Below are 139,650 nucleotides of genomic sequence, written 5' to 3'. Positions count from 1 at the left end.
GCTCAAACAATGCTTTCAAAGGACTTTCAAACACTACTTCATGTGGGATTTGTAACTTGTTTTGCCATTCAAATCCCTACAGCACCTGTTTCAGCCTGGGTCTGTAACAGAGTTTATAGTTAAAAACACCATGCAGCTGTAATACAATAACAAAGCAGTTCCTCTGACTAAAACTGGCCGCAGTTCTAGGGTCTTTTCTTTTGCTTTCTCAGTCACACCCTTCCCTGAAATCTCCTCCTGGGTCATGCAGCTGACCCAAGTCCAGGGCCTTTATTGGTTAGTCTATACCAGCAAAATGATTTTCCAGACCAGAACATTTACAGTTTGGTATCTAGAAAAAGAGTGACTCATTTTTGACTCATGAGCAATGCCTGACCTTACTGATGTGCCCCCAGCTGGTTTTCAGGAGCTAAGCTATCAGGGGAAACACTCATTCCCAAATTCCCAGGCACCATAGACGATGTGTGGCTGTAACCACAAAGCCATGCCAAAGGTGCACCCACATGTCTCTTCTCTGCCATACCCCAAACCTCTGTGGCCCTTCAGAGGCTGAAACGTCTGCAGCTGCTCTGCTGCACTTAGGTACACACATAGGTGACAGCTGCTGGCTTTCTTGCAGCAGTTGTGAGCGCACAGAGAAGGCAGCCAGCAAGGAGCTGCGTGCACAGCCAAGCAGAGCTACCCCTCCCCTGCCAAGCAATGCTGTGCAGGGCTGTGCTTTAATTCGGGCTTGGAGTAGGGCTAAGCCTAAAGGACATTTTCTGCAGAATGTACCTGTTTTCAGCAGAATATTTCAAAAGTGAGGGAATGCATGGAAATATGTATTTGAAGCAATTGGAAATTCTGTATTTTTGAATATGATCCTTCAAAGTAAAAAATTCTTTCTTTTTGATTTAAGAAGAAAACCTCAAAATCTGAAGCTACATATTCCCCAAATTTCTTGGATTTTCCCCGAAACTGAAACTCCTGTCCAAGCCAGCCACTTTCACAAAAACAAAAACGATAACAAATCTGGATCAATTACATTGTGCAGAAGCCCAGTTTTAGCGAATTGTATTCCAAATGTTAATACTTTCAATATCTTTTTCTTCTTCACCAGTAGGAGTAAACCATGTAACTTGAGGAAAGGAGATAATACAACACATAAGACCTTTAATAGTTTCCCTCAGTGCTCAGCAAACTCTCTTTAGCAAACTAGGTGTCTAGTTTTGTCATCAATCCAGACATCACCCCACCTTGCAGTCCACCTTGCAGTCCACAAGAGTGCCTATGTTCTGCACTAGATCTACTAGACACACATCCCCTTTAAGTGATGAAAATCTACAGGAACAGGTGTCTCTGGGCCAAGCATTCCAGCAAGTGAAATTTATAGTTTTAATATTCCTTTCTCCTGTTTCTCCATCAAGGGATCTTCCATCACTAAATCAACATGACCCAGACAGCTGCAGGAAGATGGAAAACAGGACAAGTGCAGGCTGTCAAAAAATAAAATGGAGTTAAAGAGGTCCTCTACAATATTGAGTTTTACTACAGCACTGAGATGACTCAAGACAGCTACTCTGTGAGGCCAACAGAAGAAGCAGGTAGAAAGAAAAGCTTCTTATTGATGTCAATATGACAACAATGTGTGAAAATCATCCTGATCTCTACATTAAAGGTGAAAATCTGAGGTCTTGCACAGAACAAAATCTGAGGCAGTCTGATTCCTCCACCCCAGTGCCTTTATCATCACAATGATCACAGAGGAGGGCAGGAGGGATTGAGGGTGAGCATTTGCTTTGTGTTTTGCCCCCTTCTCTGTTCCCAAGGCCATAAGGATAAGATCATCACCTATCACAGTATCCACTGGCAATTTCTCACTGCTAGAGAAGAGGAAACTGGGCTCGACAATGTCCTGTCGTACCAATGGCCTAAACGCACTTTCCCAGGGGAGAGGACAGAAGTAGCACCTTCAGCCTTCCCACATCAGCTATCTGTGTGGGAGCCACTAGATCTGCCCCTCCCTGTAAATGGCCTATCCAGCTCCTACAGAATACTGGAAGTGCTTTATTCCTAATAATGGTGAAGGAGAGTATTGTCTGATGGTATGTAGTGAGTTTTACTGAAACAGGGTAAAAATATGATCCAAAGGGTTTACAATCTAATTAAAGATTTTAATTCTTTATATACACTGTAAAACTGAAAATCCAGGGTAGGTCCATTTGAAAACAAAGCAAACCAGATAAATGTGAGCTGTTTCACACTGGGCTATGGGTATATTTGTGTGGAAGACTGAACAAATAAATTAGTGGGTTTTTTTCTGATAATGTAAATACTCCCAAGAACACTAGAGATCCCAGCAAAGTCATCTGGAAGGGGCTATAATGCAGTGCAGATGTGAAAGTGCTTGAAGGGAAGAGGGAGCGTCCAAGCCTTTCCCAAGACTCTCCTAACACCCTTATGACAGTGATCTGTCTCAGTGTTGTTGTTGGCATGCCTTGCTCAGCAGCCATCACATCCCAGCTACATAATTGAAGCTACAGGCCCAATTCATTAAAAGAAGATTTACTGGTGTTAGGAGGGTTTTGTCATAGATCTTGTTTTCATAAATGGGGCTCTATAGTGCATTATGCATGTGATTTACAGAGGAAAGAAAAAAATGAATTATGGGGAGAAATGCATGTGAGCAAATTCTTGGAGTGAGAACAGTTTAGTATGGAAACAAGACACAGGTCTAAAGGACAAGGAATTCAATCTCCTCCTAGCTGTGGATGTCCCAGGAGATGTGTCAGCAAGATGAGACCACGCTGGGGTTGTTGTGGTGCTCTGTACACCACTCTGCTCCTGCTACTGTCCCGGAGGTGGCAAGGAACATCAGTCCCTGCTCACTGCCCCCTAAGTGTAGCCTCTCCTGCCTTGGAAAACTGCTCAGCTGAGACACTGTAGATGTCATCTACACTTGTGACTTTCCAGCCAGGCTTGCAAGTACAGCCCAGCGTGGTTAGCAGGGGGAGCTGCAGCTATAGTGCAAGAGACATGCTAGACATCTGGTTATGGCATAATAAATAACGCTTAGCAAACAGAGATCTCATCAGTGTGACCAGTAGAGTCTTGGGTATGTCATGTCTCATCCCAAAATGTATGCCATGCTCCCCAGTTGAGCCCCTCTTTTCATTAAGTACAAAGGGAGCCAGAGTGCTTCGTGGCCCAAGTCAAGGTGAAGCCCCTCTACAGGTCCTGATTTAGCCTAATTGCAACATTCAAGCCCCAGTTGCCCATGAGGCAGAATGCAAACAGTATGGCTATCTACAGTGCTGTCTGTACTGGCAGAAGCAACACAACAACTGGATCCAGATGGAGAAATCCTTATGACAGACCAAAACTCTTCTAGCCCCCTTCACCTTTCCCCCTCCACTTAAAAGAGTTTATGCCTATTAGTCTTTATGTCTGGAGTACAAAACAATTGAGTAAAACATCCTGTTCCTTTACCAAACCCTTTAGATTTCTGTTATTAAAAGAGCAGCTAAGTGATTTTTTAGAAGAAAAATGGAAGCTTCTAATTTTTATGAAATTTGTCTCTCAAAATTCATAAAAGCCTATAATGTAATTAACAAAGTCAGTGAATAACGTAAAGCCTAGTATCAGATCTTTTGGAGCTGCTCAAAATCCATGACAGCCAGGAGTTAGAAGACCTATGGAACTGATCCAGGGAAGTTGCTGTATGTTTTGATTATGATGCTATGTTATAAGTATTTTGCTCGTGCAATACTGATATGCTGCAGTGACCTAAAAGTGACATGCAGCTCTTCCAGAGGTTGTCCTGTACACAAACAAGCAATTTTCCTGGCCAGATCTTGTGCATACAAACCATTTTCTGGAAGCATTCATTCACATCTTTACAAGTGATTCACTTAGGCATATCATATAGGCCAAAAAAGTTTATTGGCTTTTTTAAAAAAAGGAAGTGTGAAGTGAAGCATTTACTGTCTTTAATTTTTGTTCATACTTGTCCAGCAATCAGGAGCTGGTTTCCAGAGGCCCTGCAGGTGTCCAAGTACACATTGAATTTGACAGCATCTATTGTTAGTGCCAAGCAGTAGATTTTTAAGTAACATTTGGAAACGTTCATAGAAAAGGGAAATTTTGGACTTGTGCAATGGGAGTGATCTTGGACAAAACACGAAGCTAAGTTTTACTTGCCCAGTGGGGGAACAAGGTGCAAACCCATCCTTATGAGTCATGAATTCATTCAACTTAGTGTCCAAATAGCGCATGTTAGATATAGGTTGGTCTCAAATTGCTTTTGACCAAAGAGTTATCCCCTGAGTAATTTTGCTTAAGCAAAAATGTTGTACATAGTCATAACCTGCTTGTGGCCAATTCACAACAGGAAAAAAAAAAAAAAAAGAAAAAGGTAAACCATCCAAATACAATCTTTTTTTGCAATAAGTGTATTTGGTTCTAATGCCATTGCAATACTCAAGTATATCTAGTCAAACCCCACTGGCAATCCATCAGCAATAGGACACAGGAAGAACTTGATGCTTCAAATCCATTTTTTTCATTTTCAAACCAAAAGCCATGTAGTGGAGGGGAAGATCTTGAATCTCAAATGCAGGCTGGCTGACAACAAGCAGTTAACCTGGAGAAATTCCAGAGCAGTCATTCCAGGGATCCACAGATGATGACTGAAAACTATAGTTTTAGCTCAATCAAATTTCATAACCCAGTTTCAGGGCTGGGCTTTTTCCGTGTTGGAACTGTAAAGTTAGAAAGAGATTAAGAAACTTGCCTAATCATTGACATTCCAGCCTGTAAGAATCATATTATGGCACATAAAATTTCTATTAGATGAGCAGTCCAAAAGTTGCCAAGATGAGGATTCAAAAGCTAGAGGATACCAGAAATAAGGTCCTTACGCTCTGTTTTAGCACTTTGAATGACACAGTCATGTTACACTTCTGTGGCAGTCATCATTTTTGTGGTGTCCTCCACAGAAAACTATTATTTTCAAGACAGTCTGTGCAATTAGCATTTCCATGAATGAAGATCCCTCTGTACTCACCAATATTAATTATGATAGCCAGAGCTCATCAGAAAATTGATTGTTCTGTTGAAGTGTGTCTCTCCTGATTTTTCGGGATTTTTAAGCATGGCACCTCATCTGCCCAAAGCACAGTTACTACTGGCTTTCAGTGGTACCACCCACCTCTTCAAAGATTGCTTGAATGAAGTGCCCTGCATCACCTGGGGACAGAGGGACAAGGACAGTCTGTCTGTCTGGGGCAGCACTATCCTTCCTATCCCCATCCTTTCCTTGCTGCAATATGTGCTTCCCTTCTGTTTGTGCTCAGAAAGGATGGACGGACTCTGGAGGTTCTAAAATCACAATCTAAGTGTACCTTGAAAACTGCTCTGGTCTTTCAAAGGCTGTTCTTTTGCTTCATGCTCTGCACTATAATCAGTTCTTTAGTCACATTATGAGCTCTTTCCAGAGAATGGATGAACTGTCACTCATCCCACCTCCACATCCCCCCCAAAGGGCACTCAAGAAATTCAGGCCATGAGAAAAAAAGCATTTTCATCCTCAACTTGGATCTTGAAAGTAGCTTAAGCTGGATGTCTGTCATGGAAAATCTCTTGTCGAAACATTTTTAAAAGTTTGGCAAAATCACAAACAAGGAAGACTGCAGTTTTATAAGAGGGAAAACTGTTCAACCCAAATAATGAGTAGACTTGCTAGATCTCTCCAAAAGAGCACTTGATGTAAGATGTAAAAGAGTTTCTCCACATAAGGTTCAAAGCTAATAAGCTAAGGACTAGTGCTTTATAAAGAACTAGAGGGACCACAAAGAATCCTCTACAACTTGCTGTAGGCATTCACTGAGATTAGACTGACACCAAGAGTTGTGCTGAACTAAATCCACAGCCAAAAAGTGATAGTGTCTCTTGGTTGATGTGAATAGCCAAGTGTCTTCAGATTGAGTCGCTACCTTTCTGTTCTACACTAGCAAGCTGTAGGACTAATTCGTGGAGTATAACTGATCACTTATTAAATCAAGGTGACAACAAGTATTCACAAAAATCACCTTCTGTCTTCCTACAGATGGCGTCTTCAGAAATATTACTCTTCATTTGCAAAAAGGCCTGTTTGGAAGAAAAAGCAAAAGCATTACTTTGACAGTCTGTGTGAGCATTGCCTCTCTTTACCTGTTTTTCTGAGGGCTAAGGTGTGGGAACCAGAACAATAACTCAAAAAATGTTCTAATTTAGATACCTAATGTTAGATAGATATGGTTGAATATCTATCATCCCAAATTCTATTTCAGGTTCTTGGTTTTATGCTCACTTCTATTCTTTTGGATTTAGTTTTCACTGATACGTGTTTCCCCTAAAGCCTTTTGCACTGCAGGAAAGAAAAGCCCACTAAAGCTGGATTGTGTAGATGTTTGAAACTGACTTACACATTAAAAGACAGACACAGCTGCAGTGAAGGCACTAGGCTTTTGATCTTAAAAGGAGAAGGAACTTGAGTTTAAAGAAAGTTCATTTTATGCAAATAAATCTGTGCAGAAAAACAGTGTAAGAGAAATCCGTGCCCTTTAGAGACCCAGGAAAGCAGCTGGCCTGGCTCTGCAGGAAGCATCCTGCAGGTGCTGGGAACTGGTCAGAAGGTGAGATTCTCACCTGCCAGATTCAGACCTGGCCTTTGCCACAGCAGGAGCAGGAGGACGTGCCTGAGGAAGCAGGTGTTCACCCCCTCCTGGCTGCTTGGCTCTTTCCATCTATCACATGCAGATTTCTATCAGGCTGAATGTTGCTATTGTCTTTTTCTTGCAAAATAAGACTCACTTTGAGAAATGTTTGTTTGGAGGTGGTGGCTGGCAGTCATTTCCCTCCAGGGCAGGCTGTGCTCTGACTTTTCTCAGCAGTAAAAAATCAGATAAATGCTTCTGGAGACCTGCAGAGGAGAGACTGATCTATTACCCATTTGAAACTTGAGGAGCTTGTATTTGCAGGACTTGTGACATTTTCTGTTTATTTCTCGCTTTTTTGGTCCTGCTGTCATGACTGTGGATTTTCTCCCTCTTCAATACCTTTCATAGGAATATCCTGCTTTATCACAGGCAGTATAGAAGGTATGAGGAGAAGGGGAGACAAAAGGAGTGCAATTGCCACATGTTTCTTCCCACCCCAGCAGATCTGAAGTGCTTGGCTTTCATCTCTCTAGTCTGTAACAGTAAAGGATCAGTATAGGTAAAGGATCATGGAGGTAAAAAATGTTACACTGTGCTCTGTGACCTGCAAAGGGCTGGCAATTCCAAGGCTGACACAGAGCAGGTAATGCGATGGCACTGCCTGCCTTTTGTGTCACTTCAGAGGAGAAGGTGGACCAAGGCATCTGCTCGTCTCCCAGAAAAGAGAAGATGTGTAGATAGCTGGAAAAATAAACATTATAAGAAAAACAGTTGAGAAACAATTGGAGAACACAGTCATGAATATGTAGTGCTAGAACAATGTTTTCCTACCTTCAGATCTCAAAATGCTTCACCACTTTATAAGATGGAAAGTACACAAAACTCATTACCGCGTTCACCAAACCTGTCTACATCAGAATCAAGGGTGACAAATTACCTCCATGCTACTGCAGTCTCTAAACATTCATCTTTCTTTTGCCCAGTTCATCTTATGGCATGTTTCAATATAAATGTTCCCACAACAGAGTTCAGAAGTTGGAGAAAATTGAAGGTAGACTTGGGTTTAAGATGGATTTCAGAAAAAAAATGGGGTTAATTTGGCAAGATATCTTTCAAACTTTGAGAAAAGTCTAAGTGAGGGATGAGGGATGAGCAGCTGAACAATTAATTGTTCCATTCAGTGGGTGTTTCCAGTCATACTGGGACCCAGGTCCCCAGGAAAGAAATGTCAAGACACAGCTTTCCTCCTCAAGCACCAAACTAACATGTCTAATCCCTTCCCAGCTTTTCTTTAGCCATCTCAACCCAATCAACAAGGAAAAACAAGGCCAACCTCCATAGACTTTTTTAACCCTCAAGCTATTTTCCATACAAGTGTGAAATGTCAGATTTGCCTATGCTGGGTCTGAAACCACAGGACTGGGATGGAACAATTCAGTTGCTCTATCAGAGTCAAATGGGATTATGAGTTACATGTTTGGGACTGGGATACAGGATGATTGGCATGAAAAGATCTGTGGAGCTCTGGCTGCCAGGGTTTGGTAAGTGGGAAGAAACTGTGGTTAATACAATTTTGAAAACAATATCTTATTGCTCTGCTTCCAGGAGACCATCACTGGAATAAACACCAGGTCTTTTGAAATATTCATTAAAAAGACAAGATTCTCCCTTGTCAGAAGAGCCCAGTAGCCTGAAGTATCTAAACTAAACCTCCTAATTTGGGTATGTACCAGGCAGAGCAGAGAGTGTGGCTGTCACGCATTGGCTTTTATTCTTTCTTTTTCTAGATTTTTGAGGTATTTCTCAGTCTTTCCTTCTAAAAGTATCCTATTTGGCATAAAGAAATGGGTATTGGGTAAGACCAGGAGAAAATGTGTCTCTATAGGTTATTAGTCGGTGTAAACTGATTACTGATTACTGGCATCCCAGTTTAAAAAGAGGAAGTAATTAAAAACAAAGGGTTTTGGCCAGAGTGCAAGGTGTGAATGAGAACAATGAGGCATGACACCAAAGTCAGGAAGGGATGGGAATGGGAGAAAAGTAGGATGCTCTGAAGGGTTTACTGAAGAGTCAAATGTTGAGGATGATGTTTTGGCCAAAGTGAGACTAGAGGTGTTATGCTCAGAACCAAGAGCACGTTTCAGTGAAGTAGACAGATGTTTTCAAAGGTCAGTGGTAGCTGGTGAATGTGGTGACACTGCTGAGTAATTTCATATGTGTTTTGTGATCACTTCCTAATCCATGGAGATGCTCTTACAGTGTAGTTTTGGGTCACCCTGCCTTTGGGAAGCTGCTGAAGCAGAGCCCATGTGTCTCAGGGATGCTGGAGGGACAAACTGCTTGATGGTAGTAGATGGATTACCCATCTAGAAGAGCAACACTAGGTCAGGTGGTGTAATGGGTGTCTCTGCAGACCTGATGTACCTGACGAAGTCAGATACATGATCCTAGGTAGGCCTATCCTAAGGAGAGTCACAGTGGAAGTGGTTTCAGGACAGACATGTATTAACACATGCCTCAAAGATAAATCCAAGGAAGTGTGAGCTCTAGTGAAAGGTTTTCTGAATTTTTTGTCTCTTTCCAGGCCTGCCAAATGATGCTCCTAACAGCATGTCATAGCACCCACGTGCCAACACACCTAATATCGTTCACCTGTTTAAATAGTGCCCTTTTTAAAAAAGAAAAAAAGTCAAAATAATTTCCTTATTTCCAAACTCAATATTTAATTTTCAGCATTCTTGAATAAGAACCTTTGTGTGGCATCCATTTGACCAACTGTAAGCATCACAATCTTAAACATGTACATATCTCTGAGTAAAGTGAATTGACATGCAGACAAGCCTCTTTCTCTGAATTTACTATAAATATGGAGTTAGACAAAATGCTTAACTCAGATTTGGCTACAGGCAAGTATTTTTGATAGCCTCCCTACCCTCAGCTCTCACCACCTGTTTCTGCTCCTCGCCCAGGCTCCAGTATAACAGAACTTGGAGCCCACCAGCTTCCACCTATCCCATCTGTCTTGCTCTCCACCCTATCTCTGAATGTTCCCGCTAAGTCCTGTTGCCCTACTGCAGCCTGATCTCTATCAACCTGCACCTCAGGAAGTCTTCCATCATCCCCATATCACCATTGGAGAATCAGAGCTCAAATCAGTTCAGCAGTTTAATTATCTAGGCAGCCTCATCTCCTTGGATGATAAGATTTGACGGAGAGATAGACAGCAGGTTAGCAAAGGCATACAGTGCCTTTGGAAAGCTTCATAAAGGAGTCTGGCGAAATAAACACTTGAAGAAAAGTACAAAGATCAGTGTTTACAGAGCCATAGTGCTGTCTACTCTCTTATATGGATCTGAATCATGGGTCATCTACCACCACCACCTACGTCTCCTAGAACGCTTCCATCAACGCTGCCTCTGTACAATCCTTAACATCCGCTGGTCAGACTATGTGACTAACACGTCTGTTCTAGAGCAAGCAGCAGTCACAAGTATAGAGGCCATGTTACTGAGAACACAGCTGCATTGGGCAGGGCACATCTCCAGGATGAAGGACCACCGCCTCCCTAAGATCTTGCTTTATGGTGAACTTGCCACCGGCTGCCGCAAGAAAGGAGCCCTGAAGAGAAGATACAAGGACTCCCTGAAACAACATCTTAGCCTTGGCCATATTGATCACCATAACTGGTCTACTCTGGCCTCCAGTCGGGAGGTCTGGAGACACACTATCTATAACACTGCTGATGCTTTCAAAAAAGCAAGCAGGATCACTCTCAAGGAGAAAAGACAACACAGAAAGAATCGTGCCTTGCAGAATATACCACCTGAGGAGTCTTTCTGCTGCGCCTTTTGCAACCGGACGTGCCTGTCTCGTATTGGCCTTTTTAGCCACCAGCGCGCTTGTAACAAACGTGGGTAGAGCCCTTCCCAAATCTTCATTCGCGAAGCCCAGCCATGATGACCGCAGCCTGTTTGCCCCTTCAATCTTTGCCAAGCGGTGTGTGGCCGGCACAGCGCCCCGAGCCCGGCCCGCGGCCCGGCCCCGTCCCTGCCCGCAGGTGGCGCTGCTGCAGCGGCCGCGCCGGGCCCCTCACACGAGAACAGCAGTAAAAACACAACAACAGCGAAATAACTTTTCACTGACGGACGTTTCTTCTGCGGAAAACAAGCAAACAAGCAACGAGCCGCGGTGTGAGGCCCGGGGGCAGCGCTGCCACAGAGGAGCGACCTGTGGCCGCCCGGACGCAGCGCCGGCACCGAACGGAGCCGTCCGGGTGCGGGAAACCTCGTGGGCTGTGGCTCAGTGTCGGGGCACGGCTGAGGAGGGGTCGGGGCAGCCCCACTAAGATGACACGACGTTAAGGCAGAATGATTTCATAGCCCATGGCTTTTGTCTCTGATAACGTCTTCATCCTGCAGGATGAAGAGTCCTCGAGGAGGGCACGGAGAAGGAGGTCTGCCGCTGCCGCCTTCCCAGGGGTTTCTCCTGTATAGCACAGTCCATCCCGCTGTCAGAGCGACAGTGGTTAGGAACGGCCTGCGAAGGGCACACACAAGCCACCAGCCACACTCCGGTGAGGTTTGTGCCTGACAGGAGATCAGAGGTCAGCTGCAGCCATTTCAAACAAGCAGCTTGGGTTTTTTTCTTGCCCTGCCTTCACATAATTGAGTTTTTTGTTTCCCTTCTCAGCTCGATGTCTTTGCTTCACCACTCCACAGCTATTATGAACTCCTTCAGTTATTTGTACAGTTCCAATGTACCGACACTGCCTAAAAAAATCCTCAGGGCAGAGTTTTAGGAAATTGGTCAGAAATCTTAGATACTGAGTCATTGGGGATGGGTTGAACTTTGCTTTTTTCTTCCAGCTGCCTGCTGTGTGTTTGTCAGATAGGGATTGAACTAAGAAAGGGTCTTGGAGTTCAAACGCCTTCCCTGCTGCAGTGAGGTGGAGCATGGCACAGGATGCAGCTTATCACAGATAACAGCTGTGTGTATCAGGGGTCTCCGCTTCCCTCTCCCTGCTGCTTGCTCGGCTCCCTGCCTCTCCCGCACACTGAGCGGAGGGAGGCTGGGGGTAGGGTATGGTTTTCAGACCCATTAACAGCTCTTCAGCCACCTAAAGTCAGTGTCACAGGGCACATCCTGCTGATTCAGCAGCATTGGGGGAAGGAGAATAAAACAGAAATAAATCTGTTTTGCCGTAGGAGCCATGAGTTACACCTTTCAACCCTGTCTGGGTGAAATGTGGGCCTGTATTACAAAACTGTATCACTTCACTCACTGCTAAAACAGTGTAATTTTTAAGCCGTCAAAAAAACTGTACAGATATAAATGCAGTCCCTAACAGTTTCCAACCACTGAACTTGAGCTGCAATAGACATTCCACTCCATAGAGCTGTGTGCACACCAGGCTTTGGGGGTTTGAAAGGTTGAGGGTGGGGGGAAAATTCAGGTACTCAGATAAAAACCATGAAAAATAACTTTTGGGGCGGTGGGGAAATGGGGTTTTCAAAGACCATTTCAGAAAGTTTGAAATCAATCCACAATTGTTTCATTATTCCTACTCCTCCCAAATACTCTTTTTTAATTTTATCAAAAACATTATCCCAGAATTATTAAAACACCAATACCATAGCCCATAATATTTTGATAATAAAAATGCAATAAAAGGCACAATGTTCTCAACGAAAATTGCCTTATTGCAAGAGTTGACACCATCCATGAATTTTGTTTTTCACTTCTCTGGGGGAATAAAGGATGACTTTTACATAAGGAATGCTTCTGTTTAAAATCTGTCCCAGGAACTTGGTGGCCTCTGTTTGACTGTCCTGACTCACTTCCCTGCAGTGACTGTGACTCTTGGGAGCAAGAATGACACTGTGACAGGGGGAAAGGGCCCTGTATTTTTGGCATGGTGCTGATATCTTTAAGGGGACCTTTGGCTGAAGTGATGGAATTGTATGACAGCTGTGCAGGGTAAAGGAGGATGTTGCAGGAACATGGAGGTGTGTCTGCGCTAAGAGGGAGAAGGTGCTGAAAAGAAATGCAGAAGGAAAAAAATGTTTTGTGGATACTTTTCAACCTCAGGCATTCAAGAGGAGGATGAGAAGGGAAGGAAATAAGAAAAGCAGCATATCATGAACTGAAGAGAGCAGTGACATTTTACAGCAGCCGAAGATCTCCTCCACAGTGTTTGTACTCCTTTCATGTGGTGTTATCAGAGCTCTTTGCAAGAGTTTATTATCGTGTTCTCCCAGACAGCAAGCAGACAGCCATCCTGTGACCCACATCCTGAGTTTTACAGCCCTCCTTGTCCTGTGCCATCTGGGGTATTTATAGTGTGACCTACCACTGTGAGAGCAGAGGACTTCCTTTATACTCTAAACATTATGCTACAATAATAATGAGAAACTGGGACAAATGACAAGCTTTCCTGCCCACAAAATGTCATAACCCTGCCACTTCAAATGACATGAGCTGGCTAGGTCACCACGCTCTTTGCTCAGTGGGTTTCAGGTTACTGGCTGTTGTTGCTACTACAGGTGAAACCCAGGCTAAAGGCTGTACCTGGAGCAGTACATGGAATGGAAGTCTAAATACTTTGCAGACTAAATGGAGTAGGAAGGGGGTAAGAGGAGAAGCTGAAGATGTTTCTCTGGTTATGGAAACATCTGTCCACCCAGCTCTTCCAAGGACTGGCTGTTAAATCAATGGCAAAGCAAGCTACAGTTATCCTGTAAGTACATTTACAGAGCATCACTATAGCACCTCAGAGATTTTAGGGATTTTTTTCTTTTTTTTTTCTTTTTTTTTTTCCCCCAAACATTTGCCATAATCTCAATTATTATTACACTAAGTGATCTTCTTTTAAAGGGTTAAAGGGGGAGTTGGCTTCCTTCCTTTATGCATCATCTCCTGAGGTATCACACTTCTGCAGGCTGTCCTTGGCACCTCACTGCATAAATGGTGTAAAGGGATTCCCCAGGGGGCTATTTTTCTTTCCGCTCGAGAAAGGAAAGATTCTAAGCAGAACACAGAAAGATAATACAGCCTTAATTGAACCTGGTAACATACCATTGTTACCCAGAAAGGTCAAACAAAGGGGCTGTGAGAGGTCAGTGGGAGAGAGAAAGAAGATGAGGTGTGTGTAGAATAAGATAAGAGCTAAAGGTCTTATGTGATTAGCCAAGGGTCAGGCATCTGTGCTAGTGTGGCAAAGGGTGAGTTGGTGGTTCTTCAGCTAGTTCTGGAGAGGTGGTGAAGTGAAGCCCTGCAGCTGGGAGTGCTTTGGGTTGACTTGGCAAGAATCCTTCTGAGTGAGATCTGAGCAGCATTTGCTCATCCTTAGCCACCACTACACTTTCCCACTGACTTGCTTTGCAGGCCAGGGTGGGCCTGAGCACCTATGGATTTGTCTGGAGGGAGCACAGATTATGTCCCTGTCCCTGTCCCTGTCTGGTGGCAGGAAGCAGAACATCTGCCCACCTGAAGCATACCATGAAAGTGCTGGCCAGGTAATATCCAAGAGCAAAAGCGAGAGATAGGTCCCCGCTGGTGCAGGGCAGAATCAGCCTTGATACAGCTGCCCCCCTCTGCAGAGAGGGTGGGTGTGGGTGGGTGGAAGCAAGTGCAGGAAGGCCTCTGCCCTTATGCCTTCATGGCAGGGCTGTGTGTGTATTCCCCAACATAATGCCGGCCCCTCGCTTTGAAATGTCAGGTCTCAGAGCAACGGGACTGTTTGGACCCTGCGGACTTCTGTAGCTGAGAGCAAATGGGCCCACTCTGTTGTGTACATGACCGCTTCTGGAAAAAGTAATGAACAATATGCTTGAATTGATGCAGGTATCAAAACTAAGGTGAAGAGTAGAAAGAAAAAAACAAACCATCCAGCAATTGAAAAGAACTGAACACCTGCCCTCTCCTACCAGCAGGGGGGAAAAAAAGGGGGTAGGAAAATTAGTTTCTAGACTCAAATCGAGTGAAAGATGACATTATGCTGGACTAGAGATTTTTATACTTCAAGCAGGTGGGGAAGGAGAGTTTATAGTGAGATCGGGTTGGCTGGATAATGAAAAGAAAATGAGAGTAAAACTGCCACAATGATTTCCATCTTCAGCCTCCCCAGATCTGTTGGGTCTTTTGTTCCACAGGTTTGTTGGTAACAGGAATCAGGATGAATCCATTGCTTGTACACAGCAGTACATGTGAACATGACAGTAAGGTCTAACCTTCTTGTGACAAAAGACAGAGCTGCACATTCTAGCCATGAGCAGCCTACACTTCTGCCTGAAAAAAAATAAGACATTTTTTATATTAACTTGATAACTTAGTTCTCTTGAAGTCCTATCAGCAGAGATACAGAGCGTGCCATTCTTTACTGCAACACAGCCAAAGTAAACTATCCCAGTGCCATATCAACTTTTGCAAAGGGAGGGGAAAACACTTACATGAAGTGGAAAATGCTCTAACACTGTAGGTTTGCCCAGTGCAGATGGCTGGTTGCCAGGCAATAAAGAAGGAATTGACTCTCGCACAGAGGCAGAACATGCCCTGTAAGCAGAAAACAAACAGAACACAACTTGGACACGAGTGACCTACAGTCTGTGCTGATCTGAGAAAGTGCGGATGTGAAAAACAATTCTTTAAAGTAAACATGATTTCTGTACCTGATGTACCTGATGCTGTAACAGGCCAGTCATGATGCCAGGTTTGGAAGCAGCAGTCCCCTGGAGAGTACTGCAGCCTTTTAACAGTTCACCAATACATTTATCTTTCTTGGAGGCAATGCAAACATCGGAGCACATGCTCCATTTTGCCCCATGATAACAACATCAACATCACAGAGGAGTGTACCCATGCAAAATCTTTATTTGGAGAATGTCTCCTCTTGAATAACAGCACCCCTCTGGTTTACATGTAAGCCCAGAAACAGTATTTGCATTGTCCAGAAAAAAATACAAGGACAATTCTTAAAACACATTCATCTTCTGATATCATATAAATAGCATTGTAATAGCTTACCCCTATTTCCTCTATTTTTATCCTGCTAAATCTGTCTGTGGGCTAGTTAGAGAAGAAAACCAAGGCAGTGACATAGTATTAGTTTTGGAGATAGGCCACAGTATCTTAAAAGTCAGTGTAAAGAATTATCTGTACTGTATAGGGACAGACACATGGATACTGATACATTGTCTAGCATATATATCTCCTTGTTTTCCTTCTAGGTCAGGAATGGTTTTCAGAGTGGTTCTGATTATTTTCTCTGCTGGTCCAGAGCTCTAAAGAAGGTTGAGATTGCGGCTGTTAAGTGTAGAAAGTTCCTCCTTCATTTTATAATCTCTATGTTATTGTGGTTTCCCTTGGCTGGGAAATTTCATTTTTATTTCTAATCTCAGCCATGTGTCGGTCAATTCTGACTTAAGTTCCCTTCACCCTCTCCCTGCTGTGCAGCTCTGCAAGCCATATTAGAAACATATTTTTCAGCATGGGTGGGAGGTAGCATTGTGGTTTTGGGCTTTACTATTGATATCAGGCTTTTTCTTTGTTCAAAACATTTTTTTCTTTAAAAATAGAGTTGATGGTAAACAGGGTTCATTTAGTCTACAAGGGGAGGTGGAGTGAACATTTTCATGCAAGTTTGAATAAGAAATCACAATTTCACAACTTTCTTAATGAATTCAATGATATAGTCATCATCTCATGAGATCTTCAGCTCGATCCTTTATTTGGATTATGCAGAAGAATAGAAGTTTAAATTTTGTAGACTCCACTTGTAATTAAATCTCAGTTCAGTAAATTAGGGTTGCAAGCACTGCGGCTTATTGCCAGTGGAGGGAAATTGAGGGATTGTTTGATCCTCAACCAAGAAAATACCAATGTCTTCCAAAAGGACAGCTTCACGGAAAACATTCAAAAGTCTGACAAGCTGTCAGTCCTTTCCATTCCTTTTAGCACTGTTTTGTCTATCTTCTTTGAACTGAAGGCTCCTGCCAAGAAAAGATTAATTTCTCACATATACTTGCCTCTATCACATTTTGAATCTGGACAAAAGGGCCCACTTAGCAGTTGCAAGAACTTTTGCCATTCAGAATGCCAGAACATTACATTTCTACTTTTCTTCCAATCGCTCCACTGTTTTTTTTCCTTTGAAAAGTGACAATGAAGATATACATTCTAAACCAAAAAGAAGGTTGAGCACTATAAAACTAACACTCAGCTGGCTGTGCATGTGGCAAAGGCAGCAGAATGTTGACCCTAGGTATTTATATAGATTTATTATATTAAACAGAAATATTTTACTAAACTCCAATATATATCTGTAAACAAGCTTGATGGGACTGCTCATTTCCTAAGGGTGACAGATTAATTCTGTGGCTTTACCACTTTAAGCATATGCCGTCCTTCCTGTTTTTCCAGAGTCACTGGATGTTTAAGTACACAGATCTAACTCCCAACATCAGGAGTTGAGTCAAGGAAACTTGATGGTTTTGATACATGATACTGTTGTTTGTAATAAAGACAAACCTGTGTTATGAAATATATCAGCCCTTCTTATGCCCGGGGAAGGTTTCTTGAGTTAATAACTGGCGAGTGACGCTTGGTCAGGTGTGTGGTATCATTGGGCATTTCCACCACCGGAGGTCTCGAGTCATTCAGAGGCGTTTCCCTCCTCTGCCTTCCTGTCCCTCCCGCCTCCTTTAGCTGTGGTGGCGATGGGATTTGAAACACTGAAGAGTTCTGCTCAGACCGCACATTGTCTCGTTCCAGACGCCTCCAGCAAGGAGGCTGGAATGGGGCCCGCAAAGAGCGGTTCCTCAGGGAAACCAACCTCCCGCTGGCGCTCGGGAACCGCAGGAGGGAGCGCGCTCCCCGCCCCAGATGCACCGCCCCGGGCAGAGCCCGTCCGCCCCCCGCTCCCGCTCCGATCCATCCTGCCCTGCCCGCAGGGCTCGGGCCGTTCATCAGCCCCGGAGTTCACCGGTGACTCCTCTTCCTCAGATTGAAGATAGGAGCCTGGAACTTTGTGTTCGTTGCTTATCTCCCTGCCACCAACCCCTCAGGCTGACTGTCCCTTCCGGATTTCAACACGGCTAAGGGAAGGAGACAGCAGGTCCTCTTTAGCTATCCAGCTCCTGAGGAGTCTCTCCATTAAACATTTTTAAAAATGTATAAGCCAGGCAGGTTTGTGGTTTTTTTTCTGCACGACTTTCTGGAAATGCTCATGAAACCAGTATCTTCCCTGACCCCAGCTTCCACAGCTGCAGCAGCACGGCAGCAGCACAAGCTGGGTACACAGCAGCCTGTAAAAGCATAATTTCTGAGGATCTAGCTCTGCTCTTCCTCCTGAGAACAAAGTTCCTCACTTTTCACTGTTGCACTGCAGGAGGCACTGGAAGCAGCCTGGCCTGCTGCATCCTCCACCTCTGCACCCGCCCAGCCCTGAGCTCCTGCTCTTGCCATTTCCAGTGACAGCTGTTGCCAAGACAGTTTTATGCACCCATTGAGACAGGCACTGGAAGTCACCATTTACTGTTTTTTAACCACATGTGGTGTAAAAGGGGCTTTCTGTTCACTGCTGTTTGCAAACTGGCAAAGGGTTTCTGGAAAGGTGGTTCAGCTACGGTACCATCCAGCCCATTCCAATAGCTGATATTTACCCATGGCATAGGCACTCTAGAAACACTGAGGCACAATCGTTCAGAAAACTGTACCCCATGTATTTCTCAGTTGTCTGTATCATAGTACCAAATGAAACTACCAGTGTCATTAGAGGAATACATGATTTTTAAAGCAGCACTAACTCTACTCTTTCATCCACTGGTCAGTCACATACTACTACAAAACAAAGCTTACCCACTTTTTACATTTTAATTTCTTATTCTTGGCCAATAAAACCTTCCCTGCAATATTGTCTCCTTTCTTTTTTTAATTTGTGTCTTTATGTGCACTGAAAAAGTAATTACTTGACATGACTGATGAAACAGACATATTGCAGAATCAATTAACCCACTCCCATAAGAAGGAAATAAAATGCACAGAAAACTTTTGTTCCAAGGTAGCAGGACTGGTTATATGGGACCATTTACAGTTCTCCAGAAATCAAGGATAAATTAAAACTTTCAATTAATTGCTAGGCATCTCAGCTTTACTGGTAAGTGGGATGACAAGAGTTGGAGTTCTTTCAGAACTGGGCAGGATTCAGGTCAGGGGTATTGGCTGGGAGGAGGGGGGGAGGGGGCAAAACATGCTTTGTAGCTATTTACAAGCCCCTAGATGTCCTAGATGGTGATGAAGAAAGGTGAATATAGTAAGAGTGGTAGGAACAGTTTGTCAACAAGTATTGCTGCACATCATGCACAGGAGTTAATAAAATAAATTATACACCACATTTTCCTTTCAAGCAAGCTTTAAATAGTCCATATGTAACAGAATCATGTGTTACAGACAAGAAATTCTTGCTGCCAAAACACAGGATGAGTGTTTTTCCCCATCGTTCTTTCCAAATTACAGACTTAGGAAAAAATATTTCATGAAATTAGAAGACTTTAAAAAATAAAATTATGCTAGAAACCAGAAAACGCCAGTAGAATAGACTGGTGAAGTACATGAACAAGTCATCAGAATAATGTTAGTACACATGTACTTACAAAAAAAACCATACAGGAATGGACATAAAGGCTTTTAAGACACAGATACTAAGCAGGCTAATTCAGGATCAAAGGGCAGAATGCACAGGCTTTATTATAAATTCTGTCATTCATGCATTTGTGTGTGCAGATAAAATATATTTAAAGCCATGTATTAAATGCCATCAAGAAGACACCTGAACTTCTCCCCAGCAACACTGTTGACTTCAGGGAAGAATTAAACCCAGTTTTGCTTATTTTTGTACACTGGCCGTATCCAAACTCATAATCTGCAAAAGGGAACAAAGTATAAGAAAGAAAGCAGGTATTTTATCTGAGCCATTCAGTGACACTGGGACAAAGATCCAAACTCACTTTTTGGTAATGAATGTCCCAGGAATGGAATGTCAGCAACACCAGCCTAGACATTTCTCAGCTGTGTTTCAGAAAGTGGCTCCAAGAACGATCCAAGGATTGAGTGGGAAAAAATAGAAATTAACCCTGTAGGACATACATACATAGATAGATGGCTTTTTTAGAACAAAATAAGGTAGCACTACTGAGTAGGTGGCAATATGGTGTGAGCATTAAGATAAACAAGTGAAATCTGCTTGGGGCACCTTCACTCAGAGGAATAAGTCTTCTTAAAATATAATTATAATAATAATAATACTTCTTTATACTTGCCACTTGTTAGCAATTGTTTACATCGTAGAAAAATAGATAGTATTCTGTAACAAGAAATATAGTTACTTTGTTAAAATGGGCTATTTTAAACCAGCTACTATTCTTTCATATAAAGAATTTCTAAACAGCAAAACAAAAATAGGTAATACTGAGTGCAAAACAGCCAGTGGTATACTTTGCATTGGTTTGAAACACTAGTTGCCAGCTACTATAATTACATGTTCTGTACACTGTACTACAAAAGTCTTCCATCTTTTAGAAGCTTTTGGGTTTTTGTTTTTCTTCTCTCTAGGTGGCAAGTATTTAATCCAAGTAAATTCAAACTCTGGAAGTCAGAAATAATCTCAAAATCAGTCTTTGCTACTCTTTCACATTCCTTCCCCTACATAGTGCAGCAGCACTTTCTACTTATGGCCAAAACTCCATTGAGTTAAACAAAGTTTAGAATGTAGATACTTAGAAGTTTAGCTTATAGATTCACATTCTTTTAAAAATCATTTCACTAATCTCACATGTTTACATTTACACTAATGTAACACCTCACTTTATAAATTTCACCATCCCTGCTGAAGACTGAAATACAGTTCAGATGAAAACTCTTTGCCAATGGTAGGTATTGTCTTAAATGCTACAAAGCCAGATGGTTCCAATGTCGAAGTCAGATTTTTCTGTGGTCTCCGCAACATTTTCAGATATGAATAGCTAATTCCTAGTGGCAGTGGTAAAGGCATTGTCAGTACACCATGAACATCACAAATGGAGACAATTTCCAAACATTAAAGAACAAAAACCAAACAAAAAGCACCCAGAAAAAAAAAAAATCAGTGAAACATTCTTAGTAGAGCAGAAATCTCTCTATTCTCCTCTTCATTAATGTCACACCTTTTCAACTTTGGTGGGGTCATAGGTATCTGGAACAAAACAAGAAAGCACTATTAATAATGTATTGTGAAATCTATTCAGTATTACTAGCTGTCGAAATGAGACATGTTTTCCCTACCTTTTATTAAAAAAAAAAAAAGAAGCTGATAATGGACTTAGCACCTTAAAGATACATATCGCATTCCTGACCCAAATTCTGTGTTTATACCAGTGTAATTTGGGAACAAGTTTGATCAAATGCATGGAGATAGAATTTGGGAAGCCTTTGGTAGGTAGGAACAAGCACACTGAATGCTGAGTGATTACTTCTAGTTCTCAGATGCTTTGACAGGGAGAAAAAGACATAAGATTTGCTCTCCCTTGTACTGAAGATGAAGGAGCAGTAAATGCTTTAAAGATCCTAGCAGGGTGTTTAAGGCTAGCTGAAGGAGTGATTATGCCATGCAGACATCAGGGTCTTTTCGTTCGATTGCAAATCCTTGGTTTCAGATTAATTCAACAGAAAATAGGAAAGCACAGCTGTGTTGCATCACTATGGCTGTCTCACTTCAGTCTGCAAAACCGCAGCTCACATTTTGAACCTTATTCACTAAAGCACTGGACTGGCTTACTAACACTGTTCTTCATTTTCAGCCTACCTCCTGTCAGTTCACAGGACATACCACACGCTGCCTTTCCTTTTCCCAAATCCCCAAGGGACACTCTTCTATCAGATTTTTTTATTGGATTGATCCTAGTGTTGGCCACAAAGTGAGCAGACATGAGCCTCGTCCTTCACCCTTGTGACTCTGGGATAGGATTGCAATGAAAAGGCTTTGCCTTGTGCGGTCTGCCTCCCCAGTGCCATCATGCAGGTGCCTGACTTACCCTTGGGATGCACAGTCATGGCTTGGAGGAACCACAGCTACCTGCAGAGGAGTCTGTAGGCGCAGAGGGGCCTGGACAAACCGGCACTGCAGCCTGTGCTGCCGTGTGCTACTTGCTGCTCTTACGCAACCCGAGTATCTGTGCTAACCTTAAACGTCCCTCCCGTGGGCTGTACTCCCACAGCACTCGCATTTAAACAGCTGAGCATGAAAACAGTTCCACACATAAATATCACACTTTGGAGTAAAACGTTCATCCTCAGGACTTTCATGTTGATGTGAGTGAATGTCTTCATTCAAACAAGCATAAAAATCCCCAAGGGAAATTTTTGCTTCCGTGTGCAAGTGTCCATCTGCAGCATCCAGACTCATGTCAAGGGGGGGACTGACTAAGAAAGGAATTCTGGATTTGTCCCCATTGGGTGGATTCCTGGTGCAGAATCCTTTATCACTGCTCTTGCCCACCCTCCTCAAATTGATAGGCTGGCCAAGAAAGGCGTCTGTGCCAGCAACACCAATCATTTCAGAATTGTTTATCACTGCTAAGCTTCTTTTGGTATTTCCAAACAGACACCATATGAATGCAAAAAAAATCAACAGGAAAAAAGTTTTTGAGGGCTAGGGCACTCCAGGATAATGCTGCATCTTTCTAAGCTTAATGCACAGATGGTGTGGGAAGGTGCCTCTAAAGCAGTAATATTTTTTCTACTGTAAATATTTTGCCATCTAAACTGCTAGAACATACAAAAATTCTGAACTATTCTGTGACAGGTTGACCTAAGAATAAAAACGAATTTGCATTTCAGAAACTTGATTTTCCTAAGGTCAGACACATTCACATTATGAGAATTCCCCACAAAATTGCAGGTGCTCACTGTTTCAGGGAGTGGCAGGACAGGGGTAGGGGTGGGGAGGGAGGGATAAAATCAGGCTACAAGACATGGAGCCTCTGGATGGCTCCCTGTAAGTTTATTCCCTTACTTATGCTTACTCATGCTTTCAGCACCTAAACAAGGACACAAAAGTGTCAGACTGCCAGGCTATGTCACCTTTCTGAGGGGTAGAGACACTGGAGTTCTAGCACTGAAACAGAAATGTTTATTCAACATTTGGTTAAGCTCATTCAAAATGCGCTCTACAGAAACAAAGCCAGATTAGCAGCCCCATGTCTTCAAACAGCAAAGGAGAAAAGACATCCAATGCATTTGAGAACACTTGGAGATGTTCTTCTAATGGCAGTATTTGCATAGTAAGATGAGCTTCTTGCACTGAGCTTTGGCAGAGCTCTTACTCTGAGATGACTGTTCCTCTGCCAAGCTACATTATACATGTGAAAGCCTGTTTCTGCTAAGGGCTCCAGCCTCTGCGACAGGCCCAGTCTGCAATTATAAGACTAACCCTACCTCGTTTCAAATAGAATGGCCTTTTAGAATGGAATATTTGCTCTTTAAAACCAATGAATACAATGATTTTCCAGGATTAATTCTCATTTGGGCTTACAGTTGTACCAATGGGCTAGTCTGGAAGCTGCAGTGAGATTTAACAGAGGAAGACACAACATCAGGCCTTTCTATAAACACAAATCTTCAGCCCTGCGCTGTTAAAGTAAGGTGAAGATTTTGTGGCCATTGACAAATTAGGGTCTCTTTGAATGGGAAGAGGTCAGTGGAGGAGCTGCCTGCCCACCCCACGTGAGTGTGTGTTACCCTTCGGTACTGAATGTGTGCAGCAGGAAAGGAAATCCCTGCCATCCAGACATGGTGAGGGCTGTTATGGCTGTGAGGGAACTGCTGCAATGGGAACACTCTGCAGAACACAAGCCTAGCATTGTCAGCAAGAGGGATAAATTTAGACCTAATTTACTGCAGAATAACTCTCCAATAAAATGCACACAATCTGTTTTGATACATCCCTGAAGTCATGTCACCACAACAGATATTTTCTTCACTCCAGCAGAAACCCCAAGGGAGAAAAGCATATGAAATGCATGTGGTGCATACTAGACCTGATGGGTACAAGAAAGCTGAATTAGCCTGTTTGGAAAATCTGGTCTAGAGAAATACAGTTCAGAGCAGAGAGAGACAAAGATGTAGGATACAGAAAAAGACATGAAGGGAAAGGCTGCAAGACTGCAGGAGTCAATACTTCGAACTCATACAAGCATTTCTCTTCAGATGGAAATGCCTAAATTCAGTTTAGAGTATACTCCATTTAATTCCAGTCCCTCTGTACTGGAAAACTGTGAACAGATTTATACTGATGAGGTTTAATGAATAACTTGTGCAGATTTCAAGGTAAAGTGTTAGCTGTTACAGAGAGGATGGAAAAAGGAGGAGGAGATTGATGCTAATTTAACAACTTTCACACCGTACATTTGCTCACTCCAATTAATTTAATGGACTAGGCAGGTGGCCTGGGAGATTTATCCCTTTACAGAGAGCTATGGCAACAACTGATTTTCAGTCGTTCAACACAATGCTGTATGAAAACAGTTTTGATGAGAGAACAGCTTGTGTTACTTTTGGGATGCATATGGACTACACAAGTTTATATGCTTTCGAGAGATGAGGAACACCAAAAAATAGGGAAAAAAAGGTGTTCACTGAAAAAGTCAAGTTTCCGTTTGACCTGGGGTTAACAGTTATTCTCAACATCTGATCTGGAAAATATTCATGAGAGAGAGAGAATTTTCCAGGCCTCTGAATGCAGCCATTTCCCAGAGGCTTCATAGAAGTACATCAGATTTTTATTTTTAGTTTCTTATGAACTATGATATAGTATGTGTCTATTTAGGTATTAGGGAGGGAAAAAACTGGCATTCAAGGAGAGGCTATGATTAAATCACCACGTGTTCCCAAACACTGGCACCAGAGTGACTGTCTTGGAACTCCACTGTTTTAGCCTGACCATTCCCTGAAACAATTAGACAGAGATGAGACCGTAGAGAGCACTCCAGTCTCTGTGAATGAGTTTCAGTATCACAAGTGAGTTTTACAGTAACTATTCCTAAAATGGGATCAGAGAACACTCATCTTTTCCACAAGGAGAGCAAAGTGGGTGGCTCCCAGATGAGGGTGGTACCACCTACAGCCTGTTACTATTTGAGCAGTATATGTGGGCATAAGCAAACCGATCATGCCCGTTACATAAGGAAAGAGTACCCATCTGGATCTCCCACGATAGGGTCTTACCTAAAGAAAAATCTCTGCTGATCTTCTTCTTGTCCATTCCACCCAAACATCCATTTTCACTGAGAGAGATAACACGCTTGGAAACAGCCCCTGAGCTTGCCAGTTTGCTTCCTCTCTCCTCTTGTACCTTTGACAGCTTCTCCTCATCGACCTCCTCTCCCGAGTCTGCGCTCTTAATGCTCAGACGTCTCATCCGGGACACAGAGTCAACTTCTTTCATCCGCACTAAGCGATCCATGGCAGTCCGGCTTGGAGGAGAGGTGAGCTTGCCTTGAAGTGTCTCTATCACCTTCGAGGTGCTTCTCACTCTCTTTTCTGAATGCTGATACACAGGTGACTTGCAAACCAAGTTTTGGTCCTCACCTTGGCTGGGACTCACAGGTTTTTCAAGAACTTGCTCAGTTACCCGTGTTTTAGCACTGGCTTCCTGGTGAGTGGTCTGGCATTCATCAGGGTGTAAAGATCGTCCTGCAGCTCTGACAAAGAGAGCACTCTCTGTCCAGCCACACTTTCGTCTGCCTTCATAAGAATCCTCCTTTTTTCCTTCTTTGTCACTTACTGTGCTTTCCACTGATGATGACTCAAAGTCCTGAGCCCCATTTGCAGGACTAGTGCCTGGGTGGGGCCCAACATGGTCATCTGGAAGGAGAGACTCCACTGCTATATCTATACCTAAAATTCTTGCAGCTCTTGCCTGCAATGACTCATTCACGGGGATTTCCACTGCATTTGCATTTGAAGAGTGATCAGAGTTGTTAGCACCAGGTTCTGGGGCCACATCAAGTCCCACTGACCTCAAATCTGGCTCAGAGCACCCTTGGTTCCTTTTCGTTAGTGACAAATGTACTACCGAGCCTCTCTCTAATACTGTATTATTTGTGGGAGTTGCACCTTTGCTCAGTTTAACAAAGTCTAGGTAATTTTGGTCTTCACTCATCTCCTGCAAGACAGGGTTATTGAAAGGATTACTGTGACATGAACTGCTTGAGCTACTGGACAAAGCTCTCTTGACAGGGCCCACATGAACTGGCTGCTTGCTCATGCTGCTCTTGGCTTCCCCTGTCCCCATTTCTGTTATCAGACTTCCATCTGCTGGCCTGACTCTTTCACTGCTCCCTCCTGGATGCGAGGAGCCTTTAGAGCCAACATAGCTTGGCTCAACACCATGCTCTGTCCCCATACTCCAACTTTCAGACTTACTTTTAACTCTTCCTGACCTAAATACAGCCACCTCTGGCATAACCAGTTCTGATTTCCCACCATGTTTTGGCTCCTGGTTTGATTTCTCATTTCTGGATGTCCTCCTCTGCATAAGGGCACCTGCCTGCAGAGAGGCTGCAGCACTTTCCAAGTCTTCTTCACTGCTTGTGCTCTCCTCCTGCCCTTGCAGCTCCTTGTTAAAACTTTCTAGCTCACTTATTGCATCCCATGGACGACGACTTACAGGTTTCAACAGGAACTGCCCAAACAGCTCTTTACTGTTGCAGGGAGCACTTGGTTCTCCCTTAATTACATCTCCCTTGGAAAGAAGGCCATTTTCCCTCTCCTGGGCAGGCACAAGCTGGCTGTGGTGGGCTTTTGGGGAGGGAGTCTGAAGGCCTGAGGTGGCAGTCCTGGAAAATGCACTGTTGCTAGACTGGCTGAGGTACATCTGACCCTTCATACCATAACTGCTCTGCCTGCAGCCTCTCTCTTCAGAAGGTGACCCTGTCTGTTTTGCCCCTATCGTGGATGCTGTACATCCCAGGCGTTTTGGAGACAGCAGATTGCTACTGTCAAGCTGCCCAGGCTTTGTACCATGTAAAAATTGCGGGCTTTCGGGTTCTTCACTGAAACTGGTCTGTGTCTGCTGGTCTTTGTACTGATCACCTGGCCAGGAGCCAGAATATTTGAGCTCTCTGTGTTTTGTAGGCTGAATAAACCTGAGGTCATTCATTTGTTTGAACTCTTCTGGTCTCCACAGCTCTTGTTTTTGTAACTCATTTTTATTGGTCATGCTTCCTGTAAGCGCTTGTAACTCCAAGTCCGTTGAAGACATACTTAAGAGACTTTGTTCTTGCAAAGCCCCATTGTTATCAAACCCATTCTTATCAGGGCTCTGGGTTATGTTGTTGTTCCTATCTGTATCTGGCAGATTGGATTCTGATTTAATTGGGATAGAGACCAAACAAAATATAGTTTCATTCATTTTTTTCTTTGAACTCTTTTTGCTCTGCATGCCAGTTCCAGGTTCAAACTTTTTCACTTTTGTAACAGTCTCACAGGTGCTGTCCATATGTGAATTTCTTACAGAAAGTTTGCCTTTCGCGTACTCTGTGCTGGCTTCGTTACGGGGGCTGTGATTAGTTGCACTACAATTGTCTCTTTGGTCCGGCAAGGCACAATTTTCCTGATCTCGGATGGACGGTGCCAACCATCTGTTGCTATGGGTGGAGCTGTAGGAAGTTCTTTCTCCCTTTCCAGAACTGGACAAGTTTGATGCATCCACAAAGGCACTGTTGTACTGTACTTCAAGATTTCTCTCTTGCAAAGCACCAGAACTGGGACTACATGCATTTTCAGTGTATTTAGCGTTGTCCTGCAGACCTTCCAGTGGTGCAATTTTAATATGTCGTATCCGAGGATCATCAAAGGGAATGTACTGGACAGAACGCAGGTGGTCAGCAGGGCGCCTTGCATGGCTTTGCTTCCCATGAGGAAAATGGTTGTCTTTGCAAGGGTCACCCACCACTTCAGAAGTATTCATGGCTGGTCGTTGGCAGGGGACGACCCGCTCTGCAGCACCCTGTGGATCGCTGCTGGCGCACGTGTCGGCGTTAGGCACTTCACTGGGGGAACGTGGGGTCACGGTTTGGTGAGGTGGGGATTTGTAAGAAGGAGGAGGTACGTACACGGGGGGCTCCAAACCAGAGTCTGGAATGCAAACATCTTGCCTTGGCTCATTAACTTTGGCTAAGTAGGAGGTGGGTTCATCTTTCTGGTAGTGGTCCTGGAAACCCACGGTTTCTGCAGGTGCCCTAGTCTGCCGCTGCAGTTCATAGGATGGAGGCTTGAGAGGTCTCCCATACTTGGGTTTCACCAGGGGAAGGAAATGGCCTCCCGTTCCATGGTGCTTGGCTGGTTCCACACTCAGTCTGTTTGGGGAATAGGAGGGAGTTTTAGTTACACTGAGCGAGTTGTTACTGTTGGTCAGGGAGGGTATTTCCACACACCTCATGCTCTCAGGTGAAAGGACCCTCGGCAATGACTGTGATTTCCCCTTGCTGTGGGTGCTGAGTACGTTGTCTCCCAGAGTCAGTGAATACAGCTCTTGGAGCAGCTTCTCCCTGTCACCCTCGGACATTTGCCTCCCTACCTTTTTTGGCTGGTTCCAGCTTTCCATTCCCAGATTCTGCCATTTACAGTCACTGGGCACTTCACAGCTCTCCTGCAAGCCGCTTCGCCTGACATACCCTGCTCCTGTCCCCACCTTCAGCTGATTCTCCTTGGGGTGCCGGGGTGCCCCCGGGGCTGCAGCCAGGCTTTTCATTTCCACAGTGGCTTTCTGGGAATAGCCTAGTAGCACACTGAAGTCCTGTCCTCGTCTTCTCCAGTAGGCGAGATCTTTATCAGTCTTGGGCTGGGAAGACCGTGCTAAATGAGGCCTGTCACAAACCCTGAAAAAAAACCACAGCATCAGAGGCAGCGTGCACAGGTGCCCTTTCTTTCTTGTATGGATAAGGCCACTAGGAGGTCAAATGATGAGTTATGCCAATGGGGTTTGTGTAATCTATTTGCAACCAGATGACTGATTTTAATGAGAGGATTTAAAAGTCAGTCATTAACGTGAGTAAAGGAAGGGACAGAAGCTCTTTTGACATGTTGTTAGCTATGCAAAGCTGTTAGAAAGAAAGACAAATGGACACAGTTACCTGCTGTGCAAACATGCACAGTCCTCCCTGATGGACACTAGAAAACTGTCCCTGCCCACAGCAGGGGGCTTGGAACTAGATGATCTTGAAGCTTCCTTCCAACCCAGGCCATTCTCTGATTCTATTCTAAAACCAGAAATTACTGTCTTGAACTTACTTCTGCACCCTGCTAAATCAAAATCATACCACAGACTGCTGTGGTATGCAAGTTTAACAGGATTCCAGGTAGCACAGGTAGGGAGAACAGGTAGACAGCTATTCTGTAAGATTTAAGATACGTTCTGTCAGCAACATGATTTGCATCCTAACATAAGTGCTGAAATTAAACATGTCATTTCCAGAATTGATTCTTGTTCATCTTTCTAAGGGAATAAAATTCTTCGAAGTGCTTTGGATTAAATCACATGTCACAACAATGGTGATGTATCAATACAGTTCTGAATAAGACGGAACCAATATTTAAAATGTAAAATACATCAAAAGAAGTATAATTTTTAAAATAAAAGAGGGATTACCTCCAACAATCTATTACTGAAATATGGAAGACATTGGACATTTTATTGCAGATTAGAAATTCAGAACACAGATTTACATTAACAGAATGGGTTCTTTGTGTGTTCTGAACAGAATGTAAACTGTTTTATACATTACTGCAGAACAAAATTGGTACCCTTCTATATAAATAATTAATTTTCTACCTGAATTGCATTCTGCTATTCTTGTACCTAAGGTGTCCAACAATATAACTGCCTTTACACTATGTGGCTGCCACCAGCATAAGACTGGAAAGAAAAATCAAAATTGACAGAAATAGGACAAGTATGTACTTAGAACTAAAGAATTTCTTTCTTTTCTCTTCACCCCAAGGTATATAAACAGTGTCATCTGGCTCTTTTTTTACTAAAAACAATGATCTGTTTAAATAGGAGTTTGTGAAGACACAATACAAGTCAAAATTCAGAAGGAAAATTAAGCCATCCAAATCCACAGCAATTTTTCTTAATGTATATTAACTTCATCCTGTGAGTCTAAAAGTTTTAAAATCAAACTGGGATAAGGAGCATCTTGTTCATATTAATTCAACTGGATTAAGACTGAACATCTGAACAAAATGTTCTGCTGCTGAAGCACGAAATACAGTTCGATTGCTGAACCCCAGGAAGCAACAGACGTCTTCATTAATCAGTGAGATATAACAGGACACCTCCTATATCAGAAAGCTGATTGCAGTAACAATGAACATTTCCATGTGGAAACATACAGCTGGACAAATGCTGTCTTCTACCTTTTCATTTCACCCCCATACTGCTGTGGCACCATTTGTATCTGTGTTTACAAAATGGGGTAAGAAACAGGGTCTAGCAATAGTGAGGAGGGAAGGGACAGGTTGCTCTTTCTGTTTGATTTCATCTATCATCATAAAAGGGTCTACGGAAATTGCAGGAAGTACACAGTCATAGATTCCAAGATCAGAAGAGACCATTACAATTATTTAGTTTGACATGTTGTTCAGCGCAGGCCATTAGACTTCTTTGAAATGACTCCTGCTTCAGTGGTATCATCTCCTAGAAAAGCATCTAAAAATCTTGATTTTTAAATTTCCAGAGATGTTGTTGCAAAGCTTAATTCACCATTTAAAAAAAACAAACAAAGTAAACCCAAATTCTTATCAATAGGAAGGTTGTTTCTCCATTTATTAAAAGTTGCTTAAAAGATTAAATTTATTTTTAAAGGTTAATAACTAGGCTCCAGTAATGAACTTCAGAACATGATACAAACCACCATGTAACCTGTACTATGTCATCACTGAAACAGGAATGTAGAAAAGACATTTAAAGGACGGTATTTAGAGCATTTTAAACCTGATCTTTTCTAAGATCTATTCAAAGGACAGACAGTATCAGCCTCTCTAGCTCCTGGCTAAGGCACTAGAAATGGTTACACAGACAGTCTCTATAAGGGACCCCATAAACCTCTGGAAAAGATGAGACTGCACTGCACAGTGGGAAGGGGATGCTCCAAGGACCCTCCAGTTTAGCTCTATCTTGAAGTCTCCGCTGCTCCCAGCATTGGGAGAGCAGCTCCTTCACACCTGCATGCAGGGGTGGCAGGTAGGCAGGAGGAAGTGGGGCAACACAGCATGATCACAGCTTGTGGCCACAAATGCAGCAGAGAGTGCCTCCTTCCAGGACATGTAACACTTCCGAGTCTTGCAGTCAATGAAGAGGTGGAAGGGGAAGCTTCCAAGAGCCACTCCAAGTTCAATATGTTTCACTACAGCCTCAGCAGTGCCACATCTCTGGACAGCAAGTACTGGTCATAGTGCAGTCTTTGTGACCATGACATATATTCGGTGAAAAGACCACGCAGTCCCTCTTAGTAGCAGCTCATCTCTGTGCCGCTACCCAATTCAGTCTCTCCATGATGTGCTGGTACTGATGCACACCCGGACACAGCAGCTTGCAGATACCTCACAGCTGGGAGAGGTGCCAAGGATGGAGCAGTCCCATGGGACCAACTGTGGAGATTTAAGTGCCGAGAACAGAGTGGTCCCATGGGACCAAGGAGGTGGATTTTAACATTATGAACTCTTTCCTAACTGGTCTGCTTCTAATGGATAGCACATTTGCTGTCAAGGTGCTTTGAACTGATTCTACATAAAATTAATCTAATTAAAACTGTGTAAAACCCTTAAACTATTTCTAGCTTTCTATGAATTTTAGTCCTTTACAAGAAATGAGGCCATCAGTCCACCCTGCACTGGCTGCATGACTGCATTTCACTGAGCTGTCATGCTCAGAGCAGTGGATTGAAGCTGCCCAGTTCCCTAAGGTGACACTGGACCAGAAGGACCTCATGTGATGCAGATAATGGGGCCAAAAGTGAAGGAGTGTGGCACAGGCTTTGAAGTCCAAACCCTGGAGAATGAGGCCAGTGCAGGGGTATCTGTAGAGTGTCTGTCCCTGTTGCTCACTGACACCACGCAAGCAGTAGATGTTGGGCACTCACTGGTTCACCCTGCCTGAGCTGCAGGCACCGGCACAGATTTTGGGGCCCAACAAAGAGGCACTCTTAGAAAGGCAGCAAGGTGGAAAAATTTTCACAGGGCTTTTCTGGACACTGGCAGCTTCTGTTCTATTTTGGGATCCTCTCCCGACATACACTCTTCTGAGACTCAGCATTGCGGAACACCAGTACGCTTTTCTAATTTTTCCAGAAAATATTCTCATTAACAACGTTATCTATTTATCTCTAAATTTGCTACCTACCAACATAACTCCTCCCATACAAACATCAAAGCAAAGTGCCCCTTCTCTCCACACAGAAGAGAATCAGCAGGGAGTCCTCCTTCTGTGAACCCTCTCATCTCTACCCAGAAAGGGTCAGCTTTCCCATATTCTTTAACTTGTCTCCTCTTCCAAACCTTTACTTTGAGGACTCTGAATGCTCAGTTAAGCAAGGACAGCCAGGACAGCCCTCCCACCATCTGCTCCCTCACACTTTGCCTGAAGAACAACAGGATAGAGCAAAACCCCACTCCCCAACTCCACCAGGGCATCACTCCCCCATCATGTGAAGCAGGAGCAGCGGGTGGTGTGGTGCCCACATGCAGTTGCTATGAAGCCTCTCTCCTCCTCAGCAAGGTTTAATTAGCAGAACAACCTTAATAAGCAGAGACAACACCATCATGCCCTGCCATCACAAAACACCCCAAGCCCTGCAAACCTGCCGGCAAAGGCAGCCACGAGGTTGGCAACATCACTCACTTCTGTGGTGTACAGGAGGTGATTAGCTCTTCTACACCAGTGGTGTGAACAAGTGTGGTGTAGCTAATTCCCTGGCCCAGGAGCCTAAGCCACGCTCCAAGTTGCTGTGGAGCTGGTCACTGTCTGTGAAGATAGTTGGGACACACACACAGACCACCTCTTCAGGCCCTCTCCTGCTACTGTGCTGGCTGGGAAAGCAGCACCAGCCTGTAATGTCCAAAGAGTATCTTGCTGGATGGTCATCCCCTCTTTGGGCCCAAATGGTCCCCAGGTCTCTACAATGTGCAGTTCTTTGCCAGCCTGAGAACCAGAAGGCTATTTCCCACAACAGTCCAGAAACCAGGCAGCAATATCAAAATGTCTGGTGGAGTTCACTATGGCCCAACTGCCACAGGCCCAAACACTCCAAACTGGGCCATCACAAATATCTTCTCATCAGTTTTAAAGCAGCTCACACTCACATGGCAGCCCCGTGCCTCAGGTGCTTCCTCAGGGCAGGGGAATGGGTCTGGAGAGGGATTATCACCCTGGAGCTCAGGAGCTGACACACAGGTGCCACAGTGCTGCAGCTGCAGCTTCCCTGGATCCGGCCCAGGGAGCTTGCTCCTCCCTTCCTGGACCAGCAGGGCCGCGGCTGTGTCACGCTCCGCACTGGAGGCACTCCACACACTCAGGCACGGCAAGGAAGGGATGGCTGATATGAAGGTTTTCCCAGATGCTAGTGCCTTGCAAGAGTTCCCAGTAGGCTCACTGGGAAGCAGACTTTGCTGTAACAGTAGTATCAAGAAAATATTTCTATTTTTATGAAAGCATGACAAAGCCATTTCCAGGGTTATGTTCCCTATTTTATGTGGAAAAGCCACTTTTAAAAACCAGGATACAATATTTAACTATCCTGTAGACTGACAGGTTCCACTCCTTGCATTTTGAGATATTAGAAAGAGACCACCTCTCTCACCCTGCTTTAAAATTTTCTTCTCTTTCATTCTTTTTCAGTATCTTCTCTCACTTTTTTTGCCATCCAGTTTACTTCATCCAAAACACACCAGGAAGGATCCTCCTTATTACCTTTAAACCTGTGTCCTGTCCTTCCTTCTTTAGAATGGATGGTTCCACTTGCAAACCTTCACCTTGACTGGGACTTGCTGCCCTACAACTGCTTTACAGGGCTTTACCTCTTCCTGCCCATTATCCTAGCTGGCAACCAGCAGCCATTCCCGCTCCAGGCAAACAGGCTTGCAAGGGGAAGAGATATGAAGGGAAAGAGCAGACAAGCCCAGCAGTGAGGGGACACATGGCTTTGCTACGTTACTGAAGGACTTTGTAAGAGGACAACCTCCCAAGGTGACAGTGTTTTGCCCTGCTTTCAGTTTCAAGCCCACTCGGCAGGAGGAAGGGGCTTTTCCTTGTAAACCATCGTCATACTTGGGCTGGCTTCCAGTCCTGCTCGAGCCCCTTTCCTTTGTTCATCTGCAGCACTCAAATAGCTGCAGAACAATGGCCAAGCAGTGGTGTGTACACACAGCTCTTCCTGCCCAGCCGGCCCCAGCCCCGGTGTGCACGTACTCGGCGTCGAGCAACCACGATTGTACAAGCTCGTTTTATGGTGTGACGACAAGAGCTTCCACTGGCTTGGGGACGTTTTAAAAAGAAGTGCACAGGCACCTTCTCATGCTTACTCCATGAGAGTGGCCTGAGGAAAACAAGAAAGTCCTCAGTGCATACAGGAACACCCATCAAAAGTGGGTGTGTTGCACCCACCACGCTGCACGTGGTTGAATCTGCAACAAAAACTGGAGTGTGTATGTGGCAGAAGAAGCTGAGTTCAGTTTTTTAAAACTGAAGAAAAGGAAGAACTTTTCCCCCTACTTTTCCCTGTACTAGGACTGAGCTTCCCTAAGCCTATCAGAAAGGCCTTTCTGATACAGACCACATAATTAAATCAAATTTTCCCACATGCAGCCACTTCCAATCATCCCAGTATTCCCAAAGGCCTTTCTCTAGTAGGTGAATGGATGTGCCGCTGCTTCGTGTGGACATCCAGTGCATGGAAATGGTCACTAGGATGGGAGCAGGAAAGGATCACAGGAAGATGGTGTTAAGGGTTAGATTTGTGGTTAGTTACCTGTCAGGACCAAAAGAAAGAGAAAGCAAAGCCATGGCATGATGCTGAAACTTACCCCCCTTCTGAAGTATGAAAAGTGGACAAACCCTGAAGGTCATGGTGGTAACCAGGACCTGTTTGCCTCCCTTGGCTCCCATGGCTGCTTTCAGTGCTGCTCGAGTTGGTTTTCACCAGAGGTTTCTTGCTGTAGGCCCCAGTTCTGGATTCTGCCTCAAACCCATTCAGTGTTGACCTCTGAGCAGATCTGTTCCCTGTGACTTCATGCCGGTATCCATCATACCTGTTCTCATATGAAACAGGGGGATTTCTTGACAATTTGTATCCATGAGAAATCAGGAGGTCCTCGACACTGAACATGTTGTGCTGGTTTCACTCACAGCTGTGCCATCAGAAAGCTCTTTCCAGCTGGACCCATCACTAGAAAACAAAACCAAAAATAAGCAGAAGACTGCTTAAAACAAGGAAAGATATCTTTGATCAGCTGCTAGGCTACTGAAGCTAAAAATCTCATCCCCTGGACTCGGTTTTCCACCCTCTTAATAAAATAGATGAAGCAAAGTGCATGCAGATGCTGATGAATCATGTGATGGCTTTCCCTAGACAATACACCTCCTTGCACTCAGCCAAGCAGCAGATGCCATGCTGCCACTGCTGCTGCTGACTCAGTCCCTTTCACTCAAGAATTCACTGGTGATTGCAGCTTTCAGATTTCACTAACGTGATCTCAAAAAAATCTTTGCACTGGAGGTAAACCCACAACTTAGCAGACATTTCCTTAGAAAACTATTTTTCTCCAGTCATGGAGAGGTGTGTTCTATATTGTGTTTTAAGTTGCTGCAGGAGGAGGGAGCGAATTACAGGACAATATGCCTCTCCCTACAGGTCTGCCTATTGCAATTAAAAAAAAAGTTCACATGAACAATGACAAAATATACATAAGAACAAAACTGAATTATGCAACCACATGAGAAACCCAGGTAATATCGTGCAACACCCCAGCTAAACAGTCTTTTTTACAGCTTACTTTCTATTCTCTCTGCCTTGGCCCATTGGAAATTTGCAGTCCTCAGCTAGAATAACACAAAACCTAAGATTATAAATATGCTGTTTTTACAGCACATTTCCACTGAGTAACATGACTGGAAACAATCTGCAATGGCCTCCTCTATTGTGTCTCAATGATTTCCAAGACACAGGATGGTCAAGATTTTTCTTGCCCAGTGACAGCCCCCAATTCTGCACTGACTAGAGCAAAGATTCAGTAAACTGAACTAGTTGGCCAGAAACAATCTCTATTGTCTATACCACTCTCACAGCTTATTATGGCAATTACAGAACACTCAGTCTTCCAGAGTTTTAAAACGAGTGGAAGGTAACGTTCTGTACTGTAGGTTATGCAAAACAATGGACCTGTTCTGATACATTCCTCCCTGTTTGAACTGTGTCACCAGAAAAAAAGAAATCTAAAAAAGGTGGATAAAGAGGTAAAATGCACAGAAATAAATTCTTTACGTAAAATATAAAACACAAGATGATTTTCCTTGCATGAGGAGTTCATTTAACATGCCTAGTGAGTACTGTATGTCCTTAGCAGTAGCAGGTCCACCTGTGAATCATGAGTCCAGCACTGGCAGCTGCTCAAAAGGAGACTGTCTCTGCAAAGATCATGACATGCAAGTACATTTTATACGCTGGTCTCTAATGCGCTCCTTGGGCACGCAAAAAGGGAGGAGTCTGTTCATGTAAGGGGGGTACTTCTGAATTAGATGATCAATGGAGCATAGAGGCGTGAGAACGAACTCATATTAGGATGTGAAACCAGCTAGAGTATGGTACAATGTAACTTATGGCAGAAGCTAATTGTAAGGTCCATTGTGCTTTTTAGCAAGTCAGCTTGATATCCCCTATTATCAGAGCTGAGTTCTTCCTTGGTTTTGCTACATATTGCAAGATAGATACATCTACCCTTGAAACACAATGGTAGAGGTCATACATAGGGGTGAGAAAGATGATGATGGGAGGAAGATGATGTGGGCAGGGGTCGCTCGCCCCTTGCCCTACAAGTAGGGCATGCGCAGACTGTTGCCATGAGGTCATGATTAGGCGGTGTTTGGCTGCCATTCAGGCATCACCTTATGCTACGTACTGGCCCTACGTAGTGTAATGTGGAACTGATAAAAATGGGGTGTCGGGACTGCTGAGTTGAGCGATACTCATCCTACCACCGAGACTGTGTTGCTCCGCGGGGACGCCCGCTAAGCATGGGTACCGACCAGCTGCTGCAGATCCTGACAGCCCTGGCCTGTCTGTGTGGGTAAGCACAGGTTATTGATAGGAAGCAACTGAGAGAACAAACTTTTTAATATCCTTTTAGTGTTCCTTTAACTTCCCTTTTATGTTTATAGTTTTTTTTTTCTTTAGTTTCCCCTTTTACTAACCAATATCGTGTTATCCATAATATTGTGTTAAGATCCTTTTTTGGTATCCCTTTTTCACTAGTTAATATTGTATTAAATGCTGTTCGTAGTATTTGTTTTAATGCCACCTGATAAGGTAGTTATTTTGTATCCTTTTTTAGTTTTTTATTCCTCTTGCTATTATTACTATTATTATTATTCTCACTGTAATAAAAGATATTTTGTGTGCTTGAGTATTTTTTGGCACTTGTCTTTATTCCGGACATGTATCCGAACGTACTGCTACATAAATTGGCGTAGTCGGCAGGATACATGGAGGAATAAGCAGTGCCCCAGGGAATTCGTTGGTGGAGTGCTCAGCTGACGTTTCTCTGTGTATTGGTGGGAGATCTTCAGGTGGAGTGCACAGCCTGGAGAGCCGCGTCCCCGTGTGTGTTGTGTAAAAGGGAGATTCTCAGGTGGGGAGCATAGCCTGGGAAGCCGCGTCCCTGTGTGTGAGGTGAACTCTGTGTGGGTGCCGTGGGTGCCAGTTTCTGGGTTCATATCTTCAGCTGGTTTTACTTTGTTTTAAACTGGGTTTTGTTGTTCTTGTTGATTAAGATACTACATGGGTGGCAGTGCTTGTGTTTTATATGCTTTGTTTGTTTTTTGCATATGGGAGGTAGTTCTGAGCAATTAATTGTGAGTATACCACATTTCTTGAGAGCTAGAATTAAGATTTGTCCTTTTTGCAATTGTTGTTTATATGTACGACTTCGTTGTATTAATTGTAATAAATATATCCTGGGACCTAGAGGCAGCCAGGAGATAAGGCTAGATCGGACTTTAAATTTTTATTGTATTCGGTGTGGAGCGAATCAAAGTTTAGAAGATACCCGGTGGATTAGGTTTTATTGTTGTTTCACTCATAGATATGTCTTTCTGAGGATTCATTCAGAGTTACTGTAGAGTGTGCATTTTGTGGTTGGTATACAGAGATTTTAGATTTGTTGTGTATGTGTAGTTAGGCTTGTTTGTGATGTAAGAGCCATAGTTTGTGGATTGGTGTGTCTCATTTTGTTTAGCTTGAAAATTGAGAATCTGTTGTTAGTGTTTTGTTAGTGAGAACACTAGTAGACTAAGATGAAAAAGTGGTTAGGAGGGTCAGCCGCAGGCGGCAATGAACCCAAGAAAGCTCCTCCCCGTGAATTAATAGAATTGGGGCAGGAGCCATGGATTACTTTGTAGAACAAGTGGGAAGTGTGTACAAAGATTCCTTTTGAGTATTGGGGGCAGCAGACCCCGATGGAGGTATTGCAATACTGGGAGCAGTTTACCCCTACTAGTAAATCAAGCAGTCGTCTGGAACAGGCTGGACGAATGGGGGGTGCACTGCTTACTGCATATAAGTTAACTGTGGAAAAATGCAAAAAACTGCAGGAGCAGCTGAATGCTGTAAGAACCACTCAGTTGGTACAACGCCAGACTTTACTTGACCTTCAGGCTGAAAAGAACAGGGTAGAAGATAAATGTGTTACTTTAACTGAGAAATATGCTGTGAGAACTGTTCGTCACAGACAAAGGAAAATAGACCGAAGTGATCAGAGACCATGGGTGTGAGCTATAATCACTTCCCCTGATTGGGATCCAGAGAAGTGAGATAGTAACATATAGAGTAGTAGTGATGATTCTGATGAGGGCAATTTTATAGAAAATTCAGAGAAGTTATCAACATCAGATGAGTTGGCACACAGAGCAAGGGGCTGACTCTGTGATAATAGACAAAGTTGATGCCACGAAGTTTTTAGGGTTAACTAATGATGTATATGTACAAAATGCCCTTCGGTGTTTAAGACAAACACTGGGAGTTGATAGAACTTTGGTTTCAGTTATTGCTGAAGGTCTTAGTGACCGTTTTACTCATGATGGATCATGGCAGGATGGAAGTTCATCCTGGGTAACTCTTCATCAAGCAATCAAGATATTAAAGGGGGAAGGGATGAAAGTAGCTATTGAATTGCAGAGCCCTGAACTTTACATGCAACAGCCTTTAATTCTAGTAATGTGAAACAAACTGCTAGAAGGCTGTCCTGTACCCTGGAAACCATACATTATTCCACTGCTAGTGTCTAACTCAGAGGCACCCATAGAAGAGATCATAGAGAGGTTGCAGCAACTTGGTGACCTTCCAGGCCTCCCACCCACAGAACAAAACCTTAACTTGATACAATTATACTGTTGTAAGAGGAGAGGTAATATGACACCTCAAGTAAATATTAAGTTGTTAGTATTGGGAAGGGGGGAGTTGTTTGTGTTTTGTCTCCCACAGGACCCTGCTAGCTTCCAGCATGTTTGATGAAACCTTATCATGAGCAGCAAGAATTCTGGACAGAGATCAGTGAATGCTGAGCAGCACAAGACCAGCCCGAATATCACATGGAAGAAAAACATATCCTAAATATAATTAATTGTGTCTACTAACTTTTGCTAACTGGTGTAATGACTCAGTTATCGTGTACCTGTCTCTTGTGTGTCTTGTTCACACCTGATGTTGGGATTCATGTAATGAACAATGTCCTGGCCAGAGGCTGGGAGGATATAGCTACCACAGCCATGACTACTCTTGCATTAACCTATTCAGTGCAGGTTATGTATCTTGAATAACAAGATGGATTAGTTATTCTTTTCTGCATAGCAGGTCTCGTGTCCCAATGGATCCCTGGATCTACTGCTCCAGAGATAAGAAGGTCTATATTTCTTAGATGAGTTACACCAACAATCTGTATGCTTTGTTTTGTGTTACTGGTAAGCAACAATCAGAATTGGAATATTATTCCTGAACTGTGTGCTGCCAAGTTGTTCTGGCAGCAGTGTTAAAGGTAAAGGCTAAAGCTAAGCCCTGGCTTCAAGAAGTGAAGGACATATGTGATGCTGTGTGCAGAGGGACTGCAATTGTGCTTGGTTTTGTCTCCTGGGATGGGGCAGACATGCCACTAAGGGGGGAAAGAAGACAATGGAAAACTATAAAGCTTGTAACATCCTGAAGCCTAATAGTCATCACTGTATAGAATGATCCATTTCTGTGCTATTCATGTCACACCAGTGATGTTTGTGAAGATCAGGCAGAATGGTGTGGTTTGGGAATTCTAAATCAGACACTGATTGTTTTGCAGTGCTCATATTTGTATGTGTTTCATCCCAGTAGTGTTACAGCAGGTGGCAAGAATTATTTGGAATCAACAAATGACAGAAACCTTTTGGCTTACGAGTCTATACAAGAATATATGTGATTGTGAAATAACCATGTGTGAGGTGCTGGGCCTCGCAGAAGAAAAGCTTATGTTGAAAAGCTGGTTGGCAAGACTGCAAATGAAGGACTGATGTTTGTGGACCTCCCTATGGGCTCTGGCTCACATCATGTTTACAATTTTCTTATGATGAACTGGTAATATTCTAGTTAAGTGCAGAAATGATTTCACACTCAATGGTATAGTTAATGTGAAAGTGGATAAAATTCTTTTATAGCATGGAGGCAAGAGATAACCTGTACTATCACTCCATGAGGTGAAGAGGGATTGATTGCAGTCAGGGGTAAACTGGGGCAGGACGGTTTGCTCCCGATGAGGCCTGGAATCTGTACAGAGAGTGCAAGCTTTCTGTGGGAGCGGTTGGTGAAATCAGGATGTTGTCTGGTGTTGCATCAAACTCCAGATATACATTGCCTGTGATGACTCCTAACAGGCCTATAAATGTGTGACTGGCAGTCAACCACTTCATACTATAAAAGATGAATCCAGACTATAAAATTCTGAAATGAGAAGTTCTGTTGTACTAGACTTTATATTTTGCAGAAATTCCTGAGCCCATATGATTGGACACACCTGTCCAAACTTGGAAACTAGGTCTGCCAACCAGGAAAAGATTATCTCAAGTACTGTTGACTCCAAGTAAATGACCACTGTAATCCACTTAGATCTCCTCACTGGGGATGGACATGATTATATTATTGTCTGTATTTTCACTGTTACTCAGTTGTTATGCTGTTTACATTTTTAGAAATGACACTTCATCAATATGCTGTTCGAGTCATTCACCAGTGTCATGGTCCAACCATGGACCACGCGGTGGGATGGAATCCAACAGCCCCCAGGAACTGGTCTCTCCTCTGAGAGTGCAGAGCAGCAGGGCCTCTTCCAGACCCAATTGTACCTTCCAGAAAGATATCAGCTATACTTTGCTTCTTTGCTAACTTCTGTTTTAGATGTCAATGTGTGGACCACCCTGGCCAACGTGACGAAGACAGACGTGATATGTGTGTCCATGGCAACTCCCACGAGTCCTTTTTGCACCTGTCTGGTTGGAGTACCTATTGATAACTACTGGTGGGGGAACTCTGTATAATGAGACCGTGTTAGCAAACTGCAACTCGATGCTTCTACCTAAACTATATGTCAGGTACCAAGGTTAATAAAGGAGGAGTTGACATTTTTCCTAGAGATATATACCAGAACGCATCAACTTGGTACAATGAGACTCTGCAAAAACGATTTATTCCTAGATCTGATGCGATAAGTCTCCCAAATGATCTGTTTCTCATTTGTGGACAAAGAGCATGGAAAACTATTCCAAGAAAAGCTGTAGTAGGCCCTTGTACCTTCGGACAATTAACCTTTTTCCATCCTCGCAGTGTAACCTTGCCTAAACTAAGAAGATGCAGACGTGGCACACGGCGATTTACTCCGGACTGTAACTCTGATGTAGAGTTTTGGAATAAGGCTGAAAGAATAACTGCTAGTATTATATCTCAGATAGGGACTGCTCATGCTTTGGCTTCATTGAATAAACTAGGATGCTGGTTGGCTAAAGAAGCTAATGCTACTTCTGCTGCTTTGAGTGCATTGCTCACAGATGTAGACTCTGTTAGACATGCAAGTTTACAAAATAGAGCTGCTATTGATTTTTTGTTGTTAGCCCAGGGACATGGCTGTCAGGATTTTGAGGGCATGTGCTGCATGAATTTAAGTGATCATTCTGAATCTGTTCATGCTAGCATTCAGAAATTAAAAGCCCTTACTCAACAATTACATGTTCGTGATGAATGGAACCTCTTTGGTGATTGGAAATGGGGATGGCCCTGGTTACGAAAAACATTAATAGGTTTGTCAATAGTTGGATGTATAATAACATGCATATTGTGTATGATTCCCTGTATACTAACATGTGTACGTCGAATGATAGACACCAAGCTAAATGCATTGCAATCTCGAGTAGTTCGTTATCACCCTCTTGCTACCATTGATCACGCGGTGGTATGTAAGGGGGGTACTTCTGAATTAGATGATCAATGGAGCATAGAGGCGTGAGAACGAACTCATATTAGGATGTGAAACCAGCTAGAGTATGGTACAATGTAACTTATGGCAGAAGCTAATTGTAAGGTCCATTGTGCTTTTTAGCAAGTCAGCTTGATATCCCCTATTATCAGAGCTGAGTTCTTCCTTGGTTTTGCTACATATTGCAAGATAGATACATCTACCCTTGAAACACAATGGTAGAGGTCATACATAGGGGTGAGAAAGATGATGATGGGAGGAAGATGATGTGGGCAGGGGTCGCTCGCCCCTTGCCCTACAAGTAGGGCATGCGCAGACTGTTGCCATGAGGTCATGATTAGGCGGTGTTTGGCTGCCATTCAGGCATCACCTTATGCTACGTACTGGCCCTACGTAGTGTAATGTGGAACTGATAAAAATGGGGTGTCGGGACTGCTGAGTTGAGCGATACTCATCCTACCACCGAGACTGTGTTGCTCCGCGGGGACGCCCGCTAAGCATGGGTACCGACCAGCTGCTGCAGATCCTGACAGCCCTGGCCTGTCTGTGTGGGTAAGCACAGGTTATTGATAGGAAGCAACTGAGAGAACAAACTTTTTAATATCCTTTTAGTGTTCCTTTAACTTCCCTTTTATGTTTATAGTTTTTTTTTTTCTTTAGTTTCCCCTTTTACTAACCAATATCGTGTTATCCATAATATTGTGTTAAGATCCTTTTTTGGTATCCCTTTTTCACTAGTTAATATTGTATTAAATGCTGTTCGTAGTATTTGTTTTAATGCCACCTGATAAGGTAGTTATTTTGTATCCTTTTTTAGTTTTTTATTCCTCTTGCTATTATTACTATTATTATTATTCTCACTGTAATAAAAGATATTTTGTGTGCTTGAGTATTTTTTGGCACTTGTCTTTATTCCGGACATGTATCCGAACGTACTGCTACAGTTCACTGCTGTTGACAATTATTTCCTTGAAATGGAGCAACTACTGAGATAGATGCTGTGTGTTTATTAGTACCAAATCTCCCAGGCTACATATACACAGAAGTGGATGGGTTGGCTTACTATATAAACCAGTTTCTGGGCTGCAGCCCTCTATATACTATGGCCACTTTTTGCCTATCCAGCACCTCACCCATTTTCTGTTCTGTCTTGTCTCCTGCATGCTCTGCAGGCTACAGAGCTGGTCTGACCAGCTGTTCCGGGCCAGCCTGGTGTGCAGCTCCTGGGCATGCAGGGACCCTCCAGCCACATCTGCCCTGCGCTGCCCACAGTGGCCACGGCACTCGCCCAAGGAGAGCCCACAGTGTGGAAAAACAGGCACAATTTTTATGCAGAGCCACAACTTAACTGGTAGCCTGGAATGCTGCAGAAGTGGCTTTTCAGCCTGAGAGCCTGCTGAGCACTTAAACCGGTTTGTCTCTAGAGCTTAATGAATCTCTTCCCTTTTCACACACTACACACCCTTTAAAAACAGAGAAATAAAGCTCTGTGCTGAAGATATTTTAGGAGTAGCCCTTGCTAGAACAGGACTCCAAATTCCCAGTAAGAGCTCTGAGTAGGCGAGCCAGCAGTAAGTATAAGCAGACAGAAAGCAGGGAGGAGTGGGACCCTTCCCTCATGGAAGGAAGGGAAGGCTTTGTGGGTTATTTTTGAATGCTGACCTAAAAAGCTGATTTTCCATCCACCCCCTGCCCGGACTGTGCAAGGAGCCAGGTACAAGCAGAGCAAAGGGAACAGCTGGCTGCTAGAGCTGTTCAGCTTCTAAGGAGAGAAAGATCCAATGTGACTACCATAAACAGCAGAAAGCCCATCGAAGCGCTCACAGGTGCAAAGAAGAAATGTGCTTTTCCTGCTATTATCAGGCAGTCTTGGAGCAGAGCTTAACCCCCTCTCTGCCGCTACTGCAGCCATGGTGGCATCAGAGAGACAAAGATGAGTGGGTGAGAAACCTGCAGCCCGTGGGGTTTACTCTGATCCTCCTTCTGGCACCAGCAGTGAGGAGCAACGAGTGGAAATGCACCATGAGGAACTGGTGTGACTGTCTCCTCCTGCTCCACAAACTTATCACATGTGGAAGGGAAAACCCCACAGTGCTATGGGTGGTGGGGAGGCCCATCTGGAAGCAGGATGCTATCACTGTGCCCATCACAACACGGCAATCAGAACAACCAAGAGGGTGAAGCCCACACTGCTCTGCCTGCCATGGTGCCCTCAGCACCAACCCCCAGACGAGCTCTATGCAGACTCACCATATGTAAAAATGCTCCATGCTCATGGCACAAGCTCCAAAGAACCAGTAGCAGTGGTGGCAGGCGGCTGCTAGCTGGGACACTGGCAGGACACATGCCTTGAAGGGCTGTGCAGAAGTTGTGGGGAGGTGGCATCCCCTGCATAGGACCCGGCCAGGGGCAGGGAAGCTGGAGGTCACGCCTGATCAAAGCTTGCAGGACATCAACCATGTCAGCACCAGCATCTGCAAGGATGCTGGCCAGCTTTCCAAATCTGGCTTCAGCATTGGGACACTCACCCCACCCTCCCTTAGATAAATAAATCTAAAAAATAAAATCAAAGGAATTGGATTGGCAGGAGTAACAAAACCATTGCTGCAGCACTATCATGTAAATAATCTGTCAGACTGGGCCACAGAGTAAAGGCTGTGCAGAGCTTCTAATTTGAGGGAAGATCAACAAGGCTGGAAAACAGTTTGTTTTTCCAGCGCTCATTTGTTTTGTTTGCCAATGACATCAGTGCTTTCTGATAGGGTTTGCTTCCTGAGGATGCCTGCTATCTTGCCAGCGTTTCCGACTTGTCCCCGGCAGCCAGTACAACTCTGCATTACATTAGAAACAGGGGCCAAGCTTTTCTCTGGAAACTTCTCAGCAGCACTCTCAGATGCAAAGAAACAAGCGTGAATGGCGGAAATCAGCATCAGCCCCCGTGCAGGCAGACACAATGGGGAGCTGCAGCCTCAGCGAGCGGGACACAATGGGACCACCAGATGGAAACGTCATCAGAGCACCTCGTCTCGGGGTGCTCCGTCCAAGAGTGAGGATCTCATCTCTGGCACTGAGAAAAGCCCAAAGCACTCCTGAAAAACACCCTGAAGAAATCTGGTGCTGGAGTTTCCTCTGAGCTGCTTTTGGAGCTCATTCTCAGTGGGGAAAACACATGGGTTTCTATTGATGATCTGCATTTGTCTGTAGTTCTTTTCAGTGGCAGGGGTTCCCAAGCCTAATTATTTTGGGGGGGTACCACTGCCATCTGTATGGTAACCAGTGCTAGCAATGATGAATGCTAACACCTGCAGCAGTGGCAGGAGCAGTTCTTACCTCCATGCTCTGAAATAGCTTGCACGCTGTTGAACCCTCCCTTCATGGTGTTCCAAACAGCCCATTGGCAGGCTCCTTTCTTTAGCCCAAGTTCCAGAGAGCATCCTGGCACAGCAGCCACATATTGGTCTGGGAGACCAGAAGTGACAGAGAATTTGGCCCTGGCTGCCCTCTGTAACATCTCTTCAGCTCTCTGCTACTTGATTTTTTTAACAGAAAACAGAAGGAACATGATTCATATTGCAGAATTATGCCTACAGCAGCAAGAATTGCCAAAATCAAGGCACCCCACATGGACACACAATTTGCTGCAGTCTGTAATTACATGACTTGAGGCTACTGAATTCTGCAGGACTCCTGTCCCGGCTGATGTGCAGACTAGGTGATGCTAGTCTTCCCAGGTTTTATCTACAGCAGTTATCCAAACACTGTTCTGAAGATAGAGTTACTAACAGGCATCTAAATTACAAAGCATATTATCTAGATGGGTCACACATTAAACTAGCTTATCTTCACTCACGTCTGGGTGACATTATTCCCATTTCATATCAGACATGTGCCAGACAGAAGTATTTATACAGACAGACTAAAGTGAAAACAATTCCCTCCATTCTAGGCACCCCCTCTGAAGTGCCTACAACCTGATTTTTAAAAGAAAGACTTAGCTTTAAAAGTGAACTGGGTACGTTCAAAGCAACTGCTGCAAGAACCTAGTAGCTCTGCATATCAACCCAAGTGTGGCAAATCAGCTGTCCACGCAATGAAAACATGGGATAAGCAAAAAACCTGGTTGCAGTAATTTGTCTACTGTGCCTTCTTCCATTCCTCTGCCCATCTAATCCAAGATCAACACTTTTGTCCAGGCAGCCCAATATCCCCCCCACCCCTGTTAACTTCTAACCACCATGCACCCTAGTGCTTTCATTTCCTTCTTCCCATTGCCCATCTGTCCTTCTTGCTATCCCTCCAGCAACCCTTCCTTGTCTTCCTGTCTTCTGGTTCCACCAGTTCAGCCACACTTCCCACACAGCCCACCACTGTGCTAGCCAGCCCATCCCACCCTCCTGCACCCCTTACAGCTTCTCCTGGCCAGTCCTCTGTTTGCTTCCATCACCCCCCATTCTTCCTTCGCCTCCTGATGAACACCTTCTGTCCTGTCTACATTTGCAGCAGAATTACCTCTGTGCCGGCTCTCTGCTCCCAGATTTGAGATCCCATCTCACCTGTTCTTGCAAGAAGCAAGAGCCATCTTTGCAGGGACGATCCCCCTCCAGCAGCACATGCTCTGTTGGCACATCCCCTGCAGCAGTTTACGGCATGAGCACCATCTCTGCACAGGGCTGGGTCAAGAGGGGGCTGCTCAGCACCAGAGGCTGGGGGGTGCTGATGTATGAGAGGGAAAAGTCTTTGGAAAATGGAGTAGCCGGAAACAGAGATGAGTCTGCCGAGGACATGCGCAGATGTCTCCGAGCCTTGTCACCACAGATGCTACTCCTGAACATGATGGCACAGCAGCTCTCAATCAAAAAGCTGGAGGATTTATCTTCTTTACCCTTTTTAATGTGGGCAAAACAACATTCCTTCTCTCCTCCCCCCTAGTTTTTCTTGGAAATGGTTGCATTGGTTTAGCTGACAATATTAAAATAAACTTATCCTGAGAGAGACACACAACCTGAAAGTCTCAGATCAAATGATAAAAGCTTGACAGACTACAGCAATGGAAAACAGGTTCTTGTAGTTGAAAGTTTTAATACTAGATGGTGCTACTTGCTCCATCTAAATATAACCCTGAGCTACATCCCAGGAGAATATCTAAGGCTTTGGCCATTTTAATTGCTCCTGTTTTCTCACTCTGGTTTTGCATGTGTGCAGATAAGACAGCTTATCAAAAACACATTAAACGAGGCTTTTACCTTGCTAATTTCATCTTTTTGGGACAATAAAGTCAGATAGGACCATAAGTGGCAGGCTGATGTGCTGCTGTGCCATGCCCCTGCCCTCTGCTGTGGAAACAACCACCACCACATCCACTGACTTGCAGACACACGCTCCATCGGGAAAGATAAAATTCATGTGCTTGAAGAGCCTTCAACAATGATGTTCACTATGATTAAATGTTAGATATTTAACGCAAAGATTCTCTAGAACAGAGGAGAAAGAGATTAGAGAATATTAATGCAAGTTGGATGTATTTGATTCGGTGGGGCTTAATTAAGCATAGGCTAGGAGTGAGGAAGGAGTAGGGAATTAGCCAGGGCTGCCTCCAAGCCATCAGTGAAAAAAAACCCTTCTAGAAATTCTCAAAGGATGGGTGAAGGGCGAACATATTATCTAACTTCAAACAAAAGGGGGGAGGAGACAGATCTGGGGTATCATAGACCAAACAGCCTTGCTTTGATACCAAATCAGACAAATTATTATTCAATCCACTTGTAAATGCTTATAACACATGTTGATTTATCCTGGAGCAGGAGGGAGCAGGTGCGCAATCCAGGAAATTTCCCTCTCCCTGCTTCCCACCTCGCACTGCAACTGCACCCCCCCCACACATGATAAAGTCATGAGAAAACAGAAAATACAGACTTGTCAAGAACAAATTAAGTCTAATCTATTTAATTTTCTTCTTTGACAGAGCTGGGAGCAGAGTAACTACGGAAGAAAAAACAGTAGAAGTCACACATTGGAATGAGGAAAGCTTTTGATGGGTGCATGTGATAGTCTTATATGCAAACCAGGTGAATACAATTGAGGTATAATTTACTCTGGGCAGGTATACAAATGCTTCAAATCTGTACTCAAGGAATAGTTAGTAAATTCAATGTCAACCTGAAAAGACACATAAGGGCTGTGCCTGGGGTCTTGCTCTATTTGGTATTTCCATTAATGACTTGTAAATTAGAAGGAAGATTACAATTACAAATATGTAGGGAGTGCTGTGAGCATTTTCAGGGATTGCAATTAGAATAAAATCTTCATAAATTAGAGACCCAGTCTGAAATGAATGACTGAGATTCAATAGAGGCAGGTGTAAAAACCCATGCTGAAGAACAAGGATGCAATGCAAAAGTACGAAACGGAGCGGTACAGCTGGGGCTCTGGGGCTAGAGCTACAAAGACAGAAGACATCATTTGACTCAATGATCTTACAGACCTTTTCCAACCTTAACAATTCCACAATTTTATGGTAAGAGCAGTGCAGGGCTTGGTACACACAGCTGAATATGCTTGGAGACATATCAAGAGGAGCATCACATGTCCAGGCTCTTTATTCCTCTCAACCCTATATCCAGTTTGGGCCCTACATCAAGCAAGATGCTGCTCACTGCCACTTACTCACAGGAATGATAAAAAGCTTAGCCAAATGTGACCCTTAGAGAAGAGAGTACAAGAAGTGGGCTTGTTTAGTTGAAAGAAGGGGGAAGAGGAATGAGGGTGAGAGAATGAGAGATAAGTTTTAAATATGTCAGGCTGCTAAAAGGCAGTGACAATCTTGTCCTTCTCACTGCAGATGTGGAAAACCAAAGGGACTGGCTTAGCAGGCAGCAAGGGAGATTTAGGTTAGATATTAGGAGGAACTGTCTAGCCACAAAGATAGTTATCCACTGTTTATGCTGGGAGTCTGTCAATCTCCATCAATACAGGTTTTCAAGAACAGCCTCAACAAAGATCTATCAGAAATGGTGCAGATGAAGCAGATCCTACCCTCAGAACCAAGGGGGTGGGATGGAAACTAAACTTTTTGATATTCCTCCTTTCTCTCCCCCCAAAAAAGTTACTGTTTTGTTGGCATGCCCCACACATTACCACGAAAATCAGAACTCTTATGTACAAGTCTCACAGTCTTATAAAGAGCCACATCACCTGAATTACAATGTGGCTTTCCCCCTCCCCCACTAAAACTGTCCTTGCATCCCCTTTCCCAACATCCTCTGCATTGCAGGGAAGAGTGAGGGGCGTGCCAAGGGGAAGCAGGCCTGGCACAGGGGTAGGAACAGAAACTTTCCTCTCCTCCAGGGATGGGAGGGATAGGAAGCCCGAGACACAAGAGACACACCACTGCTCAGGAAAGTTTCTGAGCAGAGAAGAAGCAGCAGATGAGCTGAGTGGAGGCACCAGAACAGGGTCCTGACCAAAGGACTCATATCAGATCACAGGTATGCACCAAGCAAAGCTTCAAGAAAGTTCCCATTACAGTCAAAGTACACTGTACTAAAGGCTTCAAAGCAGCTACTTCTAAATGCATAATCATTTCTACATGGAAGGAAGATGTGCCAAAGTCACTTCTGGAAGATAAGCCAACTTTATGCTGGCTCTGCATGTCTTCCCAGGCCAGTCTCTCCCATTCATCTCAAAGAATATAAAAAGAAATCTGTGAATTTTTGAGTTTAACCCTCATTACCTGTGGGCAGGAGAGTTCACATTTTTTCTCTAACACAAAGATTCACAGACTGTGAAAATTACAGCTCACATCCTCTTTGCATTCTTTGAGCAAAAAGAAAGCACTGAGGAACCATGCCAGAGAATAAATTAATGATATGATGTGTCTCCAATAAAATTAGGAAGCGGGGAGGATGAGAGGAGCAAGTCTTAAGAGTTTCTTTAACTCTCAGAAGGTAGTCATTCCTGTCTTGTATCTCACCCATGCACATACATCTGCAAACCCACCACCACAGCATGAGAGAGAGTGCAGAGCATCTCCTGGGGGAGACCTTAGCAAGTACTGTCCAGGTGCTGCCAGCCCCATTTGTTAGGAGATTTCACAGTTTGCTTTCTCAGATTTGCCAAGAAAAATGGTAGAGAGCTAGATTGTTTTTTTTAAATTAATGTGGGTGTTTGAGTATTGGGTTCACACAATGCTGAAAAACATGTCTGACTGGGCAGGGATGAGAGTCAGTATCCAAAATAAGTTTGATTTTTAAATATTTCACGGACCAATCCATCCCCAACTGAACACTGATTCGCTGGGGCTCATAAGCATCCAAAGGCATAACAGGGAGAGAGGATACATCCAAGAATGCACAGATACTGCTGTTTGTATTAGCTGGTTTTCAAAATGTCAACAGCTTGCTTCCACTGATGACAGAACAGCACATTACTCCACTGAAATTGGTCCAGATTTTTTTCAGAGAAGGAGCAATTGTAAAAGAGTACTCACTGCTACTCTGTGCTCCAGATATAACCAGTCCTTACACCAATTGGCAGCATATGGTGTATTTCCTCAAATGACAGCTTTTGTTTGTCACAACAGGAGAAGAAAATAGTACATTTATTAAACAAAGCGTAACTAGTCAACTCTTTCCATCCCTGAAAGGAACTGCAGAAGTGTATATTTTTTAAGACTCGGATGAACGTTTCCATGCTGTTTACAGTTATGTATGGAGAAATCCAGTCTGATCGGACAAAGCACAGGGAATTACATTTGTCACTCATATCTTAAAATTATCTTAATCATCCCACCTAAAACACCTATGGGCAGAGTGCTAATAAGCTACTCCCACGCTAGGACTACATGGATAAGTATTATTGTTTGTATTTTTTTCATAGAAAAGCTCTCCATCTGTACAAGCCAAAAAGAAAAGGGGAAAAAAAAGGATCTCAATAATAACTGTATTAAATCTTTCAAAGCACAATTTTTTAATAAGGGATCTATCACACAGCTGAACTTCTTTGAGGTGACAGTGACATGACTTATAGAGCCTGGGCTCTGTGATCAAAAGGATTACACGCATTAGCATCCTACTAATCACAGCAGGACAGGCCGGCCCGTCAGGCCAGGACTCATGGAGGAGTGATCCGTAAACAAACACTTTCTCCCGCTCACAAATGTGGCTGGGAGCAGAGGCGTTCCAAGGTTGGTGTGGTCTTCTCCTCTTTCAAAGAGATAAGGATTGTGTCTGCTGGAGTAAATAAATTCTCAGCATAGTCTTACACATCTGTTTGTTTACTCATTTTCAGACACTACCATCCTCTCCTGTGTGTTATCCCTTCTATATTACCCTTGTATGTATAATCAAATGCCCTCTCTTCTGGATTGACCCTCTGCTTCTTCCTGTATTAAGACGCCTTTGATCTTTCTTTCTTGGATCTGTGTGTCCTGACTAGTAGTCTCTGCAGGATTTCTCCCCAACCCCTTGCTCTACCAGAAAATAAATGCCAAAATAGCATTTTTATGCATTAGCATAAAAAAAAATAAGACAGATATTTGAGAAGCCTACACACAAGCGGCGCTGTGCTGTCGAGGCACTGTGCGTGCTGGGCAGGGCTGCCCCACCAGTAAGGTAAGCCCAGGCTGGTGAAAGGTGACCCAGCTGTTGAGCACAGATAAGTCCCCTGGACCAACAAGGTGAGCAATCGGGGAAGACAGACCACCCTGAAATTTCAGAAACGAGCTGTTCATTCTTCCCCCTTCATCACGTTCTTGGTGACTTGCAGGGCCTCCTCAGCACTTCCAAAAAGCAGAACCCAGCCTTTAACTTTTGTCTTTTTCTCGACTAGCTGAGATTTCAGAACGCCTTCCCTTGCCCCACCATTTGAGATGGTCTAAGTTATGGCTGACAAGTTCTATTAATATCCTAACTGTAATACTCTTAGGCAAAGAGGCTGCTGCTGCTTTTTGTTCCCTGCAGGCACTGCCAATACCAGAACTGAGGGTTATTTCTAGGCAGATGTGAAAAGATGCCATCAGTTCACATAGAGACCTTAACAATCTCATCACGTCTGCTGGAAGGCTGACCAACTCCTTCCTTCATAGCTGGAACTGGTGAGTAAGACCAAGTCCACTGGCTCTTGAAACAAAGCACAATAGCAAGGTTGCAGAAAGTGAGATAACCCTTTCCACTCAAGAAGTAGAAAACAACATCTGTTGAAAAACAAATAAACTGATGTAATGGCTTCAGCAAGAGACCCAGAGGATTTTAGAGATGCAGCCCGTGGATTGGTCAACACATTGTGAACAGCAAATTACAAGAGAACAATTGTTTCATACCAAGCTCTCCCACCCCTGAACTCCCTCAAGGTTAATTAAGATGGCCTCTGGCCAAATTAATTAGAAGGGAAGATTTGGGCAGGACTTTGCTATGCACTCGTAACTAGTTCCAAAGTGACCAAGAAGTTCAGAAATGCCTCACCTTCCAAACAGAATTTGCTTGGCAAAAAACAAGCTCACATGTGCCATGTCATTTCTCTGACAATCAGGAGAAACACTTAAAAGTAATGTTTCCCTAAGTAACGGCTAAGGCAGAAGAACTTTCTGCATCCTTCCCACTGAACAATATGCCCTTGTTTATTTTCTGTGTGCTTTTTAGGTCATAAGAGGCCAGTGAAATTATCCATCTAAAGAACAATATAGCACTGTAACATGCCACTCGATACTCACAGGCTGGCAGACCCTGAAAGATCAATCTTTTCCAAGAGCTAGCAAATGTATGTTGCAGCACAAAGAAATACTGAGCATCATCATAGGAAGAAAGGATGCAGAAGGGCCTAGCCTTCAAAACGAGAGACTAAATAGGTATTTTAGTTGATATTCTAATATGCCCCAACGGCACAGCTTAGGAGACTATCCTGCCTTGAGTGGCACAACCATGCCTAGCTTCTCTACCCCACAGCAGCAGTTTGCTTCAACTTCCTCCAGACTCCTGCTGCCTTCAGCATCCTTGGAAAAAGGAATAGCTGGCAGGACCACACTTTTTTCCTCCAAGTGGTACCGCAGTGAGTGGTAGAACTGCAAGAGGATAGTAGGGTACAGGAGATCTAGCCTCTGTGATTACAAACCAAGTGCTGGCACAAATTAAGGCTCTTGCAGTGGCTGCATCTCTTAACTGCAGAGCCCTTCTCTGTCATTAATCTGATATTCCTTAGTCTGAAGCTAAAAGGTTGCTATTTTCCATGTGTCTGTTACCCACAAACAGCAACAGCATTTCTCGGCAGAATCGGAACTTCTGAAGTAACAATGAGAAACTGCTTCAGCTCACGCAAAGAAGTGCATTTGAATACTTTTCAGCAGGACACAATTCTCATTGTCACTAGCCAATATTTAATGGCTTGACTGTGTGGATCCGACTGACTACTTAGAACACTTACATCGTAAGTTCACTTAAAGACATAGGCTGAAGGAACTTAACATGTAAGGTCCATGCCATTAAAAAGCCATTATTCTCAACTGTAGACCAAATAAAAAAGAAAGGGAAAGAAACAAAACAAACACCAACATCCTTAATAGATGCAAGAGTCCTTTGGCACAGATCCAGTGGCAGACTAAGGCCATAATTTGCAATTCTGAGGCAATTATAAAATGACATAACAGCACAGATCTCCTTCTGACAGAACAGCTGGGTTTTTGTCTCCTTTGCAAAAGAACATGCTTTAAAACAACCACCAAAAAGGGAAAACCCCCAAAGATCCCTTTGACTGCTGTGTAAATACTGGAGTACGGATAAATACCAGGAGGGGAGGCACTTGTTTAAGACCCTGATGCCACATCCTGGCGGGTCGGTGGGAGCCGGCCCCAACCCGCAGCCGGTGCCCCGGTCCCGGGCGCAGGGGACCACAGCGGTAAATGGAAGGGAGCGGCTCCAGCGAGCGGCACCGACTAACTTCCCTGGAACCTCTCTGCTCAGGGCGAGCTCCCGCGGGGATGTCGGCAGAGAGACGGGGGTCGCGGGGGAAAGAGAAGAACGAGCAGGTGCAAAGCGATGGGAACCCGAGGGATGTGCCCCCCGCTGCCGCGCATCGCCGCCCGCCCCGGGACACCTCCGAGCGCCGCCGTCCTCCCCCTCCCCGCCTCCTCCAGCCGCCCACCGCCCCCTCCCCGACCTGCTCGGACTCACCTCTCCGGGCGGCCGCCCTCAGACCCTGGGGTGGCGGCGGGGCCGCCGCGCTGAGCGGCCACGGCAGCCGGGAGGCGCCGAGCCCGCGGCGGGGCGGGACCGGGCGGGACCGGGCGGGACGGGCTGGACGCACCGCCCGCCCCCCGCGCCCCCGCCCGCCCGCCCGGCCCGCCCGGGCGGCTCTGCGGGCAGCGCCGCGGTGGGGGCTGCGCGGGGTGGGTTGTCTTCTCCCGAAAGTTGGACGGGCACCTTCTGCCCCTTCTCTGTCCGCAGCTGAGCTCAGCCCACGGCTCATCTGAGATGAGCGGCATCAACTTTCTCAGCACAAGGAAAATCTGCGGAAGGGATCCATCGGGGATGGAGAGGGACAAGAAGAGACCCCTCCAAAACTTGGTGTTCCTGCTGGGGCCCAGATGTGCACCCAAAGGGCTTGTCCTCAACATGGTTTTCAAGCATTTTTGAAGCATTGCTTCTTGCCTGCTTCCCCACCTTTCCCCTCCCCATAAAGTATTCAGCCTCTAGAAACAGGTGAATAATATGCAGATCTGTTTTGGTTTAATGACATTCTCAAAAAGAGTGTGTTTGTGAATCATTTACTTCAGTAATTGCTTGGGCCCATCAGTTGCTCACCATGTCTTAATTGACTTTTACCCCAGGCTATCAAAGTGCTTTACGCATGTTCATAAATTGAGTCCTATTCAATATGTGTTCTAGTTAATAGTGAGAAAACAAGGGCAGTAAAGTTACACGATGAGTCCAAGGTCATAGGAGAAGTCTGTGGGAGAGCCCAGAACTACATACAGGTTTCCTGGTGCCCTGGTTTTGCAGGGCTCTGGGAGTAATTGTCATTGACCTGCTTTTCTACGGACATCTCCTTTTGTCTTCCAGCAGTGAGGATCTGAGCCTGCAGCTGCTGACACATGATGTAGCCACCAAGGACAATGCCACCAGCAGCAGGGGGACCTTCAGCAAGACCCCTTACACCCTGTGCCTGAAGGGTACATGTGGAGTTCTTTGTGGCTTTGCTGGCTGGAAAACACCCACGTTTTCCAATGGTAAAGCCTCGTAGCTGACACAGTCAATCAGCAGAAACTTTAGGTCTTGTCACAGAGCAGCTTCATGTGGGCGTGACGATAGCAAGGGTTTCCATCAAGGAAGCCATGCTGACACAAGTTACGGTTTATTATTTAATTATCTTGGCTCCAACAGGCAAATTGGGAGTTCTGAGTTTTTCAAATACCTGTCTCCACTGTGTTGTATGAAAAGATTTCCAGGATGATTTTCTCATCTGCATGACTGCAGCTCTGAGTTGTTTGCTCTCCTTGGTTGTAGGAGACAGTCCTGTTTACATCCCTTCTTCCTGAGCCAAAAGCTTTTGCTCCCAGTTGCATACTCATGATGCATCACACGGAGCAGATCCTTGCTCCTGGAGCTCATGACTCCCTGTTGGGAAAGCTGCTGTGCTGGCTTTAGGGGATGGAAAGAGGTGGGGGGGACAGGCTGGACCTACCACTTTAGTGAAAGAAATTGGATCATTTACTGATAATGTCAAGGTGAAGGGAAGAGACATCTTTAAATCTTCAGGAGGTCACAGCCTGTGGAGAACATGATAAAAGCACAGAGGACAACACACCTTGGGTCTGCCTCTCTGCACCTGGGGCTAATTTTTGTTACATCTCTTCTGAGAACACTTTGTGGACTGCAAAGGGAGGTGCAGCCCTTGGAAGGAGGCACTTCTGCAGATTAGTCTGGAGTCCTGCAGTCAGTGAAGATTTCCCCTGAGTGAAGTCAAAGGGCCTTAAGCTGAAAAACAGAGCAAAAGCTCCTAAAAGAAGAAAACAATGCCCGTGCTTCTAGCTCTCCTGTTACAGAGGAAAACCTGAAAATCTGAGCTGAACATAGCTCCATAGCTGGGCACCAGAAAGCAAACATGATTTTTGAGGCAACATCAGGGATGTCTCGGTCTGGATTCACAATTAAGGACCAATCATGGCTGCCAGCCCCAATTCATGTCCAAGTGGGATTGCCCAGAGGGCTGGTGTAACACATGGAGCTGTTAGTCTGTGGTTTGGGAAGTCTGAGGGCTGTGCTCCTCAGTGTCATCAGAGCTTTCAGGGACTCCCTTTGCTTCTGCTGCATCTTGCCCTCTGCCTGTTAGAGAGCAAACTCTTTGGGCACATGTTGCTTCACTCTGCCTTTGCTCAGTGCTTGGATCAGTGGGGATGTGGTCTCAGGTTGTACTGCAATGCAGACTGTGACTGCCAGGAGAAGGGTAAAGATGCGGGAAAGCAGAGCAGGCAGGAATGCAATTCTGCTTTTTGAGTCAATGTGCACAACTGATGGAGCATTGCTCCCCTGCAAAGCCTACAGTCCTGAGGCCACCTAGAGATATCTCTCTCCTGGCTCTTTCCAGAGAAGGGGACCACAGTCAGACATTCTTGAGTTTAGAGTTTCAGCCTCAAAAAGGCTGAAAGAACTAAATGTGGCTGCGTGAGAAGCATACAGATGGAGTTTGTGTAAGAGAAAAGAGCACTAAAGGCACTGTCCTGCCATGTAGGACCCTTGACATGGGTGAAAATCAGTGTGAAGGGGCAGAGCGTCATCATGGGGTAACAGAAGAGAAGTGCAAAGAAACCACAGATCAAAAGCCAACAGTGTCTTTGTGCAGCTAAGGTGGGTATCCGAACAGGAGCACAGTGGGGCTGCATGAACCCAGCAAGCAGTAGAGGCATCCCCTGTGTCACAGCGGTCAGGTCCAGATCAGCATCCTGTGGGACATGGTAGAGCAGGTCCACATGCCCAGGCAAGCAGGGAATGCCAGGACTCAGCTCCTTGGGACATGAAGACCAGCGCCTGCAAGTGGCCATTAGGGACAGAAATCGTGGAAAACAGAAACACACAAACACGAGCAAGACAGGCTGGGGGGGAAATACAGATGAATTAATGCACAGGGAAGGGAAAACGAAAAACACAGAGACATGCTGCATGCCAGCCAGCTCTTCAGCAACAGCATTGCAGCGTGTCATCACTGTGACAAGTGAATGGGAAGTCCTGCTCTGCTCGGTGCAAGTTATTGCTGCTTTATGTCTTTATAATTCTCTCTGGCCTCAAAACCTCCCTGATTGGGAGTCCTCTGTTTGTGTTTTATGTCCCATCATTAGTGTTGCTGCTCAGGGCCAGAGCTTTCCTGCTATTTCTACCAAACTTTTTGCGGGCTTGGAGTCTCATTTCTGGAGGTGATCATTCATCAGTGCTTTTTACTGTGAAATCAAGCAGATTTCTTCATAATTTGGTGTGGTTTGAAGTGACTAGGTGCATTAATTATTCCCCAAAAGACTGTAACAGGTTTTGTCTTAGATCCAGTTGCTGGGAAAATATTTAGGAACATATGCTGAAATCACCACATACCTGAAGTTTACCATAACTAACTAGCCACAGATGTGCTATTAAACCCCTGCTTATTTTTTCCTCTTGTCCATCCTATATGGCATGTTACAGCCATGATATATTAAACTTACTTAAAACAGATGTTAGTCATAAACAAAACAGCTATTACCTTTTTGCAAGAAAACATTCACATTGCCCATTCTGACAGTAATCACCTGTTTATATAATTGGCACCTCTTTTTAGCTTGGAACAGAGAAGCTTCGGATATTTTATTGCTGCATCAAGGGAAACACTAAGCATTGCCGTGGAGAAGGGATGTTTTCATTTGCCAGTTCTTTGGTGCTTCTTTCACTGTATTTTGACTTGGTATTTGAGGATTCTTTTCTCGAACTGCTTTATTGCTTCCTAAGCATCCCAAAGAAGCAGATGGGGTGGGTGTGTATTGAATGGAGGGAAATAGTTTACGATGTTGAGTGGTGACCATTCTGCAAAGATGATTTAATTCACAGCAGTTAGTGTCTGTGCGAGGTGTTGGGCCACGTGCTGCTGGGGAGGAGAAGGAGTGCACTGATGGAGAGTATTTTCCTTTAAATGTGAGGACTCAGCTATCGTGTCTGTTAGATACACCTTAGAGTCCTAAAGTATGACCTATGAAAGTGTGATGGAGGGAGGGAAAAATGGGGAGAAAAAGCTAAAAAATAAAAGAATAATTAGCACTAGAGGAAGCATACACCCATACCGTGTGAGTTCCTGAACATTGTGAAAACTGCTGAAAAGACTAAGAGGTGTGGCACACAAATTACCTTGCAGATTTAGCTGGTTTACATTTGGGAAAATTAGGTAGTGCTTCCAAAACTTTTGAAGTGCTAAATATTGTTAAAATAATCCTTACAGCTCTTTCATTCAAGGACTTGGCTCAGGGTACTCAGCAAATAACTAATGAGTTTCTCATCATAACACCCAAGAGAGATGGGAAGTTATCACAGTAATTACCCCTGTCACCCAGCTGAGAAACAGAACAGTTAAGCCTTGTTTTTCAGGAGAGTTTCCTGAACAAAATATTTGTACAGTCGTTCAGCTGAAAAGTTCTTGAGAAGGGTTAGAAGCTCCAGCTGACCTCCCAGCAAGGTGTCGAGGGGAGAGAGAGAGTCATCCACAAAGGTAGGGGAAGATGAAAGGAGAATAGTTACGCAGTAGCAAAGCATATTGATGTTGGATCTATCCTATTTTTCTTAGTTTAAAATTTGAATGCTTACTACTCCAGAGAAGGCTAATCCCTACCTTTGCTTAATGAAGTAATATAGGTTTGATGCATTACGTACAAGGGTACACAAATGGTACAATGCAGATGTTACAGCAGCTCCGTCCATCTCCACAAAGCTGCCTATGGAGGCTGGGCTGTGACTGCCACATCGTTGCTCCTGCGAGTGATGTGACCTTCGCTCTCTAAGGAGCGAAGTCTCACAGACACTGGGAAGTGGGGTCATGGCTAAGAGGTGTGCAGCTGGGAAAGCACAAACAAAGTTTTAGCTTGATTTCTCTAAGAAATTAGCAAAAGCTGTGGATGCCATTAGCATCGCTGCATGGACTAGTGCTGGTGGGAAACAGACTTCAAATAAGCTAAAAGAAAATCAGTGTTTGATCAGGTCTCATATGTTACCACAAGGTGTTGATAATCTTCGGGGAAATGCCCACTTTACCATTACTTGTGAGTGCTCAGCAGCTCCAGGCCAACACTCAGCAGCCCATTGGGTCATGTTGGATGTCCAGTGTAGGTCTAGTCAAGACCCAAGCAGTGGGATCCATCCTGTCGTCCCATCACCTGTCTAGCTACAGCTCAGCACCATCCCGCTGTGACTCCAGATTTACTGTGTCAAGTTCAGATGTTGACCTGTTTGAGTTACAGTTAAGACTGAGAGAAAACTCAGGTTACCCATAGGCATTAGCTAAAATTTTTTTGGTTTTTTTTTTTTCATGAAACTAATTTCAAATTTAGTTTGGGGGGAAAAAAAAGCAACTTCATTTTCTAAACAGCTGCAAACATAGTAATATAATTTAACTTGCAAATGCATAATGGGTGCTGAGCAGGTCTTTATCTGGGAGAATAGAGTCTGATATAGCAGAGAACCTGGGGGAGGAGAAGCACAAGTAGCAGGGTGATAAGTATGTGAAGTTATGTAGAAACTGTAGAGGTCATTTGGGAATGTCCCCTGCCTTTCCTGAACATATATGCATAAACAATTATCTGGAAGATGGCAAAAGGATCCTTACTTATTTACACTGATACATCTGGGCTGTGAAAATCACTGCTGCAAGATGTAACTGAAGCCCTGAGGTTTATTAGGAACAAACAAAAATATATACTGATGGCAGAAGAGCATGTTACCCCCTTCCCTCAGCCAAAGTCACTGCCCTATAGAGAGGCACAGCAGTGCTGAGGGACCTGTGGGCAGCCAGACAAAGGCATGCAGCAGGAGGGGCAGTCGGATCTGTGGCTCTAGCCTGTGGGCCAGCTATTGGCATGGTAATCCTCCTGCTTGCCTTCAGAAGGCAGGAGATAAATGCCTTTGAGTGACTGTCCTTCCCCCAGCACTTGCTGTGCTTTGAGCAGAATGGCTTTGGGTACCACTCATGATGGAGCCTCTGCAGCAAGCCCTTCCCTGGGGAGCGCAGGTTCACACTGGGGAAGGGAGGACATCCCTGAAATAGTATGTTTTAATACACAATAAAAAGGCTCTTTTTATTAATGCTTTGTGTCATAGTTCCATATTAGTTTCATAAGGACTGAATTAATAACTATTTAACTCACCAATTTCAGCATTTAGCTGTGGTAACACAAATTTTAAAATCTTAGCTTTCAAAAGGCGGCACTGTCCTTTCTGACATAGTGCCTCCCTCCTGTGGATCTATATAAGCTGCTTTTATGAGATAAAGGGGAGAAAGCTATCTATAGTAGGTTGTTTGGGTTTTTTCATAAAAGAAGTTGAGCACAGTAGCAAGGGCAGAGAGTGAAGAAAGGCTTGTTTGTAATGGGAGCACTCAAAAAGTTCAACAAGAGTTTGCAAGACCCCTTCATGTCAGTGCGTTCCCACAAAGAGCCTCACCCGAAAAGCTGAAATTACAGTCTTTCTCAGTTACAGAAAAAAAATGGGAGAATGACTTGTAATTTTTGAACCAGAAAAGCTATGTTTATCTTTCAAAGAACAGCCCCTTGAAGATGTGACTGTCATCTAGGGTTAAAGAGCAGGCAGAAAGCCCGCAGATGGACAGGCCCTTGGCCGCTCAACACCCAGCACCAGGCATCTGTCTCCTCAGGCGAGGGGATGCTCCTGTTATCTATCTGATATATAACAGAGTGTCGTGGCTTTCCGTATCCAAACACATCTTGACACTGGAGATTGCACAGATCCCAGAGCTCTGGAGGGAGGCCAGGGACGTGCACGCACCCCAGAGCAGCTCACCGCCACGGGAGCAGGCAGAGGCGGCGTGGAGAATCGTTATCAGGGAGCAGTGACATGTCACGGCCGTCTCGAATGGGCCACGGGGTCAAAGGATTATGACTCAAATCCATTCCTCATAGAAAAATCTTCTCCAAATGCCTGACTATACTATGAAATCACACAGGGAGTGTGCTGTTATCTGTGGGGGTGGTACAGACCCACCTCTGCTTCATGCGGGAAACCAAAAAATGAAAAATACAGCTGTGCAGAGCATCCCCGTCGTACAGTCACCTTGCCAAGCTGCTTTCCTTCCTTTCCACTCGCTGGTGGACAGGTTTACAGGAGTGAGTGGGGATATGTTTTAGCCCCACAGTAATAAACTTGCCTTGTGCATGCATATTTTAGTCTTGAATTTAACTCTCATTTGCTCTCTTATTCAGCAGGGTATGCACTTCTGCAGATGCTGATGTCATCCCTATTTCTTACCTGCTCTCCACTGGGATTGCTTTTTGGAGAGATAGGAGACACTTTTTTTGGAAAGTACTTTTACCAAGAACTTACCGGAACAGCATTACAGAAACACAGTTTTGTTCAATAACTTTTTAAGTTACAGCAACTGTGCAAAGGATTGCAGCACCAACAGCAGAATCTCAGCCTGCACCTTAAAGGTTTGCAGGTCTGTAGGGACTGTATTTGGATTTGAAAGTCATTGACATCTATTAATTATTTTTTAGAAGTTGATACTGATACTACAAAGAAATCTTGCTTGGAAGGCAGAGAAGTTCAAACTCTCATATCAAAAAGCTTTCCTCGTCAAGCTGAATTCTTCCATTTCTCTCCTTCTGTCCAGGATCAGAGAGAAAATGGAACCAAGCACCAAAATAATAGAAGATTTTTTATAATCAGAGCCTCATTCAGATTAATCAAAAGGCATCCATGTGTGTTTTACTAAATGGTTTAGTTCTGTGATCACTTTCTGCACAATTTATACAGCCCCCAATTCACTAGAGGGCTTCTAGACTTATCAGTGGAATTTACACCTGTACCTCACTATATTTTCTGTACTTCAGATCAAAAACAGGCACCATTGAAGCCTTAATTTATCACATCCTTTCTTCCCCTGGCTCAAGCTTCACCCCTGATGTTTGGGCATATTGCAGCACTGTGATACAGAAGCATCATGCAGGCTCCCCTTAGGAGACAGGCTGTTTAAAAGACCAGGGTGCTGTGGGACATTTACACCCCACACACTCTTTAATCGCATTGCCAGTGTGCCCAAACCCAGTCACTCCCACAGGCAAGTCGATATTCTGGGGGTCCCACACCCCTCTGTGTAGATGGAATGAAACCTCACAAGATTTCCCTTCATCTGACAAAGACCTGAACCTAGAAGGAGGTCCTTTGTACAAGCTCTTTTGGAGTGCTCTGGGAGAAAAGCAGCCAGCCAGCCTTCGAATGAATGGCTGTTTGAAAGGAGATTAAACCCTCCTCTGTACGTGCAACTTACAGCCAGGCAGACTACATCAGAGAAGTCAAGCTGCATCCACTCCAAGGAGAAAGTTAAAATAGAACTGAGCCTTCTTACTTCAGCTCTCCCTTTTGTTGTGCCCTGCAGGCAGCGTTCACCTGAACATGTATCCTCCAAAGTCAGTACTTGCCTAAAGTGAAAAATGGCACACACAGCCATATCTTTTTATTCCCTTCATTTCTAGAAGAGCCTCTGTTCTCCTTCTATTTAACATAAACCTAGTGGTCATGAGCAGCACCACTAACCATGTAGGTACTTGACACATCTCAGAAGGGAAGATGAAGAGTGAGTTGGAAAACTCATTGCATGGCTCAGGTCCTTATAAGTTGCCATATTCAATAATAGAGACAAACAATCCCTACAAAAATAACAATACTACTTTAAGAGGCTGTCCTCCTCTACCTGTCAAGAGCCCCCTTCCTCTTTAACAGGATCAGATGCATGGATAGTGGGAGCTGCACACCCATTTCAACACCAAGAACACCAAGTCAGTGCTACTAGCCTGGATAGATTTCTGGACTTCACTAGGCTGATGGTTTTGCAGTGAAGCCAGTGAGGAAAGTTCTGCTGAAGGGTGTTTCCTTGTACAAGTGATGAAGGAAACAGCTTGGGGCAATGACACCATAACCCAGTACAGCTGTTTCTGCAGTAATCATTTGTTCACATTCTAGGATGCATTAAAAGAGCAGCTTGGAGCATTTCTGTTGCTGCTTATCCTCTGACTGGGTTGTTGTTAATGCAACACTCACTCAATGAAGTATTTGGGATGAGGTCCAAAAAAGCACTTAGGTGCCTAAATCCAAGACAGCGATTCACAGCTGCCTAAGGACTTAGGTTCCCCCTTTTGTATGCCCCTTCCCTGTATCTCCTTAAAAACCTGGGCTTCTGCAATGGGTTGACTCCGGGTGCTGCCATCTTGACTGAGCTTGGCCACCAGAGCCTGCCTCCTATGTCTCGGCCGTCCATCCCTGGAGATGAGGTAGCTGTGTCTGGGATCACTCAGACATTCTGTGGTTGTGCCCTGAGCTCTGCATTCAGCAACCACAGCTACTCTTGCTCAGACTGTGGCCGATGCTGGTCCTCCCCCTTGGTATAGCCACCATGGAGGAGGGTGGTGCTGACTGACTCTTCACAGCTAGAGAGTCATGAAGAGCACGGCACAAAGGTGACTTCATGCTGATGAGGGAAGAGGCTGCCACTAGCCTGGCTTGAGTATGTTTTCCCCCATGTAGCACTCTCCTTCTGCTCTCTAGCAGGGGTCCAGAATAGAAGTGATTGACATATCCTTCACAGCAGATGGATGATCTCTCTTCCACTGCCCTTGCTACTGATGGCCTGACAAGGAATGCTGAATTCAGGTCTGGCATCTCCTGCATGTGTGGAAGCTGGATGGGTCATGGCATTCCATGCTTAAATCCACTCATACTCCCACCTGTCAATAAATCTTTGCAAGAAAAACTTAAAGGCGTTCCTAACAAGGTATAAAATTCCTCCAATAACTCCTACTGTATTGCAGACCATATCTGTCCATGTGCCTCTTTCCTCAAGATAGAGCTCAAAAATGTAACTTCTGTAACTATTTTTAGTTACAGAAATCTAGTGATCAAACTCCAGTGACTTACAGGGAGTGAGAGAGAGCATAGTTGCTCTTCTACTGCAGCTTATTCACCCTGCTCCTGAAAAAGCAATTACTTCCAAGGAAGCGTGTGCAGCCTGACCATGTTTGGGTGCTCTGACAGACATCTTTTCAACCACATTCACGTGTCTTGCCATGAGACCATTAAGCTTTGCCAGGTCTCTCCTCTCATCTGATAAAGCAGTTAGGGCTCCGTGTGACAGACACTTGCAGTTTTCCAATACATGTCTCAGGTAGGGCTCTACATGCGCAAGCTGTTTTCCTCATTAAGCCCTTCAGTTACTGCAGTTTACCTAATTCCAAGCTGGACTGTAAAAGGCTTGATCGATGTAACACATTCACTCCTGATGATGTCAGGGAGTCACTATACCCACCTAACAGATGAGCTGAGTTGATAGTCAGAAAATTTAGGATGACGAGCACGGTTTATCATGTTAAACCAGATGCCATCAGCACTCTTCAGTTCTGCAAAAATGCTCTAGTTCTTCATAAAGCTATTACTGAGACATGTAAGGAAAACATGAGATCTGAACCACTTCCTGCTCCAGCCTTCTGCCGTTGGCACCTCTTCCCACAATCAGGAGCAGAGCCCGATGTGGAGGCATGTTTCTGAAAGATGAGGTTTGATGTCTTTTCTGCCTACATGTCTCCTCAGCAGGAAAACTGCAGAACAGCAGAAGAGGGAAGATGAGGACTACTGTGGAACAGAAAGTGAATCTCCTGTAGATCTGTCCACGCACGTGTGTCTGGCTGGGCCCCATCCTCCAGCCAGGCTGTGATCCGTATCTCAAAGGGACCATGATTCCTTCTCAAATTATTGCTGCTGGCAGAGCAGCAGAGCTGGCGAGTGAGTTTTCAGGAATGTCTTTATCCTTCATGATCCATATGAAATAGGTCCAAATAGTAATATTCTTGGAGAGCCAGAATCATAGCTTTTGCAAAGGTTGGGAGCAGCAAAGCACACTCTTAATAAAACAGTCACAGTGCTCTTGGTTTTGTTCTTTTTATAAGATAATTATAAGCAGAAGCTTTCTTTTGTCTGGTCAAAGTTTCTGCTGCTTCAAACTTAGAGCTGTCAGAGACAGCTGAGCAAGAGGGCTTCATTCAATGGACAGCAGTATCTGATCCAGCAAGTGCCATCAGTCTGCTTTGGTAAAGTCAGTGGAAGAGTGAAGAGGAGAGTGTCTGAAGACCTACTCTCCCATCCGCTGTGAACACTATTGCAGTTCAGAGTAGCCCAACAATGGTGTCTTGGCTTAGAGAAAATAAAAGGATTTTTTTGGGGCTATGTACAAGCATATCCATCACTGTATACAATGGTAAAAGCTAGAGTCGCATTAATGGTCATATTCTACTAATACTGACTTATTTTAAGGGGTACCATCAACAGGGAGAAATAAAGGACATACTCTCAAAAATAGTGGGAACCAGATACAAAAAAGAAGCTGCTCGTAAGTATCTTTTTTTATGCTCAGCCAAATGCTGTGAAAAAAAAGTGCCTTCTGGCATCATGAACCTGCTTAGGACGGGAGATTTTGTTCCGATAGTCAATAATTTTCCGTGCACATTTTCAACAGGTAAGTCTCAATAGATACCAATAAGAATCAAAGCCTTGGTGCTCCAGAGGGCAAAGCACCCACCATCTCACCTCATTTGCAATTTAACAGGTTTATCATTTACACTAAGGTGTCTCTTTTAAAGGAAATCCCAGTGGAATTAACCAATACTAAATTTCAGGTGCAGGAGGAAAATGTGCAGCAGAGCATATTTATGATAGAGACAGATATTTATGCTTGTGCCTGGCTATGCTGCAGTGGATATTGCTGGAAAGGGCAGCTTTTCTGCAAAGTTCTGTTAGATCCCCTCAGCAGGAAACAATTATCCGTAATACCAATTTCCCGCAGAATTTTGCAAATGCTTCCCTACAGGGATTTCACCTTTCATTGTTTCCCCTGCACAGCACAGAAAATCTGACTGCAGTGATACAAAATCAGATCTGAGTCATATTTTTTTTCTGCCTCTGGCAGATGAAGGGAATAATATCATTTTTGACTAGAAGGAGATGGGCAAACAGGGTAGGGGCTGGTGACCTGAATCCCAAGAGTACCTCCAGAGGTCCCTCCCCACTGCATCCATTTTGTGGTGTGATGCTCAAAAGGAGAGGAGTAGAGGATGCAGTGGTGGGGTCCCTGCTTTGGGGGCACTCATGCCTTGGCAGCAACAGGAGTCCTAACCTAGGCATGCCAGGGCCCCAAAACATTCGTGGAAAGGAGCATTGTTGTAACCTGTGCCTGCCCAGAGGAGTCCCTTGCAATACCTGCCATTACCCCAGGTGTTCTCTGAAGACCATGAAATCCCCATGGCAGTGCCCCTGACTTCTCTTTCAGCTGCAGTGTTGTGATGCTATGAAAAGGATTACAGCCATGGCAACCAGAAGTCACATTTTCAGCAGTTTTCTTCATTTTTCGTCTTTGTCCCTGACCCCTCTTCCAAAGCAAGGTATCTCACTACACAGCTTCCTGACAGTGTGGGCACAGCCCTGCCTGTGCAAGCAGTCCTAGGCCAAACCCACGGCTCATAGAGGGTTTTGCCTTCTTCTCCCGTGTTGGAAACAAACTCTGAGCTCAGCATGGGGTACTCAGACTCCAAACTGGGCAGGATGTGCCCAGGGAAAGATGATGTGTGGGATTCACTGGGGGGGAGAGGGGAGCAAACAGAGCAGGAATCTCTCCTCAAGCAGTTCAGCATATTCAGAACTACTATATAGGAAGATTTCCTTGCATAATCCACTTTGTTCCACCTCTACAGATATTTTCAGAGGATGAAAAAAACCTAAGGACTTTGGCTATGTGGTTAAGAATGCAGGTAGGATGAGCCCGGCATCACAAGACAGTCCATTTTGCTGTCCCCAGAACTGGAAGCCCAGCAGCAGTGGGGCCTGGCCCGCTGACTGACAGGTACAAGTAAGTAGTTAGATGTTTTAGCTGCACTTCCCAACAAGAGGAGGCTTGTGAGGTTGTGCTGTCTGTCCATCTGCACTGGGCAGCATGTGGCTCTGATGGCCACTGTCACCCAGTCCTGATGGGGGAGGTGTTTCAAGGCCATGAAATCCCCATGGGTTTGGGACATGTGACGAGTTGGGTCTGTCCCCAGCACCACCTGCCCTTTGCCCAGGTGCGTCCTGGCTGCTGGGAGGGCAGTGGGGCACACAAGGCAGTGCTGAGGCAGCTCAAAGGGCCGGACCCTGCTGGGACCTCACAGGCCCCCATAAGCCATTCCATCACTATTTGTCCCAATGCATCTCTATCTGTTTATTAACTCCATCCCAGATGACCTGACATTCAGGTAAACCAAATTTGATTTTCTGGCTGAGGGAGCCCTCAGATCTTTACCGTTTCCAAACAGATTTCATCAAGGAAAGCACATTGCCCTCTGAAGCCTGATCTGCAATGCCAGCAGCAGAAAGCACTGAGCATGCCCAGCTGCTGGGTGGAGGAAACTCAGACCTTTGTGAAGCTCTGGCTGAGAAACAGGAAGGAGAAGGAGCACAGGAGCATCCCTGGACTCAGCACTCATCCGGGGGTCTGATCTGGAGTGTCCCATAAAGGCCCGTGTGTGGTCCAGGGTGCAGCTCCCCCCCTGCATAGCAGGCATGGGGGGATGCTCACCCCTCTCCAGAATGCAGGTTCCACTAGAGTGATGTTGGTGTTGAGGTCCTGGGGCTACTAAGGTGAAATGATTCAGTAAGGCATGCAGGAAAGACAGGAGGTAGCCAGCTTTTGGGGGTACAAAAGAGATGGACAAACGAGATGAAAAAAACCCAAATATAAAGAACATCATTTGATATTTTTTGAATTGTTATGTACTTGGTACCAGAGCTGGACAAAAGACATTCAAATTTCTTAAGGTATTTTGTTTTTCAAAGATTGCAGACTTAATTTACAACTTTTTTAAATACACTGCAGAACACTTGTTCAAAAGCAACATTTTCCTGCAACAATCGACTTTAAAAAAACAGTGACAAAATTTTAGTTTTGGGAAGAACATTTCTAAATCTCAAAAGTCTGAGTAGCTCTGCTCCCCACTGCAGATGCTTTCAGACTTGCCGAAAGCATGTGCATGTGTATATGGAACTGTGATTTTCTCTTCTTTGAGATGTCTTTGTTGTTGGCCTTGAAGCTGCAGAAGAGTTGCCTTGTTTCCAAGCAGAAGTGAATTCAAAGTATGCTGCTATTGTCCAGGAAGTGTGAGTACTACTGAACTACTGTGGAGGCACACAAACTCACAGCACAGAAATTTAAAGCTATGGAGGAATTCTCTAGGGCTGTTAATATCATTTAATATTCTTTCCTGATCATTCATTTGTATTCATGGTCTTTTTACTTGATAGAATTCTCTAGCAGTCTTTAATAAAAAAAAATTCCTTTCCCACTTGAGATCTCAGATGAACACGGTAAAAATGTAATTTGCATGATAGTCAAGGTCTCCTTCAAAGAAAGGGTAGGATCTGGATAAATTAGCCATAACTTGGCAAGAGTGAGAATATCCATCAAAAGTTTGTCCTCTTAATTCCAGAGTCCAGGTGAACCCAAAGTGTTAGTTTTGTAGAAGCCAGGAGAGGTATAGTCAAAGGGAAGTTTGTTGCTGTGAGCTCTGTGCACCAGAAACCCTTGCTGAAGCAGGCACGGGAGAAATGAGAATAAACACAGTATCTCTCCCAGGCAGGAGGTGAAGTGATGCAGGAGGTGATATTTGCAAACAGGTTTGACAGCCACTGAGGGAGGGGGCACATGGAGCTATGTCTGCCTGGGAGAGGGGGAGAAGCCAGTGGGCTTCCCTGGGAGCTGGTGAGCCTCTGCAGGCTGCAGCTCTCCAAGAGAAGATGCACCATCTTGCTCTTTCCTTCACTCTGCTGAAGTCTGGGAAGGGGTTGGTGGCACATTTATAGAGAATTTCTATTTTTCAGTCTCAGAGTTTAGTTGTTATTTTAATTTGAACATTTTTCATTCAGTTGTAGCATATCTGTGATGTCCCATGACATGCCGCAGCATTTGCAAAAATCAACAACAACCCGAGTCCTTTGTGGACTTGGAGCACTCCTGGTTATTTCTGAGTGCCATGGGAGAAGCAGGGATCCTAGCCCTTCCTCCACAGCATGTCCTTAAGGAGGATGTAATTACTGAATTGGGTTTTCTGCTGGGCACACTCTGACTGACAGGCTGGGCCAACCCACACTTCTCTCCTTCATTATAGTGGAAGCTTATCTGCCAGCAGTGCCAATAAAAATAAATCATCTGGTTGCCTTATGCTCTGTGTAGATGAAAACAGAGTCATCAATGGTCTTGTGTACTTCTACGCTAAGTTAACGCCCACTTCATTCTTTTTTTAAAATCAAATTTCAGGATTTTGAAGAGGCTACTATGTACTCAAGAGGAAGGGAGGGCCAAGGCTCAGTGTGTGCAAATGATGAGGTTACAATACAATCTTTGTTTGTTTATATAATGTTTTTTCAAATTACGTTTGCATGTATGAGTATAATGTTCTCATTGACTAGCGCAATGCACAATAGACCACCCACAATTTGGGAGGGTGCTACGAGTTTGTCCCTCTATGAGCAGGCACCATTTAGTTTTTCATCCCCATTCTGTCAGTATATCTTCAGCCTGGGCTTACTCATTCCTGCTAGATGAGTTGGAATCAGAAGTGGATCACATAATTTTCTGTGGTGGCCTCACATACAGTTAAAGGTGATTTCAAATTGAAAATCCTGAAAACCTGTAGAGTTGAGATCTGTACCACTGATCCAAAATTCAGCTTCGGCATTGCCCACTCATTCAGTGTGGGAGTAAATCAAAATTTATTCCTCTGAAGTCAGAGGTTTACATAACTTTCAAGCAGGAATAAGTGAACATACCTCATCTGTCAAGGGGGAACCACCTAGCAGGTTAATTTTTTACAATATACTGGGGTCTCAGCTGCTTTGCAGTAGTTTTTTCATCGTCCCTATTACCAGTCCCACTACAGTCATAAAAAAGTAACTGTAAGCAGCCAAATACAATGCAGTTTGTGGAGGAATCACTCCCTCTCAGGTTGCATTGAGATAAAATTACATAACTCAAAGCCACCAAAGGCACAACCCCTGGTTGCATTTCCATCTGGAACATACGTTCTTCCCCCTTCCCCCAGCGCTTTTGAGGAGATGCTTGGACAGGTTGTTATTTATGTCAGCACGAACTGGTGGTACCAGGCATGTCTCTGCAGTGGTGAAGGAAAGTATTAGCACCAGCATCGTTGTGCAGCATGTGTATGTGATGAGATAATAGACATCTGGCACTGAGTGGCTACTGGAGCTCTGTAAATCCCTTGGCGTGTAGTTTTGTGCAGAAAGCTGCCTCCAGCACAGTATATGACTGTATAGTCTGGAAGAATAAACTGAAGATTTTGTTGGTCCTTACAAAGCACTGAGCTGTGTAACACTGCTTTTAGATCCCCAGCTTAGCACTTGTGCCCAAATGCCCTCAAGGGTGCTGTTGCCTGAAGCGGGAGACAGGGAACTCTCAGGTGTCTATGGACTTGCTTTGAAATCCCTAAGATTTGCTTTGCTTTGCTTTGTCATATCCCAATATTTTAGCTGGACCAAGAAGCTCAGCATCTGCCCTTGTGCTGTATGTCTTCCACCCAAGACCCCGCATATGATGTGTGCTGCCTGCACAAGTCTTCCTGCAGGAGAGCCCACAACCACACCCCAGACATCACCACCCTGTCTCACATCACTGCCAGCAACCCACTGTCCAGGATGCTGGATGTGCTCACTGCTTTCTGGGCCTGACCAGATGTGAATGCCACGTCTCCCACTTCTGGGACAGGAGAGATGAGTGTTCAGGTCCTGTTCCAGGTGCAGGCTGTGCATTGCATCCAACTTCTGTTTAAGATAAGCCCCCTAAAAACCTGCATTATTAACTCAAGGTTAACATATAGTTATTCCAAATCAATAAGATTACAAATTCCTTTAATATTCACCACCACTGATAAGCCCAGGAGTAGGCGAATCCTCTGCAGAACATAGAACATGTTCGATTCTGTGATGGGTCACTGCCAGCTCAAAATCCCTTGGGATGGGTGTGGGACCAAATTCAACTCTGTTGCACTGCCCTACAGCTAAACTGACTTCAGTTTGCATCCCCATGGATTTATGTGGTAAATTGGTGGGATATTTGATCTCTAGTACCAAGAATAGTAATGAAGTGTCTGATTCCAGTGCATGATATTCTGCAAATATCTATTGGAGTAGCCAGGTCTGAGTAAAAAAAAGAAATCAAATAGAGGGATGTGGAAAAATCTCTTTATGCCTATAAAAGGATCACTTCAAAACCAAAGGATTTTGTATAGGAACCTTTTTCCTTAAATAGTAGAAACAGTCACAGGGTGCATTCCATCAGCGTAAAAAATGGGGGTTAGAGGAGAGCCACTGTGTGCAGCAGCGGTTTCCTCTCCTTCCTTCTCTTCCTTTCCTTCCCCTGCCACATGTGTAACATAGCTACAGAAACTGTGCTTGTAGAAAACATATCAACAGTATAATTGCAATATATATATATATATTTATACACATAGGTATAATCAAAGCCATATACATATATATGTATGTGCTGTGTAGTTAAAGAGGAACTGCATGGTGGGATTCTTCTGCATTCTTCAGGAAACACCCTTCTGTTGCATTTTCCCACCTAGGTGAACAAAACTTGGCAGTGAATTTTGCTAGGTGTCTAAAATACCAGAGCAGGCTCCTACTGCAGGCTCACATGTGCAGCCTCCTACTGCCACCACTGGCCAGAGGCAGGGGAATAAAACCCAGAGCTCTTCAGCAGTGGGCCAAATCCTGCCACAGAAACCCAGCTGACATCATGGGGATTAGATGAGTGGCTAATGGAGACAGCAGGATTTGTGTCAATCTTTTACTTTGGATGCAAAGCCGAGTCCCCTGGTGGTCAGTGTGGGGTGGCTGGGGCTGCAGAGGGACCAGGTCTCCTCGAGGGTGAGCAGCCTTGGAGGGTGGCACTGGGCTTTGGGGTGCCCTGTATGTGTTGCCATGGGAAGGAGCAGGAATGTGGGAATGACTCTCCCAGGGCATGGGACACAGGTGCATCTTGGGACAAAGGTCCTGTCACTGTACTTTCCAGCTCAGGGATCCCAGGCCAGCAGAGAACAGGAAGGGAGAGATTTCTGTGCATTGCAGGTTCATTGGCCCTTTTGAACAGGTTTGTCTGAGGGTGGGTTGGGGAAAGGAGTCAGAAGGTTTCCATCTTCAAACTGTAGCTAGGCTAAGTCGAGATTGACACCTTTCCTGGGGGCTGTTTAGATACCAGGGTGGTGTTTTTAGTACTTTATAAGAAGAGTCTTGTGTTCACATTACTGTGATGAAAATGTCATGCAAACAGACCCCAGGGACTCTGGCTGGCTCCAGTCCATCCTTTCACCACATGCCTAGGTCAGTCCTTACAGATGTCTGGATAACCTGTTCTTAAAAATCCTTAATAACAGAACCTCCACAGTCTCCCGAGACAAAGTATGTCAGTGTTTTACTACACCTACTATTAGGAACATTTCTTAAATCTGTCTTAAATTTTTCTAAACTCCCTCCCAGCCAGACCTAGTATAGACTCTTACTGAAAATTTAACATGTGGCTGATATCTACGGCAGAGACAGAGGACAGTTTATTCATTTTCTTGTTGCTCAGCTTGTGAGCTTATGTGCTTGAAAGCAATTTTTTCTCCCTTTAGACATCTCTCTTTTAAAGAAACTCATTTTCTTTAGCCTACCTTCCCACTCATACCTGTATAAACCTCTTTTGAGGAATAACATCTCTATCCATAAAAAAATCTTTAGGTGCACTGTCACACTAGAAAGAGGAGCTGAACTGAGGGAAGGGAGATGTCTTACATACTGCATTTCTATTTATGTACTCCAAAATGGTGTTTGGGTTTTTTTGTTTGCAACAGTATGACATTATAGGTACTCAGGTAGCCCATGACCCATCACAATCTGCAGGCCCTTGGAGCCGACCAGCAGCCCAGGGCAGTCAGCCCCAGCCTGGCTCAGGGACACGGGGGAGAGGTGTGAATTCATCCCTCCCAAACTGCATCTTTGGGATTTTCAATCCTTATCTCCATTTTGTCATTCCTGCAGCCTACAGCCAGCATAAGACTGCCATAGTTGAAACAAGCTCATTGTTTCATTTTCCCCTTGCCCAAGCTGTCACTGAAGATGTTGGTTACTTCTGTTGTTAGTTCTGGGATGAAGGGAGACCCCCAGGGTCCATTCTAGGCACTTCCTTAAGTCAAACTAGGAAGTACTGATACCTTTCACATACGACTTTGAAATGGGTTTGCCCTTCCCATAACAGTTTCACTGCAACCCCACTTCTGCTGCTTGTTTGGGAAAGGGCTGACACTGCCGGAGTTGGTGGAAACCAGGAGGAAAGGATTCTAGGGTGAGAGTGCACCCACTCACTCCTGCTCCATGTACTGGTCTAGAAAAAAACTCCTGAACATTTTTTAATGTGACCTGGCAGGAGACCAGGGTAAATGGCATGTTCTTTTTCCAGTGCTTTGGCCCAAAATGTGTGTTTCAGAGGCTTAAAAGAACAGTCAGTCAATTAAATGTGATAAACGAGGCCATTTGTCACCAGCATTTTCATTTTTCTTTTAAAGTATAAAACGAGATAATGAGCAGGGCTTGAAGAAATCCTTTGTGGTGTTGGAAGCCAAGGTCACATGATATACAGAACGGATTTTCTGCCTCTCCCGTCATGAGAATGTGATCTGACAATACTCCCCCTCATGACACAGAAATCAGAGACAATGTTAAGGGGGGGGAGAAAAATCACTAATGCTTGAAAAAACAGTGACACGTTGCAATGAAGATTGGAAAAGAAATACACTTAGTTAAGGGCAAATCTACCCCCACTGCAAACTTCCTGTTGTAGGTGCTGGTCAATAGGAACAGTAGCACAGAGACAGCTCCATAGTACCTTCATCTTATAACAAAGCCTAAAGCCTTATCACTCTGGTTTCTAAACAGTCCCCAGGAAAGGTGTCAGTCTTGACTTAGCCTAGCTGCAGTTTGAAGATGGAAACCTTCTGACTCCTTTCCCCAACCCTCCCTCAGAGTTACCAACACATCACCTATTCAGAAAGAAGACAGCAGAGTATGTATCCAGTGATTGATGGAAAAGATGGTTCACCCCTTGTCCCAGTATGGGGGAAGGGACACAAGTACAATGGGCTGTGTGAGCTGTGGGGTCCTGCACAGTATGGGAGTCCTGAGGCTTTGAGGCTCCAGGTGGTGGGAGGCTATTCCTCCTGGAATGTCCACAGGTACTTCCAGCATACTGAGACAGGTACTGTGTCACAGGTACTGAGACACCCCGTTCAGTGACAGCCACGTAAGCAATGCCGTTCAGGTATGTAGCCCATAAGAGCTGTGGCACTTATGGTGGTGTGGTATCTGCATTAGTGCAGGTTAGTATTCGTGGCTGGAGGCTAGAGCTGGATATGGACCCAGAGCTGGAGTTTTTCCAGCTCTTTTTTGAAAAATAGCACCTTTCTTTCTGGCAGATTCCCAGAATGTTTCCTTCTGCATACAGTCATTTTCTATCATGTGTATCTAGGAATTGGGAAACATTTACTCCAACGCGTGAACCCTCTCTGCACCTATGGGACATGAACATATAGATGGCATTTTGCACTGACCTCTGTGCCACCAGGCCAGTGTTACTTCTACAGCCTTTTCCCATCTCCCCTCTGCATCCACACACTTGTGCTACCACAGTAAAAAATTATTCTTTTTTGGTTTTGGGGAGGTTTTAAACTTGTTTTCTCAATCAGTCGTCAGTTTATCCTGAATACATTGAGGCATGCCAGTAAATATGGTTGTGCACAAACAGGAACAGATATTTAAGGAGCTGAGAACCACTGACAGTTGGTCTCTACAACCTATGTTTTATTTATGTCTGTACTGTGCTGTCTTGGCAGCATTTCATTTAGTCCTGGGATGAAAACTCTGTCTTTTTGCAAACATGGACAGCCTCATACATGCCTCTGACATTAAATAAGTGATAAAAACACTGCAAGGAAACATATCTTTTAAGACAACTACCTGATGCACCAGCAACAGGAGGTGTTGAAGTAACTTGAAAGATTAAGAACTAAAATCTTATTAAAGAAAATGCAGGACAGGAGGTACCAGTCAGGTACCAAGGGAATAAATGCCAAGCATGCAGTTGAGCCAATGACTCAGCACCACGTTAACTTCAAGTCTGTGAGTCTTCAGCTGATGGTGAATTTTGTGCCTGGCCTTCAGTGGGGCTCTGTGCAGAGGAGTGCCCTCCTCAGCACCTCAGCGACTCAACAGCAGTAGCCTACAGCCACCTTCACCTATGTGAATGTTTCCAATACTTGTAGTGGCTGCCACAGTTGGACTCAATGATCTTTGGGGGGACCTTCCAGCTCAGGATATTTTAGGATTCTATGATTCGCATTAGTGAGGTCTGTGCCTGAGGGATTTTTCAGATGAGGTATCAAACAACATGACTAGATCCTCTGCTGTATTAAACTGCTGGTAAGAGCAGTCTGTCTGTTCCTACCCCCAACTGGAAGCAGGCTCAGCCTCAGTTCATGAGTTGCCCTGGTTGTGGCTTGCTGAAAGGGTAGGATAATCCTGCTGAAGCCCTTGGTGGGCTGCCCGTTTCCTCTCCTTCCAACTCGCTTGCTTCCAAAACAAATTCCTATTGCAAAGACTCAGGTCCTTTCAACTCTGCATTCCTGCCTGTAACACGATCCCTTTGAAAAGGAGATGAACTGGTACAACTCAGCGAACTTGCAAAGAAAAAGATCCCAAATAATTGTTGGAAATGATTGGAAACAAATATCTCATAAAACAACATATTTCCAAGTGTTTCCAAAGCAGTTATCTGTGCAATGGTCTATTTTCAAAACCATGGAGACTTACCACTGGCAGGTAATGGAAGTATGGGAGTCGATGCAAACACTATTCCCTTTCTCATGCCCGTGGGATGGCTGCTTGAAACAAGATGTTGTGTGAAGGTGCTGCCAGGACCCATTTCACCAACAGACTGGGACCCACCCCAGCAGCCTCTAGCTATGGCCCAAGGAATGAATGCTGGATCATTTCTGAAGGAGAAACTTGCTGGCATTCACTTTGTTTGGGTTAAGAGAGAAGCACATGGAGAAGGAGGGGGAGGGTCTGACTCCCTCAAGTTCAAATTTACAGCTTCAAGCAGGCAGTTCCTTTGCAAACACTTTCCATTGTTTTCTTCCTCCTGTTATCTCTACAGAAGGTTGAGCATCTTTAAAACTGCATTAGCCTCCCTTAGGGAGGCTTGTTTTCAGATCCCTTCTCAACCTGATTTGGAGCAGGGACATCAAAGGCAAGGCAAATCTGGTCTCCTGTTAACTTGGATCCATTTGGAGCTGGTCTGGGCAGTTCAAGCTTGCCATGATGTTCACAATCTTTCGAAATATTTACTTATCTGACTGACAAGAGAGCTATTTCATAAGTTATGATGTCTCCAGTTTTGTGTAAACAATTTACAGTGCTGTGATTGATGCTGAATGCTGTTTGGAGAGAGGCAAGACTGATTGTATATACTAGGCTTTGGTTTGGAGAGTTCAGGCCCAGGACTGGACAGTATTCTACCTAATAAATAACAACAGTGCTGTTTCAGTGCTCACAAAGCCACACAAACATGGCTGAATTAAAGCAATGCTTCTTTGAGCAGACCTTTTGGCCATGCAAACATCTGAGACCCCTGCAGAGGTGCCTGGTACAGTGGTCGCAGCTCCCAATTCTGCTTTTGACCCATGCCCAGGCTGTCCACAACTCTCCAGCACTTACTGGGCAGAAGGAAACAGCTGGTTTTGTGGGTAGGACAGCCAGCACAAATGTGGAGCATCACACTTCAAGCTCCCTCTCCAAATCTAGGAGGATGGAGGTTGGGAAGTGAGTATCACCATGTCAAGGAGGCAGCTCCAGTCCTTACAACAGTACAGTGAAAGGAGTGGGCTTGCTTCTTCTGGCACAGCTTCAGGTCATGGTACATGAGTGGTTTCCTCAGTCTTGCATTTTTCAGTGCCTTACTGCAGGTCTCCAGGGGCTTCCACAAGGAGATGGGACTTCTGCTGCAGTGCTTTGAGTCACACCACCGAAGTCCCTCTTCTGGGTGAATACTTTCCATTACAGCTGTGTACGATCATGAGAGAAGCCTAATCCATGGCGAAAGAAGTATTCCCATCTCCAGTGACATGACACAGGAGTATGACTGCCGTGGCTTATAGGTGCCTGCAGCCCAGCTGATGAAAAATAACTGTAGACAAGCATAAGTCCGCATGAGATGCCAAAGCAGAAAAGAGAGGGTATAGACTAGTGTCAACTGCGAGGTAGTCAGAGTTTTTCATTCAGATCGAATTGCAAACAAGTTGTTTCAGTTCTGAACCATCAAAATGTTTTGCTTCTGGAATTAAGTGAACTGGACATGTCTGAAACAACAGTTGTAGGACTATGTAGTTCCCTCAAATTTTCTGCAATCTGACTTTCTGACCTGATTGTGAACAAAGGTATGACTTCCAGAAGTTCCCATGAAACGGAAATGCCGGGACCAGTGGCTATGCAAGGCAGAAGTTTGGAAGGAGAGGATGAAAGGCCCCTTTCTTGCTACTAAGTAGCTGTTCAGATTGACTGGTACAGACAAGAAATTAAAAAAACCCCTCACTTTATTCTGGAAATCCTCTTTCAGATACATTCACTCCAGATGCTGCAAATAAAGAATGGGAGGAAATTAAAAGGAGGGAATTGACCCTTACACTGACACAAGATGGCTGGTTGTATGCAAGCTGGATAAAGGCTTTATATACCCATGCAGAGAAAAATGTGCTTCCTCTGAACAGAGCAAAGTAATGAAGCATTGATTTGAAATTATTGAACTGTGATACTTCATCCATGTTTCTGACGGTGGCCTTGTCTAATGGAGAGAAAAGTACAAGGAGGTCTTTCCAGTTCAGACTGGAAAAAGGAAAATTGTATCTGAGGCAAACATTCCACATATTGCATTCTCTGTGGGAGGAAAGTAATACTCAATGTCCTCCTGATGTTCAAAACTGTTTCTGCAATCGCCTTCAGCCACCAGAAAAGGCTGATTATCTCCCAGTTTCACCAGTACCATTCACTCTCAAAAGGCTGTATCTTTTCATTTAGTCTGTTGAAATCTGCACTCAGAACAAGAAAGGTCTGAAGCAAAATGCAGCCTGCCTCTTCCTCGCAAGGGACCAGCCAAAGAGTGATGCACTTAGCAAAGCAAGCACAGATTTAGGGGGGACCTAAGGGACTGATGGCATTGCCCTTGGTCTCCTTGGAGATATGCCTTGATGTAATTAATAATAAAAAATGGGGGCAAGAATAAAAATGATTCAGAGAAGCTGTGGTACTTCTCCCCAGTTTAGCTCCTGTGACTAAACCCACACAGAGCCTAGAATGAGGAGATGAGCCTATTATAGCTAAATAGCAGCATAATGAATTATCTTCTTTGCACTTACTTTTGCTAGTGAGTAATCCAGTTTCTACCCAAACCCATGTTGGCTATGAAGATTTTGCCAGTAAAGATTAATCAAGATGCTGGAAGAATGTGGAATTAGAAATGCAGAAGAAGGACCGTAGCTCTCCACCATTTGCTCTTAAAGATCTATAATCTAGGGCAAACTTTCTAACAGATAACATTAATACAACCAACACTTTGGTGAAAGTCCACCTTTAGCTAAAACTAAATACAAAAAAAATGGTCTGCTTAGTGAAGAGTTTGAATCCCCTCTTTTATGTACAATATAAAAATATATTTATTTTGGGTGATGAGTCCTTAGATTTGCAGACTCCAATTGAATAGTGTAGAGCATGTTGTGTGTTTTATGTGTCTTTAGGGTCTTTTGCTCAGAAAATTCCCAGAACTGCAGGCTATGAAGTTATAATTTAAATTATATTGAAAGGTAGCAGCAGCCTCAGCTTTCCCTCACTTCCCCAGCTCTTGCAAGCCACAGAGGGTTGGCATCACTGCGTTTCCAGCCTCAGCTGTTGTGTGTGGGTACCAGTAGGAAGAGATGGCTCTCAGAGCACCTGAAAAGGAGTATCTGTGTCTGAAAGAAGCCTATTCCTGAAAGTTAAAGGGTTGTTGAATTCAGGGGACAGAAACAATATGACTGCTGAAACTCTGTCCTATGACTCTGGGAGCTGCTGGCATGATTTGAGGGCTGGGTTCCTCAGTCCTGTGGAGCAGGCAATGGCTTTCTGATCTGTAGCCCTGACAGAAGGAGGTGCTGGCCCACAGCACAGTGAGCAGGCAGAAAAGCAGTACAAATAAATTTTTAGAAAAGCATTTGGGGTCAATCTTGTAGAGCAATTTCTAAAGAGCTCAAGGGATGTTATTGTTTAAATAAATATTTAAGGGAGATTCCTCTCAGTTTAAACACAGTGAGCTGTAGCATGTGCAAAGCAGCAGTGTTTGATTACGCATATGCAAGAGGCCAAAACAATCCATTACAAGCGAAGGTGTCAGAGGAGGAGAATACAATTTCCTTTGATTCTCTTTCTCTGAGACAGGTTCTTGACAACACCATTTCTGCCTAGTGCCCAGGTGCAGCAGGGATGCAAACCCTGGCAGTCCCAGCACTGGATGTGCTGTGTAAGTAAGCCATTCTGCATTTTGTCTGATGAGATGGCTGGGGATGGAAGTGCAGGTTTAGCTCCACAGGTTGCTGCAACCCAACATGCAGCAGTAGGACTGTGTGCCTAAGGAGAAGGGGAAAAAGGTGGGTATGGCTGGTCATGCATGACCCATCACATGTGTTGGACAGTCTTTGATGGACATACAATCACAGCCTTGGTGTTAGAGGGCTGCTCATTACAACAGAGGTTCACTTTAAAATCCTGCTTGATTTGGTTGAGGCTCGCGGATGGCAACTCAGATGAGTTTATTGTGTGTGGTGGCTACAGACTTGGAGTCACCTTGTGCCATGAGTTTGGTACAGCCAAAACTTAGCGCCATGCACTGTCAGAGGTGGGATACAAGGAGGTGCTTCTTGCCCTTCAGGTAGACAATGCCAAGGGTGTGAATAGCCATCCGGTAGTATCAGAAGAGAAAACAAAAGAAATTCACTGCTGAGGGGCAAGACATCTAAACAAAAGTGAAAGCATGCTCAAAGGCCACAAGCAGCTAAAAACCCTCAGTGAGCTTGAGGTTATTAGGAATCACTGTATGTCATAAGTCTCTTACATAGACTTGGATGATGGGATTCACAACAATGTTATAAATGAATTGATTAAAAGGGACTTAGGGCAATTCACAACACTTGTCTCAGTGTGGCAAACCTGAGGGGTTTCCCAAATAGTTTTCAGCAGTGTAAAAGGCTGAAATGTTCATCCTCCTCACCCTGTGCTAGCCTTTCTTTCTTTTGTGAAAAAGGTAAGGCCTTTGCCTTATCAGAAGTGAGTTTTTCTTCCCTGATATGATTGCATATTCAATCCCCTTCTGCATTTGAGTTGAAAAACAACAGAGCACCAAAAAAATCACATTTTCCAAAGTGTCCCTGAAATTGAAGGATTCTGTAAAGGTAATGCAACTCAGGTGATGTGTATTTCGTGGATGCATCTGAAGATATGGCAGATCCCCTATGTGAAGTAGGACCATCCAGGGTGCAGATGAGGAGGATGTAGCTCTTTCAGATCTGTGTGAGAAACTTTATGCACAGACCTGTCTGCTTCATTCATCTCATCAAAGTTGTAACAGCAACATCCTCCTGGATTTATTAGTTTTGTGACGACTTCCACAGTGACATCCCCCATAAGCATCTCTGGTCCTTTGTCAGTCTCCACTCCACCCATCTGCATTCCTCCAGCATCAAAGGTTATGGGTATCCATTTTCTTCCATGACACTTGGAGTAGAAGCCCATAAGTATCCATCACTCCTTTTCATTTTCTGTTTCAGTTCTCTTGCAAATCCCTGCTTAAAACTCCTGTTTGTGACATCCTTGACAAAGGCAAGGCTGATGGTGTGAAGCAAGTACTGCCTAACACGCTGGCCAGCACTCCAGAACTCCTTCCTCTCCCAGTAGCTGTCTGTAGGCAGCTCTGGTCTTCTCACATTGTCAGCTCCTGTTCTTCTGGTCTTTGTTTTTACACAGTCTTGCAGAGCTGAGTCCTGGTGTGTGCATGGGCCTCCAGGATAATGAATCTTAACTGCCTGTCTATGTGGAAGGAGAGGCTGTTCAGGATGCTCCACAGTCTATCGTCATACAAGAAGTGAAGGAAATCACCTTTCTTTGACACTTCAGCAGCAGCGGAAACAAGCAGACTGCAGATCCCTACCTTCCGATGTGGAAATCACGTCAAGAGGCACAATGAACACTGAGATTTCACCATCTGTCCCCAAATGTTGCATATGCATTGCATATAAAAATAGGCTATAAGAGTACAGTTATGACTGAAAAATCCATGAGGGAAGAGATGCCAGAATTAGGCCTCCTTTGTGCTATCTGTTATGATACGCTTATTACATGATCACACAGTGTTTTGTCAGAGATCTCAACTTTATCCCATGGTACAGCATGGACTGTCTTCACTGGCAATGTTATTTAGAATTATTTTTTTTTTCCTTAGAGTTCAGTGTGGTCCTAGGCTTTATTTTCTTCCCAAGTCCTCCTCTTAGTAAGAATTACTGATTTTCCCAACATTTGGGAATTACAATGACACATCTCCCTATAATATCTGGACGCTCTGGTACCTCCATTAAGGGTGTGGTGGTTCTTTAGCCACTTGAACAAAATGGAAACAGACACAGACATGTAAGCAAATATCTTGGTTACACCAAGCATCAGTTTATCAGGGCTCTGCCTTGGTCACTCATCCCAGCTGTCCCCCACCACAGTGCTGGGCCTTCCCTGCAGCAAGACCCATGCCCACATCCACCCTTGCAGGCTTCATGGGTCCTACAGGCCAGTGCTTCAAGGTCATGAGCTGAGACCGAGGGATGACCAACAGACATAGCTGGGGCTGGGGCTGTGCAAAAGTGTTCAGCATCAGGCACACTGAACTTGCTCGAGGCAGAGCTTCCATCAACTCCAAACATGGAAGTGGACATTTGGTAGCAGGGTCTTATGGCACTTGCAGATGCGTGGGCACACCGTGTAACTACTGACTGCAGACTGGGGAAAGCCTCGGCAAGACCTGGCACAGAAAACCCTGCAGGGAGAGCAGGACTGAAGCCAATTCTGAGAGGTAACACTCATAGTCCGAAAAAGGAACCATGGATAGAGCAGCTCAGGTTTCATGTTGAGCTCTGGCAGGGTCCAGACTCTCCCTATGGCTCACATCTTGACAACACACCTTCCTGCCCTGCTCCCAAGTCCCCTGACTCCTCACTTGTACTATGTGAAGTACCATCCCAGTCCCATGTGATCCCATCCCAGTCCCATGCAATCCTTCAGCTTTAGCAACCAGTACCAGATGTTTGCTTAGCTCAGTGTCCCCAGAGTCCCTGTCTGCCTCCTGGCTGTGCCAGGAAAGAATCAGAGTGTATTGTTCCCTGCCTGCCTTTGCATTGACCAACACCTCTGCCCTGAGCAGCATTACATGGACAGCCCATCTTCATCCTGCTTCTAGAGCTGGGGATAGTTCTCGGACTGCAGAGAGGGGACACAGGTAGCCTGATCCCTGCAGATCTGTGGGGAAGCAGCAGGATCAGCAGAAACTTGGTAGCACTGACTGCTTGCACAGGAGCACTGGGGTCAGCACTGGGCTGAGCTTGCTCATGTGAGAAGGAATCTCAGTGGATTTTGACTACTCAGCCCTAGCACGTCCCTAATAAGTTGCTATTTTTTCCCTTCAAAGGCTATCACTAAGCCAAATTGGAGGAGATTTGCAAAGTTAAAAAAAAAAAAAAAATCACATTCCTAAGACAGAGCTGCCAAATTTCAGATCTTAGCTCCGAAGCACAGAGGGATAAGAACTATCCAAGGAAAGAATCACCAGGTTCCCCCCTCCCGTTTCTTCCTTTCATTTTTTTCAAGTTGGACAACAATTCCTTTTTCCCTGTGCTCATTCTTGGAATGGACAAAATTGGCTGGACAGTTTTGGCTGAAATTTTCCAGAAAAGAACTTAGCCCAAGGTAGACAATCAAGTTGGAAGAACTCAGCCTAAACTGTTCAAGTCTGACAAAGTTATAAGCAGCAGCAAAGGCGGTCTTTTAGCAGGACAGATATGAGTAACCTTTATCACAGGAGCCGCATGCGATCCCACTGCTGACGCATTCAGAGTTATAATAGCTGATGATGCTGTTCCATTCAGGTGCATCTGATCACGATTCAGATATGTCACCAGTAAAAAACTGTTAACTCAGTCATCCCACTGAGTCTTCCCACACCCCTTCCTACTCAAGCAGCTCTTCCCAACTAACAATCGATCCTTCGAAAAACCACAGTTCCCTCGCCTCCAGTATTTGCGAGCAGGATATGTCAGCTTCAGCTTCTTGGATAGAGGCAGCTGATGCTAAAATGAGATTGCTCTCTGAACTAATGTATTCAAAATTAATAAAAGAAATAAAGCAACACAGTCCTCTGGCATGTTCCCATGCATATTTTCCATAAAAGTTAGTTTTTCCACAAGAACAAGTTGTGAATTTGTAGGGGTTTTGCACTGAATCTTGATATGGAGCTTAGAATTCTTGGCACTGCTTGGGACGTTAAAATGACATCAGCTCCACTTTCTATGTTGGAATTTTATAGTTCCTGCCTGACCGCATTTCTTTGTTCTGCACATATTCTCTCTCCTCCGAGCTGCCTCTCTGCCACAGCGTGCTCTTACATGAGTGTTGGGGAAAGCAGAGTGTTTGTATTCCTTATAGCCCTGCTTGTCCCTCCCTGTGCCGGGCACCCAAGTGATAAAGCTGCATTTCTCCCTTCAGGACAAAGCAGCACTGTTGGCTCAAGGGACGAGGGCACCTTTGCCAGCCGGAAGGCTTCCCCTCAGTGTGGCAGCTCTGTACTGTGAGGGACCTGGTGTGCTAAGCAGAGTCCTCTTTTCTCTGGTTGAGCAGAGGAGTGGAGTGCCTGCTGCCAGGGTGACATGGCTGTGGGACAGCAGGGGCTAGGTGGGAGGACAGTGATTGCAGACAGGACAATGTGAAACCATCCTGTCTCACTCAAGGAAGGGTAAAGGGAGCTGAAAGTAGGGGAAGAGGAAAGGGAGCATCTCTAGGTGGGAAACAAGGCTTTCTCTAGCCCTGGAAAGGTAGCACCTGGAGCAGTGTTTGTTCAGTGCCTCAATTCTCCCCCTGCCACTGTGCCCACACTGCCCCATGCCTTGGGGCAAGGAGGGGCAGTGATTTTTTTAAATCAAGCAAAAATCTGAGTAATGGTGTTTCCATATTACCCAGCAGCTCGACCTGCTGTGTTTGAACACCATGGTGCAGGAGGACTGATTTGGTACTTGGGATCCCCTGTGAGTCACAGCACAGGGCTGGGAGAGTTAACAGACTCTGGCACTGGGAGTACAGTTCCACAGGCATTAGCACAGACATCATGCTTGTTTCCTGGATTTCAAATAAAATAAGGATTCAAGGAAAAGATGATGCTTTTCTACATCCCCTATGACTTGGAAAGCAATAAGAGCAAATAAAGGCAGTTAATTATCTGGCACACCGCATCCAAACATTTCTGAAAGCACGGTTCTGCTGTTACTGTACGAGTCACACTGGAGCAGCATTAGCATACACTCTGTAAACAGACTCAGTGCCATCCTCCAGCACAGCCTCAGCCTCCCAAAAGGGATTAGAGCAGCTGGACAAACCGAGGAGGGACTATACCTGGCAGTTAACAAAATGCCAGTTTTGCTTTAGTCTGGCTTGATTGCAATAGCACCTGGATTTGCTATTTCCTATGTTGCCTACATGCTCAGCCTCTCTAATGTGTGAGGAAAAATCACTGCTCTTTGCTTTTCTGTGCAAGATTTATCTTTTCATCACTTCACTGTTATGTGGAAATAGCCAGACCAAAAGAACAGTTAAAGGTTGTGAAGCCATTTGCCAAACACTTCTTGCTTTATAACAGCAACATTTTTACAATTGCATTTGCAACAGTATTTTTGCAATCACATTTATAAGCTCTTTTACAAGCACATGCAACCATATACAGAATGAAGAAAATCTTTACCTTGCTTGCCCAGAGGAGAGAGCCTGGTTTCCTTTCATGGATCAGAAGTAGGGTGAAAAACAAACCCAAAAAAGACCCTTGAACAGACTCATCTGCTGAGAGTTGTTTAAATCCCAAGCCTGCTCCTGCTAGCAGCTCTAAGTTTGTGCTCTGAATAGAGGCTGTGTTATTTTAACCACAGGATTTCTAGTCATGGGGGAGGAGAGATGGATTAGGTACGTTTGCAATCTAATGCTTCACATTTACCTCAACAGAAATGAACTACTTTTAGCCTGATGTAAATAAGTACTGCTAAGATATAAATTTCAAGAGCCCACTAACCAATTATGCTTAAACTAACATGCTAAATAACTGTGGAAAATTCCAGAGGAATAAGATAACATACTTTTGTGTTCTTTCCTAAATAAAAGGCATGTGTGGAATTTCATGCTAGATACTGTGACAACTGAGGGGCAGCAGATGAACTGCACAAACTAACCTATGCAAGGTGCTATACCTCATAAAACAGTATTCCTAACACCTGTTAGCCTGGATTTCATCAGGCATCCCAGCAATATGGGTTTCCATGGCTTGTAAAAAGTACAAATAAGAAGGATTTGAATCTAATATTTCAAAAGAGCAAATAAAGCTCTCTAAGTTAATAATCCAAGACTTTAAAAGGTCACGGGGTCTGTAGTTCTGTGGGAGCACAAACTTTAGTCCACTGAACAAGTGCCACCTCCAACAGTGATGTAAGCTGGATACCCTCCCTGCAGCTCACTGATTGACTCGGACAGTGTTAAATGCAGGCAAAATATTGTGCCTAGCACATTCGTTTGTGTTTTTGTTGTTTAATCCAGCTCAAACTCTGCCTTCCTTTCCTCATTTATGACATTCGGTGCCACAGCTGATGTGGTTGCAAAGCACAGCTATAGCCCAGGCTTCCACAGCCACCTCACAGCTGATGGGAAAGAGATCCCTTTACTTTCTGAGAGGTCTGATTTGTAAATAAAGCTAATTCTTAAACTTTGGGCTAAACTAAGAAAAAAAAATTGAATGCAAAGTACTGGAGGCTAGGGGATAAATTCCAATTTGTCTTTGATAGCAGAGGCTTCAGGAACACAAGTTTAATTCCATTTTGGATAAAACCTGGATCTATAAATAACATTATCTTACACTTACATAACACTCTTCATCCCAAAGCGCTCCCGAGTGCTTTGCAGATGTAATCATCCTTTCTGAAAAACGCGGGCAGAGCTCCCGCCCTGGAGGGGAGGATCGGGGCGGATCGAGGGCCGTGCTGGGCAGGAGGAAGCTCCTGTCCCTCGGCAGGAGCTGACAGCTGGCTGGGGCATCACAGCCATTGCTCTGCTCCTGGGGTGCCGGCCAGGAGCACGGGGAGGCAGCTTGTTGGGTCACCCAGGTATGGCTGAGAGCCTGGTGTGCAGGTCTGGTGTCTTTAACAACCAGCAGCGGTTCAGAGGTTTTGTCGGGTAGGCAATAGGTAACCTATAGTGGTTTAGCCCCAGCCCATGAGCAAGTACCAAGCAGTTGCTCACTCCCTCTCCCCAGCCTCCCCAGTGGGAGGGGGAGAAGAACTGAAAAAAGGCAAAACCTGTGGATTGAGATAAGACCAGTTTAATAATTAAAATAAAGTTTACAACAACAGCAGTGATGATGATGATGATGATTATGATGATGATAGGAAAAATGCACAATACAATTGCTCACCACCCAGTGACCAGTGCCTAGCCTGGTCCTGAGCAGCCTGGCTCCTCCCAGCCGACTCTCCACAATTTATATATGGAGCATAACTTTCTAGGATATGGAACATCCCTTTGGCCAGTTAAGGCAAGCTGTCTCACCTATGGGTCCTCCCAGCTTCTTGTGCATAAGAAGCTGCTTGACACTGCTCAGCAACAACTATAACATCAATGTTATCGACATTATTCTCATACAAAATCCAAAACACAGCACTGTTACTAGGAGGAAAAGTGACTCTATCCCAGCTGAAACCAGGACAGATCCCAAGCATCTGTGCCACAGGCAGGGATTTGCACCTGAGCTAGGAGAAAAATGTCCCCAAACATCCCATCAACATACCCTTTTCTCATCAAAAAGCCTCTCCTTCCCCCAGTCAAGCAGCTCGCTCCACTCAAGTGGGCTTTCCTTGGCATTGCTGTAATTGTCGTAACATCAATTCCACTGATATTTTCCAGCTACAGGTTCTACCTCACCCTTGCATGGGACCCCACGAGGAAAGCAGGCATGAGAAATGCTCCCAGGGCAGGAACAGGTGTTGCTACAGCCCTTCTGGCGGAAGCCTCACCTAGAAGAGCCCAGGTCCCCCAGTTTGCATATAATGGTATCTGCACCAGATCTGTGCACCAACACTGCCAGAAAGGGCTTCTGTGGTGCTTCCTGCTGCACCTGGATGGGGGATCTTTGCATGCACAAAGGAAGTTTCTGTGCTGCAGATGGGTATATTTTTCATTTTTGCTTAGCTGGTTCAATAGGAAACAGCAGGAGGAAGAGAGGCCAGCAGATGTTGCTCTGCAGGTTGACCTGAAGAAAGTCCATTTTTCCAGAGAAACTAAAAACAAAAAAGTGGGAGTGGGGAAAGCAAAAATAATTTTGCATTAAGTGAAAGCTTTTGATCCTAATGCATGGTTTGGTTTCTCTAGCTTATCTCTTAGGTCAGATTGTACTCAATTTACAAAAAACCAGCACTTTAAAAACAAACATAAAGGAAATTTAGAGTTTTGTTTCTAAAATGTCAAGGAAAGACATTTCAGTGTTCCACATTGCTCCTGTTTTTTGGGATGTGTAGAAAAGTAATAACAGAGGGATGGGTTTAATGTTCATTTCCTTTTTCCTCCTAGACATGTCAAAAAATTGGATCCAAATTTACCACCAGTTCCCTCAAGTTTGTATTATTTAGGAAATAAAAACAAAAAACATTCAGACTGAAACCTTTGCCAGAGTTAGGGTCTGAGACAGCATCCAGCATTTGGAAACTGAACACCTGCCTATTGATGAAGTTTGTTATTGTTCTCTTATGCTTTGAGGCAGCTCAGACCTGCTCCCTGCCTTATGTGTCCTGCTGCAGTACAGACCACAGACATGCCCACTGCCTCCAAAACAAAGTCAGCTTCACATAGTTTCCTAACAGCTCCTTCCCTCTTCATCCAACCCTAACATTATGGTTCTTAGCTGAAATGGCTGTTTTCCAAGTGTAAACAGCAACAAATTATTCCTGATCTGTGAGAGGAGCGTCCCCTTTCAGCACCCTCTGTGCAATGCTGGATATTTCTGCACTGTAATCACACTGGCTGAGGTCTGTAAGCTGTGGTGCTCACCTGCCTCTCATTAAGGCCTGCAGAATAAAATACAGCCCGTGCTAGAACTATTTAGGGATTCAATTTTGCTCTTCAGTCAGCATTCATATGAATTGGGCAACAAATGCAAGGGAAATGTGAAGCGCAATGAACTGTACAATGAAGTACAATTTTGCAGCATCCAGAACTCCTACACTGGCCACTCATTCTGAGATAATGGGGTGAAGAATTCATAATAGACATTGTAGATGGGAAATTACATGTTAAAGAAACTTCAATAGTTTCTATTTTGTATGTTTTCTCCCTTTTTTAATGAAGTGAACTGAAAACTAGAAATAAAAAGTTTCTCTTTCTTTTGTATTAGGGAACTGCTTCTTGAAGTGATGCTACAATCCACACCATTAAAAATCTTCCATTAGGATTCACACAAAACGTCATGATTGATCTAGAAAACACAAGCTTTTGGGAAAAAAAGCCCATTGGGAATGGTAGCAGACCACATTTTCATACTTTTGCTCTTCAGTTTTGACATCTGGTAGTTTCTTCTGTTGTAAAAAAACCCAAATGTTTTCTTTAGTCAAAGTACACCAGGAAACTGAGTCCCTGAACCAGCCCCTCCCAGTATCAACGACTATAAGACACAAAACTGTGATAGTTGTTAAAAACTCAAAAAACCCCCACCAAACTAACCAACAAACAAATCACAACAACAAAAAACAACCTAAAAAAAAAGTGAATTTAATCTCGTGCATCTGAATTATTTTCTTTCTAGATTGCAGTGCTTGTTTCTGTTCCATTTGTAAGATTACATCAGCTGCTACCATCAGTGAACATAAAACACCACATGATGTGACAAGCTAAAACTGAATGAGTTTACAGATAAATGCAGGTTAATCTAGGGAATTCCACCAAAGAACTTCCCCCTAAATGAAGTGTGTGCAGCTCTATTACAAGTCTCTGCAGCTCCGCAGTGGAGCAAATATCCACCTGCAGCTCACGAAGAATCCCTGGACATAATATCAAAAGAACTGAGGTAAGATGCTTCACCAACCTGCTCACAGGCATTCTCCAAGCCTTCATCTCACCTAGGAGCCCAGAGGAATTTGTCAAAAAATTATGAAGCGTGCACGGAAGACCTAAAATTTTACTGAGACTCAAAGCCCTTTGCACTGTCCAGGGTGGGTAGTATGATGTGGAGCTGTCTCTACATCAGTACAGTCATATCAGCCCTGAGCACATTTCCTCTTATGGAAAATCATAGAACCATAGAATGGTTTGGGCTGGAAGGGACCTTAAAGATCATTTATTCCCAACCCCCTTGCTATGGGCAGTGACACCTTTCAGTAGACCAGGTTGCTCAATGCCCCATCTAAGCTGGCCCCAGAGCTCACCTGGAGAAACATGTAAAAGGGCCCTAAGAGTCTGCAAGATTTGCTTTGAGCTCTATTTTTTTTTGGCCTAAAGCAAGACAGCTAAGCCGAGGCTAAATCTTGTGCTTTCCAAACAAGTAAGAGGCCTGAATAATGTATTTTGTGTTAGAGATGAGGATTTGATCCCCACATGTATCACAGACTCCTGCATCACTTTGGCAAATCACCTTGTGATGGATTTTCATACACTTGGCACTAAGGCTGGGTCATTATAATAACTGTATGAGGCAAGATCCCCAGAAGAGCTCATTTCCCCTTGTCCAGAGTTCTTTGGATGAATTAGCCCACTATTTTACTTGCTAATGGGAGCTCAGCTCTTCTGAAAACCTGCCTGTACTTGGCAGCCTCAAGTTCCTAAGAAATTTTATCCTCACACCTCTGTTTCTGTTCCTATAGGCATGTTGAAAGAAATCATCTTTCCTTGGAACCCTTTGTCTGGTTTTTCAGTTCCAACCAGGAGTTCCTGGTGGTAAGACCTGTGTTATGTGAAGTATCCTGACCTGTCTTTCATGGCAGGGCACAAACCTCTGGCACACATCTGCCTACCCCTCTTAGACAAATACACGCCATCAATAACAGAAGTCAAACTTAAAGAAGTAAACTGCACAAAGGAAGGACAATGGAAAGTAAACTGCACAAAGGAAGGACAATGGAAAGGGAAATAAAACATCATGTTAGATTCCTCTTTGGTACACTTTAATCTGTTTTCTCTTGTAAGATCCTGGATGTTTGGGACCTATTTCTGCTGTGTACACTTGGCAGATTAGAAGGCACATTTTTTGAAAAAGACGGTGTAAATCCTCTTTGCGGTTTTAATGATGAACATGAACAAGGATGAGTATACGCTCTGTAGGGTAAACATCAGAAGGAGCAAAACACCAGGAGTTCCCAGGAAAGATAAAGAAACTACATTTAAGGTCAGAGGAAACTGAACTTTCCTCAATTTTATGACCACAGCAATTCCTGATTTTTTTCCTGAAATTTGTGTTTAGCATAGGATTCCTCAGGTGTTGGAACTGCTCCTTTGACCTGTGGAAACTTACTCACAAGCAAAGCTGCAAAGATAGTTGTATTCAAATTATACACTGCCCCTAGCAGATCAAAACTCATATTCCAGAAATCCAAGCCTCACACTAGGACGTGCACTGATTGGCAGTGCACAGGTGTTTACAGGTGATGGGGAAAAAAAGGATATTTTTGGCAAAGTTCTGATAATCAGACTTGGATTTGCACTTAGACCAAACAGCTCACAGTAACCACTCCCAACAAAAGTAACAAGAAAGCATGGTAAAATTACAGAAAATAATGCAGAGGCTGGCAGATACAAGTTTTCAATGCTGAATTGCTATTCCAGATGTAGTCAGGGAGGACTCCTGGAAAGGGACAGTGATTCAGTAAAATTTCCCACCGAATAAAAATGTTTGTGAAAACAGGAGGGGGAACATTTACCTGAGCAAAACTCAGGTGTAAGTATCTTAATTTCATGTGTTACCCCTTCATACAGATGCTCCTGAGTTTGAAGCTGGGTTTGTTAAACTTTAAGTAACAAACCATGTGGGTTTCATTCCTTACCGCCCCCTTTGCAATGCATTTCAGTTCTCTAAAAATAAAGCCTTGTTGGGCCATTCTGGGCTGTATGCAGGAAGTAGCCTGGATACAGAATCTTTTGCTTTTAGCAAATCTCTTCAAATCTGTTTAAGACAGGAGCAGTTTGAAGCTCTTACTCTCTGAGAATCACTTGGCAGCTCAAATTAAATGAATTAGGCCAGACTCCAGAAGATGTGACATTGTCACAGCAGGATCAGCAGCAGCACTAGCCAGCATCCTGATTCCTGTTTGCAGATGGGGCGAGAAACCCACTGCACTCTGTCCTCATAGGAGGAGATGAGTGAGATATCACAAGTGCTTTAATCTCAGAGCACCACTAGCTCTCTGAGCACAAAGCCAGGCTGCTGTGTCCCACTGCTGTTTGGTGGCTCCCCTGCCCATATGTGAGTGAGCCGTGGCTAGAGGATGTCCAGCAAGAGAAAGGCAAGGTGGTGTGCTGCCAAAATTCAGGCCACATAGCATTTTCCATTATTGTTCAGATTTGTCTCCTTGGTATCATTATATATTTCTTTTCCATTTTGTTTACGTCTTCCTTTGAAGGAGATATGGCTGCACTTGTTATGAATTCTCAGAAGCAAAGTAGTTAACTGTTGATTATTCCAATGCATTTCTGTGTGCTGGTATTCCATAATGGCCTATAAACAGGGTTTTTTTAGGGATTCTTATTTGAGGCAGAGCAGCAAAACAAACTTACACTCTGGGAAAACTCAGGAGATTTAAAAAGCTTAGAAAAGCTCTGCTGTGAGGAAACAGAGATGCCTGCCTGGTTTGCCTGCACAAGCCTGGCTTCCCTAGGAAGGCTACTTGGAGGAAAATGGGGAGGGGGTCCTTAGGTGAAACCAGCTTCTGTTTTCAGCCCTGCAACTGTGTGAGCTGCTGTAGAGTTCTGGGGCCCTTTGGTGCAGAGGGGCTTTGTGTCAAGAACGCCCATGACAGAACTAAAGGGGTTTAACTCCCCTGGCGGTTGACATCTATCAAAATTGACATATTCCCACAGAACATTCCCATTTTGACCGACTGGCATCTTCACATGGAAAAAAATATTCAGCCGGAAAATATCCAACCGGATCTAGTCCTCACAATGCTCTGCACTGACACTGTTTGCGCACTGGAGGCTGGCATAGCTTTCCCAAGTAAATTAATCCAAGAGGAGCCTTAACAATGAACCACAGCCAGTGTTGGAATATTAAGGCAGAAAACTCTTGTGCATTAGCAAACCCGGGCGGTGCCATGAATATGACTGCAGCAAGTCCACATCAGCTGTTATGGTGCTGATGTCAACTGATCGATAACTCAAAGTCCCATGGAAACGAAGCTGCCCGAAAGCAAACCTGTTCCTTCTCCTCCCATTTAGACTCAACTGCTGAGCAAAACGGCAGAGAAAAAATTGCATGAATTAGACATTCACAGTCCCAATATACTTTTTACTGCCCCTTCATGCCTCTTAAAGAAAGGAAAGGCAGTGCTGCTTGCATCAGTCTGAAGATAAAATCATTTTGAACTTAGGAAACCAAAGACCAGAGCTTTTTTTGTTTTCGTTTCCTAAGCATCCACAGATATGAGATTAATCATAACATTGCTTTACAAAATGTCAGCCAAACATGAGTTTCAGGTTTTTTGAGTGAAATACTTTGTTTGCTCCATTTTACACTTAGAGGATCAGAAACATGAGAGGTTTTATGCAATTTGTGCCGGCTTTAAGACACACTGTGGGTCATTGTCAGACTGATGACTCAAAGAGCAACCCTTGACCTATGTCTGATTCATCTGACTTTGCTACCTCAGAAGTTCACAGCAGAATAATGCAGGTGATATGTTTGGTGCTGATGGTCTTATCCATACCTGCTCAAAACCACTGGCAAAAACCAAGTTCACAGAATTTAGCATCAAACTAAAGAGAATCCCTGCCACAGCCAGGATCTGAACACTGTCCTTTCAGTGACCCTGCTCTTTTCACAGCTTCTCCTCTCCATCTGCTGCAATCTTGTGCTGTCGTGGTGTGTTCTCCCCCTCCTGCACTGCTGTCCCCCCACCAGTCCCTTGAGGCTCTGAGAAAATTTGGGAAGGGCTGATAAATATTCAAGAGGCTAACTGGATCAAAATGTGAATCTTGAAAATGAGGGATAACCACCCCCCCCGAAAAAATGTGCCTCCCATCTATCCAAGTGACAGCACTGTGATGCTTGGGGGATTCTGTGTTCACACCTCTTGTAACAGGCTCTGGCTTTTCTTTAATAGTCCAGCTCCTGGAATAATCTGATTATGTGAAAATGCCATATGTGAAAGTTTATTTAAGGAAAATATTAGCAGCTCTCTTGTTTCAGGAGAAAAGTTCAAAAATATGAAGCTAAGGAGATCAAAATCCAGGAGGTAAATTAAAGAGCTGTTGGGTGACGTCTTTCAGCTTCCCCCTCAGGGTGCCCTTGCTCATGAGGCGGTCTCTCACTTGTGAGTGCTTCATCTGCCTGTTAGGAAGCTCTCTGAACCACAGGCCATGTGCACTTCTTCTGAGAACTACAATTAACACAATGTGTAATTCACAAGTTGGCATCAGGCCAGACTGGCACCCTGTTGCAGGACCGGCTGTGCTGGAAGGGGCACACACAGGCTGAGCTGAGGGGAGGTGCTGCACCAGGAGTGAAGCACGAGAAGTGAGGTGTGCAGCAGGAGCACTGCAGTGACCGCAACAGGAGTCCACTTGGTGAGGGCAGTGGACATGGCACAGGAGTGTCCTGAAGCACGAGCTACCCAGGAGAGACAGCGAGGTTATACTCTCCCAACTACCCCATGGAGGTGTCTCCAGAATGTCAGTCCAGCCTTAGACACAGCCAAAGTCCCATCCTCCCACCTGTGAGAGGAGTCTCTGACACAGGAGCATGTCTGCTGGATCCTCTTTTATCCCATTTCAGCCAGACAAAACCAAATTGCTCTTTAATTCCCCCCTGGAGCATTTGATTCTGCATGCTCAGTCAGTGGTCACTGTAGAGAAGAGCTGGCACTAGATGTGGTGTAAGCAGATGTTGCCATTAATATGCTGTTCATCTTTGGAGCAGCGTGATGCTCATGGTGCACTGGTGGCATGTGGTGTTTCTCATCAGGCTCACTCCTGGGTATCTCTGTTGAGCAGTGCCTGCTGGGCTCCCAGCCACATGATGTGAAGGCAAGACTGCCCTATGAGCTACTGGCCATGCTGGGGAGTCTGTCCTGCAGACAGGCATGGGCTCAGGATGGGCTCACACCACAGCTTCCACTCAGGCTACGCCAGCAAGGGGACTTTGCTGCATCACTCTGAGCTTCTATGTCTTCAGCATCTCCAGCAAGGCTGGTGTCATCAGACAGCAATAAATATCTCACTGCAGAGAAGAGGAAAGCCTTAATCAGTTCCTTGCACGGATCCATTTTTGCATGCGATTTCCTTGTCTGAAGCTACAGGGACAAGATTAGCTGACCTGCAGGGCATGCTGCAAGGCACATTTGCTTCCAGGGCTTTTCCTGGGGCAGTAGGGAAGGCCATAACAGAGGCAATTTGCAGCATGCTCAGCTAGGGGAATGCAGCACTAATAAACAACACTAATTAGTTGCTGTGGTAGTGCTTGAAGCTATGGAGGAGCACTGGGATGCTGCACCTTCCAAAACTGTCCTTGCTCTCTCCTGCTTACTTGGAGCATTATCAATGTAAATCTTTTCACTCTCCCGTCTCTTAGAGAAGTCAATTAGCAGTGATATTAAAAAAAAGAAAAAAGCTCCAGAAATTTGACCCAAGAAGTTTTGCCCATTTAGAAGCAGACCTGGCTGGGCTGATCAGCCAGAGAAAAAGGGCTAAAAGGACAAGTGGTCCCACTGGTCACTTCTGTAGCTGACGAACAAAAGGGTGTTGGGCACTGCAGGGGCATCCCCTCCTGTGAGTCCCAGCCCTTTGGGGAGTGTGTCCTGGCGGATGTCTGCTGCTGCAGCTGTACTGTGGAGTGGCTGTTTCTGTTTTGATGGTTATTGTCCTGCATTGATAAACTAATGTGTTTCCTTCAATATTTTATTTCTTGATCTTTCAGAATAACATTAATAGTTTTGAAAAGTATAATTCCTCTTACCAATATCAGCATTTCTAACTACAAATATATTTCAATGTGGGATTGGAAAATATCAATATAATGAAAATATTGAGTTTGAAAACTTATAACCACTACCACAACTTTGGTGAAAGAACAGCTGGTAGATATTTTTGGCCTGGCAGTTACATTCATGGGACTGCCTTGCAAGTCTGTATCTCAGATTTGCAGTGTGACAGTACCTTTATAGGCAAAGTACTCCTGCCAGAATGGTGAAGGGACATACCTCCAATGAACATAGTTTTTACTTGCTCATATTGGAGGGCTGACAGCAAAGCAAAGAAAGATTTTCTTTTCCCCTTCTTTCTTCTCCTAATTTAAACAGGAGGAAGCCGTCTTAAAATGACTTCACCTCAACAGAAGACTGGAAATTGTTTAAATGACTACAGTGAGGAAAAAGAAGAAAATAATGGGGAAAGAACACCAGGAGACAATGGTGCAGAAAGCAAGCAACATTTTCATTTTGCTCTTGATGTAATGGGCAAATTAGCCAAATTGCTGTTGATAAGGCTTTTGGAGATAGAATAGCTCCATCCAGCCAGGCTGGCAATCTCACCCCCTGGAGAAGTGAAAAGTTTTGTAAGGAGGCCTGGTGCCATGGAAGTGAGATGAACCGAGAGAGGCAGGGTCACCTACTCCTCCTGTAAAGGGACTGCAGCAACCCCAGAAATGCAGGACACACTGGAGTGGGTCTTTCTTGTGTGCTTTACAGGACTCCTTCCCACTATGAGGACACTATGTCTGCATGTTGGCAGACACTCCCATAAGTATAATGTAGTTTTATGTGTTGTTATTCAATAGCTGAAGGACAGCAGGTGCCCTTAGTGCTCTGCTCTCCAGAGAAGACACAGCTCTGCTGGTGTCTAAGTCCTGATGGTAGCAATGGCAGGGAGCAGAAGCAGCAGCTGACGATGGTAAACCTGGTTGCTCGTAGCTTGTTTGTGCCCCTTGCCTGGGCATGAGGAGATTGGTACAGCTGGTTGTCACCATAGTTAACCCTTGCCAATGAGAGAGGGGAGGTGCTTGATCTCAACATCAGAAAGCCAGTTCCGTGAGACCAAGAGCTACCTCCCCCCAGTGCATCTCCTTGTTTGGATGGACACCAAATGGTGTCAAAGCCTGGTGGGGTCAAAGGTGGGTTTAGTGGAGGGCAGCCCAGTAGTCAGATGCTCAGTCAGCTGAAATGTGTTGCCAACACTGCAGCAGATTAGCACTCACCTGCCTCCACTCCTTTCCTCACAAATGCTACATTCAAATGAGGGCAATGCTTGTGTCCTTGCTGTAGGTGAACCTAGTGTCTAACCCTAAGGTTTGGGGGGTTGACCGCAGGTTGCCCACGTTGACTTCCATCTACAGAGTCTCCCCTGGCATGTTCTGGGGACCCTTCAGACTCTGGGAGGGGCCTGACATGCAAGAGACAGGAATGAAGGTTTATTTATGAAGATAAAGATAATAAAAGCTACTGGATTCATCCCTTTATACTTTCAATATGTCTTTCTGAACCTATCAGTTTGGAGCTGCTCTTGTCGAGGGTTTGCTTCTTGTACAGCCTGTAGCACTGCACAATTGGAGACCCTCGGTGCTATAATGGAGCAGAGAGTTATTTTGGTTATTGTCTTCAGGCACACAAAGAGTATGAAACAGCTTAGGGTTTTGTTTGTTTGTTTTTCAATAGGCTCTCTGGAGCACAAGAACAGGATGGGATTTCCAGAGAGGGCTCAGGGTGCTTCTGGCTGGGCTGGGCAGGCTGGCCATGGCTATCCCTGACACCCTGCAGATGTTTCACAGGACTGCAGAGACCAGTGCAATAGCTCACCTGCAGCATAAGATTCATGATTTCAGCTGGGAACTGGGAGTTTTACCAGGATAAGGACTGAAGGGACAAGGGCCCCTTTTTGACAAGAGTGGCATTTAACAGCTGTCAAATGTACTGACATGGAGTAGAAAAAGCTACTTACGTAAAGCCATTACAAAAATTGAAAACAATTTAGCGCTAATGCCTAGATTGCCCTTCACTCTCAGGGAAGATGTAGGAAAAAACTGTGTGCTCTCAGTTTTCTGTTTAAATGGGCAGGTTTCCTCAGGAAAAGCCTTTGACCTGCGAATAGCTAATACAGAAATGCTCCACTTTCTCCCAGCTTTTTAAAGCTGTTCCTCAGCTCTCCATTCTAGTTAGACCACAAAATATGCCAAGTTGAAAGGGACCCACAAGGATCATTGAGTCCGACTCCTGGCCCTGCACAGGATGTCCCCAAGAGTCACACCGTGTGCCTGAGAGTATCCTCCAAATGCTTCTTGAACTCTGTCAGGCTTGGTGCTGTGACCATTTCCCTGGGGAGCCTGTTCTAGCACCCAACCACCCTCTGGGTGAAGAACCTTTTCCTAACATAGAACCTAAACCTCCTCTGACACAACTTCAGGCCTGGGTCCTGTCACTGGTCACCACAGAGAAGAGACCAGTGTCTGTCCCCTCTCTTTCCCTCACAAGGAAGTTGTAGAATGCAAGGGAAATCAAGGAATATCCAGGTACAAAATGATTGCTTAAACCTATTGTATTTCAGGACACTGCAGCCTTGTCTGAAAGAGTTTTTCAAAAATTTTGGTTTTGGGGAACAGATAAGCGGGAGCTCACTCATTGATACAGATGATGGAAGTAGTATTTCACTGGAATGTAAAGTTGGGTTTTTTCCCCCTCTGTAAAATAATAATTCAGCTAATCAAATCTGAGAAATACAGGAAATCTCATCTGGAAAAAAAACAAATGGAAATATACCTTTGCAGGTAATCATCCTTGAATCCTGTCAGGGTAACAGGCTTCTTGCAGGTCTTGCCATCATTACACAAACTCAACAAAACCCATAATGCCCATATCAGGGACAGTGATATTGAGTGCTACAGAAATGGTGTATAAGGTGTCAGACACCCTTCAACAAGTGTCTTGTGGTGTACAAATGAAGGAGAGTGGTTCCATGAAGGCACCCTCTGCTCATGGCCTCAGGATGAATATAAACACTCACTGGAGAGGTGTTGCAGAGGACATGCACCTGAGGATACACAGGAAATTCATAAAAAAAGATCCAGGGAAAGTGTGAAGAGGCTGCAAAAAAAAAAAAGTGCACCTTGAAATAAAATGAGGGGCCAGAGTGGGAGGGTATCAAGCCTACCACAGCAAAAGGGGTAATGAAAGAAAAAAAATATATATTGTGGTTTGTGTTTGCGTAGTGGCACAGGGCACATACAGGGAAAGAAGAGAGAGAAGTGAAGTTCATTTCAAAATAGAAAACATGTCCCTTAGAGAGCCTGTGAACCATCCAGAGAACCAGGTTTGTTCTGTGTCCTGCCATGAGAGACAGTCCAACAGCTCCCCTGGAGAAAATCCTTATCAAGTAGCCAATTTTCAGTGTGACCTTGAACTGAAATCTGTGAACCCTGGTCCAGAAGTGGTTTCTTCCAGTTTCTGGAAGTGCTGCAGTTGGAAAATCATTGAAGCAGTCATGGGCACTCAGGAAACCCCATCAAGAAACCTGGCAGCTTTAGATGGATCAAAACCTGGAAAACAGAGATTTTATTCCCAGATCTGAGGGTAAACTGATATGTGACATTGTGGGAGCCAATCCACCTATCTTTGCTTCAGTTTCACCATATGTAAAATGAGCATAATTAACATTTTTGTATTGTGCTTTCTGTTCTACTAATGAAAAGACTGGATAAGAGTCCAGTATTAATTATTATTGTCATTATTAAATAGGCAATTAATTAGAGAGAAGCCCAGATCATTGAGAGTCTTAAACCAAAGATACTGATTGTCTTGCCCTAAGCTGCCAGGCATCAGTGCTGTGTGTATGCAATCCTGCAGAAATCCTGCTCTCCCTGTCTGTGTGGCCACAGGGCTCACTGCCTGTGAGCCAGGAGCCACCACCCCAAGCTGGTCACATCAGGCAGGGGATCTCTTGAGAAATGTGCCACTGTGGGTCACTCTGGACAGAGTAAGATAAAAGCTGGTGTATAGGAAACAGCCTCAAGCCCTAATGAAGGGCCAGTATCTAATGAGCTTTACCTGACCCACTGGTTGCAGGGACATAGTAATGATGTGCTCTTGCACTCTCCCTGCTGATAGGATTTCTATATAATCCATTTAGCATGAAAATCCTTTCTCAGAAATCAGCATGCATTGTCACCTACAATGACACCTTAGATACAGTGGTATATATTTTATGAAGGACTTACGAGGACGATCACAAGCTGAAGTAACATAACTGACCTGACTGTGCTCTCGGCTTGGATTCAGCCTAGGGCTGCTGCATTATATTAGCTTGGGTTATCTGAAAAGAAAATGCCTTTGACAATCAGGATGGATTTGAATGGTCCTTCAATATATGCAGTTCAATGGAAATAAGAAAGAGCATTTCCTTCACCTCTGTGGACTCTGCCTTAGAAACAGGCAGACATACTTCTTGTAAAGGAATATTATCCATATTGATGTTTGAAGTTTGCTCATAATTCACTTGACCCATCCTTTTCTGTCTGTGCCACACTTTACAGCCCTCACTCGAAGCTTTGTCTCAATGTCTCAGTGCCTGCAATGAGCATGTTAATGCTTTGCACCATGCATCAGAACAAAGATGGACTTTTTTAAATGAATTGTCTTGTAGTAACAGCTCCATTATTAATATTCTCCCCAGTTATTCAAGGAGGTATGATGTCTTTATACAAACATAAATTAATCCTTAAGATTTATCTTTGAGAAAGACATATGTAATTGTGCATAACTATGCAATTTACTTAGCAGGTATTGTCCTTCTTAAGGACTGATTTATATTTCAGGATTAATGCTAATTACACACACAAGGAAATGCCTGGAAGACCAAATGCTCAAACCTACCAGATCCATATTTTGAAGTGTCTGGAGTAATGCATTTTCCCAGGCTTGTGTTCAACAGCTGTAGCACTGGTGGAGATTTCCTTAGCAAGGAAAGGAACATCAATGGTTGGGAACCTTCATTGCCTCTAAGATTTCTATTCAGTAGGTTGTTTGATTTCCTTTTAGCTTTACCTCAATAGACATGTTTTAAAAACAAAATAACCCACTTTCACATGGATCAGTGATGAATAATATATGGAAAAAAAATAGCAACCAATAATTGCAGACAATGAAGGGTTTGTTTACCTCTTAAGGAAATTCTCTGCTATTGATGAACTGCATAGAAGCAAAAGCTAAGACACAGCTGAGGAAAAATCAGTGTGGGATGAATTGGTAGTAAAACTAATGGGGAAAAAGTTCAATTCAAACACATGGATCTCTGTCAAAACCAAGCCAGGAAGAAAAAAAAATCAGTTCTGTGACAGTAATATTGTCTTATATTAATATTAGTATAATTCACTACTACTTTTGAAGCAGTATGAATATGCAAACAGATTGAAGTTTCTCCTTGCCCACATGAACACGAGCGATAGGGAGACAAGACAGCAGGGCTGTGCATGCCGTGCAGGGCAGGGCTGGAGGGTATAGGACTGACAGGGACAGGGCTGGCTTTCCAGGATGGGAAGGCAGCTATCTCTGCTGGATCTGTGCTGTTTGCTCTGAAGTGCCTGAAGCTGCCTGGATAGATGGTGTGTCAGCCATCTCTCCAGGTGATCATTCCAAATATGCAAACCATCCACTTATGGAGCATTTATTGTCTTTTTTTGTGCTCCCTTCTGCTCTGCACGTTTCTCCACTGCTTTGCAGTGGTGGCAATTCCGGCCCCTTATTTAGTTTGCCCGCAGGCTGGGTAAGGTGTAGGCAAGTACTTCTGCTTGGGAAAGAAGAGAACTTGTCTTCCTCCTGTTGGCTGCCAGGGGAATGCCAGGCACTTTGGGGACCCAGCAGAGATCTAGACACAGCCCCACAGCAAGCAAGGACTTCTCTGAATTTACAGAAGCAGCAAATAGTTCTAAGAGCTGATGAGGGAAAGGAAAATGGGGCCCTCTTGTTTTGGTCTCTGTCAGTCTCCTTGCTTGCTTCTTGTCCTCAGTGTCCCTGAGAAAGGTCAAGGAGAGAACAGGCATTTTTGGATGAGGTGAAATGGTGCAGGTGAAGGGTGTCCAGAAAAAAGGCTCTCCAAAAAGAAGACGCCAAACAGAGTGTATGGGGATATGGCAGTCTGGGGAAACCAGGGAGGGAGGGAGACACCATCACTGCCCAGCAGCTCCAGTGCCTGTCCCTGGGGGCAGCAGCAGTGGCCAGAGCCAGCACTGGTGTCACTGTAGCTCCAGAGCCGCTTGCCTCTGCCATGGGACACGGAGGAAGCCAAATGTACACCCTCCCTGCCAGCAGGAAAATGGTGTTTTCCTGCAGAAACTGTCTTTCACAGCAGTTAGTCTTTCCTCAGGGCTCACCCAGTCAAACCAAGAAGGCTTTCCTTTTAATGAGACTATCCCTCTGAGAGATGAGGAAACTCCATTCTGGCCTTGAGTCAACAACGTCTCCATTTTTATTCCATTTCTTCAATGCATCCTGGTGTTTTGGATGACGTGTAGGGGTGGCACAGCAGAGCTGTCTTGCAAGGGAAGAGGAGACATGCCACGCCTTATTTAGGTGTCATCCTCATTGCAACATGGAGCTGCTAAATGGACCCTGAAGCTCTCCACAGATACAGGCAAGGCAGTAAAAATAAATGCCAAAAGGTGACAATGCCACACCCTTGTCATGGGTAGGGAGCTTACTCCCCAGCTTGGAATGCTGGGCTAATGGGATGTAGTGGAATCTTTATGAATAATAGTAGCAAACACTGCAGGAAGGGTTTGGGAAGCTCTAAAGGATTGAGGAAGTATGATGGGCGTATCTGGAAGGAGTGATAACTGTGCTTTGTAAAACAGTGTTTGAGGCTTTCAGAGTGGTTTTGGAGTTTGTCAGAGATGAGTTCTGAGGGCTGGAATCACCACCTGCTTGGTTGGTTCTCATCTGACTAAGCACAGATATATTTAAACTTATCCTTTAGACTCACTTTGAAGAAAAAGCAGAGAAATAAGCACTTTAGGGGTGCAATTCTCCTTCTGCTAAAGGAGAGGTCAAAAACAGGTGACAAAGATGTATCCTCAAAGTACCTATTTCCCTCAACTGAGTATAAAAAGCCTGTGGTGACTTGTTCTACTGGAGACATCCTCACTGCAGTTATCCAAAGGAAGGCAATGAAAATCCCACTGTAAGTGATGCTAAAGAGAATAAAAATGTGATCAGGGAGCTCATCAATGTGGACCACGAAGTGCAGCAAAATCTGGAGCTGGATGTCAGAGCTTGGGGCTTTTAGATCAAAGGGAAGGCGTTCTAGGAATGATATTAACCAAACGTGGGAAAGGTTTAGCATAGGCTGGGGTGGATTTTCAAACCCCAGAAATTTTCCTACAATGCATTTTTAAACAGAAATATTCTAGTTCAAAGGCAAATTAATTTAGGGAATCTCAATGTTTATAACAGTGTCTTCTGATTCTGTATTTGGCAAATCTAAATGGCAAACTGAAGACAGGTTTCACTAGGTTTAGTACATTTTAAGATTTACAAGTTACTGTGCTACAGTGATGAGAACTGGATCTGATGGGCATTAGTAATGCTGAGCTCACCAGGGCTCCATTTGCAGTATCTGTCACTCCTTCACCAGGTCTGCTAGAAAGAAAAATACTTCTTTGCTTGGGCTGTCCAAGGCTGTATCAGGAAAGCAATTATTTTGAAAGGGAAATGACTGAAATCATTCAGGGTTTTGCTCCACAGAACAAAAAAGCAACACAATTGAAACTGGGATGTTGTGGAAAGATTGGGGAATGCTTATTTTCTTGACTGAGTCACCCCCACCTTTTTCCCATGTAGGTAGTTACTGCTCATTCAGACATGAAAATGGCACAGAGCTGTACTTGGGAAAAAGGCTGAAATCAACTTCACAGAAGTTGATTCACAGACAAGCATGTTTTTCCAGGCCAAACACTATAAATGCATTGTTTAGGAAAGACTGAATTGAAAAAGGGGCTTGAGCCAGGGTAGCAGTGAAGTGCAGCCTCCCCACAACTCTGGTTGTGTTTGGCTGGTCTCTACCAAGGCAGGGCTCTATGTTGTGCCTCATGCCACTGCCACATCACATTAGTTAAGCTCTCCTAAAGGCATTTAGAGAACAAACTGCCGGCTCTAACATGAGCTGTCTTCATCTCACAGTTTACTTGATTAAAAGCACAAAAAGAGAAGAGTTTGTGGCAGCAGGGGCATCCCTCTCTTTTAACTCTTATTTTCATCAGTTTGTGCATGTTGTGATTTTCCCTTTCTTCTTCCACAGGGATAGAGCACCTCCCCTGTGTGGAAAGAGAGCTGGGTTTATTCAGTCTAGAGAAGAGAAGGCTCCAAGGAGATCTTGTTATGACCTTTTAGTACTTGAAGGGGGTCTATAAGAAAGACGGTGACAGACATTTTAGCAGGGCCTGTTGTGATAGGACAAGGGTCAATGGTTTTAAACTAAATGAGGGTAGATTGAGACTAGATATAAGGAAGAAAATGTTTATGATGACGGTGGTGAAACACTGGAACAGGTTGCCAGAGGGCTGGTAGATGCCCCTACCCTGGAAACATTCAAGACCAGGTTGGACAGGGCTCTGAGCAACCTGATCTAGTTGAGGTTGACCCTGCTCACTGCAGGAAGGTTGGACTAGATGACTTTTAAAGGTCCCTTCCAACCCAAAACATTCTATGATTCTACCTTTTGAAATATTTTTTTGTCTACTTCAGAAACACATTTCACTAATTCTCTTTTTTAATACACATGCAGGTGTATATATAAATATACATACCTATGACATTGTGCCTTCTGTTTGAATATACTATCTGGGGCAGAAGTGGTAGTTTCAATCCAGGGCCTAGCAGGAGGGATTTCCCAGAGTCCTTTGGGAAGACTCCTGAGCTTCATTGTATACAGAGACATCCCACAGTAGTGTAGCAGGATGGGTTGTTTGTTCAGTGGCCAACTTGGAAACTATGAGGCCACCACACCTGAATGCTACACAACCTTTCCTCATATATATAGTCACTTTTTTTCCTATCCCTCTCCTTTTGGCTGTCACTGTTTCTACTCCCATGTATCTCTGTGTCTCCCTCAGTGACACCCTCAATATGGCACAGCTTCCCTAGACCTGTGCTCTGTCCCTAATGTCTAATCACTGTGCCTAATCCCTCACATGCAAATTCTTCAGTCACTGCAGCTTGCATTGTTATTTTGAGTCACTGAAGCTGGATATTAAAAAGATCTGTTTAATCTTTGTCTCATCCCTTTTTCATATGTAAAGATCAAATCCCTTTTGAGAGGACACATTAAATATTTAATGTTATATTACACTTGATCTTCACCAAAAGCCTCTGAGAAGGCATTTGTGAAATCCTAGGCTTAATTAATAGTCATCTCTTTTTTTTAGTTTTCTTTTTTCCCTCTTCTCCTTTTCCTTTTTTTCTCTTTTTCTTTATATTTCCTTTTTCTTTTTTCTTTTTTCTCTTTCTTTTTTCTTTTTCTTCTTTTTCTTTTTCTTTCTTTTTTCTTTTTTCTTTTTTTCTTTTTCTTTTTCTTTCCCTTTTTCTTCTTCCTTTTCCTTCTTCCTTTTCTTTCCCTTTTTCTCCTTCTTTTCTTTTTCCTTTTCTTCCCCCTTAAGAAATAGCAAGTTGGTGTTTAAGAGGAAGCAAATAAAGGGAAGCACCGTGGTGTATGAAGAATGGAAATACCCCACAGGGTATCTTGGCCATAGGTGAGATGTTGCTGTTCATCACCCCCTTGTGGGATCTGCGACATGGTGCCTGGAACCACACTGGCACCCGGTGGGTGAGAATCCCCAGCAGAGCCCCTGCCTGTGGGTAGCCATGGGACATCAGAAGGGGCAGCAAGGAAACTTAAAAATTGACTAACAAGAAGCAACAGGGTTCAGCACCAGGCTGGAAAGCAGAACACAGATGTAGATGTGCTGGGAATAGCTGTCCCGGAGATGGGACGCTACCTTGCTGCCTGCTGGCTGCTTGAAGAGGGAGGTCTGTGGTAACCTCAGCCCCATTCCTTATCTCGCTGCCCCCTGGGCATTCACTCCCTTGCAGAGGTATAGCAGGATCCCCACGCTGCCCCAATGTAAGCCTGGAAAGGCAGTGATGGCTTGGCTGGGATGGTTGGGGAGAAGGACACACTGCCTGCTCCCTCTGCAGTGCACAGCCTCACCTGTGCCAGTGCCAAGGAGCCTGGAAAGGATTGCCACAATTGATAGTGAGGGTGGGGTGGTGGAAAAACACCCTGGAGCCCCTGTGCTATCACAAACGTCAGTAAGAGCTCCACTGCCAACCTGTGAGAGGCAGCTCCACCACCCAAAAATGCAACAAGAGATGAAATGTTCAGGGCTATGTGCTTAGAGAACCTGCCTGACTAAAGAAGTCCTAAGTTTGAGTAGCCTACATAAAAAATAAGATATCAACACAGGGAGAATTTTACATGTGAATACTGTGGTCTGGTTCAAGTTTTCTTTGTTGCATCTTTCTCAGGGAAAAGAAGTGATTTTGCAGCAGGATTCTGCTTCTCCATGGATTGCAGCCCTGACCAACGGAGAAAAATAACCTGGAAGATTTTGCTTTGTGTTCTGTGCTGAGTGAACAAGAGCATAAAAATACTTTCTAACCACTAATGAGAAACTCTGCAATCCCGTAGTCAATGAACCATGGAGGTTATAGATGAGAAAGATCAGTAAAATTAGGTCAGGTTGGGCATCCCTGTTCCAGTGCCAGAAAATCTTAAAGCTCAAAGGGTTGACTTTAAAGCAGAACAGACTCACACATTTCAAAATGCACAGAAGTTGTAAGGGGTCTAAGTCACCCCTGAGCATCCTGGTCCTAGCAGGTGCAGTGCTGCTGAGGTCTTGCAGTGTCTTTGGTGACAATGATTTCAGGAGACACCAATTTGCTTCAAACATTTGTTTGAACTCATCAAGTCACTTACCCTTATGATTTTTTCACTCATGTCTGTAGAAGGGAACTTATGTGAGAACCACTTTCATCATTGTGAGGTGCTCTGGACTTACAGTTAGTGTGACCACCTGAGCAGTTAAGACACCTGCTCTACTGACCTGGGTAGGAGATGCAGATCAGGCCAAAATTAGAGCTTTCTGTGAGGTAGACCTGGGATATGGCTTCTCAGATTCTTGGATATTCTGGTCTTGCATGGTAACTGCACTCAGTTGGCTGCACTGGAGAAGCTTGTCTTGGGGAAAAAAAAAGACTTCTGGGGATCCTGTTCTCCATAGCCCTGAGGAAGACAAGGATATGAGGTTGTGGGTATAGGGAATACAAAGGGAATGAATTCTTCATTGTCTCTCTCTGCTGTTTCAATAGTCAGAGGAAGCAGGACTGGGAGTAAAACAAACATTTTCCAGCTTGCCAACCCCTTCACCTCAAACCCCAGGGTTTCAGGGTTTCCAAGCCTATTAAATTCAGAAGGAAACAGACTCCTTAATGCTCTTGCTCCTGTGACAGCCCAGTAGCCCTACTGAAAGAGAGCAGATAGAAGTTCAGCAGGAATCAGCTGGGCCTGTGTGGCACCAAATTCAGGACAGTGGTTCTGGGGCCTCACAGGAGCCTATTTCAACAATGACCATCCCAACAGGCCTTAGAGAAACAAATTAAAAAGTGAGATAGCCCACAGGTGTAGCAAAACATCTGTGAGGTGGCACTTTCAGCCATCCCAATCTCCTGATTTTGATGAGCTTTGGGTAATTTTCAGATTTTGTTTGTTTTTTTAGGAAATAAGATCCCAGATGCTTTGAGAAATGACAAAGGAAGGAAAGGTCTGGGTGTATTACCTCTATGTTGCTGCACTGTTGCACCTGGCTCAGAGCCAACAGCTTCCTTGCAGCTGTCTGGTGGAGAGAGAATGAATAGAGTAATGTCTCCGGATATGAGCAGAGTAATTTGGATGTGCCGCCTGCCTTTTCATATGTGCAGGGTAGCTCTGTTTTCCTTGCGGGGTAAGGACGCAATGTTTAGGAGAGGAAATTTGGCCCCTTGCACTTGCACTGAAAAGAACCCATGCACCTTTCCTCAGACTTAAACCAGTTGTTCTCCATGGCCCTGTTCTGTGAGATGCTGAAGGATAGGCCAAGCCCAACCCATGGCTCAGGGCATCCCTCCAGATGACACTGGCTTGGACCTTCCTCCTGCATCACTACTGGATCAGTGCATCTGGATTGAAGCCATGAAGAGAAGTCACAAGATTCTGTTCACGGGCCATTTTTTCAGAGCTTTCCTTCTACAGTCCTTTCCTTTTCTTCCCACCTTCTGACAGGTCTCTGTGTGCTAGATAAGCCTCAGACTGACAATGTCCAGGGCTATGCTGTCCAGACATAGACCTGGCAGATGCTTCTGGTGGTGGAAGTCCAACTTTCCTCCTTTCCCAGTGCTCTTGGGGGACCTTTTCACCATCTGCTCCCTCTGAAAGTTTGCACACATACCTCTGGTGCTAATAAGAAACATCAGAGTTGCTCCAGTAGAAATTATAATTATCCCCTGCAGTTGGGTGATGATTCTGGTATCTTCCCAGTGGGAAATGTGTCATTGGTTACTGAAGAGCAAACCTAACAAGTAGCAGAAATAACATCAGCTGAGCCAACGTCCTCAGCTACTAATGGGGGAGAAATGCCAGATTTCCTCCTGTATAAAGGAGGAGCTGTATAAAGCCTAGACATGGTCCCTAATCCTTCAGGGACAGTTTCAGAAGAGCATTTGCCTGGGTAGCTGTCTGTTTGGCTGCTGTGGGGCTTATCTGTTCAGCACCCACTCATGGGCACATACAGACTTACTCCAAAGGACTCCGTGTTGCTGCATCTCACCCACACACCCTGCAAGACAGCAACACTGGGGTGAGTGTGTCCTTGGGCACCTCCACGGGGGACCGGTGGCCAAAAGTAACATTCCCACAAACATAATGCTAGACTTCTATGAATGTGGGCGAGGGGCATCCCTGATGATTAGTCTGTCCAGCACAGCACAAGGGTGAAAAATATTATGTCTCTATCAAATAAAAGGAAAGAATTGCTAGACTCAAACTAGCCAACATTTGCCAGTCTTATGGGAACAGAAATGTTAATCCCATACCAGTTTGGTGCTTAGCGGTGAAAAATGTGTTATTGTTTTGGATGGCAACATCAAAAAGCCCAAAGCAAAACAAAGAGGCAAAAACAAACATGACAGAATGTAAAGAAATGTGCTGGGCTGTTTCCTTCATGTATTTATATATCTGCCCTACATATATTTTGATACTTTCAGTGTGCACATGCTAGCAGCTCATTTGTGGGGAAGCCAAGTCACCATTCCCGGCCAGGTGTGAGCTGCAATTTCCCAGGGCCATGAGGTGCCCAGATGCACAGCACAGACTTTTGCTGCCCTGTGCACACACAGGGTGGGCTAGGATGTGATAGGATGCCTCCTGCCAGCCTTGCTCTCCATCACAGAGTGGTGACAGCCAGCACTGAGCATCCCTGTCACCAAAAGGGCTCTGCTTACAGAGACTTCTGGCTTTGAGCCACATAGTTGCGACTCTTGTTTACTAAAACAAACAGTCTTGCCCAGGTTTTTTTTGCTGAGGCGGGGGCTAGCAGACTCTGGGTGCAATGTGCAAGTGTCCTCCATGCAGGAAAGGCCACAAAGAAGGTCACTCCAGTTGGGCACTCATTCTCAGGCAGGCTTGGGGCTGCACTCAAAGAGCAGGAGTGAAGCCACAGGTCCGAGTCCCTCTCTGGTTGAAATATGGCTTCATTCCCAGTCAAGAGCCCCAGGGACCAAGTGACCACATGGACCTGCAGGAATAAAAGGAAGGGGCACGTCAGCCCAGCTGGATTCCCCTCCCTGCACCACTCAACAGGCAGGTGGTGTCCTTTGCTCTGATGGTGTCCTCTGCTCTGGTCGACAATGCAGGCACCTGCAAAACATCAGGTTGCCATAGCCAAGCATGGTCTTCATGCTGTTAAAGATGAATTTGCTTCAGGATGCTTTGGTTAACAAAGGAAAACTAGCAGGAGGAGGCTTTTCCCATCAGGGAGGGAGCGTGGGAGGAAGCATGGTGGGTGACTCACACAATGCCAGCCCAACAATTGCAGGAACTTGCTGGAGGAAATGACTAAAATAGCCACGTGGGGCAGCCCTGGAGAGCAGGCTTTGGATAAATAACCAGAACATGAAAGCTGAACTGCACAAGAGCAAGCAGGGAGGGGGAAAGGGGAGGTCTCAGAAGAGGCTGATGGAGGGAATTGCCGCCATCCTCAGTGGTGAAGGACTCTTCATGGCAATGGCTAGAAGGTCAGCAGCAGTGCCGAGAGGTACAGAAGGACCCAGACCTTTCCCAGGCTCTCCAGGATAGACACTGCAGTTCATCTTTGGTTCCTCTTGATCTGGGACTAGGCAACTGATCATTAGACATGCCAAAAAAAAAAGCCAAGCAAAGGTTTTTTACTCCCTCTTTGCCTTTTGGAAGAACATGGCCAGAGGCAGTTATATCAGCATGAGTACACCAGGAGGAAAGTATTTTCAATGTAACTGTGTGAGAAGAAGGTGCAGCCCCCATCCTTTCCCTGGCCAGGGAGGCAGAGCTGCTGCCCAGGAGCTTTGTGTCTGGAGAGCCCACCTCCATCATCTGCTGCATGCCTTGGCCTTGGCCTCAGGAGCACGAGTGCCTTCATGCAAAGTTCATAAGTCTTTGCAGAGTTTATGTTAAAATAGGAGCTCTAATAATCAATCTTCCTGCAAAACAAGTAAACAGAGGGATGTCACCATGCCAGCCTTTGTTTTCAAAGAGAGTTCTCTATGTTGGTTATTGCTGAGATGAATTTATTTCTTCATCATAGATATTCCCTATGCAAAATATATAGTTTAATAGCTTTGATCTCCCACATGCAGTACTTGAAGCTGATTCCAAGTTTTATACAGTTAAACACTACCACATGCTTGAAGAACTCAGTACAGCCTTTTCTATAAACTAGCGTAAATCAGAGTAGGAATTTGACCTGCTTCTTGCCAAAATAGAGGGTGTGCCTCTTGCCCACGCTAAATTCCTTTCTTCGTCTCTGCTCTGCTCACAGTTAACCTGCAGTGTAGCAGCCTGGGTTTATGCGATGCCCATTGCATCCCACACAGGAACACTGCAGCCTTCCAGTGACTCAGAGAAATGCAGACCAAAAATTAACAGTCCAAATCACCAGGACAAGAAAGTCTTTCCAATCCTGGTTAATCATTCAGCATCCTGGTTACATTTATTTGTCAAAACACATGAAACATTGGGGGAAAAGTACGAAAGGGAGAAAAAATTATCTGTAGGACATACACAATAGCCAGTCTCTGGAAACGCATCCAGTCCTTCTCCATTTCACTGTCCACAAAGCCATTTCAAGTAGAGGAATATCATTCATTAACAGGACAGCCCAGTTCAGTCCCAGAGCATCAAACATCCCTGTGTGGAACTACACCCTTCAGCACCTTCAGGAGGGGATGAAGCAAGGGCAGGTGTGGGCAGCAGGGGCCCATTCCTGATGAAGGCAGCCATTCTTCTAAAAATCAGATTGAAGCAAAGCCCAGTTTGGCCTTTGGTTACTTGAAGACTTTTTCCTGATGGACACTTGCTATGGCTAAAATAAATAGTACATTTCCAGGAGGGCAACGAGGGAACAGTTAAAAACCCCACTGGAGGGGAAACTCCTGGGCAGCCTGAGGGTGACAGGAAGACAAGTAAACATGTGGGCAGCCAGGAGCCTAGCCTGTGGCTTTATTTAGGATGAGAACTTGTTCCAAAATGGGTGATGGCACACTATGATGCACAGCTGCCATAGACAGTGTGCACTCTGATGTGTAGTGCAAAGCTGTAGGTTTTGCCTCCATCCAGACATCCCCATGGCTAGCACCAGGACCAGGGCATTTCTCCAGACTTGTCCCAGTTTGGGACTGGATATCACCACTTTGATCCACTGAGAAGTGTGATCCTTGCTGTCCTTTCCTGTGCAGAGGCCTGGAGAACTGGTGGAGCTTATCGTTATCTTGGACTGATGACAAGGAAAACAAGCCCCTGAAGGGGGGAGGAGGATATGGATTGATTTGGTTTCAGTCAGTGCTCCTTGCACACACTGAGGGCTCTTAGGAGCAGTCTGAAAAATCCACTTGATTAGAAAATACAGAAACAATTAAGCACTTACTGCTGTTTACTTTTGCAATAGGAACAATTGATCCTTCTTCCTTCTGACTTCCACCTCTAACCCTAATTCCTCACTCTGCACACAGCCAAGCACAATTCAGACAGGGGAAACAGTAAGAGAGATTAAGATTCTGGACTTCAGTTAGAAACAGAAATCAGCTTTGAAATAGTCACATTTTTTGGACTAACTAAAGGAAGTCATCTGTACAAAATAGGCTATGGCCACTTTTTTTTTTTTTTTGTAACAAGAAATATGCCAGCTTCCTGACTGCTAGAAAATACATTTTTTGTTGGTTTTGTCGTTGACAGTGGGATCATGTAGCTGGCAACATTTGAAGAGAAGCTTAGATGAGGGGAAAGAAAGAGGCACTGCTGTGGCACTGGCTGATGGCATGACCAGACACAGAACCCCTTGGTGATACCCAAGAAAGGAGCTGAGTGCAGGATATAGCCCAGGGTCCCAGGCTGTGAATGGAGCACATAGGAAGGAGCAAAAAGGAATCATTACACCCCATAATGATCCTATTCCTTAGAGGCATTTATTTTCATGTCTGTACTCTGTATTTTGCCACTCTAGGGGTGACACATTTCCCAAGATTGTGTTACTGGAGGGTTTCCTGGAGCTGGTGACTTCCAACCCCTTCCTCATTAGCTGTAGGTGCCAGCATGTACTGGGACCACGTCCGCAGAACCTGTCCCTGTCCCGAGGTGTGCCTGGGGGTCCCAGTGGCCTCCAGAATGGAACCTCTGTGCTCAGAGGCTGTGCAACTGCTGGCCACAGCTAGTCCACTGTCTCGCCTCACTTGCCAGCAGTTACTTCACTTCTTAAAATGGGTAAGAAAAGTAAACTATTTGCTCTGCTTGAACACATATTAAACAGATGCAGCTTTCCCCCTCTGGTTTGCTGCTTCTTAACCCAAATCATACCGTTGCTATAGTTTAGGCTACATCCCTCAAAAATTGTTGCATTGGCACAACTGAAGTGGGCAGTGGGAATGACCACAATCTCTGCTGGAACAAAAAAGTTCAGCACCAAACTTCCACCTCGTGCATGACAAAGACCAAGAGTGAGCCCAGAAAAGCCTTTGGCATAATAACTTTGCGTGTAAGAAGCAATAATGTATTTTCTTTTTCCACTTCTGCAAAATGAAGTTATAATGTAAATGCTTCAGGACTATAGCAGTGGGAGGGGAAGTGCATTGGGGTATAAAACATATGGCAAAGAATCGCTGAGAAATGCCCAGGAATAACAGAACCTCGGCTTCACATCTGTTCTTAAATATGTAAAACAACTAAAACTCCACTGGACAGTTTCCACTGTCCACAGTTTCCAATCTGGACATGCTGGACTTTACATTAAAACTATTTTTTCTCTGCAACCAGTTACTGAAACTTCAAAGCAAAATATCATGTCCTTCCCTTTAGTGTCTCACCTTTTGCTGCTTAGTGTCCCACCTTTTGCTGCTCAGTGTCCCACCTTTTGCTGCTCAGTGTCCCATATGACACTGATCTAGTGCGCTAATAGCTCTCTCCTCTAAAGAGGGGAGTGTCCTGAAAACACAGTGGCTATACAGCTCAGTGGCTTTGAAGACAGGAAAATGGCATCTTTTTCTTTTGAAGCCTGCAACAGAGCTACCTTCCGACTGGCCATGTCAACATGGTTGTCCTCGACTGAGACTAAAGCTCTGTAAACAAAACCCAAGGAGGTGGGGAAACTGCCTTTCTGCTGCCAGCATTGACATCACCTGCAGTGTGTTACCTCAGCCCAAACACCACCACGCTGACAGCACTGCTGGTGCCTCTGTTCACCTTGCAGCAGCATGTGCTGGTCTCCAGGCAGCTCTCCGGTAGCAGGAACCACACAGGCACACTGCCTGCCCACAACATCCTTCACAAACTGTTCTAACACATGCAGACTCTTCGATTTCACAACTGTTTGCAGGCTGCTATAATTTTTTTGCATTTCTGAGGGGTGATTATTTCTCACCGGTCTCCAGAAGAATGATGCATGGTTATGGGTGTATGGATCATGGTTTGTGCTGTATCATTAGATAAGTGAAGGGATTGCACAGATAGAAGATCTGGCAGGGCAGAACTGGGATAATGCAAGTTACCAGGGGGCAGTTTGGCTTTGGTGGCATTTGGAGGGTGACACAGGTCTGAACAGAGAGTGCATCACAGAGAAAACACAGTATTGCCTGGTTCCTGGTGCAGCCAGATAAGGTGTCCACTCTGACCTTCCCTACCCTCCCAAAGCAAATGACAAATCTGTCACATCTCCTTGGAGAAATACAGATAAATATACTGATATATGGGTCTATGAATCCACACAAAGATTCTGCATGTTCAGGCATCTTCCACTGTAATTCTTATTTGTCCTGTATGGCAGTGAGAATGGTCAGGGGCAAAAGCCTCCCAGAACAGGACTGCAAGAACCGGCGCATACCACCGTGTCTCTACCCTTCCATCTCCAATATCCACCATGGAAAAGGACAGCAGTCATGCAACTGTCACTGCTTATCAGCATCCTGGCACTGCAGAGAGCCAAAGAGCACCAGAATTTAGACTAATCATCTCTATCCAATGAGTGTGGTTGCAGAAAGTCAGATGTGATCAGCCTCAGAGCACAAGCAATTGCTGCAGTGCTTCTTTGTCATGTCAGGGGCAAAACAGAGGCTGTGTATGGATCCAGTCTGTTCCTCTGGAAGCAGTGCCACAGAGCAGCCTGGCTCATTATGGTTGGGCTTCAGTAGCAGGCTCTTGCATAGTTAGTTTGGTTTCTGCCCCATCAGTGACCTACACAACAGTTTCTCCTGCCCCATTGGACACGTGTATAGCAGGGTGGGCCTTGGCAGTGGGATTAACTCACTGGGTTTTGTAAAAGTCAACTCACTGGTCATAGGCAGATTAGTAGAGAATGACACTGGGTAATTAATTTTCTGTTACAAACGAAAAAAGGATGGGATGCATCTCATTTTTCTAACCAAGACTTTAAGTAGGACTTTCCCTCTCTCCAAGTTTAAACTATATGATCCAGAACACGGAATTTAATTGAAATCTTTTCAGAAGAACCCCAAACTGGCAGGGGCATGGGCTTGGAATCGGAGAACCTCACTTATGTCTGTTTAGGAGTTTAGTGCACCCATCGTGGTGACTGTGTACTTGGCTTTAGACATCTGGTTTATGTCAAATGCAACCTGCTCTGGGTTTGCAAACATGATCTGGGTGTGCAGGAACAAACTGGAGATGAAGCCTGGCTCTCCACACTCACTGGCAACAGGTCTCTCAAGGTGGGAGTGTAAGTTGCTAAATTTTTTCTCCTTTTTTTTTGTCCTGCAGCATGGGTAGTATTTTCTTGGATAGAAGATTTTTTCAGCTAGCAGTGTCCAAAATCCAGCTGTCACACCATGGCTGAAGCTACAGAAGGATCCAGTCTGACTGAAAGAGCTGAGAAGGAAAAAAGTGCCAGTGTGGGGCAAAGAAGCAGGTTTTGGCATCCAGACCAGACAGGAAGATGGGGAGAAGGCTGGGACTGAAGCAGGTTGCTGGGGTGATGTGGGCACATATAGAAAGAAATGGAGAGGGGGGCTCATCCTTTCCACTATCCAGCTGAGGGGCTCTGCAGAGGGACAGGGAAAGGCCAGGCCAATATTTCTGAAAAGGCCGCAGTGGTGTATTAATGCACAGAGTGTTCTTCTGCTTGAGGAGAATATAAAAGACATAAGAGCACTTTGGAAAAAAACCTGTCATTTCAGGGTACGCCTGCTCTGTGGAAGCGTGAGGACTGGCACGCTTGACAGCAACCACCGGGAACACTTCTCTGAGCCTGTCCAAGGCTTGCCAAGAGCACAACCAGCTCATGCTGGGCTCACAGGGGTGGGCCAGCTGGGCTCCTATGCCATGTTGTGCTATCCCAAGCATGGGACAGCCAAGATGAGGGTCTCCAGTGCCAGTGGGGAGCAGCACGGGGAGGAATTCCGCAGCCCGTGCCGCCTCTGACGGACGTACAGCTAAAAGCTGCTCTTGCCTGCCATTAGCACATTTTAACATCATGAATCTTTCAGGAAACTTCTGCAGTATTCTAAAGCACACCCTGGGTAGCAAGTTAAATTTGTATGTTTAAACAGAGCCTGTTCACCTTTTTGCTGCGAAGATGCAGCAACGATACCCCTTGCTGGGGATTTGATGATGTCAGTGCTGGGGATGGGATGAGGTTAATGGAAAACCTTCACCAGAGCTCACTTCCTCTGTAAAATGAAGCTGAAATTTTCAAGCATGCACCTCAAGGGCTTAAGCATGCAACTCTTGTGCCCCTCAGAGCAGGAAATGTGAGTCCACAGACATCCTGCACTGCCTATGTACCTCCGTAGGCACTGAGGGAGGAGGATGATTTAGAAATAAGGTGCTGGAGGTGAGTGGGAGGAAAAGGGAGGGAAGGAAGGTAGATATAGAGGTTATAATTACATGAAAACATGCTGTTGAGGTAATTTTTTTCTGGAGAATGCTGTAGAACTGAATAGGGAAAAAAACCCAACACGCTGTGAGCACTGCAGAGAATTAACAGAAAATTGCATCCTTGCTCTGGGATGCTATGGACTACCCTGAGATTGGGGGGAGATCTGGAGTAAGAGAGAATTACCTTCAGTGGAAATGGTCATGTTAGGGAACATTTAAACAAATTGGACATACGCAGGCCCATGGGACCTCTCATGGGATGCACCCAGGAGTGCTGGGGGGGTGGCCAATGTCATTGTGAGGCCATTCTGCAATCTTGGCAATCAAAAGAGATTCCTGAAGACTGGAAGAAAGAAAATATTTCTCCTCCTTCAGGAAAGACAATAATAAGATCTGTGTAACTTTGGCAAAGAAGACCACTGGTGTCATGAGCTGCATGATTCAAAGTTTGCCAGCAGGTCAGAGGAGGTGGTCTTTCCCCTCTCCTTAGCACTGGTGAGGCCACACCTGGAGCACTGTATCCAGTTCTGAGTTCCTGGGCAACCTGCTCTAGCTGACCTGCTTTGAGCAGGAGGTTTGACCAGATGATCTTCAGAGGCCCCCACTAGTCTTACCCAGCCTTATCAGTCTGTGATTCCAATGTTACCATCTTCAATTTGTTATGATTTTATCTTTTCATTCAGCGATTGATAGACTTTTTTAGTGAATGACAGTTTTTAGTTGGTAAGAAGCATCTGATCAGACTTTATCAGCTCTCAGCCCAAACAGAAAAGTGTATAGGGATTTTCACCGGGATTAAAAAATGCAGATATTACATGTACGCAATAGGTCTTGAAAGAATAATCCTGGACTAATGAGAAATTGTAGGAAAATGTCACAGAACAAATGGTATCATTACTCTGGCTAATGCTTACAAGAGTGTGAACAAACCTTCTGGGAAGACTCTTATTCAAATTCAGTTTTAGAGAAATCTGAAGAGATTGGGAAAGGTTTCCTAGCTCGCCTGGGACGTCAGCAAAGCCCTTTCTAATCAATAGCCTCACAATCCAGCCTCAGGAGAGAAGGCCAGGCAGTTTGGTTCGGAGCTTGCAAGGAGTGCTGTGGGGCCTTTGACGTGTGCTCCTGCAGAAGCAGCTATTCCATGTTAAAAATATGTATTTTTAGCACAGCAGCTTGCAGCCTCATGCTGAGGGAAAGAAGCTGAGCCAAGGGAGGGAGGGCTGATGCCGCAAGGTCTGTGGCAGGCGGAACAGATGCATGATTTCATGCTGAAAGAAATCACCTCCTTATACAAGCTGCCTCCATTATCCCTCCCACCACTATTGGTGGCATTTGTCTTTCTGGAAAGTGAGGCCTACCACATAGAAAAAGTAATTTATCTTCTCCTTTTAGGAGATGTTTTTGCTGGCAGAGCCACACACCTTTTTTGCTTTTCAAAGTTTTCCAAGCACTTGTGGTGAAACGTTTCTAAACACCCTCCAGTAGAGCCCATCAGCACAGCCATTGCTTGGCTGGAGCGCATGCCCAGCGGGGAGATGAGCTCAGCTTCCTCAGCCACTTGCACCTCCGCTGGTGGACTGCCTGTGCCCTGCCAGCAGGACACCCTGCACGCTGTGGTGCCACGTGTAACTCCACGGAGCAGCGATGAGGAGGCTCGGCTGTGGTTCAGCTAAGCAGTAAATGTTTTTTGACAAGGAACAGCAGTGTGAAGTTTAGTCTTCTGTGCTGCGCTGAAGTCGTTCCAAAATTATGATCTGCAGCACCTCCCCACCCACTGAGTTGCTACTCCTGGGACCAGACCACCCAAACTCTCTCTCAGTGCATTGCAGGCTACTGCAAGGCCAAGTCCATGTTGTCCCTACACACTGTGAGATGGAGAGCTTTCCAAAACGCTATTTGCCATCATCAAGGACTGGTTATGTTTAAACTCCATGCAGATAAAAGATTTTTTCTATTAATGCTGGGGATAAACTCAAAATCAAGACAGGAGAGAGTGTTTTGCTGCCTTCTGACTGTCAGGATCTGCCCTTCTCCCAGTTGCTGAATGTGCAGAAGAGAGGCAACGTTTGTCCAGGATGTGAACTCAACACCAGAAAGGTGGAAGTGGTGCAGCCATCCAGCACTGAACAAACTGGCAGGTAAGGGAGAAGTAGACAGAGAGCAGGAATTATTTTTCTCAATAAAGAGCCTACACAGGGTTTTTCCCAGCACAAGGGAGAGAGGAGAGTAAGGTTCAGAGGTAGGTGTGAGCAGGACAGAAGAAGGAGGAATGGCACACAGCCTAGATCATGACTTGTACAATTTTATCATGATGAAAAGACGTGAAGAAAAAGACAGAGAAACACAAGAGGTCACAGGGCAGTGTCTGCCCTGAGCTACTGCTGGCAGTGGAGTTCCAGGGGGGCACATTCTGCAGAGTGCTCAGAGCAGGATGCTCTGTGCCTGACTGCAGAGAAAGCTATGGCTGAACCCAGCTGTTTGGTGTATCCTTACCTCCCTGCTGGGCTCACAGAAAACTAGTGACAGGTATGCAGGGGTGGTGGGGGCTTGCAGTGGCACTGCCAGCAGAGGCTGAGTGACTAGGGGAGGTTGGGGCAGCCAACTCACTAGCCTGGACACTCACACAGGCACACACCACCGATACAGATGGGTACAGATGCAGTAATACTTGCAAGGACATGACACCTGTACATGCACATGGGGCAGAGCAGCCATGGCACAGAGAAAGATTGTTGTAGGGACAACCCCTGAGGATGCCAAGGATCTCCACCCAGGGAGGAGTGGGGCTCCAGCTTGTAACATACTGGTATTTCAGATGGTGATGGATAAAAGGCCTGTGTTTATCCAGTGTAAAAGTAATTACTTACAAAGATTAAGCTTCACATTTACACACCACAGTCTCACAAACTGCCCCAAATCTCACACATCAAAAAAGCACTTCTCTGAAAGGCAGGGGGGGCTTCTCTTGTTGGCTCTCCCATGGTGCATTCAAGAAGCAATCACTTTCCAGGATGAAAAGTTTTCCTATTTTGAACTGAAGTAGATGATGAGAAAGTTAACTCACTGCAACCTGTTTTGGAATCCAGGTGCTTGTAGCAAGCTGGTTCGCAACCCAAGTCCATCAGCCATGCCTGCTCTCGGGCATAAAGTTCTCAGGCATACAGATCTCAGGCTTGGTGCAGTATGGAGCCACTCATGTGCTGACAGTGACCACCCGCCTGCCTTTGCTCACGCGTTGTGAAATACAAGGGAATTTCTTCAAGCTGTGCAAATGCCTTAAAAGGGAGAAAACAGAATGAGCACATTTTTCACACTGTCCACTTCTCCTTCCAGTGTTATACCCAGGGAAAACATGCTATGTATTGTATCCCTGATAGAGTTGAGCATCACAGAAACACTCAGACTTTTCAGAGGAGATAGGCAAAGGAGAGAATCGGGCCCTTTCCATGTTAATAGATTTATTCACTACTCTAGGCTGGAATTTCCAATTCCAGGGAGAAATGGAGCACTTTGCCCAGGGTTTCAGAATTGGAGCAAAACCCAGGAGTATCACAGCAATCAGGATTTCCTCTCTCCCTTTTTCGAAAACTAGGGTGATTTGCTCTGCCAACACAAAGCAGAGCAACCAGCTCTCCCATCCCCAGGGACTTCAGATGATCTGGGGAATGCAGCTTCCCAGGGGATGCCCCGGGGAGGAGCAGTGGGGGAGATGCTGAGAAAGTCACTGTAAGACACAGCACGTACCCTAAAAGTTCCTGATAGAGCACAAGTAGTTTTAAAATCCCCCAGTCAGAGCTGCAGCTTGTTCAAGCATTGAAGCAGAATTATTACCAGCTCCAAAGACATGTTGGATGAGGACAGAGCTTTCTCTTCTACAGCCAGAAAAGCAAAAGCTGCAAGGTCGGTGCTATTGCACAAGAAGGACCGGCTTATGCAGGGGGATTTCCCTTGGAGGAGTGCAGCTTGCCGAGCCCAACCTGCAAGAAGTTCTCTGCGTCATGGGATGCTGTGTGGGCAAGAGGCATGGTACAGCCACGGTGGGGGCGGTTGCCTTAGGAATAAAGCCCACGTCAGTCTTTTGCTGATTAAAACATAAAGAGAACAGAAGTTACTAGCAACTGGTCTAATATTTACTGGTGACGGGCTTCAAGAGCTCAAAAAAGCAGAAGAAAACCAAGTTTGTAGTTTCCTGTGTTCATCAAGCAGACAGAGGAGCAGGGTAATGTGGGCTGTGTGCGGGACACTTTTATGGCCCCTCTTGCAGGGGCGATCACCGCGGGGCTGTGCTGTGCAGGCGCGTCTGCCCGCACCAGAGGGCAATGCGGGAGCAGGGACACGGGGAGGGCAGCTCCCTCGGCGGCAGCCGCAGCTGAAAGGGTGCCAAACTCAGCTAAAGGGTGTGTAAAAACTCAGCTAAAGAGTGTGCAAACCTCAGCTGAAAGAGTGTGCAAAGCCAGAAGTCGCTCATGAAGGTGCAGCACAAGTTTCTCCCCAGAGGTACGGGGAAATCTAATGTTTCCAATGTTCTCTTGTCTTAGCCTGTGCTGTTGACAGTTTTTACTCGAGGATGAAATGGTATAGCCATAGGCATTCTCTGGTAGCACTAGAATTGCATGGAGTTAGACTACGGCAGAATTTAATCCAAATATTTTTACTGATTATGGGAAAATTCCCCTAGTCCACCTCCATTGATTAACTATGGCAAAAAAATCTTTCCTGTAGATGTGCATAAAATGCCTTAGAACTTTGAAAGAGGAACAAGAAAACTTTCAAGAGCAACAGAGAAATCCAGCTTTGAACGTTATGGGGATTTTTGAACATCTTCTCAGCTGCACCATTACTGCCAATGGAGCAACTCAAGGAGGATCCCATTTCCATTAATTTTTATAGGAATCAGACCAAGCTTGACTTTTAAAAAGTAGCTTTATTTAAATTAGTGCATTAAACAGATGCATATAAAAATAGCCTAATATAACAGCAATTATTACGCCACGCAAATCTAAACACAATCTTTAAGCTTGACAGTCTGTGGTAAAGGCTTAACGAAAGATGTTTTTTCATCCTATCATGCTGCTTCTTATTCTAGTGTTAGAGATATTTAAATGGGAAGATTAGAATGTAGCCTATGCTTTACACTTCTTTTTTTCCATCTATTTCAGCAACAAACAGTAATGGCAGTGTTAAACAAGGTTATAATAACTTGTTTAATTAAAAACATCACCATTATTTTAGCATTTGAAATAGTCATCTATGCTTTTATCACAGCAACAACTGAGCTATTTGTTGGATCAGTTGGATCAAGTTTCCAGACGACTTCCCATTCTTTCAGATATACACTGGCTCATTTACAGGCACAAAGACAGGACTGGAATGGACAACTGGCTCACCAGACCTACTGGCCATTCATCACAGCATGATGCTTCAGCAGAAGACATGCTCCGTTTCCTCTTCCCAGAATAAGCTGCTCTGTAATGGATTTTTTTCAGTGAATTTTCAAAGATGCCGAAAAGATTTGAGATTCAACACTGGAGCCCTTTGAAAATTCAAGTTCGTTTCCATACAGATGCTCCTCTGTGTCAGAACATGGTGCTCTGCTCTGTGTTGGCATGCATTTCACGTAAGAGTGCAGTAGCAGAAATCAAAATGCCCTCCCATAATTATTCTTTATGCCTTTCTTCATAATCAAGAACAATCAAGATCCTCAGCTAGGGACTACTGTTGAAAGCTATTAAGCTACAGATACTTAAACAAACACTATCTAGGGCTTTAGCCCTACTAGAAGAGAAATCTCACCTTTGGGCAGGTAGACAAAATTTCCCTGGTTTTGTTTTTTTGGGGTTTTTTTTGTTTGTTTGTTTGTTTTGATTTTTTTTTTAATTAAGCCTCATCAGCATTAAAAAATATATTCAGTAAAATTCTCATGATGAGACTGAAATAAAAGTATCAGTTACCACCCACTTCCCTTCTGAATTGTGTTGCAACTTAAAATCTTCGCACATATAGTTATTTCAAACTTATTATCACCTGACTCGGTATCTTTTCTGTGTGAGAAAGATTTTCATAAGATAATCTACAGAATTCCAGAGAAAGTAATTGCTATAAATGGTTAGGGTTGATAAAGGGAGGAGAACAGACTCATAAAAGGCCACACTGTGCTGATAAACATACCAAGAGAAAGGTATGATCATTAGACAACATCATGTCCAGCCTTCAGGATTTATTTCCTTCTTTCCAGAAGAAAAAAATAGGTACATGATCTGATCTTAGAACACTGCTTCCAACTTCTTCAAAAATCTATTCAGCTCTCAAGATATGTGACAGAGAGAATACATTTCCTTGAATTTGTGTGGTGTAGAACCTAAAAAAGTATGGGTTTGGCTGCAATGTTTGTCATAACTTATATTTGAGCAATGCTGTAAGGTATGGCACACTTCTCCCACTGGTATGAGAAGAAGCTGACAGTCACTTTAAAGGAGATTCATCATTTAGAAAAGAGTTATTCTCCCCAAAATAGGAAGGTGCTTCAGCTTCTCCTAGCCACAGAGCAGTATTAGCAGTAATGCTGCTGTTTATGTAGATGATGGCAACAGAGGATCAGAGGGACAAACCTTGAAGCAAGAACCTGAGGTGTTGGCACGGGCACATGTGGGAAGACACGTCTGGTCCAAAGAGTGAATGATACCATCCAAATGTACCATGCAAAAGCAGTTCCAGGGCCCTCCCCCTTGGAGTGCTCATATAGGGAAAGAGGTAAAAGTTTGGTTCTTCATCTTCAATAACCAGAGGCTTTCCTGGAAGGAAGAGTCATCAGGGGAGAGTTGGTTGAGTCCCACAAGAAGACATGTCATCTTCATGCATGATGTGCAAGGGGGTGTACAGCAAAATGTTGTAATGTGTTACAAAAAATTATGTCCCCAAAGCACGTTTTGACTGAACAGGCAAAACCCACACTGATGGGTGAAAAAATTTCTGAAGCAAAGAATTAAAAGGCACAAGGCTGCAAAAAAAGTCCTGAGCTAACCAAGCTATCTGCCAATTTCCCCTGATTTTTAAATACATTAAATATATACATGTACATCAACTACTGTCAGGAACTCATGCTGAAACAGCATGACTGAGTATTTCTAAGGGCCTTCTCCTTGGCACAGACACAGACTTTAATTGCAGAGCTTGAATAAAGAGTAAATGAGCTGTTTAATGTGAAAAAGTAAACCTTCTCATATATAGTGTTCAGCTCTGCCAGTTAGACAGCAAGTATTTGACAGAAAACTGTTCATAGCCTACTTCCATCAGGGGAACAATTTAAGTTATATCAGAATAGGTTTTTTCCTGTCATGCTTCCCATTCCCAGACATCTTTGTAAAGTCTGCAAACAGAGATGCCAACATACCCCATTCTGACCTACATAGCAAACAATTGGACTTGTATTCCTGCTGTGTTATCACCAAAATGAATCATTATCATGTCTTCTCAAAGGCCTGGCAAGACGGAGACTTTTCTGCTGGGAAGTGTCAGCTGAATCCTGCACCTACTGCTCTCATGACACCAACTGCATATTTTGTGTTTATCGGAGAAAAGAAAAACACCCAGCAGAAAAAGGCTCAGCTCTGAATTTTGCTCTTTGCCAGGACAAACATGGGAACCAGCGAAGCACAGCTCTGAAAGCTCTAGCTTATTAAACTCCAGGGAAAACAACAACAAAAAATTTCATCAATCTTTTTTGAAAAACAGAATAAAGATGCTAGATAAAAATGTGCACACACGCTCCCCCACACATACATAAATTGCACAAACCGGAGGAATAGAAATAGCCATAGCATCATTGTTCTCTCTTTCTGCATTTGAGGAGAATTTTAAGGGCACGTCCAACAGTTATGGAGTCAGAAGGAAAAAAACTTGCTAAGAATGGGTCATGGAGATGACAAACTGCTTTTTGCCTTCTCAGGTTCAGAAATCCCTAGGTTGGCTTGGCAATTAAAGGTCCCCACTGACTTAGGGGAAGTCACCCCTACCAGGAGTGAGCAGCTGGCAGTGGTTAATATTTATAGTTTTCTGCTGCAATGGTAGGTGGGGTCTGAAAAAGTGTAGGAGATTTGGACTAGGTGTCTTTGAATCAAGCCTGCATTAACCTATGTGATCTGAAGCTTCTCTCTTACCAGCATTTGGAGCATAAAATCCTATCACTTATGCCTAACTGCCACATACTTGTAACCCTATGCATGTGGGATAAAATTAAATCAAGACAAATGGAGACACCCGTATTTTCCCTTTATAATTTATAAGGATAAAAGGCACATTTTTTTGCCAGGGCAAGGTTCAGGAACTTCAGATATCTAGCTAGAAAAAATTTCTTCTCTCCCTACTAAGAGATATCTCTCAGAGTTTGTCAGACATCCAAAATGTTATTTCTGCTCTCTTCATTAGAAACCAAGTGACAGAGATGTACTCTTCACAGACCACCATTTACTTAAACAAATTATTAATCATAAAGCAATGATGGAAGGCAAGAACTGCTCCATCTCCAAACATGACTCGACAGCATTTGGTTTGACCTTTGTTCTGCTTGGAAAATCCCCAAAGTTAAAAATGTCTATTGGGTGACTTGAAGCTGGCTGACAATGAGCTTTCTCAGGGTTTTGTGTCCTTGCTTCTTTGGTGAGCTCTGTAGACATAGTTCACTGGACATTGGGGCATTCAGAGATCAACTGTTCAAAACCACTTCTCTATGAAATGCATCCTCATTTCAGTGCAACAGATCTCTGCCCGCATCTGAGGAAGGAGAGCACCAGATATGATATTCTTTACCTCCTCAAGGACTTCAACAGCACAATGGAACAGCAACTTACTGAACAAATACAGAGAACATACTTTATTTATTATTTATCTCATAGAAGACATATAAAATTAATTACTGCAAAACATTTCAAGGATTGAAAATATTGTCTAGAGTAAAAAGGGGAACTAAAATCATAACAGCCTAAGTGATAGAAGTGTGAAAGTCTGTTGCTAAATGTAAGCGTTTGCATTTTTAGGATAACTGAAAATTATAATATTCCAGATTCCTAAGTCAATGCAAACCTCCAATGCAAACCCTCTTAAACATGGGTTTTAGAGCAGAACTGTAATCACTAAGATCTTTAGTGTCTCAACAAAACAGATCATGGTCATTTCAAATGAGACCTTACTTTGAAAGCTCAGAAAACAAGTAATTACAGCAAACCCTCTTTCGATTGGTGTCCAAAAATAATTTTCAAAAAGAAGAATTATGAATCACCTAAAGATCCACAGAACAAGTCTATGTATTGTATTTTTGAAGTCACAAAATCTCTGAATTTCATTTCATGATGGAGTCAGTAACACTTCTTTTTTTTTTTTTACTGCAGTGGCTAAATACTCACCCTCCTATGTACTGGGTACTGTAGTTTCCATTCAGTATGCTCTCCCAAATCCAACTCTTGTATAAAAGTAGTGCACCACTGGGAGGACTACAGAAAATCAGGGCAGGAAAACTGGTTCGAAGAGACAAGGCGGTGTTCCTTGTTTATTGCCAGATTGTTATATGCATTATTTTCCCCCGTATAAGTATTTTTGATAATCTAAGTACTATTTATCTGATTACCTGAAATACAAAGCCTTTGTATATGCTCCCAGTTCTTGCTCTCATCCTGAAAATCTCTAGTAATTGCTCCTAGAGAAGGACTTAAAAAAACAAACTTAAGATGGAAATATTCGGAAAGAATTTAAATAATACTGCTTTTCACTCCAACAATTCAACTTCTAACATATATACCTTTTCTCTGCAGGAAAACAGTTCTTCCTGTGTCCAACATGAGAAAAGCAATACAGAATTACGGGAATTGTCCCATCCCATGCAGTCAGCACCACAAATGAGAGGCTATGCCTTAGTAATTTGTGGGGCTTTTACCTCCCCTGTTGGGCTGGGAGGATAATGCCTAGAAGACATATTCTGGGAGTTGTTCCATGCAAAATTCCTGTACAGGGCTGCACTGTTTACATTGACTACAAATCTGTGTGCACAAGAGAGCTCAGCATGGGAACAAAAACCTATCTCTGAAGTCATTCTGTGAAACAAATTGAACATAGTTTTCCCCATAACAACAAGGGAAAACAGAAATAATCTTGAAGGATCAAGCACCTCTCAAAAAATTTGCAGGGAACTTCTGCTTTCTAATACAACAGACTGTGTTAAACAAGTTTCTTAAATGAAAAGACTTCCCAAAAATATATGGTCAATATAGGTGAGGCCAATTAAGTCCAGCTAATTGATCCCTCTATGAGCCATGGGAAATGCAGTATGGAGACTCAATCTACACAAGAAGTGAAGCAGTAATAAAAAAAAAAATTACATTGCAATGTGAGAGCCACATTTTAAAAACTACCTGTTTCTTGAATGCAGCTGTATTCACTATTGCTCCACAAATACTAGGGGCCAAGTGAAATACTGTTCTTTACAGATCAGATCAGATGAGATATGATGAAAAGACAATGAGGAGAGGGAAAAGAAGCAGGGAGGTCCTGCAGAAGAAAGCAAACCAATCCTCTGATTAAAGAAAGTATGAGAAACAGGTCTGCAAAAGCAGTGGATCAAGACTTTCAACTAAGAGGATTTATGGAGAAGGAGATTTTATCTCCAGGCACAGGTTAGCCTCGTATAAATCCTAACCCTTGTTTTAAACAAACTGACCCCAAATTACCCGTGACGTTCAGAAGAATTTTGTACTAGAAGAAAACCTTGGTGGTAATTTTGTGATAAGCAAGGCAAGGCATTTGGAAGAGAGAGCTTTCCAATGAACAAGATGATTTAACTTTTAAAAACTTCTTAATTGTTGATTCATCATATTTTCAAAGCAGCCCAGGCTGGAAATCCTAAACTTGCTGTAGCTGAACTTGGCATGGACCTTTAACTAGTTTGTTGGCATAATCATTCCAATAAAGGCTGTTTGTCTACCTTTCCTTTTCCCAAAGGGACAAAATTTTAAGAAAAAACATAGCCTGTCCTGCTAGAGAGCCTAAAAGAAATTAAACTTAGAAACAAATCTGCAAGACCATTCTGTTCTAAGAACACAATTCCTCAATAACCACAGACCCAGCGTGAGCACAGAGCACAGTGAGGCTGCAGCTGAGAGCCTGACTGCTCTAGATCCAGAGGTGACACAGCACCAGAAATGTGCCAAATCCAAGCGGACAAGCTCTGCCAAGCAGCAGCATCCTGTACCACAGTAGTGCAGTTGTGGAAGCAATGAGGTCCTGTAGATGCAGCACCGTGCTCTAAGATGATTCCACACCTGCACCAGTATCTCTACGTGGTGTTATGTGCTTTTCTGCAGCTGCACCAGCACAGCTGAGGCTACCTTGGATGTTTCCATCATGCTCCACTACAGCAGCACAAATGTATTTTCTGGGGCTTTTCTGCCAGTACAATATACCAGTCTGGTACTCACAGACTCTTATTTTCCTGCAGAGTCTTTTAGAAATTAATTTTTAGTCAGGATTTGAATGTCATGAGGACTTTGTAACCTGGATTTGCGCAGTGGCCATATCAAGGCATTCAGCCAGAACAATAAGGGCAGACAATAATAACCTCCACTTACGCCAGCTTGTGGACATGGATTGAGAGAAAAGGATACAGGGTGACAGGAACAAAAGGGACCTCAAGAATAATAAAAAATTATTAACAGGTACCCACCTCAAATGTACAGATACAAATGTGTGGCAGCCTGGGGAACAAGCAAGAGGAACTAGAGCTCCTTGTGGTGTTACTACAGCATTGTTGGAGTAACAGCTACAATGGGAAGGCTCACATGTGATGGGAGCACTGTGATGGATGGATACAAGTTCCTCTGGAAAGACAGGGAAAGAAGGGAAGACTCAGGGGGCTTCCTACACAAAGGAGCAACTTGAATATTTGTAATGGATGGCAACCTGATTGAGAGCATTTGTCAGGATCAGAAAAGAAGCCAGGAAGAGCGACAAGGATATGGCAGTCTGTTACAGCCCAGCCCATCAGGGTGACAGGGAGAGTCGAGCACTGGAACAGGTTGTCTGGAAAGACTGTGCAGTCTCCATCCTTGGAGATTTCAAGGCCTGACTAGATAAAAGTCCTGGTCTAATCTCAGAGCTGATACCACTTAAAAAGGCAGCTGGACTAGGTCCAGAGTTCTCTCCCAGCCTGAATTATACTGTGATTCAAAGTCTAAAGAACAGAAACCCAGACAGGAACTGTACTTTGAAATTGAGGGAGAGGAATAGAAGCCAAGAATAGAGCCAAGAAGTCTGTTTTGGTGACTGTGTCTTCACCACAAGCATGACACAGATATGCTCACCCAGCAGTCAACTGTAGGCCAAGGCTTCAGATTCCCAGGAAGTTACAGAAGAATGATGGAGCAGTGGCAGTTGTAGCAGAACCTATGACTGCAACACTTGTGAGCATCAACGTCTAGGGAAATAAAAATAAAAATCTCTGGCAACAAATGTTAACTTGAAGTTAATGTCTTGAAGTGTATTTTCTCAGGGCATGGAACTTCTGAACGTTTTCAGTTTCCCTAACCACTTAAGAGCCAGGAAATGTGAGACTGCACTAAAAAGTATTCCCAGAAAGGGAAAGGGGCAGAGGGGCAAAAATGTGTTTAATTCACTCATGTTCCTTACACGTGACCTCCCTAACAGCCTCACCATACAATACAGCATATCAGCACCAAGTTTGAGAAGTAACTAAAACTTTCTGCCTCACTCTCAAAGAGACATTGTTTACATGCTTTTGGACCATATGAATGAGCTCTCAAATGCAGACCATAATCATAGTCCTTTCTTGACAAATATCCAACCCTTGTTTTCACTGACAGAACCATATTCGTTTTTTCTAACTATCTTCAAGACTGCAGCCCCTAGGAAATTATATTCACATCATCTCTCTTGATTTGATAAATACACTCCCTCAAATCTTGGTTCTCTTGTCTGGTTCTCTTCCCACAGGTGGTTTCAGTTCCTCTAGTATCACTCAGCTCTTCTCCCAGACAACGCTCATGCTCTAGAGAAGCTCATGGTCGGCCCTCCATCTCCATCTCCATCTCCATCTCCATCTCCATCTCCATCTCCATCTCCATCTCCATCTCCATCTCCATCTCCATCTCCATCTCCATCTATCTCCATCTCCATCTCCATCTCCATCTCCATCTCCATCTCCATCTCCATCTCCATCTCCATCTCCATCTCCATCTCCATCTCCATCTCCATCTCCATCTCCATCTCCATCTCCATCTCCATCTCCAGTCTCCTCTGTGAAAGCTGCCCACTGGGCCTATTGGCATCATCAATGAGAGCTGATCCTCAAAGCCTCAAGGTTTCAGTCAGCAGCCCCCTGGTCTCCAGCCCCCTGGACTTGCAGACATCTGAAAAAATCACCTGTGCATTCCATTGCTACAACACTGCTTTTGGCTTCTTTCACCTCTTTTCAGAAGCTGGCCTGCAGCCATGACAAAGGTTCAGAACCACTCCCAAAAGGGACAGGCAGTCTAAACAGAAAAGTGATGCTGAAAGACACTGCATGTACAGTAATGGTGTTCTGCCCTGCCTTTTAAGGAATACTAAGCAGCTTGAACATCTATAACCATTTCCAAATGAAGCTTGTGCTTCAGTATGCCTCAACCATATAACCAGAATATAAAATGTATTGTTATTTGTCTACAAGTGTCCTGTATCTACATGTCAAAATTCATATAAAATCTTTCCCACCTATGTCAGTGGATGACTGTGAATATAACGCACGTGGGTAGTCACTGCCACAGTTCTGCTGCATGCTCCTCTCCCTGGTAACCCATTTTCTTATTATTGCACCCTTACCCATTTGGTTTATCTAGAAAAAAGGAAACTCACAACTACTTGAGTACTGCCCTAGTCTTCAAAAAGCTCCAAAGTCTGTTGCTGGGTAAACAGCAGAAAATGTACCTCTAGGTCCTGTAAAGACTAAGGCAGCAACAGGCTCCTTACAGCATTGTGCCAAGCTTGTTTAAAAAGGCTTTGGGTTAGCACCAATAAAAAGTTACAATAAACTGCATATCAGCCTTCAAAAAGAAGTTCTGATATCAAGATTTAGAAAGAAAACTAAGTTTCAAATTCAAGGCTTAATCTTGAAGAAGTTAAAATGAGAATCAATTTCAGCAATTGAGATAATGACTACGTGAGTCATTATTCGAGAAAACATTTATTAATCAGAAACAAGATATATTTGAGTATTATTTTAAACTCTGAATAAATTAATATGGAATTGATCTGAAGGTCTAACCCTTTAGTCTGTCAACTGCTGGAAAATACTTTTCCTTGTCCGTTTTTTACCAGTACTTTGGAAGTATGCATTACTGCTTATTACAGTATTTTCAATGAATAATACATGAGAGAAAAGACTTCTGACTATACAATTAGAAGGGAAGTCTACAAAAAATCATATACCACTGCAACATGAAAGAATCTAAAAATATTGAAATTGAAACAGTAATCATGTTGCAGCTGTATGATAATTTGAACAAAGTAATTTCATTTACGGAATTTCTATTAAGAATAAAGACAGCAATCTGTGGAGTTGTCATCATTGCCATTTAGTTATAATCCATGAGTGGCTCTCAAACTGGACAGGTGAAATACAAATGTACTTGTAAAGTCTGATGTTTGCCTGCTTTCCATTTCCCTTTTTGATTTCTTTCCTTCCTTCCTTCCCTCCCCTTTCCCCCTTCTTCTGAAAACACTCCTTTTTGTGGCAGATGGACAGAGGCAGAGCACTCAATGTTTTAAGTCAGTGAAAAGCATTGACTCTGCTGGCCCAACTGATCTGGAAGAGAGACAGTCACCACTCTGCTGAGTATGTGAAAACCAAGGCAAGACTGGGAACAGGACTCCAGCATGATACATGATTTTCTATGGATCTCTGCATGGGACAGATCCCTCTGCAGGAAGGCTTTGGTGTCACTTAGTAGGCAGTAACTTTGAATAGAGTGATAAAGCAAGAAGAGCATACAAGAGCCCCTGCCTGAACCTGAAATACAGGTTTAAAATGAGGCTGAAGGCAAAATGAGAAACATTACACAAATGTGGGCGGGGACCAGTCCTATGGGTACAGAAAACAAAGGAGAGCTGACTAAATAAATTTGAAATCAGGTGGTAAATACAAGAGCAAACCCACTTTTCCAACACAAAACAGTTGCACTACCCTTGGAGAGCAATGCTTTAGGAAACTGCAAACCCTACTATCTAATTCCATTATGTTTATTTTGTCTTGGCACTATCTACATGAATGGAAAACAATAGCAAAAATAGATGCATGCACTTTGGTTTTACTGGCTTTCAGTACATGACTGGATTGGAAGAAATAGTTCCAACACATTCATCTTCTTTCAAACTGTGGTTTCACTGAAAGGTGGCTGTTTCTTGAGCTGTTATTTAGCATATCATTTGTATGTTAGTCAACAGAATTCCCAAAGGCTCTTTCCCATGCTGCTCCTGTCAGTCTGAAGGCTATTTCCAAAATGTACCAGTAAAATTTCCATTTGAATATTCTTCATTCATAAAGCAGATGGAAAAGTGAAGAGCAAGGAGGAGAAAAATGTACAGAAAGGAGACCTATACAAAAAGAATCACAACGAAAAACAGATCATTTGACTCTCCATTCCCCATAACAGAAATATTAAAAGTTATGTTCTTCAGACTGCATGTCACATACAGTTCTTAAAACAGAATATTAGCTACTGTGTTTCTGTGCTGAAAGTCATTTTCCCACTGCTTTTTGTTGGCTGTTTGCATTATTTAACTTTAAAGAGTCCAAGAGGCTTCTGATTGTTTCACTTCCTATTCCTTTCATCCTATTCTTCATCTTGCTGGAATTACTTTTTCCAAACGGTATCAGCAGTGCTGCCAGTCCCCAAGGTTCTTTACTGATTATTCTCTGAGTTTTATCTTCCTTCTGTAAAATCCAGGCACTTTCTCTGGCCATAGCTATGAATTTCTCCAGCTGTGGCTGATTAACATTCTTGCTGATATTAAGGTCTTGTTCAAAGGGATTCCAGATATAAAGAGGAGATGACTCAGGTTTATTTACTTCCTTTCCCTGCAGACAGTGTAAAGAAAAAGCAGAAGTTGCATATATGTACTATAGGCTGAGCAAATAACAAATCACTTGACTTATTACATGAGCATTAAAAGTGTTTTGACTTACTAGAGAACTTTTTGCAAAATACCCAGTCGTTATTAATCAAGTTAATTTTCCTGTCAACCTGACTGTTGAATGATTCCTGTTCTCTGAATCCTCTTAGTGGTGGTTTTCCTTGCCACATTCAGCTTAGATTTCCTTCAAGGCAAAGAACACGCAACTACAGCTTAACCTGTCTTTTTGGCCATTCTCCCATTTGCTTTTCAACAAACCTCAGACTTCACCCATTGCAACCCCCTTCTCCTATCTCTGTGTATGGGCAGCATGAGTGTGTCTGTGTAGCCCAGTTTGATAAACTATTGCAGGCACTTGAACTGTTCAAACCATTCATCCCACAGTACTCAGAGAGCTCACAGAGCTACTGTAACTAAACAAGATTACTGCCTTGGCTGAAATCCCTCCCAGTTCGGTCTGTCTTCTAAGCACAGAGCTATTGAGGTCATGATTTACTTTTGGTCAGTTGGTATTGTACAACACATGTAGTTGACAACTGTGTAGGTTTGCTATTTAAATGCACTTCCATTTCAGTGCTTATCAGTGCTACTTAGCTGACCTGTTTGGTATTCCAGAACCAAACCTCTTCAAGCCTTCTATCACAAGCTCTAGAAGGAACCCACCAGCTACTCCTGGTCCAGGAAGTGTCTATGTACATGTTGTCCCAGGACCAAGAGGACAGACTAGTTAAACACAAAAAAATCAGCAGCACAGACACTTCCCTTAACTAGCTCAGGCTCCAAACTCATGGTTTTGCTTGACTTTTTAAGGCTTAGTGGCAAACAGAAGTTCTCCACCTTAATGAATCAGCTTCTAGGATCAACCTGCAACTGCAAAAAGAGCTCTTGTGCCAGTGACCCACAGCGCCCAAACAGGAAACAGGACACAAATGGGTGTCCACACAGCAACATGGCATTGGAACCCCTACCCTGTCAGCAGCCCAGCAGGAACACATGCAAGTTAGGGTAGTTATATTTTCATATATTTCTATTATACTTGCATGCACACACATATGGATCAATAAATAGAATGACTTAAACATATAAAGCAAGCTGTAGTTTATCAAGTGGCAGATGGTGAGATTCAATTGATAATGATAAGCAATTAAAATTCGTTTACCTTTCGAAGATTTATGGAATTCCTTCTGAAATCAAAGTTTCCAAAATATTCAAAAAACTCACCCAACAATACATCTAAGGGAAAGAAAAGCAAGGGCCATGAGTAACATTAAGGAAAAGTTTATTTTCAATATGCTCATTAAAAAAAAAATGATGGAGATTTACCTACCAAGTGTTTCTGTATTTTTTGTAGGTTTAATCTTCCTTAAATCACTAACAAATGAGCAATCATATCCTCCAATTATATGCTTGTCTTTTGCACCTGAAAAAAATGGGCATATTTTGACACAATAAACAATAAAATGCCATTGTATTTAATGAAATTCAGATAACAGATATGACTGAAATCAATGAATGCTACCATATTACAAAAATTAGGAGTACACAAGTGAACTTTTAGGTTAAAGATTCAACTTAAAGTGGTAAAAGATTTAAAAGAAAAAAGTCTACAGACAGGCAAAGGAAAAGAATCATGAGCAAATGGCACATTTTCAAAAGCCTACAGGAATAAGGTATATGACATCTGCATACAGGGCTGTATTATACACTAAACAGCACAACTCTCTTGGGTTAATACCTACATGAGAGTTGCAAAAAAATCAGATCCAGAGCATCCACTGCCTTTTTCTGAAAAACTTCAGAGAATTAGGAATATTGTTGTAAAATCTCAGATGTGGTATTTTATGTATAAAAATTCTACAGAATTCTGATGCAAATGTTTAAAATTATTTTAAAGCAACTGAACACAGACCTTTTTCTCCACTGAAAGCACTCAAAGCTTCCAAGGAAGCATGTCAATAAGCAGAAGGCATGAATGAAGAATTAAGAACTTGAGGTGTCATTCTCTGTGCTTTCATAAGATTCTGTGAAGATAATCAACCCTGAAAGCTGTGTATGAAACAGCCAGAACAGCTGGTTTGCAAAGATACCAGAATTATTTGCAGATGGCCTGAACAATCTCAAGGATATTACAAATTGTGAGAAGAAGATACAGCCTTTCTTTTAAACATTTTTTATCTATAAAACAATATACATCATATCAATCTGCACAAAATCCTTAACTTCAGAGACATTTGAGACCCTACAAGTCTTCTAAAAAATAAAATACAAAATAAACAAAAAATTCAGCACAGGAGCACTGAATAAATAAATTACTTTTAATTATCTGAGGCACAGAGTAAGTCTAACCCTTCTATGTAGAATTTACTATTGTACTGAAAATGGATTTATTTTGCATTTAAGAATGCATTATTTTCACAAAAAATACAAGTAAAACTTGTGTATTCCCCCAAACTTAAGGCGCACATAATATCCATTAGTATTTGAGAGCATAAAGAGATGGCTTGGGTTTATTTATCACTTTAGAGAAAACAAAGATGAAATAAACAATAAAGTGCAATAAACAGAGAAAGAGCTGTCCTTACCTGCCAGTTCTTTAAGTTGGTCTAGTGTTGGAATGATAGGTGGTGATCTCTTTTGCAGAAAAAACATGACCATCATGGTCAGAGAGAAGTTGGTAATCCAGGTACCAGGAGCACTGTTTGTAAGTCCGTGAACACGGGCCCAACACCGTATAGTGAACACCAGCGCTCGCACACGGGAATCCAGACAGCCATAGATATACAGGAGTTCTGAACTTCTGATAGCAATGCTGAAGAAGAAATGAAAAATAAAAGACATGTAAATGACCAGAGAATTGTGACGTATCAGATGCAATGTTCACTGTTAATTAAAAGAAGGCATCCATTAAAAAAAAAAAAAAAAAGTAACATTTATGCATTTTAGAAAATAGAAAAAGAATTATAGAATTGTAGAACGGTTTGGGCTGGAATACTTGAAATTGTCCAGGATGAAATACATGTACTTTTCCACAGTAAGAAAACTGTGGTTTTGGGTAAATAATAATACTGCATTTGCACTTTCCCATTTCCTCGTTCCGCATCACAGTAGAAGAAAAAACCAAAAACAAAACACCACCATCAAGTACTCAGGAGTCAAGCTACGAAAAATCGAGGTGAAAAAACATAATTTAGCCACAACTGCCTTCAAGGTATATTAGATAATATCTCTATCCTACTATATAATAAAATACTTCTTTTACAACTGTCATCTAAAGAGTAATAAAATGCTGCACTGAGAAATACACTAAGTGCAGAGACACAATGAATCTGCAAACCAATTCAATTTTGTAATTTTCAAATGATGACTTGTTTTCTTCTGCAGGATCAAACCTGCAGGTTTTCAGATGGGTCAGGTTTTGATCTGCTTCATCACATTGTTATACAAACATTCTTGTAGTGTACAAATGGGAGGGCAAGAAAAAGTAGAAAAAAAATGGAAGCACAGTGTTAGAGTAAAACTTATTTTGGTTCAGTTTTAGCCTGAAGTGCTCATTGAACTATGGTTGCAGATTTTACCCCAAAACTTGCGCTGAATTCTTCTAAAAATTCAGCATGGCCTTTTGGAGATGTTTGCTAGGTCAAAATTTTGTAACACCTGGACTTCTGAAATTTCAACCGTGAGGTGCCTTATGGTGTCCACAGAGGTTTGTTATTGCTCCAAGCGACGAGAAGACAAGACTTTGGCGCAGTCCCAACCAGCCAAACCATCCAGCAGTGAATTACAAGGATGCTTGCACAGAACTGCATCCCAACTTTCACTGTGGCTGCATATAGAAAAGTAATTTTATTGCAAGACATTTGTTCAATCTTGCCTTAATAACCTCTGCACATTCTGAAACAGAATTTTGGGTAATTCAGGACAGTTTCCGCGCTTTGCTGTCACCGAACGGGCGCGGAGGGAGCGGAGCCGTGAGGGGCATTTCCAGGCAGCCCGCGCCCCCTGGCGGCACCGCAGGAAGACCACAGACTCCCTTTCCAGGGATCTTCCCAGAAAACAGGTGAATGCAGGCCCTTAGGAAGAAGGAAAGGGCCTATTTCCTACGCTAGAGAAAGATAACCACAGCAAAACCTGAGCTCTAGGAGTTAAAAAATACCCTTTTTACTTTCAGAGCCAACATTCACATTTGTTAAGAACACAGAAAGGAGCAGACTCAAACAGTTGTCGTTACAGGTTTTCAGAACATTTTAGGTACTTTGGAATTCTTTCTAAACTTTTTGAAATCAGGTCTCACCTGTTGCTCACTGACAGATCACACTGGAATCCTGTCGGTTGATGGGAAAATTTCACCAGAGGGCAGCGAGCGTTGAGTATCTTCTGTACACTCACACATCCAGGACCAAAATTATCAAGGCAATCACCAATCACAGAAAGAATCCTCTGAGTCGCTAATCTTTCAGATGGTAATCTTTTCATCTGAAACTCCATTTCAAAGGGACCTTTTTTCTAACACAGAATTTTAAAAGCAATCTGTTAACTCAAGAACAAAAGAGACATTTAAAAATACTTCTGAAAGACTACAACAATTTACAAAGGAGCTTGTACAACTAGAGACTGAAAGACAAGAATTATTCAAAGCAAAATCCACAGAACTTAAAATAGGTAAAAACATATTGCTCTCTCTTTTATATTCTTTTTCAGTGATTGAATTCTTCCAGGCTAATAGTGATGAACTTACTGTAAAGTTACTTGTTCAAATGAAGGTATAATACTACTATGTATCACTAGTGGCTAAAACAAGTAATTCTGGAATTCCCAATAGAGCATATATGCTCCAACTGCAAAAGAGGAGCATACAATTAAAGAGGGGTAGAACATAACCAAACTACCATTAATTTCAAGCCACCAGTGATTCCATTTCAAATCCTCGGAGAACACCGAGCTGTTAGTGAATCAACCAGCAATGCAAACGAAAACGTCTTTTTCATTAAAAATGTAAAAAAATTTAGCATGCAAATTACTTAATCCTTCAAAATTAAGATAAGCCTCTGTAAGACTTGAAATAATCACTTCTCATCATATAGTTTTCCTGACAAAAATATTGTGAAGATATATTCTAACAACATCAGAAATTAATTGTCCTGTAGGTCTTTGTAGTTTGATTTGTTATATTTGTAGTTTTTACCTCAATAAAATAACTTCATACTTATGAAATGTCTGTTCTCTTCATAGTCTCTCTGTGTTTTTAAGCCTCAGATAATTTTGTTTGCTAATCCAATACTTGACACTGACTTATCCTTCCCCTTGGGACATGTCATGGGTGAATGCATAGTATGCAAACAGCATTACAGAGACCTAACTCATCAGCTGAGACACAGAGGTTATTTTTCTTGTCACCAGATTGGTGCAGAGAAAACGTGCACTCACAGTTGGGTGAAACAATTCAGAAGTTATGGACCTTGCAGCCTTTCCAACAAACTCACTTTAGGTGCTGAATTTCTGAGTGGCTCTGGCAATCACCAAGGTGACCGTTCCTGCTCTCCTCCTGCCAACAGCTCTCCAGTCAGCACGTGTGCTGGAACATGTGAGGACAGAGGTCCCGAATCCCCTCTGGCTGTGTAGCTGCATGCTACAGTAGGACTGGCTCAAAGTGAAAGGAGCCTGTAAACTATTCAGCATTGAGGTAGGTAACAGAAAGAAAAAGATAGTAACTTGGCCAATCACTTTGCTTACTGTTGGTCTTGTAACCCTCAGCTTCCTGAGGCAGTGGTGCAAATTCCATACTTTGGTCAACAAATTCAAGTGACTGTATTTCAACTTCAAGCCTCTGCACTTGCTTAGTAATCCCTGCTTGTCTTGATGCTTACTGTTGTATTATCAATGAGGCATTCAAGTAATTAGTAAGTATCTTACAGAAAGTCTGACAACTGAAAGTATCTGATTATTGATCTGACTCAGTTCCTGTTTGGTCCTGGGCCCCAAAACATCTACAATTCACATATTCCAGCTTATCCTCAAGCTCCTCCACAGTGAAAATCAGACGCTGTTAACATGGTAATTTTCTCAGGACAGACAACAAAAATATGAACATTTGCGTCACCTGTAACTACTCACCAGCACTATCCCAGGTTCTAAGCCTTCACACCTTCACACACTCTTATTGTGCGTGTGTACATATATATATACACACACATATATATACGCACCTCAGTACACAATCCAGTAACTTTCCTGGAGCATAAAGTCAGCTCTTTCAGCTAAGGAAAAGAACCTGACAACCCTCTCAAAATGCACATGCTCACACATACACAAACTTACTGTGCTTTAGAACATGGAGGACCTTAAAAATCAAAGCCAAGCTTTAACAGAGCATGGATATGAGACCCAGCAGCTCCAGAGAAAAAAATGCAATAGTAGAATGAGAAGGTCTGACTCTGCTGAATCAATTTTGGAGGATGAGGGGTTTTTTTCATAGTGAAATT

The 139,650-nt window shown here is 44.0% G+C and overlaps 2 protein-coding genes across 5 annotated transcripts in view; both read right to left on the bottom strand.

The window, feature by feature from the left end:
* Positions 1-19,065: 19,065 nt before the first annotated feature.
* On the bottom strand, positions 19,066-86,036 carry JCAD (junctional cadherin 5 associated). 3 transcript variants are annotated; one of them, XM_064636502.1, is made up of 4 exons: positions 85,878-86,036; positions 34,788-35,149; positions 24,930-28,585; positions 19,066-20,901 (listed from the first exon to the last, which is right to left on the bottom strand). In XM_064636502.1, the coding sequence occupies exons 2-4, from the start codon at positions 35,087-35,089 to the stop codon at positions 20,867-20,869; spliced, it is 3,993 nt and encodes a 1,330-aa protein (XP_064492572.1). In that variant the 5' UTR covers positions 35,090-35,149; positions 85,878-86,036; the 3' UTR covers positions 19,066-20,866. The 3 variants fall into 3 exon arrangements, with proteins under 3 accessions (XP_064492572.1, XP_064492563.1, XP_064492581.1); XM_064636493.1 differs by lacking the exon at positions 85,878-86,036 and adding an exon at positions 54,620-54,709; XM_064636511.1 differs by lacking the exons at positions 34,788-35,149; positions 85,878-86,036 and adding an exon at positions 33,069-34,774.
* A 46,225-nt stretch (positions 86,037-132,261) lies between these two features.
* Positions 132,262-139,650, bottom strand: part of MTPAP (mitochondrial poly(A) polymerase) — an 11,549-nt gene continuing 4,160 nt past the window's right edge. For both annotated transcript variants that reach the window (XM_064636479.1, XM_064636472.1), the window contains exons 5-9: positions 137,463-137,674; positions 135,754-135,980; positions 134,499-134,591; positions 134,331-134,404; positions 132,262-133,115 (exon numbers count right to left, since the gene is read on the bottom strand). In XM_064636479.1, coding sequence (XP_064492549.1) covers positions 132,777-133,115; positions 134,331-134,404; positions 134,499-134,591; positions 135,754-135,980; positions 137,463-137,674 — 945 coding nt within the window. In that variant the 3' untranslated portion in view covers positions 132,262-132,776. The remainder of the gene's footprint in view (positions 133,116-134,330; positions 134,405-134,498; positions 134,592-135,753; positions 135,981-137,462; positions 137,675-139,650) is intronic.

This window comes from Pseudopipra pipra, chromosome 1 (genome assembly GCF_036250125.1).
Source record: "Pseudopipra pipra isolate bDixPip1 chromosome 1, bDixPip1.hap1, whole genome shotgun sequence".
In the NCBI taxonomy this organism is placed as follows: Eukaryota; Metazoa; Chordata; class Aves; order Passeriformes; family Pipridae; genus Pseudopipra; species Pseudopipra pipra.
This window is presented reverse-complemented; position numbering and strand designations above follow the sequence as displayed.

Excerpts from the sequence above, each read along its gene's own strand:
- JCAD (XM_064636502.1), bottom strand. The coding sequence starts at position 35,089 with ATGTTCAGTGTCGAGGACCTCCTGATTTCTCATGGATACAAATTGTCA. Across the intron at positions 28,586-34,787 it reads TTTCATACTTCAGAAGGGGG|GGTTTGTGACAGGCCTCATT; the intron begins GTAAGTTTCAGC and ends GTTTTTTTTCAG. Across the intron at positions 20,902-24,929 it reads CAGCAGAGATTTTTCTTTAG|ATACCTATGACCCCACCAAA; the intron begins GTAAGACCCTAT and ends GTTTTGTTCCAG.